Raw genomic sequence first — 102,722 nt, forward strand, 5'->3', positions numbered from 1 at the left:
ATGCTCTGGGTGGGGGTGATTTTCCATCAGCATTTGGAACCAGAGGATTTCTTCTAATTCCAGGAGTCTGGGCTTTTCATCTCCTCTCCTTGCTTCCTCAATAAGAAATAGAATTTGGGTGAAGGAAAAATCTGGCCAGTTTTGACAGTTAATTTTTAGAAAGTGAATTTTAATGGAACAGTTATTGGGAGAAGCCTTGACTGGAAGAAGAAAACTGAGGGTGGGGTCCCAGTGGGAGAGGGGAGCCTGCATTTCCTGTTTTCTCCTTTCAGCGATGTTGCAAAATAGCCCAGGAAAAGCCACGGCTACCCAAGTAGGGTGGGAGAATTCATGGTCTCACCTCCTCAGGCCCCTGCCCCAAAGGTGACAAGCACATGTGGCATGGCGGTCCTTAGCGGCGATGGGTGCAAGGGTCCGACTGTGGGCTTTGGGGGGTGCAGGCAGGACTTGGAGTGTGACATCAGCCTGCAACGGGGGCCAGAGGCAACAAAGCAGGAGTCTGGTTTTCATTTAGAGTTTGGGTCAATCATTCAGTGAGGAAGAAAAAGAGGGAGGAGGAGGAGGAGGAGAAGGAAGGAGGAGGAAAGGGAGGAGGAGGAAGAAAAGGAGGAGGAAAAGGAGGGGGAATAGGAGGAGGAGGAGGAGGAGGGGGCCGAGGGCCCTCCACTGTATCACTGGAGAGCATCCAGTTTGCAGCTGTAGCCTCCCACTGAAGGCAGCTGAGCTCACCCCGGCCACAACCCTCCTGGAAGAGAGCAGTGTAGAGGGCTCTGTCCCCCCTCCATAGGCTGCACCCCACATCCCCTCCCACCCTGCTCCTCTTGGGGCAGAAAAGCAGCCTCCAGAAAGGACACACAGACCAGAGGGAGGCGAAGGATGAAGCAGGCACAGACATAATCAAACCCCGAGGTCCAATACACAGAATCCTTCAGGTTTGCTCAGGGTAAGTGTCTTTCTGCTTATGTTTCCTTCCTTCCTTTCCAAAGTCTGGTTCAAGTTTGAAAGCTGAGGGGTCTCAGGCTGAGCTGCTCCAGAAGCTCTGGCTCTTTTCTCTGGTTTGGGATGGAAGTTCAGAGATGTCTTTTCTTCCATTCTTGAGACCCATTTGGATTTCTGTGGTGTGAGGGGCTTCCCCAAGGGGTCCCTCTCTCTGCCCCTTAACGAGTTTGCAAAGAATCCAAGTCTTTGAATATTCATTATTCAGCTGAGTTTTGGAAATTTAAAAAAATCTCACCTCTGTGATCAGCCTCTGTTAAAGCACTGAGAGATCTCCAAGTGACTAGTGTTAGGAGGGAGCCTCCTCTGGCCGATCCCGAAGGGCCCTCATTTTGGAGTCAGAAAACCTTGGGTCCCAATTCCAGCTCTGCCGCTAAGGCTCTCTATGACCTAGAGCAAGTCACTTACTGACTTCCCTGGACCTCGGTTTCCTCCTCTGGTCAGGGAATTTGGACTAGACAGCCCTAGGGACCCTGGTAGCTCTTCCTCGATGATCCATCTGTATGAGATAACATTTGCAGAATACTTTGCAACCTTTAAAATATAAAATAAAAATGTAAACGCTAAGTATTTATTATGATGATAATTTATTTTTTAAGATGACTAGAGGACCTCAATGGTCCTTGTGTATGTTCCCATGACTAAAACAAAGCCTTCCAGTGCTTTCTTTTCTCACTGAGATTTGCTGTATGGCATGGACCAGGTTGGGTAAGGGATTGTGCCCATTTAGTGCCCAACTGAGACTTGGTACAGGCTTATAGTTCATGCTAAGATTCAAACTAAACCAAACCAAGTCAAATGGAGTAGTCTTTACCTGGCCCCATTTGTGGCTGGTGGGTTGGGGTCTATTTTAGACAAGGATTAGCATGAATTTCTCAGGTTTGGGGGAGGTCAGTCACCTGAGACTGGGACTAAGGGTTCCACTATGTGTGCTCTCCAGACAGAGAGGGTTGGATTCCTGCAGAATCCTGCTCCTGGGATGTGAGGGTCCCATTCCCATGCCACACTTGGGAGCTCGAGGAGAGTCCTCCACAGGGTGTGGTCAGACAAGCCTGGCGCCTGCAAACAATTGGGGTAGGGGTTGGGCGGGGTTTTATTCTCTTCTCAGTAGGGCTCTCCATGGAGGGCACAGCTAGCTTATGGAGGCAGCTGCCCTCCAGCCTCAGTGGTCCTGAGGACCCCTACCTTTGGGGAGGTTGAACTGAGTTAGGTGCTAGATTCAGGTCCCTGTCATCTCAATGTTCTCCTACCTACTGCAGTTATGGAAGGCTAGGGCTGGGCAGGGCAGGGCAGGGTAGGGCAGCACCACCAGAATTTGGAAGAAGTGGGTTTAGAATTATTTCACAAGTTGAGCTACTCCAGGGGTCCCACAAACATGGATACAATGTGAATTTTTTTAAAATAAAAATACGAATCACCAATTGCCTGAGTGATCTTGGTCAAGTCGCTTCTCTCTAAGGGCATCTGTAAAATGAATGGTCAGGACTTAGATGATCTTTGAATCCCTTCTGGTTTCCAATTTATGATTCTATGGCTTCCCTGAGCCTCAGTTTCTTTCTGTCCAAAATGAGGACTTTGGACCAGATGTCTCTTTTTAGCTTCAGAGTTTTTATCCTATGATTAATATGGATCTTCACTGACACAGCTTTCAATCTCCCCCCAGCTCTGCAGACAGTGAGTTATAGCCTGATGGCTAGGACAATGCCACATCCCTAGGGGAAGGGGTGCCCTGGCAAATGCTCACTGATGGCAGAGAAGCCACTTTGGGATAAAGTCAAGTCTGGACCAGAATGAAAGACTTTTGGAGCTGGCTCTCTCAGTTCACAGATGGGGGAAATGGGGCCCAGAAAGGGGAGGTGTTGTCTTCAAGGGGATCCAGCTGCTTAGTGACAGGGTCAGACTTAGACCCTGGGTCTTGGCTTGGACCAAGATACTCACCACCACTAAAATGACAGAAACAGCAATGCAGAGAAACCAAAATAATGGCTGATTTCCACCCTCTCCCCCCTCCATTTTTTTTTGAAATACAAAATAAGATCTTATTTCTCAGAAGATGACCACTGCTAATAATGCTTGGCTCATATAGAAATGGAAATGAATCTTCACTTTCTGACTTCTGAGAAATAGAGAGAAATGCCCTGCCACTTTCTCACCAAATTGTCTTTTTATCTATTTTGGACATTTTAATATGCCCATATGTTGCCTTCTGGGATAGAATGGAACCTCCTTAAAGGGAAGGATACCTTGCCTTTGTCCTTTGACTTCAGTGAGAAGGCTCACTAAAATGTATTACTTATTGGTGAGGGGGACAAGACTCCTCCTGCTGAATCCCCTCCCCCTCAGCATGTTGGAGAGAATGAATGGTGATTTGTTCGGGCTGTGGGCCAACCCTCAGCCCACCAACTGGGCATGGATCACGACTAGGAAAGAAGGTGTAAGAGGGGGTGGGGGGTGGGTTGGGGTGGGAATACAGAAAAGGGATGGAAGAACAGTGTGTATTTGCTCAGGGTTGAGTCTGACTAATTCATTCTCTCCTCTCTTCATCCATCCACTCTGAATGAACAAAACCTAAGAAAGACTGCAAAAAGTGGTGGCATGGTTGGAGCGGGTGGGCTGGTTGTGTAAAGCAGACAGGGAAGAAGGAATTTATATTTTTTCGAGGTTAGGTTAGTAATTTCTTCATGTCTCAGGCTAACTGATCATGAGTAAAGGGACAGTAAGGACTAGAAAAAAATAAGATTTTTTGTGTGTCTGTGTGTATGTGTGTGTGTGTGTGTATTCTAGAATAGAGTTAGAGGCGGTCTCTGAGTAAAAAAAAGTAGTGGTCTAAGAGTTGGCACATAGGGTCTACATACAATAACCTTAAACATTAAACATAATGATAAGATTTGCGAGCTCTGTCGCTAATTTGCTATGGGTAAAAATCCCTTTCCCTCCCTAAGCCTCAGTTTCTTCATCTGACTGGCCTCCATCCCTTAGCTATATGATACAGTGAGTCATCCCAAGCAGGGCTATTCCAAGTAACAAGTCCCTGCCAGCAGAGGGACTCCTGGTCCCTAGGCAGGGGTGCTTGTGCATTGAGGTGGTTTCCCAGCAATGGTTCTCGGGGTCTTTTTGGGTGGGTGTGAGGCGAGACTCTGGTGAGGACCTTCTGTGCTGTACTTGGCTTTGCTGGATTTCTCCCTCATTCCAGTTCTCCAGAATCTTTGGGTTCCTTTTGGGGATTCAGCTCATGCCCTCATCTTTGGTGCTTTCTCCCAGTCTTTGCCTTTATTGGTGACAGGAAAGTAGAAAGACAGCCGGGGCTGGGGGCTGGGGGGCTGGGCTGATCCACAGAAGAACCCGGCTCTGCTCAGCAGCTGCAGAATATTTCAGTGGGCTCCCTCCCTCAGGACGCGGCGGGATCCCCCTCCTGAGAGCCCTGAAACATCGGGAGGATTGTCCCAGGAATTCTTGTGCAGCCCGGGCTGAGTTAGAGGGTCTCTGAGGCCCTTCCAGCTCAGGACTCGGGGAGTCTCATCACCCCCATCTGTTCAGTGGTTCAGTTTCCTATACACAGAGAGACTGAGCTCAGTCCTGGGATGAGTGACTGGGAACTCATTCTTATTTGGCTGGAGCACTGGATCGCTCAAATTTCGACCCTGCAGTTTGCATTCTGGGTTTCCTTGGACCAGTCATTTCTGCTTTCCAGAGTTTCCTTCTCTGAAAAAGGACTTCAAAGGTCCCTGTGGACCCTAGAGCTGTGTTCCTCTGCCCCCCACCCCGGAAGGGGCCTTTATTTGTTTGTCTAGCTCTATGCACCTAGCTTTCTAGTTCTCTTCATTTTCTCTTTATTCATTAGCTTTCTGTCATTCCATGTATATCACTGTGTCTTCATCTTTCTATTTCTTTCTATCTCTGCTAATTTTTTCTACCCATTCTATGTATATATGTATGTATGTATCTGCCTTTCTATCTTATCTATTATCTATATTATCTATCTATTATCTATCTCTATCATCTATCTGTCTGTCTATATCTATCTGTCTGTCTGTCTGCCTATCTATTACCATCTATCCATCTATAATCTATCCATCCATTCATCTATCATCCACCCCTCCATATGTATTTATCTAATCTTTTTCTTCCTCTGAGGCTCTGAGTAGTTTGACAGCCAGGGGATGCTGGAACTTTCTTCAGGGACCTTCAAGGCATCTTCTGTGTGAAATTCCACATTTTCATCTCACCCCCCCCCCCCCATGTTTGGTTGCATCAGCCTTTCTCCTGGCACATCCCATTGTAGCCAAGAGTCTTTCATCAAGATTCTTTGACTCCTTAAGGAGAGTGAGAAGTCTTCAATATATATATATGAGACACATTCTGGCGTGTGTGTGTGTGTGTGTGTGTGTGTGTGTGTGTGTGTAATCCATGGTAAAGTCAGTTTTTCCCCTATGACAGGTTCTCTGCTCATTGATTTTCCTCCTCTCCCCCAGTGTCATTGCTTGAAAGCAGAGTCAGTAAGCAAGACTTTCCTATTATATAAACACTTCTAGGCTTGAGGCAAAAAAAATCCCTCAACTTGCCCCGTTACTAGCTCAGTTTAAGGAGGGGAAAGCAGAAAATGACCAGTTTCAATGACTGTGGAGTAACCCAAGGAATTTCTTTCTCTAGATCATCTATTACTGGCTTCAGTTTCTTTGTTTTAAGGGAGAGGATTTTATCATCAGACAGTATAATATAATGGAGTGAGCATTGGATTTGGGTGAAAATTCTAATTCTGTCACTCTGTGACCTTGGCCAAACTCTGAGCCTCAGTTTCCCCCTCTGTAAAATGAGGTCAATTGGATCAAATTTGTGGTATTCTATGTGTCTTTTATTGGGAGATTCCAAGGTACAGGTTTTTGGAAATGGTCTTCTCCGTGGAAAGATTTTTTTTTTCCCTCAACTGGAAAGAGGTAACTCCCAAATGCTTGGCAGCCTCCCCGACTGCCTGGAAGGGTGGGGAAGTGGGAGCCCCAAGGTACTTGGCAGGAGTGTCTCATTGCTCTCTAGCGCTATGTCCTCTAGAGGGTGCCCTGCTCCCTAATGTCTTCTTTTTGCTTCTTGAGTCTGGGTGGGGGAACTTACTTTCTGCCAGAACCCAAACCCCCACCAGTCCTGGACCAAATCCAAGCCTGGAACAAATGTGTTCCATTGGATTTCAGCAATACACAGATTGTCTTTCCTAAATTGGAATAAAATCATGTCATCAGAGACTCATCACTTGGGGGTTATTTGGAGAGAATGAAGCTTTTGGGGATCGATTAGTGTTTGTGTAGCTCCCTGGCCTCTTATACTGTGAAGAAAAAAACAGCCTAGTTTGCTGTGAACTTTGTGTGAGGATATTACTGGGACTGGGCGAGGCAGGTCCTCTTCTCCTCCCTGCTCATCTCTCAATTCTCCTGGCTTTAATTATCACCTCCTTGCAATAAATCAACCAACAACAAATACTTTAGTGCCTATTCCATGCCAGACAGGCTCTGGGCATACAAAGTCTAAAGTAAAACAATTTCTATTCCGAAGAAGCTCACACAGATAATTCACAAATTTGTATTTTCCACCGCCTACCTCTCCCCAGGGCTTCAGTCTCATATTTCCAGCTGCCTGTTGGACATCTCCATATGCATGTTTGACCTGAATTTTCAGATACAACAGGGCCAAGGGTGGCGTTGTGGAAGGAAGGGGCTGAATTTGGAATCAAAGGATTTGAGTTTAAATTCCACATCTGCCACTTCCTTTTGCCTCACTTTCCTCATATGTAAATTGAGAGAGTTAGACCATGTGGCCTCCAAGGGTCTTCTAGTCCCACATCTAGTGTTCTGTGGTCTTGACTCTTGTCTGCCATTTTCCCACCTCTTACTCTGTTATCAGTACCCTATCTTGCCCCTACACCATCATTTTCTAGGCACCCAGGTTCCTAAGCTAGGGCGCTCTAAGTTTAAATGCAACCTTAGACTCTTACTAGTTATATGACCCTCAACAAATCGTTTAATCTCTGTCTACCTCAGTTTTTTTCAGCTAAGGATAATAATAGTATCTATCTCCCAAAATTGTTGTGAAATTTAAATCAAATAATATTAGTAAACTGCCTATTGCAGTGCCTTCCTTGCTTCCCTCCTTCCCTTCCTCCTTCCTTCCTTCCTTCCTTCCTTCCTTCCTTCCTTCCTTCCTTCCTTCCTTCCTTCCTTCCTTCCTTCCTTTCTTCCTTCCTTCCTTCCTTCCTTCCCTTGATTCTTTTGGACTCCTCTTTGTTCCTCAGTCCTACCTATCCAACTGTCACATAACTCTCCATTTTTGCTGTATCTACCCAGATGGGATCCTTCCCTTTACTCATGAAGACTATTATAATACCTTCTTGGGTTCAACAGCTAAAGGGTGCTGAGAGATTATCTCTTTTTACCCCTCTCTCTGCTTCCTGCCCATTTTGCCCCTGGAAATAAAGGCCCAGAGAGTTACTTTTCCAGGATCACACAACAAGTAATTATTTGAACCCAGGTCCTTCTAGCACATAGTAGATGTTCAATACATTGTTGGTCTAATTGAATTCTTTGCATTGAATCAATTATCTTGGTACTTAAAACCCAAGGTTTTGGAATTCAGGAAAGTGCAGGTTCAGGAAAGCGCAGCTGCAGATACACTCCTGGTGTCTGAATGAACAGAAATTCAGTCGCTTCCACCCATGACTGGGACTGGTGACGAGGGTGTGGAGGATTCAAATTAGTTTGAAAAGTATTGCTTCCTATTACATCTCTCAAAGTGTTAACCCTAAGGTCAACCTGAATTCCAATCCTAGCTCAGACATTTACAAACATAGATGACCTTGGACAAATCACTTGCCTCAGTTGCATATTTACAATAAGGGACTTGCATAGGATCCTTGTGAGGAAAGCATTCTGCCAAACCTCAAGGCATAACATAGGCAATGTGCTTTGTCATCCTTAAAAGAAGCACCATCTAAATACTAGTAGGGATGACACATAGGTTGGGATGAGCAGCTCTTCTTCTGAAGCAAGAACAAGTTACTGAACTGGAATTAACCAGGAAGAAATCAAAGGAAAATAGAAAAAAGATTTTGGCCAGAGTCATAGCACCGTAGGAACAGAATTGGAGGGCACCAAAGAGACTATCTTGTATTTTATAGAAGAGGAAACTGAGGCCCAAGAAGGTTAAAATGATCTCACAAGGCTCATGCCAGTTGTGTGGGATTTGAACTCAGGATCTCAGTTCTGGAGTCCATTTACTTCAACTGTGCTGCTCTGTGTCTACTATGGGCCAACTGTTGGGGGGGGGGGATAGAAGTGAGATTGGAAACCACCAGCAGTGACTCTGGCTTGAGCGCCTGTTCTATTTGATACCAGAGTGGTCGAAAAAAGAAGGGTGATGTCTGAGGTAGAGGAGAGATCGTCAGCCCTAGCCAGGAGAACTTGGGAAAGGAAAGCGGGTTCTATGAGCTGGCCCATTTCTCAGATACTTGACTTTTCTTGACACTGAAACACATGATTTCATTATGAGTCTGATGTTTTCACAATTGGAAATGACCAAATGGGTCTGACGACAGCCCAGGTCTCCCTCAGAGACCTTCCAGGAGAAGGGAACCTGGTGTTAATTTTACAAAGGTCCTACTCAGACAGGTGATGGCTGTCTAACTTTTATCTCACATTTTAAGGTTTGCCAAGCACTTTTCAAATATGATCTCATTTGAACCTCCCAGCAATCCTGTGAAGTAGATGCTGTCATTATCTTCGTTTTCTAGAAGAGAAAACTGAGGCAGACAGAGGTTATGTGACTTAATCAAGATTTAATATCTCATAAGTGTGGAGGTAGGGTTTGAACGCAGGTCTTCCAAAATCCAGGCTTAGCTCTCTATCCATTGCACCACTGAGTTGATACTTAATAGCTATATGACTTTGCACAATTCATTTATTTCTTTTGAACCTCAGGTTCCTCATTTCCAAAAGGATGGCTTCAGATGTCCTTATCAACTCTAGGTCTCAAATCTGGTCATTTAGCCTTGACAATCCTTGGTTTGCCCCCTCTACAGAAGGGGGGGTGTGATTAACTAACTAATTCCTGGGGGGGTGGTTAAGAGGTGCCCTTTGCAAGCTTTGCCGTGGAATAGAAAGCAAATGATGGGGTTTCTCAATCAGAAGCAGGAGGTGAGCTGAAGCTGGTACCCTGCTTGACTCTACCAACCCATACTGCTTGTGATTTCCAACCTGGGACTGCATCACTGATGCTAAACTTTGGTAGTTATTCATTGTAACCTTTGTCACAGGCCTGTAACTTGGGAGCTCCCACCTAGCCCTAGGCAGGGTTACCAAGACCAGTGAAGTGTGTGGAGGCTTGGGACCTGGAGAACTGCTGGAGATTGTATCAGAAAGACAATTAATTTGACTTCTAAAAAACCCATCATTTAATTGAAAACAGTATTTCCCCCTTATTCTACATAAAGTCAATAAAGCAAAAAAAAAGGTGCATAATTTTTCCTTTAATGTTTCAAGGACTCTTCAATCACATTTTTCCAGGTGTGGACAGAATGCTGTGGTGAAGGTGGGGGCAGGGAGTGGGCAGACAGCAGGCGATGGCCAAGCAGGGGGAGAATTCTTAAGGCAAAGCTTTCCCGAGCCGGCCTCTCACCAGGGGGAGGCTATGTCATTGGTTTGGAATGAACGCTTGTTCAGGGCTTCTCAGGAGCCAAGAGGGATCAGCTTCCTTGGGATGAAGCCTGGTTCTTCTGGTGCTCATTCCTTGTATTATAAGCTGTAAGTGCAAATTTATACCAAAGCTTCAATTGGTGGGCTGAGTTATCAATGAATGTTAGGCCAGGAGCCAAGTGTGATAGGAGGAACAACCAAAATCATCCTCTTTTTGGTTGTTGAGTTCTTTTAGTCTGTCCAATTTTTGGTGGTCCCATTTGGGGTTTTCTTGCAAAGATACTGCAATCGTTTGTCATTTCATTCTCTAGTTCATTTTACAGATGAGGAAACTGAGGCAAACAGTATTAAGTAGCTTGTCCAGGGTCACACAGCAAGAAATTGCCTGGGGCCAGATTTGAATACAGGGAGAGGAGTCTTTTTGACTCCAGATCCAATCTCTCCATTGGGCCACCAAATTGCCCCCAAACCATTCTTGGCTGATTTAATACTGACCAGCTGATGACATTTGTGTAAAGCAACAGGTCTGATCCTTCCCCCACTTGATTCTTAGAGTTACTAAAACTGCTTCTGGGGTTCATTAATGCAACATTCCTTTTATATGGCCTTGAATGCCTCCACACCTTTATTTAATTACATTAATAAAGGCAAGTTTTCTGCCTTTCCCATTTGGATCATTCCATATGTCTCTTCCAGTCCATTCTAGAACACACAAATCCATATACAGACATATATATATATATATATATATATATGTGTGTGTGTGTGTGTATAGTTCCTGCAGTCCAGTAACTCTGACCTGGATTGTACTGACCTGGGATGGGTTAGGGGAAGGTAGAGGCAATGACAGGAGGAGCTGAATGACTCTTAGAAGAGGTCTCAGGGCAGCAGTAATGAAGGGCTTCAGCCTAGGAACTTTGACATGTGTGTATGCCTTTGTTTTTGAAATGGTTTCCTTGTGTGTCTTTCTTTAAAACAAATCTAGACAAAAAAGGCTGAAGAGGTGATCATTGTTAATAAGAACCCATTTAAAAGTCTCACAAAATAGTTGGAGAAGCAGGGTGGCATTGCTCAATGAGTGGACTTTGTATTTTTTATGTGATGCATATTAGAGATTAGGAGCTCCCTGAGGGGTTCTGCTCCCTCTTGTCTTTATGTTTACAGTGTCTAGCACAGTATGAGTGACGGAATTGGGGCTTAATGAATGCTGACTAAGAGATAGCCCAGTATGGAAGCTGGAGATCTAGATTGGAACCAGAAAAACCTCGGTTCAAGTCCTGACTGACAATGGCTTGCCGCCCTAATTTATGAAAGGCTGTTAACCTCTCAGATTCTCAGTTTCATCATCTGTGAAGTGGGTGGGGGATTATAACATGAATTGACAGGGTTGTTGTGAAGCTTAAGTCAATTCAATAAAATCCTTAAATGAGATTCTCTCTCTCTCTCTCTCTCTCTCTCTCTCTCTCTCTCTCTCTCTCTCTCTCTGTCTCTCTCTCTCTCTCTCCCCTAGCTATCTATTCTGTGCTTCCAGCCTTTCAATATTCAATAAAAAATAATTAGTTGGCATTATTATCATTATAACCTAAAAATATTCCTCAATGAAAATAATCAAGAAAATATCTTACAATGAGTGCGACTGATCCTTCTTCCCATTTGAGTTAACTGCCTTGGGTCCCTAGCTATACCTAGAAAATCTAAGGTCTCCCTTCCCCACCCCTAATTCTTAGAGCCCTTAGCAATGTATTTAGGAATATTGCTTTTGTTTTTCCTTAGGTTAACAAAGCCAGGTTCCACTGAATTAATTTAAGTATGTTAATGCACTTTCAAAATGTTAGTGCTATTTTCCTTAGAGTCACAGATGAGAAGATAAGAGGACCTCAATTCCCAAAGCAGCCAGAAAGTCTAGGAAACAGCTCTAGAGCTGAATTCCACCAATTGTTTTTTTTTTTTTTTGTTATAGCTACATTTTTATTTCTTTGTCTACTTCCATGCCATCCGTTTTGATCATCCCTTAGCATCTTACATTAGAGCTAAAAGGGATCATGGAAGCCACTGAGTATAAATGCCTCATTTTATAGATAGAGAAACTGAGGCCCAGAAAGGGATGGGATGACTTGCCCAAGATCACTCAGGTAAGTAGCAGAGTGGAGTTTTGAGCCCAGGTCTTCTGAGGTTAAATCCTGTGTTCTCTCTGATAATCTAGATTGCCTCTTTTCATCCTGTGTTGGTTTCAGTGATGACTATGGCAACAATGCCAGTTTATTCACCTTAACCCTGCCTCATTGGCTGCTAGAGACAAAGTCCTAACAGCTCTTTCCTAGTTGAAGCTGTGTTTGAGATAGACCATACTGCCTCCCTGCTGTCCTGAGCTGCCCTTCCTTACAAGTGCTACAGTCATTCCTTGGCCTAGCTTCATAGCACTCTCTTAACTCCTCCTGTACCAGGCTCTCTTTTGGTTATATCCAGAGGAGAATGATTCTAAATTGAATTGTCTTAAGGTGAAGATTCCTTCCATAGAGTGTTTGGTCTCAAGTCCATCCTAATTTAATCCATTTCATATCAGTTTAATATCTGAGAACAATATGGCGACCTCTCATTTCATGGCCTTCCTATCACTGCTTTAGTCATTCTGTTTCAGAAAAGAAGGAGTGTTTGGATGATTGGCCAATTAGCAGAATTATGGCAAAGTTCCCCTGTTTTCTATTGGGATTATTCCCAGAAAAAGTCACACTGGTATGCTACTCTACTTTGAAACTTGACTTAGATTGTGCTCTCCCTTTTAAGGAATTTGGGAGGCAATGTAGTATAGGGAAAGCATGACGTAGGCGAGTGGTTTTGGCAGATCTGGGTTTGAATCCCAGATTGGTCACTGAGTAGCTGTATGGCTAAATTACTTTGCCTGTTGGGTTTCAATTTCTTTCTCTATTAAAAAGAAGGGGATAGAAGACATAACTTCTAAGGGCCATTCTCTTCTTAAATCTATGATTGTTGCGTCAGAGAAATTTCACAAAGGGTTCATTATCCTTGTACCTATGGAAGGGTCTCCATTCTATTCTTATAAATTCAATCCTCACTGCTCTTCCCTTCTTCTTTTTATTGAAATTGTGACTTTCCCCTTCTCTGGTAACTTGATCTCCCATTGTTTCTCCCTATGTTAGAGAAACATTCATTTGTTCAACCAGCATTTAACAAGAACCTTCTGTGGGCAGAAGATGGTCCTAGACAGTGATAGAAAAATAAAGTTTGAAAGACATAACTACAGTTCCTATCCTCATGGAGCTTATAGTTTATTAAAAAAAGATAAAAACAGAGAAATAATATATAACATGGTAACACAACTGGATTGTAGACAAAGTGCCATGTAATATCTGAGGAAGAAAACAGGTCATTCTTGACTTGGTTGGCATGAGGGAAAAGCTCATAGAAAGGCTGGATTTAAGCTAATCTTTGTAGTGTACATAGGAATTCAACAGAGAAAGAGGAAGAGGGAAGACCTCAATGAGACAATGAATAAGGAGAGTAGACATGGAGTTTGGAGTGTAGTTACCCATGGTCATGGGAGATATCAGAGACAGATCTTGGGGCCAGAACTCTCCAAGAGGCACCATGGCATAGAAGACAGAGTCAGGAAGGACTGGTTAGACATTTACTACCTAGATAATCCTGAGAAAATCACTCAACCTATTTTGGCCAGTTTTCTTATCAGTAAAATGGGAATCATGATAGAACTTACCTTGTGAAGTTATTATGAGATAATGCTTATAAGATGTTTTGAAAGTTTAAAAGGTATATATGAAGGTCATCTGTTACTACTTTTTCTATGCCATCAGTCAATTAATAAGTATTTTTGTGGCATCATCAGGTTCCAAGACTTACCATGACAAAAAGTAAAGTTATCTATGCTCTTGAGAGCCTGGGGGTCTAGGGTTCAATGAAAGGTTGGTCATTGTGTTTTGGATGACAGAGGGGCTCCGGACCATTTTGGCTTCAAAACCCTGGATGAAAGGGTTTGCAATCAAGTGGACCTGACTGTGGTCTTTGGGTTCACTCTCACCCACTATCTTGTAGTAGAGTTCAGTGTACCTTTACCTCTGGGATGCAATAATCAGATAACATGCACTATCCTCCCACCAATGTGCTGCCATCATTGCCATATCCTTGCTTCTAGTTCTGTTGTTAACCATTTTTATGTGTCTGGGACCCTCTTGACAGTCTGGTGAAGTTGAGGGATCCATTATCAGAACTATATTCTTAAACAATGGAAGGAGGGGGTTCTAAATTTCAATAAGAAGTTAGTGAAAATAAAGATTCACGTTCATAGACCCTCCCCGAGACCTCTTACCTCCAGATTGTCTCTAGTGGAATGCCCTAGGGATCTGTCCTTGGTCCTGTCCTGCTCTACCTTCTCTGTGATTTGGATGACGTTATTAAAATGACACACCTGGCAAATTTACAGAAGACAGGCGTTAGGAGGAAGAGCTGGTATATTGTATGGGAGAGTGATGGCAAGTCACAACCTCTTTGTGCTTCAGTTTCAAATGAGTGAAACGGTGTCCTAGAACTTATGTATTTTCTTGTACTAGTGCTTTTATGAAGATAAGAGATTTTTATATATTTATATATATATAACATTATATCATATATATGATACATATGAAGATAAATATATATTTATATGTGACATTATATAATAGATATGCTATATATGTACATGTGTATCACTTTGTCCACAATAAAACATGATACAAAGGACAAATACTATCATCACTGTCATGATTGCTCACTTTACATATTTTTCATTTTCCCATTATCAAGAAGTGAATTGACCTTTTTACAGTGCTCGATGTTTGACAATGCTTTAAATGCACTAATTAATTCAGTTGAGTTTCACTAGTGTTTAGACACTGGTTATAAAAGGAAAAATGAGAAACTGTGTCCACCCTCAAGGAGTTCAGATTATTTCAGTTGATACCCACAACAACCCTGTGAAGGAGGTGCTATGATTATTCACATTTTATAGATGAGGAAACTGAGGCTGAGAGATGAAATGACTTGCCCAGGGTCACACAGCTAGCAAACATCTGAGGCTGCATTTGAACTCAAGTCTTCCTGGCTAACAGTCCAGTGCTCTGTGTACCATGTGCAAAATGATTCTCAAGGTACCATATCAAATTCTCTGACTCCATGGAGAAAAGCTTTGGGGGATCACCCCAAAAAAGTCCTGGAGAAAGGAAATTGTATGTGCTTTATGGGAGAATGTTCCTGAATTCTAGTGCAATAATCATTCTCCAACTCCTTGATTATAAATCTCCCCACTGAGAGGAAGACTTCTGCTTTTTTTCTGGGAGCAGGAATGTCCAGTGAATAGGTCCTAAATACTCAAAGGGAAATCTGTTCTCTTTGAGATTCCTGCTCATCTCAGGGATTTAAAAACTTAACTGACTCAGCTGGGAAATTGGAGAAGGGAAATTCACTGTAGCAAATGAACCTTTTCTCTACCTGATTCCTTCTTCCTGAGAGCCTGGCTAATTCAGGCTAAAGACCAGGCTTAGTGCAAGTATAATTAATGAATTTTTCTAGTTTAGTGAGTAAGTAGAGAGACACACAATCTTTTTTTTAATGATGGTACACATAATCCTGGGAAAGGTCCTACAGGAAAATCTCATTTTTACATAGGAAGAAACAGAACTTGAGAGGGGATGGATTTACCTAAATGTCAGATAAAGGAAGTGGCAGAAGCAGGATGTGAACCTGGGATCTTGAATTCCAGACCCAATGCTCTGTCTACTGGACCACAAACTTGGTTTTGTTCTTCAGGTGCTCTTTAATTTCCAAGGCGGGGCTAATAGTAGTTGTTGTAGTCATAGTAATAGTAGTGAAGTAGGAGTAGTGGTGGTAGTGGTAGTAGTAGTAGTAGTGGTAGTAGTAGTAGTAGGAGGAGGAGGAGTAATAGAGGTAGTAATAGTAGACCACAAACTCCTTAAAGTGAGATATTGCTGAGATTTTCCTTTGCCTCTCCCGAGCCTAATATAATGCTTGCCACACAAGAAGTTTTATAGATGCTTGGTGCATTGAATTTGATTGGTTGATGAGTTATTTAATTTTAGATGCTTTGTCAGCCCAACTGAATATTCTAGCTTGGTTAATCATTCAATTGATGAATCAACTTACCTTTCTTATGCACCTGCCAAGCATTGAGCTAGATACAGGAACTTCAGAGACAAAGAAAATGAATCATCCTCACTCACAGGGAGCTTACATTCTTTCAGGGGAGGAGTATGCATATTTAAATATATAATAATAATGTGTGAATAGCCAGCATTTATACAGCTAAGCACATTTGCTTTTTACGGACACATAACAAATATATAATAAATGAAATGTAATACAGAATAAACACAAAGTCAAGGTAGTTAAATGTGAGAATTTTGGAGGGTGGGCACCAGAAATTGGACACCATCACAAGACTTCAAGGAGAAAGTGGTGCTTGTGCTAAATCTTGAAGGAAGTGGGGGAAGCGGGGGAAGCGGGGGTTTCTATGAAGTGCAAATGTAAAGTGTGCCAGGCATGAGGGATGGCCAAGGCAAAGGCATAGAGATGGGAGATGGAGGAAAAGAGAGAATCACTTGAGTGGCCATTCTGAATTGTAAGATATTGTCAATCATTGAACTAGGAAGCAGAAGACAGTGGAGAGTCTGGCTGTCATTGGGCCTAGAGTGCTCTTGTTAGAGTAAAGGCATTCTGAGTTCAAAACCTGTCTCTCAAATTTATTAGCTCTGTGACTCTATAAGTCACTTAACTCTGTTTGCCTCAGTTTACCCATCTGTAAAAAGAGGTACAATAATAGTACCTAACTCCCAGGGTTGTGTAGGGATCAGTTATGATCATATATGTAAACAATTTTACAAATCTTAAAGCATTGTACCATTTAGTCTCACTACTATTACTATCACCATCACCACTACCACCATTATTACTACCACTGCTACCAATACTGACACTACTACTACTACAACTGCTACTACCACTATTACCACTACAACTTCTATTATCTACTACTTCTACCACTACTACCACCATTACAGCTACCACTACTTCTACTCCTCTTTTATTTTTTAGGTTTTTTTGGCAAGACAAACGGGGTCAAGTGGCTTGCCCAAGGCCACACAGCTAGGTCATTATTAAGTGTCTGAAACCAGATTTGAACCCAGGTACTCCTGACTCCAGGGCCAGTGCTTTATCCACTATGCCACCTAGCTGCCCCCTACTTCTACTCCTCTTACTACTACTACTACTGCTACTACTACTAATGCTATTACTACTATTACTACTACTACTACTACTACTACTACTACTACTACTACTACTACTACTACCTCTACTACTACTGCTACTGCTACTATCACCAGCACCAGCACACTCCTCCTCCTCCTCCTACTGTTACTACTGCTACTACCATTACTACTACTACCTCCACTATGACCACTACTACTACCAACACTACCACCACTACTCCTACTTCACTACTATTACTACTACTGCAACAACTACCACTAGCTCTGCCTTGGAAATTAAAGAACACCTGAAGAACAAAACCAAAATGCAAACCATAACTCAAATATGACGATACAAGGAACAGAAATTGATCATGCGTTCTCCATCCTTTCTCCTTTTCAGGTCCGATAGCTGGTGCTTGACAAAAACAAAATGAGGAAGCATCGACATTTGCCCTTAGTGGCAATATTCTGCCTTTTAGTCTCAGGTTCCATGGTGACTGATGCTCAAGAGGGTAAGACCTGGGGATGTCTGCTTTGATGTTATGCTATTTTATTTTTTCAGAACAAGCTGGATGGGGGTTTACCCACTCTTTTTAGAAACTTGTGCAACTGTTTTGGCCAAGGTGGAGGCCACATGTGCTGCCTTAAAAATCATTGTTTACAGGATGTTCCTTTCACTTGTATACTACTTCTCTATGTAGGGAATGAGATTTCCTTTGTGAACATAAGGAAACGAGTATGAGGGATCTAATAAATTTGATGAGCTCACCAGGGAGATGAACCTTTGAATGTCTGTACCTCTTTCTCTATAGAGTGGAAATAGCCATAGTCACCTAGGATAGGCTGAGCTCATCTGGTGGCTATTTTCCCCAGCCCAATCCAAGGTCTCAGCCAACAAATTTAACTTGGGAGCTACTCCAGTCACTAAGACTTAATTATGGGTTGTCTTATCCCCTTATCATCATGCCAACAGGCATATCCATATGTTCCAGAGAGAACGAGAAGTACACACACTCAAAAGTTCCATGAAACAATTCCAATCCTATAGAGCAATGGTATAATTACTCATCTGAAAGAGTTCTCATTGTTTCTTTTCTATAAAGGCACGTTTGAGTAGATTCAATTGATAAAGCATATCAGCAAATGACTGCTGGTTATGTCTGTTCAGAGAGCCCTTCAGGTTTGAAGTCTTTATCTGAGATAAATCTTTGAGTGACATCACATGGGAAAATTGCCACATTTTAGGCAAAGAGCAAATATTTCTCTTCCTTCTTTATGCTTATGGCCAGTCCAGGGTCCATTTTGCACATTGAACTTGAGTCACCATCAAATGAAGTTGTCTGTGTGAAATGGCTGGTCTGCCATGACTATGGAACCTTTGTTTTGGTGAGTAAGTAAGGCTTGATGCTAGAATGACCAGGCTAAGGTCTCATGGTTTCCCTCTTCCTCTTTCACATGATGTAATAGAAATATTAGTTATTCAATTATGGTGTAGTGTAGATCAAGTCAGAGAATGGAGGATCTGGATGGCTAGAAATTAACTTCACAAAAAATGTCTTCTTTTAAAGCTATCAAAATGAGTGGCGCTGCAGATATAATATTTCTAGTGGATTCCTCTTGGAGCATTGGCAAAGAACATTTCCAACTAGTTCGGGAGTTTCTCTATGATGTTATAGAATCTTTAGCTGTGGGAGGAAGTGATTTTCGTTTTGCTCTGGTCCAGTTCAATGGAAACCCACATACTGAATTCCTGCTAAATACGTACAGTACTAACCAAGAGGTCCTGGCCCATATTTCGAACATGACTTACCTGGGGGGAGACAGCAAGACTGGCAAAGGCTTACAGTACGTGATCCAGAACCATCTGACTCAGGCTGCTGGGAGCCGAGCGAGCGATGGTATCCCCCAGATTATCATAGTATTAACCGATGGACGATCCCAAGATGATGTGGCCAGGCCTTCAGCAGAACTCAAATCTGCCACCGCCGTGGACGTGTTTGCCATTGGCGTGCAGGATGCTGAGGAAGGAGAACTGAAGGAGATGGCCAGTGAACCCCTTGATTTGCATGTTTTCAACCTAGAGAATTTTACGGCCCTCCATGACATAGTAGGCAACTTAGTGGCCTGTGTCCGTTCCTCCATGGTTGCGGACATTTCTGGGGCTCCAGAGATACCCAAAGACATCACAGGTAATGAATGCTCCCAGCATTGAGCTGTGTTCCCCGCCTTGCTATTTTCTCATGGCATTAAATTTGGCGGCAGCTTCTAGCAATAAAGCCACAGCTGGGGTTGAGCTTTATGGGCAGTGTTGAGGTCCCACCAACTTTGATGGGCTCTGCTCCATAAGAGAAACTTGACCTAGAGCGGGGGTTCTTAACCTTTTCTTGTTGTCTAGTAAAGCCCATGGACCTTCTCAGAAAAATGTATCTTAAATATATTAACGAAAACTTAAAGGGTTATAAAAGAAATGAATTATATCAAATTAGTTAAAATATATTTAAAAAGCCCTATACTCATGGACCCCAGGTTAAGAACCTCTGACCTAGGGGGACAGATGATGAATCTTCACAGGTTTAAAAACAAAGGTTCTAAGCATTTTTTAGCAGTCTCTTCTCATAGACCAAGAACAATTATGTACCTGCGATTGTAGAAGAAAAGTCCCATCTATTATGGACTTGACTGATCTTGGGGTCATAGATTTAGAGCCAGAAGATATCTCAGAAACCATTGGGTCTAAATGTCTTATTTTACAGATGAGAAAGCTGAGTCTCAGAGAGGTTAATGACTGAAGATCACAGATTTAGAGCTGGAAGGGGTCTTAGAGGCCATGAAGTCATTTTGAGGAAATGAGGAAACTGAGGCAAACTGGGTGAAGTGACTTGCTGAGGGTCACACAGCTAGTAGTACATGTCTGAGACTGGATTTGATCCAGGTCTTCCTGACACCAATTCAAGTGTTCTATTAATTAGCTTTTGGCCTTGAACATGTGCATTGGGGTTTATGACTGAATAAAAGATAATAAGCTCCTTCTTCACATACCCTTCCCTCTTTTTTTAAATGACTAGGAGAAGATAACAAAAAACAATAATCCCATTTTTATCGTATAATTTTTGCTATCATCTCTTGCTAACATGGAGATTCCTTTCACTTCCTAGAAAGTTTCATACCTAAAAAAGAGTTGTCAGCTTAGGGAATCCTGGCCCTCTTTATCCAAAATTACAAAAGTCCCCAGGTACCTCAATAGGGTTCTCAGGATCCTTGGAAATCAGTTATTTTGACTGCCTCATTTCAGTTGCTGACACTGAGGCCCAGAGAAGTGGATTCTGTGCTCAGGGTCCTGGAAAAACTCGACTGAGACCTGGGATCCCAGCTTCTAGGTGCAGAGAAGCTTCCCAATGTTATTTTTGGAGATCTTCATACTAGAAATATCTAGAATTCAGTGTCTGAGATGACTAAGAATTAGAACTATTTGCTTTTAGGGGACCCTCCTACTGGTACCACTATGATACAGACACAGATACAGACACAGATACACAGACACACAGACACACAAACACACATATATACACTCAGACACCGAAACACATAGTCCCATTCACACGCACAGCTGTCCAGTTAAACACCTTGCACTGAATCTGTGTTCAGTAAATATTTACTGAATTTAAGCCGATCTCCAACTTGTCATGGTATTCACTTGAGTTTCCCACTTCCCTCCTAACACTCTGAACCTCAAGCGTATGGAACAGATGTCCAAAGGAGCAGTTTTTAGTCTTTAATTTGAACCCAAGGCCTCTTCCAGCAGGTCTGATGGTCTTCTCCACTGTCATACCAAACCTGCTTGAGGTATTCCATCTGTATCCCTCATCTTTGAACCCAGGTGGCAGATGGAACAGTGGAAAAAGCTTGGACTTTTGAGTCAGGGAAATTGGGTTTAGATCCTGACCCCAACATGTGCATCCTGTGTGAACTTACCCAAGTCATTTGAATTCTCCAGGTCTCAATTTCCTTCTCCCTAGAATGACCTATAGGGTTCCAGCTCTAGACCATGGTCTTATGAGCCATGAGGCTGTCTTATATGAGACACTTTCGAGAGTCAGACAACCATGGATGGAAAGAACCATGGCTCTGACCTAATTAAGCATTTCTAGTCTTGTCATGGATTAGGGAGGATTTGACTGAAAAAGTTCAGATCTAAATGGAGCCAGGTGGGTTTGGGGTAGGCAGTAATTGGCAGACTGAGAGGGGTGAGGTTGATATGGAAAAGGCACAGTTTTGGATCAGGGAAGGGCAGAGATTGAGAGAGGGGAAGGGAAAAGATGTACATTCAAGGTGGCTTAAAACTTCTCCAGATGAAATGGAATCCCTCTTCTACTCCTTTCTCTCCTTGCCCCCCCCAGCTGACATGGCTGGACATTGGGAGAAATATGTGCCCATGTGGGCAAACATTGTGATGCAGAACTGAGAGGTACACTGAGTATAAAGAAGCCAGCTTAAAGGGAATATTATCAAATGGAAGACATGATCCTTATTTAACTGGAGTTTATGGTACAATCTGCAATTGCTGGGCAGGCTCCTCTTCAATGGGGACAAGCCATCAATCTGCTTGAGGCTTATCAGCATGGTCAAAGAATCCTTAATTAGCATGTAGAGGGAGAGCATCTTCTGTGGTTACATAGCCTGTCCTTGGTGGCAATGTTTGCAAGGGAGTGTCGACCTTCTTCCAAATTAACCATAGTATTTTTCATCTAGTACCTCATCACTATCTAAATATCAGGGGAAACAACCAAAGGTGTTTGAAGGCATTCCTTATCAAAAGCATCAACTGCTTCCTCTCAGCCTTCATCACACAACTATTTGAAACCTTTCTTAAAATGCCCAAATGCAGAAAATGACACAATATATAAGATCATTCAAGAAAGATATCAATAGGAAACTGAGGAAACTTTGGTTGACTTCATTTTGCCAAAAAAGAAAAACAATCTGATCAGATTGTGTTTAGGAATGAATGAAAGGCTTCAGCCACCCAATCATCTCCCAAGGGAGCATTTGTCAGTCCCGTCTGTACAGAACTGACCTCTGACAATGAAACCTTTGTTTTTATGCCCAGGAAAACATCTCTGCCTTCTAAGCAAGCTGACGCACAAGCATCACCAATGTTCATTCAGCCTTTCCGTGTTTCTCTTTCTAATTAACCTCGCTTTATATGCCCACCGAGTCACCACTTCTCACTGCATGCTCCATGGTTTTAAATTGCCACTTTGCTTCCATTTTAAATGTTTTTTCAAGGTTATTCAAAAGGACAAATACTTTGATGATTTATTAATTAGCAGTCATTTTTATCTTCCCTCCCTCACCCTTCTTGTTAGTTCCGTATTAGCTATCAAGGTCTCCATTGTCTACTGTCCTCAATTTGCCAAAAGGTAGACTCTGATTGCTCCTAATCCCTGCGAGGAGGATCTGTCTTAAACCAAAAAAAGTCACGAAATGTTCTTTATGCTAAAAGCACACTTCTCATTTAAAGATGGGTTTGATGTCCCCCTTTACATGACCAAGAAACAAATGATTGAAATGTGTGCTTTTCAAGGGAAATAGGAATGATTCTCTTTCAAATAAGAAAACTATTTCTGCTTTGGATGTAAAAAAATGCCAATTCAGGATGCTAGGAAAGCATTAACTTCTCTTGGTGGTTAATGGTTCCATGATGCTTGAGTGTTTGTAACCCTTTCACATTAAAATGCCATGGACATTATAAGCCGGGAGCCAAGAATGGAGAAAAAAGCCCCATTTCCCAACTGGACTTTTTGGGAGAGCTGACTGCTTCAGGAGTGCCTTTAGTCTTCCCTCTGGGGAAGGAACTTGAGCTAGCTAGGGCTCCTGGGACATTCACCTTCACCTAACCAGCATGCTCTGAGTTGTTTTCTAGCTCATGCTCCATCATTACATACGTGAGTACTATGGTTTTGACGGTGATGACAAATTATCCAACATTTCTATAGGACCAACCCTGGTTTAGTAGATGCTTAGGATGAGTTTTCTCAAAGAATGTCCAAGTGTATGGGTTCAAGGGATTTCTCCTTCACTTTTTCGTTTCTGGACTGAAAGGAAAGTACATCCCGAATGAGAGAAATAATATTGTGTGGTTGGTCTGTATGATTGAGAAATGAAAGAAGGGACCTTGGAGGACTTGTAGTCAATCCTTCTGTTGGTACAAATGAGGTTGCTTAAGAGATGAAATGACTTATTCATGGTCAACCTTGAAAGAAGCAGAATAGCTAGGGTTTGAGTCAGGTCTTTTGACCGAAGAATTTGTAAGCTTAAAGGTTCATAAGGAGCACCTGAGAGCTCTTAACATGCTAGCAAGTGAACTCGTTGACTTTTGTCTTCATAAATTAGACTTGCCAAGACTGATTGAGTCCTAGAAAATCCCGATAGGATGTGTAGCTGTATATGATTTTTGTGCTCTGTCCATATACACTACATCAATTCATTTCACTATCCCTTTAGTAGATTTTCTCGGAAGGATGAGTCATCCTGGGTCTTAAACTCTCCTTCTTTTGTGAAATGCAATCATTTATTTGCTTAAGCTGATGTCTCCTTACACCTTGCAGTCATAACTCCATGTCAGTCTAATGGGTCCTGTCTATACAAGATACTGAGAGTCACATTTTCAGAAAGATAACTATGAGGAGGGCTTACGATTTAACAGCAGAACTATCAACTGGACCCTAATAAATGAACTTGCTATCAGGGCTAAAGATCTGAAATTTGACCAATGCTCATTTTAAGTTATTTTATTTTATTTCTGTACTTTTTGTAAACGATTATTGGTCTAGACTTATAATTTAAACAAACGATCTAAGGGTAACTAGATGGCACAGTGAATAGAGCACTGGTCTTGGAGTCAGGAGGATCTGTGTTCAAATCTGGCCTCAGACATTTGACACCTACTAGCTATGTGACCTTGAAAAAGTCACTCAGTCCTGACTGCCTTGAATCTAGGGTCATCCTCCAGTCATCCTGATTCCTCTCTGACCATTGGACCCAGATGGCTCCAGAGGAAAAAGTGTGGTTGGGGACTTTGTACAGCCACCCCTCACTCAAATCATCTCCCTGATATCATGATCTTCTTTGAGAACAAAGGCCAAACATCATCATCATAATTTCATCATTTTAGGGACCCCCTTGGTGCGGAAACGCCATCATTAATGAAGATTTGGAACTTATCTGAAACTTATAGTCTTATAGACTTGATTGAGGGCAGTTCAAGGTTCATTGATTTGTCTATGCTCATATAGCTTCTGATTCTAAGGCCAGACCTCTATATATCCTCCACTATGGACTCCTAGTTCTGAACCAAAACAGTTGGTAGTTCAATCTCCCATCTGTTGCCATAGTGGACACACCTTATTGGGGCAAAGAAAAGAAATTTTAGGGAATTCAGGTCCCAGCTTCCACAGAGTTCCATAATCCTATCTTACAATTGTCAAGTAAATAGTAAGATTTTAAAATTAGATAGGAGGATTTACCATTAATATCACCATTTTAAAATATATCGAAAAAGTCTTTATAGAGGTCCCATATTTTTAAAAAGTATGAAGCAATGATTCTAAAATTACACTAAAATTACGATGTGTTTATGCATGTCTGTATAGATTGTGTGTGTGCAGCCAGTATCCTCTTATGGTCATGATCAGACAGTTAAAAAGATTCCCCCGAGTCTAGAAATTCCACATTGATGTGGCCATGGTTCTTTCCAGAAACTCTTTGAATGAATCCGTAATACTTTGTAGATATCAAGAGTGCTATTCTAATTTTGATGATTTACCATGGCTTCAATTTCTAGTAATGGAATGAAAGCTACTTGTGCATTATTGTGGAAAGACTAAATACCCTGGAAGTGATCTCTTCGTTTATATAATTTTCATTTATATCATTAATCTGCAATAGGTAACTACTATACAAGGTTTTAGCCTAGGTGTAGCCCCTCACCGTGTGATTAAATTAGGGTTGTCCCTAAAAACAAATAAGGTTGGATAATTATGTCATGACTGATTTCATATCACCCTGTTTAACATTGTTCTGCATTACTTGACTGGATAGAGGTCAGAATTGTTTAAAATCCTGAAGTTATCCAAGACTTGCGTCTAGGCTCAATATGAATCTCCATCATGGCCAATAACAAGTCAAATTAAGCCAAATTCTAAATCTTATTGAGATATTTGGTCTTTGCATTTTGCTTTGCTTTAGTTTCCCTCCTATCATATTCACAAAAGTGAATGCATTCCAACATTAAAAATGAAACTGATATTTCTAAAAGGATAAAGCACCAGGTACCAAACTCATCTAATATGTGAAGCTCTGGGTGAAAGTTGATGAATCTGCATATCAGGGAGTATCATCTTCCACTCATAAACTTAGACTGACATCAGTCTTCTTGTATTCACAACTGAATTACAAATAGAAAGGTTTCAGAAATATTTTATTAGTTTTTCCCTTAATACATCCTTGGACTACAAATCATCTTTTTATTTCAGTTGGTTTCCCTTTATGTCAACCAACCAACAGGCATTTAGAAAATGCCTACCATGTTCCAGGGAATATTCTCTCTTTTGGTTTTTTATATGCAGATTGTATTTCAAATTGATTCCCCAAAACAATTGGCAAAGGTCTTCAGAATGTGGGCTCAATATTTAGCATTATTAGACATTGACTCTTCTGACTAAAATAAGATCAGAAATGAAAGATTTAGCAAGATGGAGTTTTACAGGTGCCTCTTATCCAACCAGAATGCAGAACTAAAGGAGATTTGTCATGTTTCTCACTCAATATGTAGTGTGTGTGTGTGCGTGTGTTTTCCATATCCGTGTTTCTTATTGGTTTCCAAGGAAACATGTCAGAATGCTGTGTGACTGCATGGAATCACTCATTTTTTAACGCTTTCACATTTTGCGTTTCTCTCTTTTAAAGCACAAGAATCTGCTGACCTTATTTTCCTTATTGATGGATCAGACAAGACTGGAAGTCATTTTGCAGCCATTCGCGATTTCCTTGTAAATTTCCTTGAGAGACTTTCCATTGGAGCTCGGCAGATCCAAGTTGGGCTAGTGCAGTATAGCAATGAGCCCGTAACTGCCTTCTATTTGAATAGCTACTCCGCAAAGGCTGATATTCTGGACGCGGTGAAGGCTCTTAGGGTCATTGGTGGTGAGGAGACGAATGTGGGGGCTGCCCTGGACTTTGTGGTGGAGAACCACTTCACTCAGGCAGGAGGCAGCAGAGTAGAGGAAGGGGTCCCCCAGGTGTTAGTGCTCATCAGTGGCTCACAGTCTAGCGATGACATTAGAGATGGGGTGGTCGCCTTGAAGCAAGCTAGTATATTTTCATTTGGCCTTGGGGCCCAGGGTGCCGATAGGGCAGAGCTCCAGAACATTGCTACCGATGACAATTTCGTGTTTACCACTCCGGAATTTCGGAGCCTTGGCGACTTACGAGAATACTTACTGCCCTACATTGTTGGAGTGGCCCAAAGAACAATTGTGTTGCAGCCCCCAACCATTGTCACTCAAGGTATGTATACCTCTCTGGACATTATTGAATAAAGGGGTTTTGTGGGTTACCTTTCAGCTGGAAGTACAGTCGGAAGCAGAGCAGAAGAATGGAACCGTTGTAAGTCAGCACAGCCTCTCAGTGTCTTGGGATGATAGCCAGAGTTTTTCGAGTTCAGCGTGATATTATGTAGTTTCAGAACAAGAAAACTTGATTTGGTAATAGTTGGCTCTTGGTGTGATATGAATCATTATTAAGAGAACTTTCTAGTCTGTCTCTGTTTAGCAAAAGTGGTAAAAAACATTGTAGGAAACCCTGAAAATATTATTTATCCCTGAAATTTAAATCTACTTCATGATTGGACCTTACTGTTGTTTGCAACCTAAGTGGAAGATAGATGACTTAATTCATCCTGGGCTTTTGGACAGTTTACTGTCTTCTCAAGGTGAGAAGTCCTGAATTCTCCTTATGAACCAGGGCTTTTGAAAGACTTAGTAATATATCTTCTTGGAGGCCTAATTGCAAAGACTCTCTTGTATAACCTCCTCTTGATTCTTTGTCTAGGACAGCCTTCCTACTAATTAGTGGTGGTGCCAAGGCTTTTCTAGGCTTCAAATTCCTCAACTGAAAACTGAGTGACTGGACAGGATGTTCTCAAGATTCCTACTAGCCCAGAGAGATTATTCCTTTGTATTATAAATTAAAATTGAGGAGAAAAGGTCATTAAAAACCCTCTAGGTGTTATGGCATTGGAGCCAATTGGAAATGACTAATTTCATTTGAATATTTTGCAATTACTCATCTAAATGTTATAGGTTTTAATCATTTTTTTCTAACTGGTAACTCATGTAATTGGACTAGGCTGGAGTTGGTGTTTGCATTATGTATAAAAGTAGGCTTTGAAAAGGAAAAGGAAATAATCAAAAACATCTTAAATAAGTTTGCCCAGAAGATATTGGTTTTACTGCAGAAAACATTATCCTTTACAGGGCACTCATTTTAGCACTGGGAGGGCTCTTATGTAGAGAAGGGGCTTGGGGCAGCTAGGTGGCTCAATGGATAGAGCACTGGCCCTGGAGTCAGGAGTCCCTGAGTTCAAATTCTACCTCAGATACTTCATAATTATCTAGCTGTGTGGCCTTGGGAAAGCCACTTAACCCCATTGCCTTGCAAAAACTAAAAAAAAAAAAATAGAAAAAAGAGAAGGGGCTCACCTTATTCTTTATCATGACCCCAGAGCGCAGAGCCAAGATTACTGGGGGAAGCTGCTGAGGCAGATTGAGGTTCGACAGGTGGGGAAGCTTCCTAATCACAAGTGCTGTCCCACTGAGAGTTGGTGCTTAGGGAGGGTGGGGAGAGCCCCATGTTGAGGGTACAACTCGATCAGTTGCTTCTATTGTCCCTCCCTAAAAGTTGTACTAACCCTTTATGGTGATGTTTGAAAATGATGCCTATAGTTGCTGAGAGGAAGTTCAGGTCCTGGTGATTCATAGCTAGGCAGATCACATAGCCAAAGGGATCACAACCAGAAAATAGATGAACAGTTCCCTAGGAGTCTTTCTGTTGAAGCTCAAGTAGGTCAGGAGAGAGGCTATGTTCCTTTCTGGTGTGTGTGTGTGTGTGTGTGTGTGTGTGTGTGTGTGTGTGTGTGTGTGTGTGTGTGTATGTTGGTACATCAAATGCTCTTGTGACCTTCAATGCTAAAAGACATGCATTCTTATCCAGAAACTTTCCTTTTTTCCTCTATATTCTTGTTCTTCAGAGACAGGACTCAATGACCTTGAAAAAAACATAATAACCAGTGAATCTGGACAGATCCTGGCTCTACTGCTTCTTCTCCTTCTTTTTTTTTTTTAGGTTTTTGCAAGGTAAATGAAGTTAAGTGGCTTGCCCAAGGCTAGGTAATTATTAAGTGCCTGGGGCTGGATTTGAACTCAGGTACTCCTGATTCCAGGGCCGGTGCTTTATCCACTAAGCCACCTAGCTGCCCCTTGGCTCTACTTCTAATTACTTTAGTGAACTTGAATAGGGACCCTCAGTTTCCTCATTTGGAAAACAAAGGCATTGGATTAGATGCCCTCTAACATCCTTTTCAGCTCTAAATCTATGAATCTCTGAAGCTTTGAGGTGCCTTCAGTTTCTTGAGCTTGGGATCCCAGGTTCCTTCTCTTCTCCCAGCTCCCTTTTTCTAAGGGTTCAAGTAAGCATCATTGGTGCTTTTTCCTCGTGGGATCTGGGGGAAATACTTAAGTTGATTGGACCTCTGTTTTTCCTCATCTGTAAAATGAATTGGATTAGCTGACCTCTGAGGTCTTTGATCTATGCTTTCCCCCACATATCTAATGTTAAAATTTTTTTTTCTTGACATTAATCTTAGATTTGTCTCTGCAGCTTCCATCCATCGTCCCTAGTTCTACCTATAGGAGCTAGCAGAGCAAAGCCCATGTCTACGTGCTCTCTTTCTTTCTCCTCACTTATCCTTGATATCTACTCATTATTAGTCAGTTTTATTTTGTTCTTTCCAGTCCAAAGATCATTTTCCTTGTCAGAGAAAAGAGAAGCAAAATTTAGCATCTCTACCCTGTCTCCCTTTTCAGATATCTTCATCCATTCCCCAAAGTAGTTTTATGCTCTCTGTGATCCACTCATTTTTCCCTAGTAGAGCTAAAGACAAAAGGAGAAACCTCTAGAACCAAGATGACAAAACTAAGATTATATCGTCCTTAGATTTGCTTTCTAGTATCAGTTCACCTTGATCTTTTGTCTTCCAGACACTAATCTCAAAGCATCATGATGTTTATTTTTGTCTTCTGTTGTTCCTCTTTGTTTCCATGTGCTGTACATTTCATCAATTCTTTTAGCTTTTGAGTTCCCTATGCATTCATATCATCCTCTTGACGTGTTCAGAATTTTATTCTTGAGAGCTCCTTATATCTCTTGGAGTAATATCCCATAGGGTTTGACTCATTTTTTCACCGAACCCTTTGAGATGTACTTTCCCTAATTCCAGGGTGCATGCTAGCCAATTGATTCATCTCTCACACATTTTAGAATGGAATAGTGTCTTCTACACAAGCTTCCTATTATTTCCAACCTTCCAACAACTGGTTTTTCTTTGTGATCAAGAATTTGATACAGGATAAAATTGCCTTTGTTGGTCCCTCCACTTGTTGGAGGATGAAATCATCACTATGACTAGTCAAGACAGATGTCCTCATCCTTGGAATCCCCATCATTACTACACCATGCTTCTGGACCAGACTTGAGGTCTATTTCTGCAGTGTTCATCTGGTGCTTCTTTCTATCCAAGTAATCTGTAGTATACATGAGGATATCATTTCTATTTTGTTTCTTTTGCTCTCCACCCAAAATTCTCTGATGTGTTTCTCTCCTCTGGCTCCCGGAAAATTTACCCATGCCTCTAAGATGCATAGAGTATTCTCTGTTCCTTTTGATGTTGTCATGTGGTCCTACAGATGGTCTACTGTTGTTATTTCACTAAAAACATTCTGGTTATGATATGTCTTTTATTTTTCCGGTCTTTTGTCTTTTTCACTTTATTGTCAGTAGTGGTTTTGGCTCCTATGGAATTAATCCATATACTTTCAATGGAATGCACCTTCATAGAGAGGTTTCTGTGATCTTATTTGCTTGGTTTGTGTATCAATTGTCCCTTTAATGGTTCCCCTCCTCCTATTTTTGTTTTTTTTTTCTCACAATGATTTCAAAATCACATTTTATTTTCTGAAAATGGAAGTTGCAAAAAGCTTTGGAAAAGGATAGCTTTAATTCGACCTTAATTCTGCTTTGGCATTTGGAGACACTGGGGTCCTGCGCTCCTGTGACTGACAAATGGGACACACCTAATCATAGATCAAGTCCTTGTTTTTTTTCTTTTTTGAGTTTCTAACAATTTCTTTTCTCAGGGTTGTTTATCAAGTGGCGTATTTGGGGAGCAAAGAAGATCTCATTGAGTTTCGGTGGTGATGCCCCCAAATAGGTAGTTGATCAAATCTAATTTGCTCTTCCTTAGGTGACTTAACGTTTACTAATTGCTATTGTTTAGGATTGGATGTGGCTATAATTGAAGCAAACAGAAAGTCCAGAGAACTGCCAACTGGAAAACTCTTGGTCTTAAGTCAGTTAAAGAGATATTGTAGTGTCTTCAATATCCTTCTAGGTTTTTAGAGAATCAAGTTGAATGTGAGTATTTGAGCCTGTCCACTTACTATATAATATTACTGCCTGCAGTCATTGAAGTCAACAAGAGAGATATAGTCTTCTTGGTAGATGGCACATCTACACGGGGACCAGCCTCCTTCAATGCCATCCGTGACTTCATTTACAAAATCATCCAGAAGCTGGAGATTGGACAGGATCTAATTCAAGTGGCTGTGGCCCAGTATGCACACACCGTTAAGCCGGAGTTTTATTTTAAGGACTTCCAAACCAGAAGGGATGTCCTCAGTGCTGTTCGGAGGCTGAAGCCCCTTAACGGCTCAGTGCTCTATACAGGTGCTGCCCTTGACTACATCAGAAAAAACTTCTTCGATAGTTCCGTTGGTTATCGTGCCGCAGAAGGAGTCCCCAAACTCCTGGTGTTGATCACGGGAGGTAAGTCCCTTGATGACATCAGCCAGCCAGCCCAGGAGTTGAAGAGAAATGGCATCATGACCTTTTCCATTGGGAGCCAAATGGCGGACAGAACAGAGCTGGAAGAAATTGCCTTTGACTCCTCGTTGGTGTTCATCCCTCCAGAATTCCGAATTGGGCCTCTGCAAGCCATTCTACCTGGTTTGCTGGCACCATTAAGAACGCTTTCTGGAACCACCCAAGGTATGTTCCAAACCATAAGTAGCGTAGTAGCTTTTAAATGAGATTTTGGAGTGAGGAAAGGATTTGACCTCTGTGTCATTAAATAGAATCCAGAACAGACTATTGCAAAAAAAAAGAGAGAAAAGATAGTGATTCATCTTGAGGTCACTTTTTATTTGGGGTTGAGAAGCCTGGATCTTGGATGACTAAAGGTCAGTTTATAATGGTCACATGTCTGAATGGGTCTCTGTGTAAAGAGGAGTAGAGTCAAAAGATTGAATTCCATCCTCTTCAAATTCCCCAAATATAATGAGATCTCAACAAGGATAGAAAGATTAAGCTCAATTTTAAGTCCACAAACGATTTCCTGCGAGCCTTACTCTGGGAACCTGTAACCTGAATGGATTCGATCCACCCAACCGTCCTTAATGAAGATGAATATCACGGAACCACCACCTGTCACCCTAACCATCTTCTTCAAGTCACTGTCTTCTCCTCTCTTGCATGATTGCATGCCAAACCTTAAGATCATTTGGTGTCTTTGGAGGCCCCACCATCTTAAGGCTTAGTTGTCTTTCTATGTTTCAAATTTCCAACCATCCCATGCCAAAGTTATTGAAATTGGTTGTCCCAGGACACTTTAGATCTCATTGAGTCTCCAATTTGAACAAAGGGGCTAGTGATCCAGTGATGGTAGATGAGGTGACTTGTCAGGAATCAGATTATGATACAGATTATCAATGTCCTGAAGACACTGGCTAAGCATTTATTTAAAAATGAGTAAATACTGCAGGACCCAAGGTCACTCATTTCCTACACTGAGAAAGAGGATAGTGTAATGAATGGGAACTGCAGGAACAACTGGATTGGAATGCCATCTCAGATACTTTCTAGCTATGTCACTCTGGGAAAGTCCCAACCTCATGGATTGCAAAATGAAGAAGTTGGACCTGAAGGCTTCCAAGTTCCCTTCCAGGTCTTAATCTCTTCATGACTCCAATCATGCCTTATAAGCAGCATTTAAAACATTTTAACTGTATAGACTGAGGCTCTTTATACATTCCATTTGAATGTTGCCTTGAGCAAATATTTTATGTCACAAAACTAAACTAAAATGTGATTCTGTGACTTTCAAAGAATAAGGAAATCAGCAGGGAATAATAACAAATATTATCAATTAGAACACAGGATTCCAGGGAGGCAAGGGGAAAAGATTTTGATTTTTTGTTTACCTATGACTTTCCTCTTGACCCATGTCAGTCCACTCTCCAGGAGGAGATGTCGCTTTTTGTATTTACAGTTATCACCAATTCTTGCCTCCATTTATCCCCTTGGCTCACCTAAGGACAAATGGTTTTGATAAGAGGGGGGGAAAAGGCAAAATAAAATAGATGAGTGTTAAGGATGAGGACCAGATTTGTAATTTCATTGGCACAGAAAATTCCCTCTGCCAACATAAACCCTCAGTTCTCCCCTCTGGAGCACAGATCAAGTTGAATCATTTTGCCTTGACAGGTCTTCAAATTCTCTTCTCCAGGTTAGTAAGTCCTTCAGCCAATCCTTATGTATAAAATAGACCTTAGTCCTTCTCCCCTCCCAGTTTCCTTTCAATTCATCAATACCATATCTAAACTGTTATGACTAATGTAAGGTCACCATTTCTCTAGTCCTGAGCATTACAGCCCCTAAAGCAGTCTAACATGCACCTTCTTTGTCTGCCATAGTATACTATAGGCTCATCTTGAGCTCATAATCCACTAAGAATCCCCAGATCTTTTTCACAAGAAACCAAAGAGGTCCAGATGGATGGTCCCAATCAGATATTAGAGGAACAGCTCCAACCTATTTTCACCATCTTCCCCAGTTGTGACAACATCAATGGCACCTGGTGTGTGGACTTCTTCTTGGGGCACTGGGGAAGGGTCTCACTCTTCTGATGATTTTGGATGCTAAGCACCTTTCCAGCGGGAGATGGTTCACTCATGTGTTCTGTGAGCTCCACTCAGTTTCTTACCCTTGACCATCAAAATGCTTCACCAGTAGCCGTAGTTGAAAAGAAATATGCAGAGCCATCTGTCATATTTGCTGCCCATGGGCAGGGCACGCTTGGCCTCACTGTGTGTTTCTCTGTGGTCTTGATGTGATGTTCCCATGTGTGCTTGCGCGGGTTGCACACATGGTCCACCCTTCCAAAGTGTGTTACCTGTCTCTGAGTATCTCACTTTGTTTTCTGTGCTTCACTGCAGTTCCTGTAAACAAAAGGGATATCATCTTTCTTTTGGATGGATCATTCAACGTGGGAAACGCCAACTTTCCTTACGTGCGCGACTTTGTAATGAACTTAGTGAACAGTCTGGATGTGGGCTATGACAATATCCGGGTCGGTTTAGTTCAATTTAGTGACACGCCTGAAACTGAATTCTCCCTAGACACATACCAGTCCAAGGCAGATTTGCTTGCTCGCCTGCGGCAGCTGCAACTCAAGGGGGGGTCCACTCTGAACATTGGCTCTGCGCTTGACTTTGTGCGCTCCAATCATTTCACGGAAGCTGGTGGGAGCCGGATCCATGAGAACGTCCCTCAGCTTCTCCTTTTGCTGGCTGCTGGGCAGTCAGGGGACTCTTACTTGCAAGCTTCCAATGCTTTAGCCCGAGCTGGAGTCCTGACCTTTTGTGTGGGGGCTAGCCAGGCTAACAAGGCAGAGCTCGAGCAGATTGCCTTTAATCCCAGCCTGGTCTATCTTATGGATGATTTCAATTCCCTACCTGCCTTGCCACAGCAGTTGATTCAGCCCCTAACCACCTATGTTAGTGGTGGTGTGGAAGAAGTTCCACTTGCCCCAACAGGTAATGTTCAATTTTCTTCATCAAAAACTCTCTATCTCCTCACTCCAATGGAGACCAAACTGGGAGGCAGTTGGTCAGTACCTTTCTCTATCTTATCTAACCCTTAAAAGGGATGGAAGTTTCCTGGGGTTGACTTTTTTTTTAATTGGATGTCACAGATACTATACCAGCATGCTCTAATTCTTCCATGCTCTTGAAGGAGGAAATGCATAACAAGAAGTAAATTAAAAAGCTAGTTACCAAGTCCTCACTATGGATTCTGCGAGTATGGTGCTAATTTACAAAGACAACCCTCAAGGAGTTTACATTCTAACACTGAATAGGAAGGAGGCTCTTGAGGTTCAGTTCCATTTCAAACAGATTAGGACTCTGTTACTTTATTAGGTTTTTGTTCATTCCATGTCCTTTTTTTCCCCACTAGAATACTTTAAAACCTAATTTTAAAAATTAAAAACATTTAAAATTCAAGAATTGTATGGGTTTTGATAACCCTCCAACCTGAAAATTGCCATTGTCCTTCTGAATTCTGTACCGTGGCAGAAATGCCAATTTGCTTGGTTTACTGAGCAGACAGGGATTCAAAGTATCAGAGATTTAAATCCAGATGGGTCCTCACAGATCATCTGGTTCAACTCCCACAATTACAGATGAAGGAACTGAGGCCCAGAGAGGTCACAGGATTAGAGACTCAGAGACCATGAAATTCAACTTCCTTATTTGACAGGTGAAGAAATTGTCTTGACTGGACACATCCTGATAACATTACTACGATAGAACACTTGATCTGTTTGATCCTAAATCTGCTCCAAATTGTCCTCTTGGGCATTAGCCTGCTCATGTGAACATCAGTGAGAATAGGACTGGATCAGAGAATTGCCTAGATTCATCACAGTTGATCCCAACCTACACCTGCACCTGCCATCTTTTAATACCTGAGCTAAATTTGCAAGGTCATACAGGCACTCCAAAGTTTAATAGTGTCTCAGACGTTATTTAGTATAATTCTTTACCCTGATTCCTTGAGAATCAAAGATAAAAATAAATTATTTCTTTCCCATAAGGAGTTCCTATTTTACTGTGGGGAAGTTCACCTTGGACCATTTCTATGTGTGATGTTTAGTAAAACATCTATTGTGAACACAATGGCAAAGACATTAGATTGAAAAGATGGCATGGTTCCCACCCCGCCTCTCCCGTATTGGATTGTCTATGTTCATGGGGCTCAGAAGGCTTCTTGGGGACACCGCTGCTGACTAGAGACAGTCATAGAACTCATTAATTCTTACAATCAGAATAGCTCCCAGGATCTATTTGGATGGAATGGAATAAAATCGAGTCATCCAATATAGTCTGAGTCATAAATTCATCTTGTCCCTGGTTCTTTGAACCTTTTTAAAGGGAGTTTTGGAAGAATGAAAGTTTTGAACTAGGACAGAGGAGATAGGAACATATGTAACAATGAGAAAGAGTGTCTTGTTGGCCACTATTTGGATCCTCTAGCATAATCTCAAAATGAGTGAAATGATCATTAATTTTAACTGACTAAGTGGTAGCATGTTTCATTATCCATCAACATCCCCTTGTCATGGGAGATCAATCTCACACTATTAAACAACATGATTGTGAAAAGAGCATTGTTAATTGTTTTATCCATTAATTTATTTTTGGAAAGGATGCAGCCTGCCTATATCTTGCTAATAATGGCATTTCACGAGTGGAACTTTTCTAGTGATGATTTTGTTTTTGTTTTTTTGGAGAAGCAAAGTGTTGAGTCATGGACTCATCCTTTCTTCTTTCTATTCCCAGATGAATACAGTAGGATTGGAAACTTTAGTGACAGTGGATCGGCATCCTTCTTAGCTGCTGGTATAGCTATCTTCTTCCACACCTGGTGAATCCTGTTAGCAAGTCCCTGGAGCTCTTGATTGCAATTCAACTAAGAGTGATCATCAGTGTCTGCTTTGCTTACTTTGTTTTCCTTCACCTTTCTTTTAGAAAACAAGCGGGACATTTTGTTCCTCTTCGATGGTTCAGCCAATCTGGTCGGCCAGTTCCCCGCAGTCCGCGATTTCCTCTACAAGATAATTGATGAACTGGATGTGAAACCCGATGGTACCCGGATAGCGGTGGCCCAGTACAGTGACAATGTCAAAACTGAGTCTCGTTTTTCTGACCACCAGAATAAGGGAGAGATCCTGAATGTTGTAAAAAGAATGAAGATTAAAACAGGCAAACCCCTCAACATAGGCAGAGCCCTGGAAACGGCACAAAGGGAATTTTTCGTGAAGTCGGCTGGAAGTAGAATTGAGGAAGGGGTGCCTCAGTTCCTTGTCCTTCTGGCTGCTGGCAGGTCAACTGATCGTGTGGATGTGCCAGCCCAGAACCTGAGACAAATTGGCATTATCCCATTCATTTTCCAAGCCAAGAATGCAGATGCTGCTGAATTAGAAAGGATTGTACCCTCCCCTGCATTTATCCTATCTGTGGAATCTCTGCCCAAGATTGGAGAGCTTCAGCCACAGATTGTGAATCTCTTAAAAACTGTGCAAGATGGTGGCCCACCACCACAAGGTATGCTTGGCCATAGCTGCTTTTCCAGGCACATGGGTCATTGTGGAGATAGGATTGTAACTTAATGGGGAGATTGCTGAGGAAGTCAACTATTACATCGTGCTATGATCTTATTTTTGCCATTGAACTATATGCATGACTGCCTCAGTTTCCCATCGATTAAATGGATAGCTAGACAGGTGAAAAGATTATTGGGTGGAAAGTCAAATCCTGGCTTTGGTATTTAATATCTATATGACTCTGGGCAAATGATTTTGATGATCTGGGTCATTTCTAAAAGGAAGGAGTTCAATTATATGATTTTTCAGGTTTCTCCCAGATAAAACTTGTTGGGCTACACTTTAGGGTTGAAGAATAGGGTTCAAAATCTGTCTCTGACACTTTCTAGTTGTTTGACCTTTGCTTGGGAAAAAATACACAAACTTTTTGGCTCCTGTTTTCCTTGTCTATAGGTAAGCTATTGATCTAGTTGCCCTCAAAGGTCCTTTCCAGCTCTGTCTGTATTCCGATAATTTGGAGTCAGAGTTGATGTATTCAAATCCTGTCTCTGACATTTACTACCTCTGTTGTCTTAGGCAAGATCTGTTGATCTCAGGGAAACTTCTTCATCGGTAGAGTTAATGTCCTCTGAGGTATCTGTGATGCTATGATCCCCTTTCTATTCTGCAAGGTCATGAAGTGACTCTAATTATTGAAGACTAATGGAACAATTTCCATCCTCCCCTCCCCTCCACCACTAAGTCTCTTGGGTTTCTCCCAAGGGAAATGCATACCATCTCCCATGCCAGGTGGTGAGTAGGTGCTAACACTAAGCGAGTCATCTGATTTGGCTTCTTCTTTTTAGGTTCAGGTGAGAAGAAGGACGTTATATTTCTGATCGATGGCTCCGAAGGTGTCAGAAGTGGTTTCTTTTTATTGAAATCATTTGTTCAGAGAGTGGTAGAGAGCCTGGATGTTGGCCCTGACCGGGTCCGGGTGGCCCTGGTGCAGTACAGTGAGAGAGCTCGACCTGAATTCTACCTGAACTCCTACTCGGACAAGCAGGCTGTGATCAATGCCATCCGCCAGCTCACCCTGCTAGGTGGCTCATCCCTTAACACGGGTTCAGCCCTGGACTTTGTCATGAGGAACATCCTCATAGAATCAGCAGGGAGTCGAATCACCGAGGGCATCCCCCAGTTCTTGATTGTTCTCAGCACAGGCAGGTCTCAGGATGACATCCGAGCACCATCGGTGGTCCTGAAGAGCAGTGGTGCAGTCCCTTTTGGTATACAGATTGGTCATGACGATGACACAGAAATGCGCACCATCTCCTACATCCCCGACTTTGCCGTGGTCATCCCCACCTTCCAACACCTCAGTTCTGTTGAACAGGTCATCTCAGAAAAAGTGACTTTGCTCACCAGGGAAGAGCTGGACAAGATAGCACCTGTGCTTACACCACCAGGTAGGTCTATTTGACCATGCCTAGATTCAAGATAGCAATGACCTTTAAGCACATTTCTTTTATGGTATGGAGTGAGAGCTAGTTTTAGATTCAAAATCCGAGGTGATGTGCCCTTGAGAAGACTAACGTTTGCAAGGAGGCAAAAATTCTAGACTTTCAGGGGGTATCAAGCTCAGTTAGACAATCAGGCAACAGGCATTTATTAAGCACCAACCATGTTCTAGAATTGTGCTTAGCACTGGGTTTAAAAAGAAAGTCAAAAGACACTCTCTGCCTTCAAGGTGCTTTTAATCTGTCAGGGAAAACAAAATGTAAGTAACTATGGACACACAAGAATCATACAAGTGTGCAGGGGAAGCCAACAATGTTAAAGGGTTGGGGGCTTTCACAGAATTGGAATTTCATCAGTGTAGGAAATGCCCTCTGCTAGTGGCAGCCGGTAGGAAGCCTCTTTGTATAGTAAAATTAGAGCAACGTTTCTCAAAGGGTGTGTCTGTGGACTATCCCTGAGTGTCTCTAAAATCTTTTAGATTTTAGTGTCTGTGAGGTCAAGACTATTTTCATAATATTACCATTAAATTGTCTAGTAAAATGAAATACTCCTCCCTTTCCCAGCTACAGATCTGTGTTAGTTCAGCTGGTTTTCAGATACTTCAATTAAAACAAAATAGCATAATAGATTGAATGAAGAAGTTGATATGAGAATTCAATGCATGGTGCACAATAGGTGCTTAATAATTGTTTATTGATTGATCTATTAAGCCAAACATTAAAGAGAGTTGTAAAAAAATATAAAGAAATGCTATCCTTCTTGCTAAATTTATCTTTGTTTAGGAAGTTATTTTTCATAAAAAATCATTTAGGTTTATATGTAATGGATAAATTCTAATACCAAATTTGTTTCTAACCCTACCCGTGGTGGCACAATGGGAAGAATACTTGGTGATTTATCTTTGAGAGTTAAAATCTGGACTCAGATTCTTACTAGTTGTGTGACCCTGGGCAAATCACTTAATCCTGTTTGTTTCAATTTCCTCATTTGTAAAAAAGCTAGAGAAGGAAATGGCAAACCATTCCAGTATTTTATTTTTGCTATTGAACTATATGCATGACTGCCTCAATATTCCATTGATTAAATGGGTAGCTAGACAGGTGCAACCCCACATGGGGGTGGCTAGGTGGCACAATGGATAGAGTACTGGCCCTGGAGTCAGGAGGACCTGAGTTCAAATCCAGCCTCAGACACTTAATAATTACCTAGCTGTGTGACCTTGGGCAAGCCACTTAACCCCATTGCCTTGCAAAAAAAAGCCTAAAAGAAAAACCCAAATCAGGTCATGAAGAGTCAGACACAACTGGAAAACACGATAGTACTTTTAAATGAATTAATAAATACAATTTATCAGTTTTATTTCTTAAAATGGTAAATATTGAAAGATAGTACACACATTAAACAAAGCTCTTTGAGGTCCTTAATACTTTTTAAGAGTATGAGAATATAAAGTAGTCCTGATTTGAAAAAAAAAATTGAGAACTGTTCTCTTGGAGAGTCAGAGGTTAAATGTCTTTCTTGGATCTCAACTCAGCATTCTTTCCATTATACTATGTTGGCCTCCCATGAGTCTTTGGGGCCACAGCCTATTCCCTCTTCCTCTTCTTCATCAGGGCTCTTTGCCCCTGTAGTTCAATGTGCATGATATTTCTATGCTTGCAGCAAGGAGTTGTGAGGACCCAGACTTTATGCACTGACAGTCCATCCCTGGTTTTGTATTAATTTGGTTGAGATGGGTAAAAAGATGGAAGCCGCTTTTTTTCTGGCATTTCCTGTAGTCTTATCTTTCTCTCCTTTAACTCTTGTGAGTTTCATTAAGGAATCCTTGAGATTCCAGAATGAGTAAGTTTGATCTCTGGACATGTGGAAAAGGACAGTTGATAGAGCTCCCCCCTATAAATCTAGGGGACCATTTCTACTGCTTTTTAATGGGGGAGGCTATATTAGGTTACATATCAATCAATCAACTAACATTGATTAAGCACCTAACTACCTAAATACTGGGCTTAAAAATGGGTCCAAAGATGGCCACTGCCCTCAAGGAACTCCCAATCTGGGTGAGACAACATGCAAATAATTGTATATAATTAAGTTATATACAGGATTAATAGGATATTTTGTAATAAATAATTATATTTATTTAAATATAGCAAAACAAATGATTATATATAAATCTAGAAAATAAATACAAAATTATATATACTTACAGTTATTTACATAAATAAATATAAATATACCTATATAAGTCTAAAAATAAAATAAAAATAATTATTTATATATATATATATATATGAATAACAAAAGAAAAGCACTAGAATTAACAGAGTTTGGGGAAGCATCTTGTAGAAGAAGCAATTTTAGCTGGGACTTAAAGGATGACAGAGAGAACTCAGTCAGATTGGCATTGAAGATGGCTACAGAAATTTCCCAGAGTTAAGGGATGGAGCTTCTTCGTTGAGGAACCAGCGGGAGGTTAGGGTCCCATGTGAATTTCTATAGGATGGAACTCCCCCAGAGTATCAGCCTGCAGTTGATTAATTTAGGGTAATATTGAATATAGGTCAAACTTTGTTGAGATTTGATGGACCACCTTCTCTTTCTTTGGTGATCTTGGGAGATTTTAAGATTAGTTATCACTTGAAATAAGGAGACCAGTGGAGTGGACATATATATTTTTCTTTTGTGATTTTATTGTCATTTGCTGTCACATGTGAGGACCCAGACTTTATGCACTGACAGTCCACCCCTGGTCCATCCCCTAGATCATACCTAGACTGTCTTCCCAAGGGCTCAGGTAAGGTACAATGAGGCCTTTTGTTATGTGTTGACCTAGGTGCTGGAAGTCAGAGGCTTCCCATTTTAGCTAAATCACTTCTTTCCTCGGTGACCTTGAACTTAGCCCCATAGTTTCTTCATCTGTAAAATGGGGATGTTGGGCTAGATGAACCTGGTGGTCCCTTTTGCTAATAAGGGCTGATCTAATGTTCTACCACTCCACTTGCCCAGGGGTCAGCAGCAAGAGGGATGTGGTCTTTCTCATCGATGGGTCCCAAAACACGGCCCAAGAGTTCTCCTATATTCGGGCCTTGGTCGAGAAGCTCATCGATGACTTGGACGTGGGTTTTGACACCACCCGCGTGGCTGTGATCCAGTTCAGTGAAGACCCCCGAGTGGAGTTCCTGCTGAACGCCTACACCAGCAAGGATGAAGTCCAGACTGCAGTGCGGAGGCTGCGCCCCAAAGGTGGCCGCCAGATCAACGTGGGCAGCGCCCTGGACTACGTGTCCAAAAACATCTTCCGGAGGCCCCTGGGGAGCCGCATCGAGGAGGGAGTGCCTCAGTTTCTCATGCTGGTCTCTTCGGGGAAGTCGGATGATGAAGTGGAGGACTCCGCCACGCAGATTAAACAGGCGGGGGTGGCCCCCTTCACCGTGGTCCGCAATGGCAACCGCGAGGAGCAGGTCAAGATCTCGTTGAGTCCGGAGTATGTGTTTACAGTGAATACCTTTAGGGAGCTGCCAGGCCTGGAACAAAAGCTCCTGACCCCGATTAAAACCTTGACCTCCGAGCAGATCCAGACCCTCCTCACGCAGAACATTTACCGGCCCACAGGTAATGATGTTTTCCCCAAGAAATGTTCTTTTAGGCTAAAACAAAGAGCTGGGTAGGACTAGCATGAATGAGAGGGAAAATGAGAGAAGTGGGAGCTAGATGATCTCAAATTCACACACCCTAGGAGTTGGGCAAGTCTCTTAATCCCCTTGGACTCAGTTTCCTGATCTGCAAATTTGAGTTGCTTAGATGTAGAAGTCTGTGATTGGTAAAGGAATCTTATATCCTGGTGATTTTTTAAAGTCTCAGTTTCTTTATCTGTAAAATAGGAATAAGAGAGATACCTCCCTTCCTAGGCTTCTGTGAAGATTAATTGAGCATTGTGTGTGTGGGGGGAGGGTGGGGGGAGGTGAGGGAAGTAAGAATATATCTCAAGTTCAGAATTTAAGAAGAATAGTTCATGAGAGAAGTGGAACTGCCTGATGTCTCCTAAAGGTAGAATCTCTCTTTTAGAAGGTGACTAATAGTTGAAATCCCCTAAAACTACCAAAGAGACAGTGTAACCGGAAGAGACTGTATTTGAAGTTAGAAGATTCACTCTTTAAATATCACCTTTGACACATTCTGGCCTTGAGGTCCAGACAGCTCCCTAGAACTATAAATTGTGGAGAAGGTGCCAACTTGCTTTAGAAGACATTTCCTATCCTGGCAGGTCCCAATATCAATGAAATCATGGATCTCCTCCCTACTCCCCATGCCTAGAATCTCAAGCAAAAGAATCCAACATTTAAAGATGATGGGTGAACCCGGGTGGGTACACTCAAGAGAAATACTCATTTTTCTTCTCTTTCCTTCTTTCTACAGTTGTGGAAAATGATGCTGCTGACATCATCTTCCTCATTGATTCCTCTGATAATGTCAGGCAGGATGGACTTGCCCACATTCGCGATTTCATCAGCAACATTGTTCGGAAGCTCAACGTTGGCCCCAACAGAGTAAGGATTGGTGTGCTGCAGTTCAGCAATGAGGTCTTCCCAGAATTCCAACTGAAGACCCACAAATCCCAAGCTGCCGTTCTGGATGCCATCCGACGTTTGAGGTTCCGTGGGGGTTCCCCACTGAACACTGGCAAGGCTTTGGATCACGTGGCCAAACACTTCTTTGTGAAGTCAGCAGGAAGCAGAATAGAAGATGGGGTGCCGCAACACCTTGTCCTGCTTCTTGGAGGGAGGGCCCAGGATGATGTGACGAGGTCTTCCAGGGTGTTGAGTTCAGCAGGCATTGTCAGTATAGGAGTGGGATCTCGAAATGCTGACCGAGCAGAACTGCAGACGATCACCAATAATGACAGGCTTGTCTTCACCGTAAGAGACTTTAGGGATCTCCGCAATATCGAAACCCAAATCATGAATTCATTTGGACCCTCAGGAGTGACTCCAACACCTCCAGGTCCAATATCTCCTTCAACTCCAGGTAAATACATTATGCTCCGTGGATACAGATTATGGTATTATAGTTTAACATTGTTCGATGCCCATTTATACTGACACTTTGGTAATCATATTGTCATTCACTGTCATATGCATTCCTTAGAACATCCCTAGACTTCCTTTCCCAGGGCTCAGGTAATGTACAATGAGGACTTGCTATTTGGGACACAATAGAATGAATAGTTCCTCATTTTTTGTTGACTCAGCCACTGCCCATGCTGAGGATGTGGTAGCAAGGTTGTAGGACCTCTCTCCATCGATTCTTGCACATGTCGTCCTTCTACAAGTCTTTCTCCATGTAAATATTCAATGCTCTCTCAAACTCTTCAAGTTCCCTCGGTCTCTGCTGCATTGGTAATTCCGGATGATACTAGCACATTTATATAGCACTTTAAAAATCACAAAGTCCTTCACATGGATTATCTCATTTGAGCCTCTCAACAACCTTAGGGAGTAGAGGCCACAAGGATCCTTCTTTTATAGGTGAAGAGACTAAGGATTGGAATTACTCTGACTTGGCTCAGGGTCTCACAGTTGTTAAGTATCTGAGATAGGGTTGTGGAAGGAGTCAGAGGATCTGGGTCTAGACCCTCATCGCCAGGTCTATGTGATCTTGGACAAGTCACTAGTATGGTCCTATCCTGATTGAAACCCATGAACCCATGGCTTCAATCCCAACTCCAGTCACTCTGCTGAAACCCTCTGATACAGTATTGACTGTCTTCCTAGCCCTGATCCAATCATCTTCACCACTAGCTTTCAGGGCACCCATCTTATTTTTGCACTTTCAGATTAGTCTTGACCTCCCATCATCACATGCCAGGCCTGAGGTTGCCACTTGACATCCTTAAACAGTCTCTGGGAAATAGAAATCAACTAGTCAGTCAATAAATATTTATTTATTAAGCATCATTTGCAAGTCAGGCATTTTGCTTGGAATGGGGCAGAGGAAAATTTCATATGAAACTCTAGAGGAATTGATTTCTCTTGAAGACTAGGACATAGAGCTCTCTCTGTCCCCACAGGTCCCTAACTGCTCTGTTTTAGTTTTTCTTCTTGTCTTAGAGGTGTCTCTGACAATGAGCTTAGATAATAGAAGCAGAAATAAAATGGAGGAAATAGACCAAGAATAATAAGCCGATTCAGTCTGCTATCTTCTATCTTTGTTGCTTTAGTGAATTTTTACACAACCTTGAATTCGGAATTTCCAGTGGCACACTCTGAAAAATCATTCTTGCTAGGATTAAGTCATCAAAATAATAGAGTGGAAATGATTTTAGATTTGAAGTCAGAGCACCTGGGTTGGAATCCCAGCTCTGCACATTCCATCTAGATGATCTTAGGCAAGTTACTTGCCCTCTCCAGGCCTTAGTTTTCCCAATTTTAAAATGAGGGATTGAACTGGATGACTTTGAAGATCCCTTCTGGTTCCAAGGCAATTATGCTGGACTTGATTTCTCTTATCCCAATAGGATTCTAAAGTGGTGGTGGAATCCTCTTAGCTCTGGAGCTATTTCCAATCCATTACTGTTTTCAGACTTCATTTCCCTATTTTTATTTCCCATATGCTCCAGGTACCTTACTTAGATTATGCTTCCATCATATTCTGTTTTTTTAATTATGCTAAATAAAGATATCCTGAGTTTGAGGATAGAATTGTCCTTGATCACAGCAAGACCTGAGTTCAAATCCTGCCTCTGAAATAGAATTACTATTAGTGTCAGGGTCCTAGACCCTGGACAAGTGACAACCTCTCATGGCTTTTGTAGGTTGCAGAATAGGAGCTGGTCTATACTGTGAGTAGACAGTGTCTTCTGGCATTCCCTGTCTCAGTGAAATCATAAGCCTAGCCCCAAAACATAATAAAACAAAAGACCCAAACAGAAACACAACACTACCATCTTTACTATTTAATATAGGAATTGCCACTTAATTTTAGGATTTTTTTGGGGGGCATAGTTCCCTTTTAATATTTGTGATAAGCATGCTAAATCCCACTTTTGACTTTCAATGAGTTTTTCTACCACATTTTGTATCTTTTTACCGAGGGCTCATAAATAGATGAATTCTTTTTTTTTCTTGATTATTTCAGTGGCAAAGAAAGCTGACATTGTCTTCCTGCTGGACGGGTCCATCAACTTCAAGAGAGATAATTTCCAAGAAGTTCTCCATTTTGTGTCGGGGATAGTGGATACCATTTATGAAGGCGGTGACTCCATCCAGGTGGGCTTGGTCCAATACAATTCTGACCCTACTGATGAATTCTTCCTCAAGGACTTTTCCACCAAAGAAGAGATCATCGATGCTATTAACAAAGTTGTCTACAAAGGTGGGAGGGAAGCCAATACCTTCGTGGGTCTCGACCACCTCAGGAAGAACCATTTTGTGCCTGAAGCTGGCAGTAGGATTGACCAGCGGATCCCTCAGATTGCCTTTGTGATCACTGGAGGTAACTCAGTGGAAGATACTGAGGAAGCCACCCGGGAACTGTCCCAGAAAGGAGTCAAGGTGTTTGCCGTTGGAGTAAAGAACATTGACATAAGGGAAGTGTCAAAGATCGCTTCCAACAGTGCCATAGCTTTCAGAGTGGGCAATGTCCAGGAGCTGTCTGAACTGAGCGAGCAAGTGTTGGAAACTCTGCATGATGCAATGCATGAGATTCTATGTCCTGGTGTTTCGGAAGCCATTAGAGGTACTGATTATTAAGTGCATGAGATAATGGGGAAAACTCAGGAATTGAAGTCATCCAAATTTAGACCTGGGTTCTAATCTTGTATCACCTTGAACAAGCCATTCTGCTTGGGCCTTAGTCTGCTACTCTCTACAACAAGGGTTGACCTAGATGCTTCTGAGGTCTCTCCAAACCCTAGATCTAAGGTCCTCTTAATTCCATCCTCTATAAAGCAGAAAATGAATTAAATACCCCATCCCCAAAGATGCAAGCAGAATCCTTCCAAATGTTCTCTGGCCATGCAGCTTGGCTTTCATTTACTTTATCTTAATCTCATTTATGTTGATTATATACTATGCTGGTCCCCTAGCAACTGTGGTTTGACTTGTGTTCTCACAGGAATAGAATGATCAGCCAATCAACCAGTTTTATTAAGCACCTATTATTTTCCAGGCTCCTACTCTCAAAAAGCTTCCCTTCTATTGGGGCATTTATACAGTCAATCCATCACCAAACCTTTACTAACCACCTACCAAGCACCAGATGCTGTGGTGGGCCCTAGGGATGCAAAGACAAAGAAACCCCACTCCTGTCCTCAAGAAACTTGTTTTTGATTGGAAGAGGGAATATATGACTCTAAACCAAATAGGTCCTACTTCTCTTGCCCTTTGGAGCTGGGTTTCTTACTCACAATTTTTAATTTACCAGCTTCAAGAGGTTATTTGAGTGTGTGGGCAAGAATGTGTAGCTTTATCCAAACATCTAGTCAACATTTTACTGATTTGTCTCATCAGGTGCTGTTTTACCTCAATGTAAGTCTAGGACTTAGACTTAAATGCTGCCATTGGATTACCATGAAGTGCTGACAGGACCAATTCTCAATGACTTCCTAAAGTCTTAAACTTGATACCCTTGTGACTCGTACTTGCCATGTAGTCATTCCCCCTCCCCCCAGCAACATAACTTCCCTCCTTTTCCTCTCCCTCTCCCCAAATCCTAAGATTGGTTATAGGGAAAGCCCCCTTTATTTATCCCTCTCTACTTCATTTCTGCTTGGAAGCAGTGCAGCATAGTAGACAAAAGACAGAGCTTAGAGTCCAGAAGATGTGGCTTCAGACTCTACTGTCTGACTTTGTGACTCTGGATAAGTTATTTAACTTTGATGTGCCTGGCGAAGGTTTGCCTTGGTGAAAGGTCCCTGATAAGGGACCTCCTTGTAGTTGGGAATTTCCTTCCTGACGTAGTTCCTTGCCAGAGTTCCTAGGCTTTTTGCTGTTGATAAATGTTGCCAAGAGTTTGCTCAGCTTGACATGGTCCTCTTTCCCAGCATGCCACCTGGATGTCATCCTTGGCTTTGATGGTTCTCGGGACCAGAACGTGTTTTCAGCCCAGAGGAGCTTGGAATCCAACGTGGATGCTGTCCTGAACCGCATCACCCAGCTCCAGCGGATCAGCTGCACTGGCACCCAGGAACCCACTGTGCGGGTGGCAGCTGTGGCTTACAGTCCTTCTGGGCCTGTGGAAGGCTTTGACTTCTCTGAGTACCAGCCTGACCTATTTGAGAAATTCCAGACTATGCGCAACCAGCACCCTTATCTTCTGACAGCGGATACACTGAAAGCCTATCGGAATAAATTCAGGAGTTCCCCAGCAGGCAGTGTGAAGGTGAGAAAGGGGTTGGTTTTCTGTCCTTTTGGAGATGTCTCTGCATATCAGTGATGGAGATGAGAGGCAATGTGTTGTAGTGAGGAGAGACCTGGATTTGGGGTCAGATGAACCTAGTTCAAATTCTGATTTTGTCACTAGCCTTTGTGACCATGGGCAAGTTATTTTCTCTCTCCGGGTCTCAGTTTCCTCTTCTGTAAAGTGAGGGGACTAGAAAATAAGATGGTCTGTATGATTTCCTTTTATATCAAAATCCTCTGCTATTTTGGGGAGTGGGTGGGAGATTCTTAAAAGAGAATCTCTAATGATTTTTGACTTCATGAGAATGCAAACTTTGTTATAGTTCAGTCTAATTCTTTGGGACCCCATTTGGGGTTTTCTTAGCAGAGATACTACAATGGTTTGCCATTTCTTCATTTTACAGAAGAGGAAACTGAGGCAAATAGAGTCAAGTGCTTTATCTAGGGTCACACAGCTACTAAGTGTCAGAAGCAGGATTTGAATTCTGGAAGATGGGTCTTCCTGAAACCTGACCTGGAGTTCTATACAGGGGGACTCCACCTAGCTGCCCATATACGCTTTAGAACTCTTTGTTGGTTGGAAATTCATCCTTCAGAGGAACTTTCCTACATTTTCAGATCTAGAGCTTATAGAGATCTCAGGGGCCATCCAAGCCAAAATCTTCATTTCATGGATGAGGAAACTGAGGACAAGAAAGGAGAGTATCTTGTCCAAAGTCACATGGATTGTAAATCACCAGAGATGGGAGTTTCTCTGACCCAATTTAGCACTGTACCTTTGCTCACTGCTATGAGCAAAGGAGTCAGCCTGTTCCTGTTGAAAGATATTGGGTTCTGGACTCAGAGAGTCTGGGTGAAATCCTGCTTTGCTCAGGGGGACACTAGTTCTCTCAAAGAAAAGACTCTCAAGTATTCCCCTAGTTGATGGACCTTTCCATGGGGGTCCCTTCCATCTTTGAGGTTCTGTGATTTTAGGTGGAGTGTCAGAAGGGAAGAGTCCAACATTCAGGTTCATGTCTTCACTTAGGCATTTGCCTGTGGAGAAGGTATAGGATGGTTCCTTATGCCCAAGTCACCACTAACTCTTTCACTAAGCCTGAAATGGGATTTTTTGAATCATTAATCACTGTGGCTTAGGGTGAGGGAAGGAGACCGTAGTTTCTATAAGTAAATTATCCACATATTCCAATCCATTTGTGTCCTCTTTTATTTAAAATATTGCTTTAGATTTCATAAATTAACCTTTCAGTCCAAACACATGAGCTGTGTCTGTTATCCTGTTGTATACTCAGGACTATGACAGACAAGATTTTTTTCTTTTTTAAATGGATAATCAGATTATTTTATTGGAATGGTCCAGTCTAGGACTTTGCATGCAATAGGCATGCTTATAAATTGACCTGAACATCTCCTTCTATTTAAAATTCTGGTGATTTCATGTGAGGCTTAACATTTGTACATTTTTCTTTTTCCAAGGTGGTTATTCATTTTACTGATGGGGTGGATAGCAACATGGCTGAGTTACAAAAAGCATCTGCTGAATTACAAGAAGAAGGTAGGTACAATGGTTTGATAATAGTGGGTTTGCATAATTGTGTGCAAGAAAGTCTGGACTTGGAGTTGTGATTACCATCTTCAAATATCCAAAGAGTTGTTTGACATGAGAGACCACTAGTACAAAGGCATGGAAATAGGACATGGAATGTCATATATGGGGAATGGTTAGAAGTGCTGTTTGACCAGAGTGAAGAGTTCATGAAGGAGAAAGGGCTTGGAGGGTAAAACTAGAACCAATGAATAGAAACTTCAGACAAGAGCAGAATTCATTCCCCTACTAGAGGTCTTTGAGCAGAGGCTACCAAGCCACTTCTTGTACATTCCATTGAAGGTTTCCAGAGAAGAGTCTTAGGGGAGTCCCCTAGTTGATGGACCTTTCCATGGGAGTCTCTTCCATCTTTGAGGTTATGTGATTTTTAGATGGGGTGCCAGAAGGGAAGAGTCCAACATCCAGGTTCCTGTCTTCACTCAGACATTTGCTTATGGAGAAGTTATAGGATGGTTCCTTATGCCTGAATCACCATTAACTCTTTCACTAAATATTTCAGTGAAACCCTGATGCCTCTTAGGAAGTGTCACACTGTGATATGGTATAGGAAGGCAGTAGGAAGGGCTCTGGCTTTTGAGTCAGAAGACAAAGGTTCCAATCTGATCTCTGCCACTTATGGCCTTATGACCTTGTGCCAGTTATTTAGCCCCTGGGCCTTAGTTTTATCAACTGTAAAACAGAAGGGAAATTGGTCTAGATCTCAGGACTTACAAGTTGATAGAATGAGTCCATTTGTGACTTGGATAAAGATGCCAAAGCCTCTTCTCAAATGTTAGCTCTCATGAGTCTGTTTCCCATTTTCTCCCACAGGTGTAAAGGCCCTGATCTTTGTTGGCCTTGAACGGGTTGCGAACTATGAAAATGTGATGCAGCTAGAATTTGGTCGAGGCTTCACTTACAATCGACCTTTGACAGTGAACTTGATGGACCTGGACTATGAGCTGGCAGAACAACTTGTAAGTTTTGAATGTCTTTATCCAATGAATGAATTTGGGAGAGCACCATGTTTGGATTGTAAGTCTCAGTGATCTGAGCTCACAGATGGCTCAGTGGTGTATTATTTTCTTGGGCTCGTCTTACTGCTGTGGTTATAGGTAGATCCTAAAATGGCCCCTTTGAATGGGACGAGAGACAGAAAATAGGAAGCAGGGTCTCCAGAGCTGCATATGTTGAACTCATAATTCTCTGACTTTTGAAGTTTGTTCCCCTCTTTAGTTTATTATTGCTGGGTGAAAAAAAATAGCTAACCATTAAAATGCAATTTTCGGTTTCCAAAGCAATTTATATATATTACCTCATTTGAGCTGTGAAAATAAGATTATTGTCTTGATCAGTTATCCATTATAATGATATTTAGTACATATACTATTACCACTGGTGGAAATAGTATAAAAATTGATGAAAGTGTTTTATTTATGGTAAGATAGTTGTGCTGAGATTTTAGGGGAATACTATACTTTGAAAGTGGGAGATGTTGAGGAGACAAGGGTATGTACAACCCATAACCTGAGTTTACTTACTCAGTTATCTCACCCAGAGTTGTTTCTTAAAACAATAAAGAAGAAATAGATGAAAAGGAAAGAATTCTGAGCTTCTCATCTAGGGATTTGGGTTCAAATCTCTGCTCTGTCACTGACTGCATTACTTTGGGCAAGTCTCTTGGCCTCTTCTGGGCCTGAGGTCTCCCATCTATAAAATGAAAGTTTAAATGGCTTTTGAGGTGTCTTCCAACTCTTGATTTGTGGGCTGCCTAGGAAGGTCCGGTAGTGAAAACAAATTTTGAAAAAGAAAGGGAAATCAGACTGATTCTTACTTTCTGAAGGAGCTCACAACATTGTTTGATGCTTGACCATATCAGTGAGATTGAGAGTGGTCTGACAGCCAAGTCATAGTGATGGAAGAACAGTTGCTAGAGGCCCCTAAATATCTAAGGGTTGGGTGAACTTTACCAGTTGGATATGGAATATGCTTGATTGAGCCAAACAGGGTAGAGAGACTGCTGGGGAAGAAGGTCAGTCAACTTGCTGCAGTAAGGATAAATGAAGAATAGTTATCATTTATTAATTAATATAATAATTAAGATGACTACATCAATCTTCATTGTTAAAAATAGTTTACATTTGATTTTGAGGTCTTAAAAGCATTTTATAAACAACTCATATGAGCTTCACAATGATACTATAAAGTGGCTGCAATTATTATGGCCCTTCTACAGATGAAGAAACTGAGTCCAACAGAATAGGCTGGTTTGTTTGTGGCCATATATGTTGTCAGACTTGGGATATTTTAGAAGGGAAGATTTTTTTCCTCCTTTGTACAGTTTCTGTACATAGTTTCCAGTACAGTTTCTGACAAAGAGAAAGAGATTATTCAATAATTGTTGTACTGAATTGTTGAGCATGCAGAACCCACATAGATTAAAGGTCAGGTGAGGTGTCAGTATTCTGTCCTAGAACTGACAGGAGAATGGGGTGAGCCTGCAAGGTGACTGGGTGATTCTTTTGGCGTGGGCTCTCCTTCACTATTCTCTTTCATTTTCACAGGATAGCATTGCTGAGAGGGCATGCTGTAATGTTCCTTGCAAATGTTCTGGACAAAGAGGAGACCGAGGACCTCTGGGCACTGTTGGGCCAAAGGTAGTATCTGGGCTTTGGTTCATTTCAGAAAACTGAAATCAAATTCCAGGAAAATCACATCAACATGTTTGGGGTGGAACTCTTCTTATCATTTACCATGGGGTTAGGGAGGGTAAGGAAACTGTTCCCATTTCATAGCAAATGATACTGAAATATAGCCAAGGTTGAGTAGACTAAAGGTCATGGGTGGGGATGGGATAGGACCACAAATCTTTCCAAATGCCTTTTTTTCTTTAATATGATGACTCTTTCCCCTAATAGTAACAGAAAACATGCATTGCTTACCAGCCTCTCTTATCTAAACACAGTCTTATTGCCCTTGATTGTTGTTTTTGGTCCCATCCATTTGGTTGGGTTCAGGAGTAGGAAAGTGAAAATTTCCTGCTCTTCATTTTCCCCTCTCTGAGACAAATTCCTGGGTACTTGAGCATCAAGGTAATGGGAAGTTTGGTGACAGAAGTATTAGTAGCATTAATAGTAGAGAGACCCAAGTCTGGAAAAATTCACCCAAGGTCTGGAAAAAAGGGCACCCATTTAGCATGGAAATGTGAAGTCATGCCTGCACACTTAATGATCTTCCCTGAAATTCAGGAGAATTGCTAAGGAATTAGAATTGCTAGTGAAAGCTTTTGTGGAATAGTATTCATTTTCTTCTTTTATTAATATTTTATTTGTTTTCCAATTATATACAGTAGTATTTTCTATATATCATTTTTTAAGATTTTGAATTTTACAATTTTCCCTCACCCTCCCTTCCCTCTCCATATCTCCCTACAGAAGGCAATCTGTTCATCTTTACATTGTTTACATGTTATACATTGATTGAAATTGAATGTGTTGAGAAAGAAATCATATCCTTCAGGAGAAAATAAAATAACAGACAGCAAAATTGTGTAGTGCATAAGCCACTTAAAAAAAAATGAAAGTAAAAGACTTTAGTCTTTGTTTAAACTCCACAGTTCTTTCTCTGGATCCAGATGGTATTCTCTATTGCAGGTACTCTAAAACTGTCCCTGATTGTTGCACTGATGGCATGAGCAAGTCCTTCAAGGTTCATCATCACTCCCATGTTGCTGTTAGGATGTACAGTGTTTTTCTGGTTCTGCTCATCTCATTCAGCATCAGTTCATGCAAATCTTTCCAGGCTCCTCTGAAATCCCATCCCTCCTGGTTTCTAATAGAACAATAGTGATGGAAAAATATTCTAAGCACAAATAAATTGCTTTGTTTCTTAGGGTATGCCTGGAGAAGATGGCTATCGAGGTTACCCTGGGGATGAAGGAGGACCTGTAAGTAACATTTTTTGGTCTTGTATTTCTTCTTTTCAATTTGCCCCCTCCCTATGTGTATATGCTTATGTGTATGCAGTACATATCCACACATATATATCAAGTCTAGACTATGTCTCTCCTTTCTGAAAATGTGTATTCTTTATAATCTCTTGTATCTTCCCACTCTAATCTTGGTATTGTTCTCAGACCACAGAAGCTTATATGAAAGCTAAATAGAGCACAACATTCTGACATCCTTTCTTCATATTCAGTTCATATGCCATTTCCAAGATAAGACATTCCTGACCAGTAAATGGGTTCAGGACCTTGGTGACATTATTGAACCAGTGAAACAGAATTCTCAACTAAGAGTAGACTGTTAATTCCGTGAGGGGCAAGACAATGACTGTCCATCCTCGTGTTCCCAATAACCTTCTCCAACACATGTGAATCTTAACGCTATGATTGCACAGTGTTCAAATGGTTTAAAATCAGCCAGTTGGCACGTTTGTCTAGTAGGTGCTTAATCAGCATTTGTGGAATTGAGACATATTGTACAGAATATGAAGATTACCATCAGACAAATTATCCAATGATGACAGGATAATAGCCGACCCTTCAGACTGTTTTAAAGTTAGTTGTGAAGCACTTTGCGTGCATTTGGTACTATCTGTAGTCACGGATCTTACTTTTTCATAGAGCAGGCTCAATCTTGCATTGTCACTAAACATTCCTTGAGCTCAGGTCCCCACCTAGAGGTTCATGTTTAGGTCTCATCTAAAGAGGAAACGTGCCTTCAGCTCCTAGGCAAGCACTTGGGCTACCAAAGCATAGAATTAGGGACAGATTTTAATTTGGGAAAAAGAATACAAAAGATTCTTATTCAAATAAATGAAGAAGATAGTCTAACTAATACATACCTCTTGTCTTTCCAAAGGGCGAACGTGGGCCTCCTGGTGTGAACGGGACTCAAGGTTTTCAAGGATGCCCAGGCCAGAGGGGAACCAAGGTATGTTGTGGAAGAATTATTGGGTCTGGTTTGGAGGATGTATAAAGAACAACTGTAGCCTAGAAAAGTGACTTTACCAGTATATGTGGGATGGAGAAAATTTTTGTTTGTGGGGATTTAGAGTGAGGAAAAATTCTTTTCTGTAAGCAGAAAGGCAGTTTGAGAAGCTTCCTGTGAATTCATTAAATGAGCTAGTTCCTCTTGGAAATGGTAGCATTTTAAAACTGGGGTGGGGCTAGCTGGCACAGTGGATAGAGCCTCTGGAGTCAGGAGACACTTAATAATTACTTAGCTGTGTGACCTTGGGCAAGTCACTTAACTCCATTTGCCCTGCAAAAAAAAAATCTGGTAGGGGGATAACCCAAAAGGAAGACCTTCTCATAGTATTAAGATACTGTAGCCTTGAAACCAGCATTTTGTTTTTATTATTCATCACTCACATTTATCACCTCCATCACCACCAGCATCATCACCATCCTCACTATCTGTGCTAGTTCATAGATAGGACTTTAGGGTTTGTAGGACACTTTAATGAGCTTTTATTAAATGATGCTAATGCTGTTATTCTCAATTCATAAAAGGGTAAACTGAGGTTATGATTTGACAATTGGATAGCCAATAAGCATTAGAGGTAGTACCTCGGCCCATCTGGTCAGACTCTAAGTCTGATGCTTTTTCTACTGATCCTCCGATGTTATCCTTCAGCTAGTTCCCATCACTGCCCATGGATGACTCATCATTTTGTGTTAATTGATTGATTGATATTTGTGGCAAGTATTGAAGGATCATTAATTATATTTATTTTATTTTTAGGGTTCTCGTGGATTCCCAGGAGAAAAGGTATTCACATATTTTAAAAAATATTATCTTTCAATTTTATTTTAATCTAATGGGTCCACTTACCTATCTTTATATGTGATTCTCCTTTGTGTTTGTTTTCCAGGGTGAATTGGGAGAGATAGGCCTGGATGGATTCAATGGAGAAGAAGTAAGATATTTTTAAACTATTTGAACTTTAAAATTAAAAATAAAATCTTTGATTTCCAAAATCATTGGTCACACTTCTTTGGTCAAGGTTGTAGAAATGAGTTCCCTTTTGACATTTTGCAAAACTCACTTTTTCAGGGAGACAAAGGATTACCAGGGTCTTCTGGAGAGAGAGGGAGTGCTGGCAGACGGGTAGGTCATTTTTTTTTACTGTTGTTAAATTGAGAAATAAAATTGTTTTTCTTGCAAGGAATTTTTATTTTTACCATGATCAAAGGGTTGAATGCACAGCCACAGAGCTATTCTCTGGTTGGACAGTTATCTGAAGGATTGTCTTGTGGAGAAGGGATTAGTTTTGTGCTGCTTGGTCTCCAAGAGCACATCCAAGTTGTGATGTGGGGAGGTTAAGTTCTCTCAAAGAATAGTAGCTCCCTGTGCCCCATGGAGCACACCAGTCTGATGGACGTTGCAAAGAGGCATATTTAAGTCTGATGTCAACATGAATGATTGGAGCTGTCCAAATGTAGAATGGAATAGGGGGGGCATCACTGAGGGTTTTTGAGCAAAGATTGTACTTGGGGAGGTGTTGGGGAGGTCATTTTTTTGGTCATGTACATGTTGGACTAAAAGGCATCATTGGTTCCCTCCAGTGCTAGGAATCTGAGATTCTGTTTGCTGATAGAATGATAAGTTTTGCTGCCATTTCTAAGCTGAATCCCACCTTGTTAAATGTGGAAAATGGATTTGGAAATGTTTATAAGCTTTGTTGTCTCTTTGTGTTTATATCTTAGGGAGACAGAGGTCCTAAAGGAGAGAAAGGAGAGAGAGGAGACACCGGAATTCGTGGTGATCCGGTAAAGAGAATTCTCTATTTAATTGCTCAGATGGAAGGCAAAGGGAATAAAATTTGTATAGTGCTTATTATGTGTCAGAACCTGAGCTAAGGACTTTGCAAATATTATATCATTTGATTATTTGGTCAGTGCCAAATCTAGGACTGTGGGATATGAGAAAGATTGAGAAGGAAATGGAAACTTCCCATTAAAATGGCAGGAGATGTGTAGCTAGAAAGAGTCCTGTCAAACATTTCCAGAAGTTAATCTTTGCAGTGCCTATCATAGAGGAGTCTGACTTATTCCTCCCTGGTAGTCAAGGATTTATTGTGAAAAATATTCTTGTTCTCCATCAGTCCCTTTTCTCATGGGGCTTTTCAACTCAATTAAAAAAATCACTATTCCCAAGCAACATTATTTCCATTTTGGGTTGGCTCACTGCCTCTATTATGCTGACATTAAGTGGGATACAACACTGCAAAGATGGAGCATATGATCACTTTGTAGTAGTTTGGAGCATCTTCCTCCCCAGGAACAAACAAAACCCTGTTTGTGAATGTCCAGGTAGTTTAGTGCCTTGGGGCTGCTAGGCAACTCCATAATAAATTTGATTCCATGGTTTAGGTGGACTACTGTGGGTTACATTCTTCCTCTAAGGAGTCACATCTGTCCAGCCTTTTCAATTCCCTGATCATTTATTCATCAACGATCTAGCCTGGGTCATTTGGTCCAGCCATTCATTAGTTGGGTTAATTCCAGTATTGTTCTGCCACAGTTTATGTTGCTGTTGTTATTTTCAGGGTGAAATAGGACTGGATAGTCAACAACGAGGGCCCAAAGGAGAAAAGGGTGAAATTGGTTCAATGGTAAAGTATTATGCAATCATTCACTATTCTAGTAGCCAAAGAAAGAAAAATTGAGTAGCTGAGCTAGGCAGGTAGGCCATTGTTTTCCTTGGATCCCTCTAGAGGGCAAAGTCTGTCCCAGACTTCAACCACTTCCACAATGACATGTGAGTCAATGTTCTTAAAAGAAAACTCTTGCTTATTCTAAGTGATGGGATTCTCAATTTTCTTAGCAGATTTCAGTGGCATATAACTTTTTAGACACACACATATGATGTGAGGATGTGTGAATTTGCATAGACAGTATGTATATTTATGTACACATCCTTTTTATGTAGTTTTCTAGGAAATCTTTTCTTTTGCCTGCCTATGAAAGTCTCATTTCTGTCTCTTCTTTGCCCTAGGGAGTGGCTGGACTTGATGGGCGACCAGGTGGTCCTGGAGGAATTGGGAAGGATGTGAGTATATCTTATTTCTTTGTCCAGTGACAGACATGTTCATTGATGGACATCTGGTGCAAAGCCACTGGACCTCTCTGTTCTTGGCAGGAAGTGAATTCCTGGAGCCTGCTTCACTATAGAAACTTTCCTTCCTATAAATTCTCATGGGATGGCTGTCCCATGAACCTTTCACTACTTACTAAGTTTGAGAGGCAGGAAGATTTCCATGTTCTTTGACAGATACTTGCTTTGTGGATCCTGGTCAAATACTGCAAATTCTCAACATCCAAGGCAATTCCATGAGTTCACTAAATTGTAAAACAAGGCTGGTAGTCATTAAAAGGTTCATGGAATTTGGAAAACTCCCAAGAAAGCATGAGGACAATGGTTGGGAAAACACATAGGAGAGTGGCATTAGTGAATCATGTGACATTTGATCTTCTTAGAGGCTGGAAAATAAGAAATCAAGACAGAGTCTATCTAGAGAAGGTCATTATTCAAAGAAAAAGAATGAATAGTGGGCTGGCTAGAGATATAAGAAACATTGCAGTCTCCCAGATTGCTCCTGAGACACATGAAACCTTGTCCTAAAACAGAGCGGAAAGAGAAGAAGGCTTGGCCAGACCCTAATCCCCAACATCTTATAGTATCTGAAGTCAGGCTGTAGAGAATGAATTACTGGAGGTGAGGAAATTTATGTGAGAGCCATATTTCATCTACATTCAAACTCAAACCATTTTTGGGTCTCTGAACCTATAAACAAGCAAATAACTTTGAAAAATGCTATTTTTAAAACACTCAGGGAAGGCTCATTAATTTTAACATCATTTGGAATGGTGAATAAAGGAATGAGGGAACACTCTTAGAGATGGCAACCCTGAATAATTTTTATTACCATGATGAACAAACAGTATATGAATATATATTTCCATAACTGCCATGGAAATCACTTAATATCACTGACTCATAATTCATTGGAGGTCAGTGGGTGTTTTGGAAGTGCCATCTATAAGGAAATCAGGACAAAGGACTTTGTTTTTGAGCAGGGAAGAGAATACCCACCCTTATCCTGCTGCCGACTATTGAAAGAAGAATGTCCTCCTCCTCCTCTACTCTTCTTCTCTTTCTGAGTCTTTCTGGTTCATAGCTCTTTTAGTTTCATAGTTTTTCTAGTTTCATTGGTCATAGAAAGATTCTTCTCTCCCTTGAAGGACATAAACAATCGAGCAGTTTAAGACAGTGGTGAGAATTACTGACCATGTGGAGCCCAACGACACATTCAGGCTTCACATAGAAACAATTTCCTGACAATTAGAGATGGCTCAAAGAAAAGTGAACCGCTTTATGAATTCTTGGAGGTCTTGTAAGATGTAGATGTCTCAGGAGTAGCTGACAAGAATATTAGAGTGGAGAGTCCTTTAGTGTAGGAATAGGACTAATTAGAACTGATTAGGTAACTTCTGAGCTCTGCTCTGATGTTGCAGAAACACCTCCTAGTGATTCTGCCTCCTCATTTACCCCTCTCCCCACCATGGGGGCCCCAGGCTTGCTCCTTTCATGGTCTATTTGAGGACGCATTTTATGTTACTTGACTTGGACACCAAAATTGCTGCTTTTAGCCTTGATCCACAGCCCCATTAAGGAGTTCTGTACAACTGAGGCAGGCAGGTTGATGAAGTGGGACCCTCTGCAGAGTAGTTCTCCTGACACCAGGGTCAGTGCTGTATCCACTGTGCCACCTAGCTGCCCCCGGAATAGTTCTATTAAAAAGTCCCCTACCTTGCTATGCTCTACCACTGAACATCTTCTGCCAGGTTTGTTATCTGAAAATCTAAAGGGGAGCATGAAGATGCCCAAAGACTCCTGATGATTGTGTGACCTGGGGCAAATCCCTTCTTTCAGACTCAGTATCCTCAATAGCACCACCCATTTTTTCTGGGTTATTGCAATGATCCCATGAGATGAAGAGCCCATGACATGAAGCTCTTGGCAAACCTTAAAGTGCTACTGAAATGTGGGTTTCTAGGACTCCTGCTGCTTCTGCTTTCTTGGGAAGGGGGCAGGGGAGCTGCATGATCCTCCCTTGGGACAATTGTATTTGCTCCTTCTTTTCCTATTAGGGTAGAAATGCTTCACTTACAGATGACAGGGCATGGAAAGTTGGGGCAATCCCATTCCAGACTTGGTTTCTCTTTCATGGTGTCTGTGGTACCAGGACATGATGACCAGCAGGCGTATTGCCATAGTTTTTCTCAAAATGCCCATCTTGGTGGGTCCCCTATGCCAAGGATATGCCATTTCTTAGCATCAAACCGAAATTTGACCAAGACTTGAAGGATGAAAGAGCCTCTGATGGATTTGCTTTCAATTCTCAAAAGCTTCTTTCCCTCTCCTCCTTTACTGCATAGGTGTTACATTTGGCTCAGAGGTTGGGGACTGTGGGGACCCCTGCTTGAAATTGTGCTTCCATCATGATTTCTCACCACTGTGAACAAGCTGGATGGTATAAAGGGAGGTGGTGGGGGAAGGGCAGTGCTCCTGGAAATGATGGGAAGAAAAGGAGCGGAGGCCATGGACTTGTTTAACTTGGCAAGGTCCTGAGCCTCTTCGAGACTTTAATTGGCAGCAATGTGAAGTAGATGAGGGGCCCTACTCCAGAAGGGGTCAGATGGCAGAGAAGCTGAGAATCTGTGTTCATTCAAGCTACAGGGCCTAGTCCGGAGCTGTACATTGTAGGCACATAACAAAGATTTGTTGAATATTAATAATAATAATGATAATAATAAAATTCGAAAGCGTTTTCAAGTTTGATGTGTGCTATTTTATTTGAACCTTGCAACAAGTGTGAAAGGGAGATGCCCTGATTATCTCCATTTTACTGTGACGAAAACTAAGGCAGAGAGAAGTGCTATGATTGGCCCAGAGACACACAGCTAATATTTATTCAAGGGATTTGCATATATTATCTCATGAATGAATGAATGAATGATGGACTTGGAAGAGTATCTTTTCTTTCTCAACTCCATGGTGGTTTCTTGTTCACATAGGGTGGCCCTGGCCGTCGAGGTCCCCCAGGAGGAAAGGTAAGTGTTTTGCCTTGGTCCCCTCATTTTCCCACAAGCACCCATTAATATGAAGGGTGTTTATCATCTCTATGGACCCTGCCCCCTTCCACTACTTTTTGAGAGGATGTGAAAAGGGTACTGGGACTGAGTTTGAGTCCTGATGCCTTTGTCATTCCATCTCTGGGATTTGTTAGAATTGTAATTCTCAGGGTAGAACATGAGATGTGCATATTTGGAAATATAGGGAATATAAAACCAAAGTTTCAAAGTTGAGGTGGCAGTCAGTCCTGCCATGAAGCAGTAATCAAAGTAGAAGGGATGCCTTATGGACAGAGAAAACAGATGGGGATTGAGTTATTTTAATGTTCCTTCTAAGTCTTTGATAGTCTCTCCCATGATGCTTTGTTAATTTATTTTAGCCTACCCCCACTAAAATTTTTCCTCAGTGCCTCCACTTGGATGCTAAGCTAGGGTGTGCTCTGGTTAGAGATGTTTGTGGCCTCAGGACCAGAGATGGGACTGTTTGTCTGCAGTCCAAGGACTGACTGACCTTGTTTGTTCAGAGAAGTCCCTTACTAGCAAGTTGGCCCCAGGGGGATGCCTTTTTGGATCAATCGCTCTATGAAGTGACTTCTATAAAGTTCTCTTGGAGGCACTAGAGACTAGAGAAACACCCTGCCTAGGGATAACAAGCCTGGAGAATTCTCATCCCAGACTTGGTTTCCTTCTCGTGGGTGTGACTCTGGGACCCGTGCATGGTGGCAGTGAAGAAAAAGCTTGAATTTGAATTCTATCAGCCTGCTCTGTATGACTCCCCTGTGGTTTCTTTTCCAGGGTAACAAAGGCAACCCAGGTCAAGTGGGAATTGCAGGCGAGCCAGGAACACGGGGGCCACAGGTAGGTCAGTGCTGAGGAGCTCCAGCCTTCCTTTGGGGGACAAGTTGTTTTTAACTTGTTGGTTTGACTTTTTTAATAAATGACTAGATATTTTGTGATCGTTTGGTAATTCCGATGGGACACTTGGGTGGATATTTTTGTTACCTTCTTGGTCTCAGTTGAGTGACCATCTCTAGTGTGGACTCAAGTCAAGAAAACTGGATGTGAAATAAAAACCAGGAGTGAACTGGGTGGGAACCTTGCCTCTGACACACAATCAACTGAGTGACCTTGAGCAAGTCACTTTTCTCTCTGAGACTCAGTTTCTTCACTTATAAAATTGGGGTGGCTGGACTAGATGGCTTCTGGGACCCGTTCTGGCTCCCAAGTGATGCCACCATGATCCTGTACATGACCTAGGCAAGTGATTTTTCTCTTTGAACCTCAATTTGTAAAATTGGGGGAACAATGCTTGCCTAATTCATTTCACTGACTACTTGTGACAAGTAAGCAAGCCTTGAGGTTAACTGAATTGTAAACCTTTGCTGCCTCCTTTGTTTTGGGTTGTCAACAGGATTATGCACACATCCCCTTCCCTAGGAAATGCTCACAACACTCATGTTGATCTCCTCTGTTCACAGGGTCCACCTGGCCCGACTGGTCCCCCAGGCTTAATAGGTGAACAAGGCATTCCTGGACCAAGGGTAAATGTTTCTTCCTCTCTCTCCTCTTCTTCTTCCCTCTATTTTCCATTCCCCTCCTCTTCCTATTTCTTCCTGCATTTCTCTCTCTCTCTCTCTCTCTCTCTCTCTCTCTCTCTCTCTCTCTCTCTCTCCTTTTCCTCTTTCTCTTCTCTCCTAGTTTTCTCTCTCCACTGGAGGGTGAGGATGTGGGAAAGGAGGGGGAGGAGGCTATAAAGGCAACAGATGTATTCCCAGTCTTCCCATTTCTAATAGCCAAAGTTGAAACTCTATCTCAAATCTCCCCCCTTTTTTTTGGTTACTCCAGTGATCTGATACACACTAGAGAGCTTCCCTGTAGCTGACAAATGTTGAATAAATATTTGATATTATATGAATGAAATAGAAGAGAGTTCTGGAGGTGAAAACAGATATAAATGAGGTAGTATAGCTTAGTTGAAATAGCAATGGAGGCAGAAGACCTGGATTCAGATCTGTTCTCTAAAATTTATTACCTGTATGAGCCTTGTGCACTTTACCTCCATGGTTCTCAGTTTCCCCATATGTAAAATCAGGGAGTTAACCTCAAGGTCCCAGTTCAGTTCTAAAACACAGATTGTAGAAACCTGAAAAATATTGACTTAGGAGAACTTCCCCCAAACAAACAAAGATGGATGACTTCTAGTTTGGAATTTCTGTGTGGCCATTTCACAGTTTTAAATTAAACCAATTCCATCTAGACAGGGGCAGTGCCTTAATTAAACTTTGCGTCTCTCAGAGGTGTCTGGACATTGTATGCTATAGATAGTAGATACTTAATTGTTTACATAATGATCAGTCCCTGTCCTCAAGGAGCATATAGTCTCATGGGGCAGGCACCATGCCCAAATCAGCCACCATAAAAAGAAGATGTGTTATGCCCATGCCAATGGCCCATCACAAATACACACAGCACCAGATCTGGCAGAAATGAGGTAAAGCCTCGTAAAGGAGGGAGGAAGAGGACTGAGTCTTGAAGGATGGGAACAAGGGGGATAAATCTGGGAAGTTCTGTGAATACTTATACTAAAACTTGGTCTAATGTATATGATGCTACAGTGATCAATTCCTCCTCTCTTTCCTCTAGGGAGGTGGTGGTACTCCTGGAGTTCCTGGAGATCGTGGCCGACCTGGTCCTCTGGGAGCCAAGGTATATCCTAAGAGACCTCAAATCCCTTTATACTGGATGGATGCCTTTGTGAAAACTTGGATTTCTAAAGCCCTCATTTGTCAGCTGCCTGTAGTAGCTTAGAACAGACTGCTAATCACCCTTTGGCCTCTCAGGCCAGAGAGCCTTGGCTACTCTCAAAGAAGCTCACATCTCTTTTATACACCCTGATCTCTACTTACTTAAGCAATAAATTAGTTGGCACACTCCTGCATTTCTAGTACAATATAAATCAAGCTCTGTTTCATTTTTCTCTCAGAGCTTCCTTTTATTTCATCTGTAAAATGGGGTTAAAAAGTGCTTTAGAAAGAACCCTATTGTAGAAACAAAAAAAGCAAGTTTTCTGTTTCATTTCTGCCTCTTAATAGTTATATAACCTTGGGTAAATTACATCAGCTCTCTGGGCCTCAGTTTCTTCTTCTGTAAAATGAGGGCATTGGACTAGATGATTGCTAAAGTTCCTTCCACCTCTAATATCCCCTGATCTCTAAAGTCCCTTTCATCTTGGAATCTATGATTTATTATTTATCTGAGTTCTCTGTATTTAGAAAATATATGGGTTGTTTGGTCCCTTCTGAATCCAGATCTATGAGCTATGATCCCATGAGGGTGTCTAGTTTACTCAATGGATAAAGAAATGGACATTGAATCAGGAATAACTGAGTCCAATTCTGGCCTCAGCCCTGGAAAAGATGCTGTTTTACCCTGAGCAAATCATTTTGCCTCAATACTCTGCAGAAGGAAATGGCAAACCACTCCAGTATCTTTGCCTCATGGACCCCAGGAAAGCTCCATGGACAATATTGGCATCCATAGGGTCATGAAGAGTTGACTGGATTCAGATCTGTTCTCTAAAATTTATTACCTGTATGGGCCTTGTGCACCTCAGGAAGGCCTGAACAACAAAGGTCAAATTCTTCTGCTGCACAACTCCAAATATCATAGCTTTAGAGTTTGAAGGAAATTTGTCTAATCCAACTGTCTGAGTTTTACAGATGAGGAAACTGAGGTGGAAGGAGGGTAATTGACTTGCCTATCTCATGGGGATGGAGGAGGAAAGTAATTGGTAAACTTTAAAGCACATTTATAGACACATTGAACCTCCTTGGTTATCTCCATCTCCAAGATTTTCCAAATCCATGTTATAAGAGATTCTGTTTGTCTCAACCCTCCTTTGTTTTACCTCTGTAGGATTAGAAAAAGAATAATTGCAAGCTCTCCTGGATAGTTTCCAGAAGTTCTCATCAAGGTGTTGTGGTTTCTTAAATGACTGAATCAGAGAAACACAACAAAAACAAGTCACCTTTCCTTAACTGGATTTAGAGATGTAATCTGAAACTTGTACAGAAATTCGGTTCAGTTCAGTTAATTCACTTCAGTCCATTGTCACCCAACTCATCTCAATTCAAGCCGACACAACCCCACTCCACCTAATCCATTTCAACTCCACTCTACTCCACTCACTCAGGACTTGAGTGGGTCTTTGATGTATAATTTGAATCAGGAATGATGTTTTCTAAAATCACATCTTTTTCTAGGGTGAGCCTGGAGAAGCTGGCCCAAAGGGAGGTAATGGACCACGTGGAACTCGGGGAGAGATGGTAAGTTGGAGAATGAACTTGGTTTCTAGAATCTTTCATGATTTCCCTCTGGAGCCATGATTCATAAGGGTAAAGATGGGGCTTACCTTCTGGAGGCTCTTTCCTCAGCAGACACTGTATCCTGAGGAAAGTTCAGAGACGAATTCCATTCCAAGCTTCATCTATCTTCTTGGGTATCCATTTGAAATTTTCAAGTTTAAGAGTTTTTGATTAAACTACCCTTTCCTGGGATGATAATAGGACTGATTGGGGCTTTTTAGTGATGGTGTTAATTAACTGAGTCCTGAAACTTACAGTCCTAGAGATCCAACACAGAAGTCTCTAAAATGCTGATTTGCTTTCTCAGTATGGTGGAGTGGATAGAATTAGCAATTTGGAGTTCATTTTGGCCCTATTCCCATTAACATGGGGACAACTGCAGAAGGGATAAATTTTAAGAAAAGTTCAAACTGATCTTAGATCAGAGCATGTGATGGTGCCCAATTAGAGTAAGAAATCGGAGGAAATCTTTCTTGCAGTTCTGTATGGACTCCAAAATGCAACCTCAGGAAATTGCACTGGGTGACCTTCAAAGTCTCTTCTAGTTCTAGGCACCTAGTGTAAGGAGCTTTTGTGTAATTTTGAGCTAGGTCTACTGACTTACAGGGTATAACCATTTGTGAAGCCCATGTCAGGTTAATAAAAGAAAGCTTTTTCACACTTAGAGCTCTTCAGTATGAAAAAAGATTACCCCAAATACTGAACTTCCTGGTACTGGAAGCATTTAAATCAAGGAGGGATGATCACCTGGAAAGATGCTATAGCAATGACTAGAACACATGACCTCTAAGATTTTCTAATCCTGCTTTTGAATAGTGTCACAGTCAATCCCTCTTGTACCTTTATCATGCAAGTCAACAAAAATTTATTAAGTATCTACTATGTATACTAGGAATTTTAAAAGTACCTTCTATGTGGTAGGCATTGGATTAGATGCTGCAGGCAAAGGCCAGTCCCTTCCTGAAAGGAGCCCTTATTCCTCCATCCTCTTTATTCACTATGAATGGCATAAGCTAAATATTGAATGGGTGTCTCCATTTAGGCAAATGGATCCCTTTCGAACCATTGTGCTCTAAAATGACCTTTTTTTTTAAACTTCTCTTTAGCAGAGAGAGGACACTGACTCTTTCGAGGCCCCCTCCCTGATGTTTCCCTTTCCTTTCCCTGCTCCCTTGCTCTCTTAAGTACTCACTGCCCCATTGAATATCCAACTGATAGGAATTCTGTCTTTTCTTTTCCCAGGGAGATGATGGGCGAGATGGCATGGGTCTTGAAGGACAGAAGGGCAAAAAGGTAGGTGCTTCCCTGAGCAGTAGTGGAACAATTATTAAAGTTTCACAAAGTGGGGCCAACCTATTTCATTGCTAAGGTGGCATCAAGACTGTTTACTGATAGATCTATATTTGTATCTATATCTTTATTTATCTATCTAAGAAGTGAATGTTTGAATAGTGAATGTAATTGAATGAGAAAATGAATGTGTATGCATGTGGTAAAATACCATGGAAATATAATAAGTTATTATTAATGTAAACTTAGTCACCTTAACCCTCAACCTTACATTGCTATTGTTCTTTTTATTATTAATAAATTCTTATTATATTTATTAAAAAATAATAAAATATTTATTAAGAAAATAGCAATATAAATGTTTAAGAACATTCTTTAAATATAACTCTATGAAGGTACATTCTTTTATTTTTACATATAGACTTTAAAGAAATAAATATGAGTATATGCACATTTAAATTGGAGCAAAAACCTTGTTTGAATTCTTTCTTGTTTTTGTTTCATTTCTTAGGGAGAACGTGGATTCCCTGGATATCCAGGACCCAAGGTAAATAGATCTCTTTCTAGAAATAGAATAGTATAGCATGGTCACACATGTCACATACATTATATTACAATTCAGTTGCTCTAAATCTATGTCTGTACAACTCTATATCAAGGGAAGTAGAGATAAATAAAATGTTTTGCAATTGGGCTCAAGCAATCAACTTATTAAGTACAGAATAGGAGAGATGTGACTAAGTAGCAGTTAGTTTGTGAAGGAAAAAGATGGGGTTTTAATGAATTGCAAATTGACCATGATTCAGCATTGTGACATGGCAGTCATAAAAAAAAACTAAAATGACTTTAGGTTGTGCTGAGAGGCAGTGTTCATAATGAAGGAGATGATTGTCTCACTGTTCTATGCTCTATTCTACCATGATTTAGAGTGCTGTATTTAGTTCTAAAGGATGGAATAGATTTGGGGATGGGTGTTTCTAGAAATGTAAAACTAACCTAGGTCTAGAACCATCGCATGAGATGATTGGTTGAGGAAACTGAAGATATTTTGCCTAAAGAAACTCTCAGACATCATGATAGAAGTCTTCAACTTTCAAGAAGGCTATTCTGTGGAAGGAGAGGAAGGTTTCAACACAGAGGGGAGAACTTTTTTATAATTAGAGCTTTCATCAACTGCAATTGGTCAACTTGTGAGGGAGTGAGGTCTTTCTCACTAGAAGTTGTGTTCAAATAGGGATTACACTTACTTCTGTTGGAGATTTCTTCATGAAGAGACTCTACCTCAGTGTCCTCATAGATTTTTTCCTACCCTAGGTTTCTATTCATCAGTTAATTTGGCTAATTTAGTATAAAGAATATATACATCCAACATCATTAGTAGCCTGAATTCAATGGAAAAAGGGGATTCAGTCACCGAGGCAGATCTAGCCTTTTTAGTCTTAGAATAGACTTTCTCATTCCAAAGGGAAGCTCATGTCTTTCTTTTTTTTCTTCCCAGGGTGCTCCTGGTGATCGAGGTGTGGATGGAGGACCAGGGCCTAAAGGAAGCAGAGGCCGCCGGGTAAGTTAAGTTCTAGTGTCATCCACCCAACCAATGAATTCCTTTGCCTAAGCAGGTCAACATGGGGGCATGACTTCACTTTGCCTTCCCAGATATCAGTTTCCTCACCTGTAAAATGAGGGGGTTGATCTAGATGACCTCTGAGGTCTCTGACAGTTTCACATCTCAGAGTCCATGGTCCCATGAATAAATCCCAACTCTAACATACCACATTAACCTCTTCCCTGCTCAGCCTCTCTAGACATGGAATAGGATTCGATAACAAAAAAGACCTCCTCACCCCAAGGCCTATTATCTTCTTACAATTCTGGAAAAAAGCAGGTTATTCCATCTCCTGCTAAATGACTTTTATTAACTTCCAGAGAACCCCTTCCAGCTTTGGAGATACAATAATAAGAATCATGAAATGGTTAAAAAGTTCTCGAACTTGGAGTTTCTCCAATTGATCCAGTATGTTAGTCATCAAATTAGCCCATTATTCCTTTGAGCCTAAAGCTGGGCAAAGTTAGCTTCATCTGAAGAGCCCTGAAGTTCTTCATGGGTTTGAGAGCTCTGGTCCCAAGGACATAGAGCTTAGCCATTTGCTTTTTTTCTCTCCAGGGAAATTCAGGACCACCTGGAGCAAATGGACAGAAGGGAGACCCGGGATACCCAGGACCATCTGTAAGTATTCCTATGGCTTCCTGATTTAGCCACCTTTTCAATTTGCTATTAACCACTGACAATCTGGAATCTAGCTCCTTCCTTCACATGGAGGGTTTGTTTCTTGTTTGGTTGTTACAGTAGGAAAGGGATAAAATCAATCCCATATCTCCTTTCCGTCTGCATAATTGGAAGGCTTGGTGTGTTGTATGAATGAAAAAAATGAAGTTGTTCTTACTGTGGAATTTAGAGAGGTGATCTCTAACCCCTTCACTTCACAGATGAGGAGCCTGAGGTCCAGAGAGGCCCAAAGGACAGAGTAGATGTAAAGTGCTTTGGAAACATCAAGATACAATTAGCCAGTGATTATTATTTTATCATGACTTGCCTCAATTCAAACAGTTACTCAGAAGTAGAGCTAAGATTTGGACCCAGTCCTGTGGTCTCTGCATTGTTCTCATCTTGACTTGAGGCCTTGACCCTATTCCTTTCATCTTCTTGCCCAGATGTATTGGTTCAAAAATTTTCATTCATTTACTCACTTATTCATTCATTCTTTCACCAACTACCTATTATTGTTGTGGTTGTGGTTGTGGTTGTTGGTTAGTAGTCATTTCAGTCCTCACTCTTCACTAACTCTTTGCACATTTCCATTCTGGAATTTCCCCAAATCTTAGCGTCCGAATCCCTGTAAATTCTTCTTTTGATCATCTACCACATCTGACTACCATCCCATCTCTCCTCGGAACTTCCTTGATAAAGTCCCTGAAAAATTCTCTACTTGAGGCTTCCATGTTCTCTTGACCATCTCTATTCATTCCTTGCCAGCTAACTTCTGTGTCCAGCCCTTGAATGAAATCATTTTCACAAGGTCATTAATGACCTCCTAGTGAGTCAATATGGTGGCCTCTTCCCATAACGTACCAGAGTTATAACCAGGACTAAAAATCTGAGGGTGCTGAAATTTCAAGGGTCTTCCCTGCTCCCTTTCCTCATTCTGCTTTTGGGATACTGTCTTCCTGAATATCCTTGCCTTTGATGGCTCTCTGGCACACCCTGATTGTCTTGGATTCCTCATTTTTTTTCATAAAAGAAAGATTTTATTTAGTTTGAATTTTACAATTTTTCCCTTAATCTTACTTCCCTCCCCCCCCCCCACATAAGGCAATCTGTTAGTCTCTACATTGTTTCCATGGTATACATTGATCTCAGTTGAATGTGATGAGAGAGAAATCATATCCTTAAGAAAAAAAATGAAATATAAGAAAGCAAAATTACATAATAAGATAATGGGCTTTTAAAATTAAAGTTAATAGTCATTGGTCTTTGTTCAAACTCCACAATTCTTTCTCTGGATCCAGATGGTATTCTCCATCACAGACAGCCCCAAATTGTCCCTGATTGTTGCACTGATGGAATGAGCAAGTCCATTAACATTGATCATCATCATCCCCATGTTGCCTCATCTCTTTTTAAGAGCCTATTTGACTGATTTCCTATTATCTCATCCAATTCCCAACCCCTCACCAAGTGTCCCAATCAAAGGACTACCCCTTGACAAATGTCTTTACCATCCATGGTAAAACCAAAAGACTAGAAAATTGGGAAAATTCTATGGAATCTCTATCCCTGGAGATCTTAGGGAATAGAATGATGAGCCAGCTGACCTACATAGTTTGGACTGTCATCTGCTGAAAGGCAACCAGTAATACTTAGATGATCTTTTGGGGTTCTGGACAGTTTTCCTGTTCTGTTTTGGAGTTTACTTGTGGAGCTAAATCTGGTGACATAGAAGAGGCTTCAATTGGAGACTCAGGTTTGACTCTTGGCCTGTATGACTTTGAGCAAATTTATCTGTCTTTGGGGCTCATTTTCCCTATCTGTAAAATGAACAACCTAGAGCAAAAGAAAGAGAGAAAGAGAGCGGGGGTGACATGGGAGTCCAGTATAGTGGCAAGAATGCTTGGATATATATCCCAGCTCTTTTACTTATTAGCTGGTGAAGGATGTGTTAAAAAGGTAATTTGACTCTCATCTCTTCACCACCTTTTCTAGATGCCAAAGACTAAAAAAAATGCAAATATGGAGGGGAAAATTAGATGTTTCTTTATTAAACTTAAGTAGTGATACTGGGAAATAGTTCATAATTTCAAATCTTTTCTTCCTTGTCTTTTACAGGGCCACAAAGGCAACAGAGGAGAGTCAGTTGATGTAAGCTAAACATTAATTAAATTGTACTGTCCATTGATATTTTCTCAACTCTTGCAAGTTACAATCTGCATTTTTGTTTTCTTTTAAAGCAATGTGCCCTGATTCAGAGCATCAAAGACAAATGCCGTAAGTCCTCAGATCTCTATCATCCCCCCTGAACAATTACCTTGAACTATTAGGAATCTGTGCTTCCAGAGACATTTTTTTTCTAACTGCATCTCCTTTCCTTTTCAGCTTGCTGTTATGGTGAGTCCTTCCTGGTGGATCATCTTTCTTGCCCAGCAGTGGAGTGAGGAGTCAAGTTTTAAGCCTATCATTTTTCTAGCTCTGTGATGCTAGCCAGTCTGTCTGATTCCTCTGAGGATCAGTTTCCTCATCTGTAAAATGGGGTGACTTATTCTTTCCCTCTCAACTTTCCAAGGTTGCTTAAAAAATACATTTTGAAATCTTTTTCATTTTACAGAGATGGGAGCTCTCATGGCACTTAGCTCTTTCAACTGTCAAGAAATTAATTCTTTGTTTTGCAAAACTTTGCCTCTTCTTTTCAGGACCCCTGGAGTGCCCAGTTTTCCCAACAGAACTTGCCTTCGCTTTAGACACCTCACAAGGGGTCAGTCAGGATGTTTTCAGCCGGATGAGGGACACCCTCCTGAGGATTGTGGGTGACTTGACCATAGCAGAGAGCAATTGTCCTCGAGGTGCCCGGGTGGCAGTGGTGACCTATAACAATGATGTGACCACTGAGATCCGCTTCCCTGATTCCAAGAGAAAGTCCCTGTTATTGGATCGCATCAGGAACCTCCAGGTGCCCTTGACCTCCAAAGAACGCAGCTTGGAGACTGCCATGTCCTTTGTGGCCAGGAACACATTCAAGAGGGCTCGAAGTGGCTTCCTCATGAGAAAGGTGGCTGTCTTCTTCAGCAATGGCCTTGTCCGAGCTTCTCCGAGGCTCAATGAGGCTGTGCTCAAGCTGTCCGATGCAGGAATCACACCCTTGTTCCTGACCACTAGAGAGGACCGGACCCTCATCAATGCTCTGCAGGTCTGTTCTGGGGGGAGTACTGGGGTGGGGCACATTATCTTCCTGCCTTTGGGTTTTGAATTCTAGGAAAGCTGACCTCATCAATAGGAACAGTGCTTGACTAGGGAAGCTCATAGAGCTGGTCTGTGAGAAGAGACCAGAATGAGTCCTCATCTATCACATTTAGAACTGAAAGGGAGTCCATGAGTCAACCCTAAGACAACCTAAGACAAACTCAGTTGAAGTTGTGTAGACAGTGTTCCTGTGGGATGTGGGTTGAGGAAGTTACTATCTGAAGGAGACTTGGTCAAGATAAGTTCCAGATGGGTTGAAACTAAGGGAAAACATGCCATATGACAGCTGCCTATTTTAATTATTCTCATTAACTAAGAACTAAGCTCATTTGTTTCTATCACACAAGGGCAGATGATCAGGACCCTTGCAATTTCAGCACCCTTCTGTTCAAGCCCCAGTTTCTCAGGTCTGGTTATAACTCTGATACCTAAAACACCAAATGAACATCTCTCCTGCCTTTTGCTTTCAGTATGTTTATAGAATACTAGGAAGGCAAGAAGATTCCAAGATCGTAGACATCCTCATTTGTGACTCGAATGAGATTTGGGGGGAAGATTGGAATTGTTATTTCATCATTGTAGGGAACTTCCAGTGAGGAAAATTCCTCTTCCAACACAGGTTGTCTCATGTTCTCCAACCTGTAACTTTAGAGTGGAGTCTGGGGCATTGAGAGGTTAAGCAACTTCTCTATAATCACATCTTCTGGTGGCACTGGAGGTGGGATGTGAGCCCCTGGCTTCCTGACTCCAAGGCCATTCTATCATCGAGTCTCTCAAAGCATGATGAATAATTTTTAACATATAAACAATTCCCGATTTCTTACTTGGTTGGTCAGAGGTACAGCTCTGACCTAGAGTAAAATGGTTAATCTGGAGAGCTAGCAGTATACTCCTCCATTTACACAGTCTGTTATTATTTGTAATGCTTGAATCCTAGCCTCTTCTGCAAGAGGCTTTCTCACTTCCCACAGATAGTGTTGTCCTTTCTGAGATTATCTTCTGGTCACTTCCATCTGCTGCTGCTGCTGCTGCTGCTGCTGCTGCTGCTACTGTGGTCCATACCCACCCAGAGCCACATAATAAACACTATAGGAATTATGATTATGATTATGATTATTATAATAAAATGACTCCCAGGGCAGAATCTGTAAATTCAGTTCTTATATTTGGGGATAATATTTTCTCAGACTTGGGGTAGAAAGGAAGGAAGAGAAATAATTCAATTTACTGGTGAACTGTTTGACTTAAAAGACACAATTCACACTCTATGTATTATATAACATATATATGGGTATATGTAAATGGACATATACATATAAACACATATACACACTTATTTTGACATATAAATACACACACACACACACACACACATATATTTACACTGGATTTATTTGCTTATGCCCTTCAAAACTGTCTCCTTTTGTCTAATGCAGATCAACAACACAGCTGTGGGACATGCTCTGGTTCTCCCCGCTGCAAGGAACCTCAATGAATTCTTGAAGAAGGTGCTGACTTGCCATGTCTGTTTGGGTAAGGCACACCATCTTGGTAAAAGTTCATTCTACTTATCCAAGGGGTTGATCAAATTGGATCCAGTAGTGCGACTATCAGTCAGTCAATCTGGCAGGCCCTGTCCTGAGCACTTGGAATACAAAGAAAGGCAAGTCACTGCCCCTTCCCTGGAGGAATCACATTCTAAGGGGGAAGATGACATGTAAATATTTGTGGCCATAAAAGATATATCCAGGGTAAATGAGAAATAATTTTAGAGACAATTGCCCAAAATGGTTCAGGAAAGTTTTGCCTTGGGTTGATTTGACACTTAGTAAGGGGTAGGTTTTCCTCAATGAAATTTCAGCTGGGGTCCAAAATTGTAACTTATGACTCATTTACACCTATGAATCAGCTTTTCTCATAGGATAGTAGGAGTCTACTTATGAAAATATGCATGGGAGAGGAATTTCCATCTTATTATCATTTGATATGTAAAAGACTAACATGGCAATGGAAATCCATCCATAAATATAGATTGAATAATGTGGAGATGTCTCCAGATGAATGCTTCCCCAATATCTTGATCTTTTAAGGACAAGATTAACTCTAAGTGGCACAGAATCAAGTATCTGTTCATTGTTTTTCTCTCTAGATATATGTAATCCCGACTCATCATGTGGATTTGACAGTGTTAGACCTGCCTTCAGGGACAGGCGAGCCACGGGCAGCGATGTGGACATTGACATGGCTTTTATCTTGGACAGCTCTGAGACCACTACCCCATTTGCATTCAATGAGATGAAGAAGTATATCACCTACATGGTCAAGCAGCTGGACATCAGTCCTGATCCCAAGATGTCCCAGCACCTTACCAGGGTGGCAGTCGTTCAGCATGCCCCTTGGGAGCATGAAATGAACACCAGTGTACCCCCTGTCCGTGTGGAACTCTCACTAACTGATTATGGTTCCAAGGACAAGCTGGTAGACTTCCTCAGCAACCACATGACCCTGCTGCCTGGGACCAGGGCCTTGGGGAATGCCATTGAATACACCATAGAAAGTATCTTTGAAAGTGCACCCAACCCCAGGGACCTGAAGATTGTGGTGCTGATGGTCACAGGAGAAGTGAGGAAGTCTGAGCTCGATGACCTCCAGAGGATCATCGTCCAGGCCAAGTGCAAAGGGTACTTCTTTGTTGTGCTGGGCATCGGGCGAAATGTCAACGTCAAGGATGTCTACAGCTTTGCCAGTGAGCCCAATGATGTCTTCTTTAAACTGGCTTACAAGCCCACAGAGCTGAATGAAGAGCCATTATTACGCTTTGCAAGGCTGTTACCCTCCTTTGTCAACAGTAAGTACCTTGTTGAAGGAACTTGGAGAATACAGGTTGGAGAAGAGAAGGTCTGGAGGGATGTGATAAATGACTTGAGGGCAAAGTCTGTATTTTTCCTTTTTTTATAACCCCTAGCACTTAGTGTAGAACCCGATACACAGTTGGTGCCAATAAATGCTTGATGGTGACATTACATGAATCAGAAAATCATGGATTTAGAGGTGGTCATCTAGTCTATCCTCCTATTTTACAAAGGAGGAAACTGAGGCTACAGAGGTTAAGTGATGACCAAATTCACACACAGAGAAAGGATGTGAACCCAGATTCCTTGACCTGAAACTTAATGCCATTTCCATTACACCATGGAAGAAGGCAGAGATTTATTTGAATCAACCCCAAATGGCAGGTCTAGAAACAGTAAGTTGCTGGTACAAAGAGACAAGTTTAGACAAGATGTCAAAAGGAGTTTTGTAATGTTTATAACTGCTCAAAAAAATGGACGTTCAGGTGATAGGTGGGTCATGGAGGGGTTCATGACTCTAAGATTCTGTGACTCTGAGGTTGTGAGCTCACATGATGGGTAGAAGACCCCATTAGCCCAAAAGTCACAGGGCAACAAATGTGAGTTTCATGGAAAGAGGGAGCACATGAGGACCCTCCCCACCCCTGACTCATTGGCTTCCTTTTGGTACATTCAGTCACCTCTCTTTGTGATACCTCATTGTCAGTTCACTCATTGTAGGTCAGAGATGAAGAATTTGAACTCCATAGAGTCAGTAACATTATCCATGTTCTAAGGTATTTTGTAGATGAGGGAAAGGGAGACTTAGTAGAGCTGAGCATGTCACTGTCACTTGTAGAGGTCAGAAATAGGACTCAAATCTGGGTCTTCTGACTCTAAGACCAGAGTACTTTCCACTAAGTGACCTCCTTGAGAAGACCCTTCACAGTCTCAGAACTGAGATTTGAACTCAGATCCTGTGATTCCTAGGAAGAACCTGGTGTTCTTCCACTGTAATTGGAAGGGAATCATATGGAAGATGATTGGAAAAGTGAATGAAAGCATTCAGGGCAGGGGAGGTATTTTCCCTGTGACCTAGTGGCAAAAGGGGAGCCACTGGTGGCTTCAGTTTTGGGTAAGAAAGTAAGACCAGTATTTTAGGAATATTGGCTTGGAAGATTGTGTAGGCTGGCTTTCTGAAATCTCATAGTTTTCCTCCACTACCTTTGGGCTTTGTCGATCTTATATTATATATGTTTCTGTCTATCTAAAAACATAGCTTGTCTTTTCTGTGGTTAGTGGGACAATCTGACCCAAGATATTCAAGTATCTTGCTCCCTGGCAGCTTCAAGAAAGCACTACAGATTCATTTGACCCAAGGCAGAGGAGGTCCTAATCAGACACATAATTTCCTTCTAGCTAGCATCCAGCTAGCATCCAGGCTCATGTGAATCCGTACCTATGTCTAATGGATTATTATTTCATTGATTTAAAAAAGTAACAACCTTGCATTTTCTTTTTTCCTTTTCTGTTTAGGTGAAAATGCATTTTACTTATCTCCAGATGTCAGGAAGCAATGTGATTGGTTCCAGGGGGATCAACCAGCCAAGAATCCTATCAAGTTTGGCCAACGGCAGATGTAAGTGATCTTTCTTCTCCAGGACTTCTGGGGGGAAGCCAGAAAGAAGAAACACCAAAGTATTTTTAAGGTTGCTCATGTTACACTTAAGATGCTGAGTGTCTAGTGGGTGAGTGGGCATGGGTTCAAGTCTTGCTTAGTACTTCCAACACATGTGACTCCCAACACAAGTGACATGTAACACAGGTCACTTAACCTGTCTGAGCTTGAAGGAACTTTGAAATTTTTTTTTTCAAATATCAAGATTTATTTTCTCTCCATTGGAAAAAAAGAAAAACAAAACAAAACCATATAGCAAACATGTCTAGTTAAGGAAAACAAATAGGCATAGTGGCCATGTCCAAAAATTGGTTTCATTTTGCATCTTAAGTCCATTCCCTCTCCTTCAGGAGGTGAGCAGCAGAGTCCTCTGGAATCATGGTTGGCCACTGAGTTGATCAAAATTCTGAATTGCTTATGCTATTAATTTATAAATTATTTTCTTGGTTCTGCTCACTTCACTCTGTATCAGTTCAGATAAGTCTCTTCAGGTTTCTCTGGAACAATCCTTTTGATCATTTCTTCTGGCCTATGAGTATTCGAATATTATGTAAAAATTCTAAGATAAAAAATTGCTGACAAAATGTCTGGCTGCCGAAATCCATCAGTTGAGGGATTTTCTATACTGGGAGTTCTCATTCCCACCACATTGTTTTGTGAATTCATGGAACAATAATAGCATTAACTAAAGGGCTCTTGGAGCCTGTGCACAAGGCCATGTTTGTCCTTTATAAAACCAGGAGATTGTGTTATGTCCAGGAAGACAGTGGTTGTCCATGTGGGCCCTGGCAAAATCTCAATGTTCAACCACACAGTGGTTGTATTTCCTGCCTTGAGGTCTGGGGCAAAGGAGCCAAGGGAATAGAGGGAAGTTACAGCAGCAAGATTAAGTGCACAAAGTTGCCATGGAAGAGCCAGAATCTGGCATGGGACATGTTCTTCCAGAGTTGTTCTCTTCTGCAAATGACAAAGTTGAGGATCCCCTCATCAATCCCTGCTCTGTGGAGCAATTCACATTTCAGAAAAGTGAATGTCTAGCTTTTCATTCTCCCGTGACTAGGATTGGGTGGCAGGGAGATCTCCTAGAAGAAAGAACCTTAAAATTTAATTAAATTCAATACCTCAGATGTTGGGGATCTGGAGATGTAAAGGTCATTCAGTTGAGATCTAGAGGGAGTCTTGGGAGTCATCTTGTCTAGCATCCTCATTTTACAGATAAAGAAACTGAGGCCTGGAGAGATGAAGTGACTTTCCCAGGATCATGCTAGCTAGTATCTGAGGATTTGAACAAAAAGTTGACAGTCTAGTTGCTGATATGCATTATTTAAAGGATGTTCCATACTGAGAATTTGCATTCCCATCCCCATCCTCAAGAAAATCACAAAACAATATTAGGAATAGCTGAAGGGCTCTTTGGAAGCTGGGCACAAGGCCATGTTTGTCCTTTACACAACCAGCATGTTGTGTTGTGCCCAGGAAGACAGTGGTTGCCCATGTCTTTCTGGTTCTAAGCCCAGTACTTTTGTTATTATTTACTATCCCCCCCAAACAGGCCTTGCCCTCAAGAAGCTTACAGTCTGCTAGAGAAAAGACATACACACGCTATGAAAATCCAAATAAGATAAAAAGTTTTACAAAGTATTTTTTCAGAGGGAGAGAGTACCCACAGTGGCAGGGAACAGAAGACTGTCTCAGGACCATTTTCCCAGGGTAGCAAGTCTCCAAGATCTAGTCTGCATTAAAGTGCTTTGGCCACACAGGCTTATTTGGCTCTTACAGTCTGATGAAAGGAGTTGAAGAGTGGGGATCCCATGTTACTAATGGGGAAACTGAAGCTCAGAGAGCAGAAATCACTTGCTTAATTTAAACTCACAGGTTGGCAAATGGTAGAAGTGAAATTTGAATTCAATCAACCAATTAATTAATTAAAGTTTATTAAACACTTAGAATGCGCCAGTTCCTGGACACAAAGGCAACCCCCCAGATCTTTCTGATGTCAGACTTGACACCGTATCTAAAATGCTCACTGCTTTTCCACTTAAGTACAAGAAAAAAATACACTTTTGTTGGGGGAGCAGGGAGGAGTGTGGTTAAGACTTGGGATTCCATTTGCATGGAAATAATCCAAGTATGACTTCCCCAGATCATCATTTGCCCTGCAATTCTTGACCTTAAGTGTGGCCTTGGATCTGAGTGGTTAGGGGACAGCTGGATCTTCTAGTCACTGAAATGAGGTTCCCTTTCCACCATGTTGTTCCTCTCTTCTTTTTCTTCTCTCTTCTCTCTTTTTGCTTCTGTCTCTGCCTTTCCTCTGTCCCTGCCTTCCCCCTCTCTCTCCATTCCTATATTCCTTTCAAAAATTTCTCATTTGAGAGGTGTGGGACTAACAAAACACTGTCATTTTATAGGCGTGTGAAGGAAACTCTATTTCCCATCTTTCTTCTTGGATGCATGAAGATCAGATCCCCTTTCCCCAAATTAAACTAGTTCCATCACCCCTCTATGTGGCAAATATTCCAGCAGAGAAGTATCCTACCAAATAAATGGATCTTATATCCTTACAAACATTCTCCTTAAATTCTAACTAGAACCAAAAGTCCTGGGTTTCTTGTGCCACTGCTTGGGTAGAGATTTGTTCTTTTGAAGACCATGCCATCCTTTAGCCATGCAGAGCTTTCAAATCTTTCTTCTATTGAGCCCTATTCATTGATCTCATTTTTGGTGGCAAGCCCTTTTAGGGTTTAGGTCAAATTCAAATCCTGCCTCAGGAATCTATTAGTTGTATCCTCAGACAAGTCACTTAATCATTATCAGCCTCAGTTTCCTCATTTGTAAAAATAGGGATAATAAGAATATTCACTTCACAAAATTTTGTTATGTGTTGTTTATATATAGCTGCTTCAGACAATAATTTAGCTCCTTTGAGAATGGTGAGTTTTTGTCTTTCTTTATATTCCCAATGCCAGCCAGGGTCTGGCACATAGTTGGTGCTTAATAAATGCTTGTTGATTAGATGATGACAATCTTTGCCAACCCTGGAGAGCTACAGACATGTTTGGCATTATAGTTTGGGGACACGTCCTACTGAACTTCAGAATTGCCGAAGGCAAGGGTTGTGCTTGCATTTATAAGCACCCCAGACAGCTCTGAGTCTGGCACATAGCACAGAGGCCTCAATGTTTGTTGAATTGAACTCATTGGAAAGAGAAAGACTCTGTTTAGAACTAATGCTACCTTTGTTTTTCCAGACACATCCCTAACAATGCATCCTCCATTTCCACACCCAAGCCTGTGACTACTACAAAACTAACAAGTTCAGCAACGCTACCTTCTGCAAAACAAGTCCCTGCAAAAGTGGCCCCTGCCAATCCGGTTGCCGCTAACCTGCCTTCTGTAAAGCAGGCCCCTCTAAACCCAGCAGCTGCCCATCCTCCCTCTGTTAAGCAGGCTCCAATCCATGCAAACCCTGTCAAACAGGCCCCTGTGAATCCTGCTGCTGCCAATCCAGTGCCTGCCAAACAGGCCCCCGTGAGTCCTGCGGTTGCCAATCCAGTGCCCGTCAAACAGGCCCCCGTGAATCCTGCGGCTGCCAATCCAGTGCCCGTCAAACAGGCCCCCGTGAATCCTGTGGCTGCCAATCCAGTGCCCGTCAAACAGGTCCCCGTGAATCCTGCTGCTGCCAATCCAGTGCCCGTCAAACAGGCCCCCGTGAATCCTGTTGCTTCCAATCCAGTGCCTGTCAAACAGGCCCCCATGAATCCTGTGGCTTCCAATCCAGTGCCCGTCAAACAGGTTCCTGCAAATCCAGCTGCAGTCCCTAGGCCAGTTGCCTCGAAGCCAGCTGCTACCAAGCCCGTTGCCTCTAAGCCAGTGGCTACTAAACCTGTGACTACAAAACCACTCTCCACGAAACCCCAGGCCACAAAGCCATTGTCCCCAAAACCAGCAGGTATGTTATGTAGCCACCCTGGTTGGCCTCCAGAACTTGGAAATGCCCTTCCAAACTTGTCAGACCTTATTGCTGTAAGAGCTTCCTCTGTTAGTGATGGGTTGGTCTAAGTTGGGCCATCCTAGGGAAGGTTTAATGCAGGCTTCCCCAGCAGCTCCTCTTTGAGACACACTGATTCTTAATTTAAAAAAGTGGTGGATTTTTTTTCTCTTGGAAGCAAAACTGAGAATGGATTCCAGGGTCAATGGGCGTAGAGCCTTCAGAGGCCTTCCCCTCCTTTCCCTACATTTTGTAGATAGAATTGGAGACCCAGAGATGTTGAGGAGCTTGCCCATAGGCACTCTGGAAGTCAGTAACAGGATTTGAACCTAGGTCTTCTAAGGCTAGATTCTACTCTCCTCTAACCCATCCTAGTTTTAATTGCTTCCTCATGTTCCTCCAACCCATTTGTCCTTTGTGACAAGCCTAAATGTATGGAAGGAGAATTTCAGGCAGCAGTCAGGACTGGGGAGAAATGGGATGGGGGCCTAATGTTTCACCTCTAAGCAATGGTGTAGCCAATGATCTTCCTTGCCATGCAGTCTGGTGGTCAGAAAACCAAAGAGAGGTAATCAGATAGAAAATATTATTGTAGAAAACTAAATCATATAACTGCAGCATCCTGAGTCAGAACCACAGAATCAAAAAATTGGAGAATTCCAAATTCTTTGACTTACAGAATCTCAGAATTCCAGTGTCCCAGAATCTCAGACTGGGAAAGGACTTAAGGTATTATCTTGTGAAATCCATCCTGCAATTCAAAAAAAAAATCAGCTCTGTAAGCTTTCTATCCAGGGATCATGCTATTTTCTCTTGACTTGAGGTCAGGGTGAGGTAAATATGGTACTTTTCAAGTAGGATTGATCTTGTTTCATTTGGACCCAAAGTTCAGGATCAAAAGCAATGGGTGGTAGCTGTAGAGTCCAGTTTGGGTGGTGTCAAGAAATAGTTCCTAACAATTAAAACTATCTCCAAGTGCAGAGGACTTCCCTTCTGTGAAAGTCTCCAAGTGGAGGCTGGGAGACCACTTATTGGAAAACAGATTCTTTTGGGCACATGGGATATTCTAGAGGCCCATTAGGTTCCCTTTCCTTCTTAAATTCTGTATTTCTGTGAAGATTATCCAGTGGCCATCTTGAGAACAAAGAACACGATATGAGTGTGGAATAACACCCCTCTCCACTGGAATGAGGCAATCTATGATTCTTCTTTTATTAAAGAGAAGAAACATAAAAACCTATACCACAAGACCATAGCTCAAATTCAGTCTTGGAAGTGAGTATGAGAAAAGAATACCATGGGAAGGCCAAGACATGAAGGGGAGACTGATTTCCGGAAAGTGAGCCCATGCGGTTTTTCTCAGTGGTATTTAGACAGTGTTATTCATTTACAGAAGAGACTAACAGCTTTGGCTAAGCACAATAAGCTATACTGCCACAATGAAATTTTGGGTGCAGTCAGAATATCCATTTGAAATAGTTAGGCTTTTTTTTTGGTGGAGAATCCATGGAAGAATGCAAATTCTAATAGGCATTGAAGAAGATTAGAAGGGGTAGATGGATGGTGACCTGCACCAATGGAGAGATTGATCAACTAAATAAGATTATAGTTCCATCTGACTGTGGAAAGAGATTTTGTCTTTTTAATTTCTCATGAGCAAGAGACCAGTGATTATTTTCTTTCTTTTTAAAAAAAAATTTAAAGTGACTTGTCCAAGGTCATACAACTAGGTAATTATGAAGAGTCTGACTTCAGATTTGAACTCAGGTCCTCCTGATTTCAGGGCTGGTGCTCCGTCCATGTACCACCTAGCTACCTGACCAGTGATTCCTTTCAAAAAATTTTTTTTTTTTAAAAAAGGCATGTGTTAAAATTGTCTTCCATTAGGATAACTAGGAGTATCGAAGTGTTTGTGGGGAACATAGTTTCATTACATAGCATGGGAAGCTGTAGATTAGTCTTTGGCTCATAAGAGTATAAAGAAAAACCTCAAAATATTGAATGACAAATCAGAATTGAACATGTGATTTAACAGGGAGTGAGAAGTTTGAACTACCTATTCTGATGGAGATTTTTTACTTTACATCTTTATATATCCTTTGCCTGAGCAAAGTTTTCCATGAATTCTATTAGTCTACTTATTAACAGGTTCTTAGATAACATTAGGAACATATGCTAGAGAGCCTAAAAGGTCATAGAAGCTGTGTGAGAGGAAACTGGTTCTCAGTGAGAAGAAGGAATTTGGTCAGTCAGACAAGTTCAGATTGTCACACTAAGATTTAAACTCCCTCTGACTCTAAAATCACCATTTTCCAAACTCTATCACATTGCTTTATGTCAATTGTTGTTTTGTTTTGTATTCTAGTTAAGATGTCCAGAGAAATCCAGGTCTCTGAGATCACTGAGAACAGTGCCAAGCTTCGATGGGTGAATCCTGACCAACCCAATCCTTATATTTATGACCTCACCATCACCTCTATGCATGACCGCTCTGTTGTCCTGAAGCAGAACCTCACTGTGACTGAATGGGTCATTGGAGGTCTTGTTGCCGGGCAGTCATACCATGTGGTAATTGTCAGCTACCTGAAATCCCAGATCAAAGCGACCTATGAGGGAATATTCACCACAAGTAAGTTTCCTTGTTGCTTTAATAAAAAAATGAAAAAAAATCATTCCCTGTATCTCACAGGTTGGCCAATGTAGGCAAAGGAACCCCACTCTCCTACTCTATTCCCTATTGTGTATTTGAAATGATAACAATATACCCCAAATGGCATGAGCTGCCTTGGGAGACCATTGGGGTCTCTAAACAATGTTGGAATGGTCACCTATTGCAGATGTTACAGATGGAATTCCAATTCCATTTTGGATTAGACAACAAGACTTTCTAGCTATGTGTCCTTCATCCAATCACAAAATATGTCCTATACAATGGACATACACAACCTCTGAGCTTCCCTCTACCTCTTTGAACTATGAATTTCTGAGAACTCTTTCAATTTGGGGATTTTATGATTATGTAAGTGCTCTTTACTTTTTCTGTGTATATTCCCTTCTTTCCCATCAGAGGCTTAATTGTTGCCACAGTGCATCCTGTGTGTATAGGAAGAAAACCTTTCTTGGCACTCATGTTACTAGGCTGTTTAATTTCTTTTGTTTTGAACTAGTATGTATCATGGTTTGCTGGTAAAAGAAACACATAAATGGGGGCCTCCTGAGTCGTGTCTTTTAATGCACATTGAATCAAACCTACAACATGTGTGGAGTCTGGGATATTATTCAAGGGGGTCCATTGTAAAAGTTGTCCCAGGCTCTAAACTTATCTCTGCGCACATGCGCGCGTGAACACAGACACACACAGACACACAGACACACACATATGCACAATTATTTTTTGTTTTTGTTGTTGAGTAGTTTTCAGTCATGTCTGGCTTTTTGTCATCCTATTTGAGGTTTTCTTGGCAGAGACACTGGGGTGGTTTTCCATTTCCTTCTGTAACATCTTTTACAGATGAGGAAACTGAGGCAAACAGGGTTAAGTGACTTGCACAGAGTTGTACAACTATTAAATGTCTGAGTCCAGATTTAAACTCATGAAGATGAGTCTTCCTGCATAACCTAATTGCCTTAGTATTTATTTTATATCCAATAATAACCTTCTGACAACTCATTTTCCATTGTAATTGGGGTCTCCCCAAAAAGAACTTTCAGGATTTATGTCCTAGGTGGGGATGCCTGGAAGACACAAGTCTTCACTGGATTTCTTGACTCAATGTTAGAATTTCTCCAAGCCATCCCCTCCTACAGTACTGTCACAATTCTGGCCATCCCAATTACAGATACAGGTCTGAGATGTAAGACCTTACTGACTATTAACCCACTGAGACAGGTTAGGATGTACTAGGTTGTCATATTTTAACACATAGCACAGACTTGGGCTTGCCTGGCATTGTTGATATACTGTGGTTGCCTCAATAATATGGGGGGAATCATCCTGCTTCCTAAAAATCAGACCCTGTGATGTTTGATTCTGGTCTAGGCAAGTGAGAGGGATGCCTCACTGTAATAAACATAATTGTGGAACTCATGCCTCCAATCTTTTGGTTGGTTGGTGTGTTTTTCTTCGTTTGTCAAAAGACTAGTAGTAATAGTCACAGTAATGTCACTATATTAATGACATCTAAGCAGAAATACTTGGATCCAATTCATTGTCAACCTTTGGAAAAACTTATAAGTCTATTTTCCCCTTATATAAATAAAAGAACAGAGATCTTAAACATCATTTGTCCATGAAATTAATCAAAATCGTTGTATTGGCCATCTTGGGTCCACCTAATGATCTGTTCTCCCAATACTCTACTTCTTGCTCACATTTTGTGCCCATCTCCCCAAGATAATGCAAGAGCTTTGGCAGAATTTGTGTTTTTGTAAACCCTGCTCTCCCCACTCCCCCTGCCCAGTAGAGAGATGGAAAACAGTAGGGCCCCAGTGAAGCTTTATTCAATTGAATAAGATTATTTCTGAGAAGATGTTCAAACTATAGCTCATAGAGAAACTAGGAAATTGTCCAGGAGATTAAAGGTTGTCTTGATTTGTTGGTTGGTTCAGAAGCAAAGGATGGAATGAGTTTGGAGAATGATCACTCAGCATTTATTAAACACCAATCAGAACCAGTCCCTAAGAGGGGCTTTTATTTATAGAATTGCTCTAATCTCATTTCAATGCCCATCTTCATTCTAGGTTTAATAGCTAATTAAGCCTTCTGTCAGAGACTAAACACTGATGATATTCCTTAAAGACTTATAACTTCCTGCTTCTCTAATAGTAAAACTTATTTTGTCCCTGCAGAGAAAATCCAGTCTCCACCACCTCAACCACCAAAGGCAGCTTCAAGTGCCACAATAAACCTCATGGTGAATTCTGAGCCATGGAAAGGGACGGAAGCAGGTGAGTCACTACACCATGAAAAGTAGTGGTTTGGGATCCAGCGCTTTGTTTTCATGAGCTTGGGGAACTTCTAGCCTGGAAGTTCTTTCCACCATGGAGATCAGCAACTCCCTATAACTTACAGTCTTAGAAAGTTACCCGGGATGTTGAGAACTTAAATAGTTTGCTTAGGGACATGTAACTTGAACCCAGTCTTCTTTACTCCGAGACAAGTCCTTCTCTTCTCTAAGTCACTCGACTCCTCATAAATAGATATACGCACTCACTAAAAATATTTTTGACAACTTTTGTCTTTACATCATCTTTTTTTCCCAAACATGTCTTTCTCCTTCCTCCTACCCAGAAAGTCATCCCTCATAACAAAGAACAACAAAAAAAGGGAACAAAAGGTTGTTTAGCAAACCTCACCAAAATATCTCCTGAATATGACAATATTCACAGGATTCCACATCCATTGTCTCCCACCTCTGTAAAGAATGCTGTTGGTTTTTTCCATTGACTTTATTGTAAACAGAGATAGCATTTATTAAACTTTTACCCCATGGCACACATGTGTAAGTAGGGGGAGTTTCAAGTGATACAATTCCTGTCCTCAAGGAGCTTACATTGGGGGTGGGCTGTAGAAGACAACATGGTACATGTTCTATATTATGTGAATGATCAGGGAGTAATTAGATACTGATCAGCAGTTGACAACTGCCTTCCATATGAGATAAATCTGGCACTGCATACGTCTATCATTCATTAAATATTTGAGGATCTACTGTCCCTTTAGGGAATACAAAGCCAAGATGGGCATGTTCAGAGCCTTCAAGAGCTGGTCATCTGGTAGGAAATGTGAGAAATGGGCAGAAACATGATGCATAGTCTATGACAAATGAGGAACTGAGGATGTTAAGTCTGGCAAACAGAAGATTTGGAATGTTAGTGAGGCATGCAATTAGAGCTAGCTTAGAAGGGAATTCCCAGTGTGGACACACTCTTCATCAATAAAGCTGTCCATCACTTTTACTCTTAGGGGACTGCCAAATGGTACTGAGAAGTGAATTGTTTTGTCCAGGAAGGCAGAGTCAGTATGTGCCAGAGATAGGATTTGATCCCAGGTTTTCCTACAAAAGTGAAGACTTATGGTTTCCAGCCATCCCCCCCACCTCCCAGCCCAAGGTACATGTCCTGAAGTTTCTTCCTGGGTTATGAAGAACCCAAAAGGGAAACTGAAAAGGACAGGATCCCATGATCTTTTTTTTTAGGTTTTTGCAAGGCAATGGGATTAAGTGACTTGCCCAAGGCCACACAGAAAGGTCATTATTAAGTGTCTGAGGCCAGATTTGAACTTAGGTCTTCCTGACTCCAAGGCCAGTGCTCTATCCACTGCCCCACCTAGCTGCCCCCCACCATGATCTTTTGAAAAGAATTTTCTCAAAGATTTGAATTGGAGAAGAAATTTACTTATTCTAAGGACTTTCAAGGATTCTCTCTCTCTCTCTCTCTCTCTCTCTCTGTGTGTGTGTGTACCAGACTCATATTTGGTTCTTTTAAAGGGGATGATAACACTGATGCCCCAAATTTTTTTTGTTGTTATTGTTCAGTTGTTTCAGTTGTGTCCAAACCTTTATGGCCCTGTTTAGGGTAATAATTGCTTGGTAGAAATACTAGAGTAGTTTGCCATTTCCTTCTCCAGTTCATTTTACAGATGAAAAAACTGAGTGAAGTGACTTTCCCAGGGTCACACAGCCAGTGAGCATCGAGGCTGAATTTGAACTCAGGGAGAAACTTCTTGATTCTAGGTCCCAAGCTTTATGCACTCTGGTGCCACCTGGCTGCCTCTGGTACACAAGGTCCTTTATCGATGACAGTCTCCTTTGGCAAACATGCTCAGCAACTCTCCTAAGATTACCCATTTGGGACTGAACAGAACTTTAGAAATCATTGAGTCCACCTCACCCACCCACCCTTACATTGCAGAAGAGGACACTGAAGTTCAAAGAGATGGAATCACTTTCTAAATGTCATTTAGCTCAGTGACTGAGGTTGGATTTAATCCCAGGCTTCTTTGACTCCTAATCCAGCCTGGATTTTCCCACAAGATGCTATCCCTTTTTTGATGGAGCATTTTAGCATTCTTCCTCATTCTAGCATTCATGAGTCATTAAAAGAAAACAATCCTTTCATCAGTTAGGGAGATTTGGGGGTCTGTCATGTGTGGCCCAGAAGGATCAAAAATATAAACAGTTTTTCATGGATATAAACAACAAAATCTTTCAATGAGGTTCTGGCTTTGGCTCTTCTCTCTCCCCTTTTCTTTTCTTGGTGAGTCACAAGGACCAAGATTAGGGAGAATTTTTAAGCTTTACATTGAAATCTCTCCCTGTGAACTTTTTTTTTTTTTAAAAAAGGCTATGGGACGTTTTGGGGCTAGAGACCCAAAATAGGTGAGGCCAGGAAGAAAGGTGTAGGGCAAAGAGAGGTGACTTGGGAGTTAGAGGACCTTCATCTGAATGTTGGCTCTGCTACCTCCTACCTCTGTCATCTGTGGGCCCTGTAAAATGGGGGGGATCTACATGGTCCTTCCAATTCTAGCTCTTAATGTAGTTTGGTAGAACAAATCATCCATCTCCAGGATTTATTTCCTCTCCTCCTTCCACAAAATATAATGCCCATTTACTGCTCAAGGAAGCCTGCTTTTGGGAGTTGCTCTTTGGAGAATGATTTTGGGGGGTTCTTGAAATGAAAATGAACACATTTAATATTTTTCAAAAAACCACAGATGAATGATATGCTTATTATTGAAGTTATATTTATTAAATACTTATGGTGTACCAATCCCTTTGTTAAGTGCTGGGATTACGAAGGGAAAGAAACCCAACTAAGCAGCCCCTGACTTCAAGGAACTTACAATCTTTCTATTCCACATACAGCTGCTTCAGCAACTTTTAGAATTAAGTAAAATGCAGGTTAAACTGAATTCAAAGAATTGATGAATCTGTCTTTTTACAGAAGGGTGAAGAGAACTTTAGAGCTATATTCTCATTCAGAAGCTGTATTTGTCCACTAAGGAACTCTGCAGAAAAATCTGGGTTTTTTGGTCTGGCAACTCCAATCCCAATCAGATACTTCCTCTCTACTTTGCATCTCAAAGTGATTTCCAAAAGAATGCCCTTAAAATGATGAAAACCCTGCAACCAAGCGACCTTTTCTTTAGTCTATATACTCCGTCCCCTCCCAATTCTTTTTTTTTTTTTTGCTAAGATGTTAATATTTGTGCCTTTTGGAATTCAGATTGGACAGATCCCTGTCTGTTGGATTTTGACGTGGGCCTCCAGTGCCAGGACTATCAGATTAAGTGGTTCTTTGACCACACCAGGCAGAGCTGTGCCCAGGCATGGTATGGCGGGTGTGGCGGGAATGCCAATAGATTTGAGACAGAAGCCGAATGCATTAGCAGATGTGTGGTATCATGTAAGTAGCCCCACAGGGAAACCCATTCTGCCATATATGGCATCATCAAATTTTGGACTTGCTGTCTGTTATTTTTTTGGCTCCACCAAAGCAACCCTCCTGCTTTCTCCGCCTCTACAGCAACTGAAAGAGCTGAACAGCAAACTCTTCTTGATGGGCAATGGTTGCCAGGTAATTGGAGTTGATCTCACCTTTAACATCACCCTTTGGGACTGCTTGACCACACAAACATTTCTATGGCATGCTTACTACTATGAGGGTATAAAGCAATGAATAGACTACTATTCTCTTTTAATTTCCTAATCACCTCAGAGGAAGGCTCCTTGATGGAGCTAAGAAGTTTCACATCTTCAATAACTCTTGCTTTTGTCTTAAGAACATGGTTTGCTTCCCAGGACATGGTGGTTATCTCTTTCTGCTAACTCAGCAACACATCTTTCATTTCTTTATGGCACTGCCTCACTAACTGGTCAGTTTTCATGATTTTGAATAAGATAAGTCTTAAGGGGGAAAAATCAGGTGAAATAATGGACAGAGATGGCTAGTCTAGTTTATACATGAACCAGCATTTTATGATAAAAACTTGTTATTGTAAGCCCAGATCAGATTTATGATATGACTAGAAATGTTCTTTCCTCAGAACTGCTGTTTAAGGGGCGGCTAGGTGACGCAGTGGATAGCTCACTGGCCCTGGAGTCAGGAGTACCTGAGTTCAAATCTGGCCTCAGACACTTAATTGCTTAGCTGTGTGGCCTTGGGCAAGCCACTTAAGCCCATTACCTTGCAAAAACCTAACCCCCCCCCCCAAAAAAAAAAAACAGAACTGCTGTTTAGTCACTTGTGTTCAGGGAAGGAAACTCCAAGTCGGAGAGGTGGTCAAAACCCAGATATTCAGTCTCAGACTTACCTTGACAAGCTGGCATCCTTATTGTGAAGCATTTGTCACCACCACAGCTGATGCTTGTGGACGAGAGAACAGAACACCCTGCAGACCCTTGCGAGAAGTCTAAGGCAGATATGGAAGAGTTCCAAATAATTTGCTTTGATAAGAAGGGAGGAGAGGGCAGGAACAGAAGTTGCTAACACTTTTAAAGTATATTGACTGGGCAACCATTTTTAAGACTGTCCCTAGGGACTGAGCTCATATGGACCAGCCACGAGTCTGGCCACACATTTCCTTTAGCAAGGAACTCAAGTAAAGAGGTCTCAGTGGAAGATATCATCCAAGAATTACTCTGCAAGAAATCACAAAATTCAGCAGATCAGGAAAACTCCAATAACTGTTCCCATTATATCTATAAGGAAGAGTTTTGGAAAGAAATAAATGAATAAAGTATAACTAAGTGAGACAGTAGGGGCTTTGGCCCAGGTTACTAAAATTTAGTCCTCAGATGGCTTAAACAAGAGGAAACAATGAAATTTAGCACCTAGTCAACTAGTATCATTAATGAAAATAAAGCTTCCTAGAAGCTTAGTCCCCCCCCCCCCACTCCAGGATAAAACAGGTGAGCTCTTTTCTAATCTGGACCAAATATATGCCCTTCCTTGATAGTGCCCATCAATAATCATTTGGTATTCTGGGGTTTCTCCCTATAGCCAGGTAAGGTCCACTGTCATTCATATAGCATGTTAAAGTTGACCAAACATTTTAGAGGTGATTTCACGGAAGTCTCAAAACAGTCCTGGACAGTTGGTACTATGGCTATTGTTATCCCTTTATACATATGAGGAAACTGAAGCTCAGAGCACTGACTTTCTCATGGTTTGCAGTAGTAGAGTCAGGAATTGAATCCCAATCATTTAACTTCTAATCCAATTTCTGGTGGGGATCAAGAAAAAGGAAAGCTTTGCTTTCAATTTTGTTTCTGTATGAAGGATGGATTAGCAGAAAGGCCAGAAGGAAGCACAGATTAGCAGGACAGCTTTGAAAGTATCAGCTTGAGTTTATTATATACTGCAAAAGAAAAGCAAACTCTACATAACAGAGCTTTATAGATTCATGTACAATCTTCTCTTTTCTACAATGTTTATGCAAATGCTCATTTTACTTTTTATCTTTGGGTTTAAAAAGAAAAGAAATAGTATTTTCTTTCTGGAATCTTAAAACTAATGACAAATATGGCCATGTTTATAAGTTTAACAGAAATCTCTTCTCTGTTCCCAAATATTGAAATTTATTTTTTTTGGTAGGGACCAGTGATTTCACAGTGAGAACTCCCAATATGGAAATTCTCTCTAATATAGATTAGTAACTCCTCCCTAACTTCCAGTTTTAGAAATGTGCCAGGGGCTTTGAAAAGTGAATATATGTCAGAGATAGGTCTTAAATCAAAACCTTCCTGGCCTGTCTTTGCAGCATACCATGCTGCCTTTGGCTCCTGGAACACATTCAGATACGGATGGTTTTAAAATCCTGGCTGGCTTCAAAAATCTGATACTCTTCAGCTTGATTGGTATCTCAACTCAAGAACAGGTGGAGGGTCTGAATCATGGTGAGCTGCTTCCTGCCTGTCCAGGTCTGCATCAGCTCTGAGGGTCTCCTGCAGAGCACTGGGCCAGTCAGAATCTTTTACAAGATCTGGGATGAAATCTCTGGAGTGGGATTTGCTCAGAGACAGGCCATCCGCCCTGGCTGGCTCTCATTCCAGACTCAAATCTCTCCTAGAACCTTGGGCCAATGGTGGGGAAACCTTCCTGCTTCTTGATCCATTTCCCTTCCATTTAAGGAAGGCATTTCTCCTTGGCAACTACACATGCTCCATCCTTCAGAAACAGACATTTGATTAAGATAGGCTTTTTTAAAAAAGAAAACTTCCATTTATTTAAAGAGCCAGAGCAAGCTTTCCAAGGTGAGGATTTCTTGGTCGCCTTTCCTTTCTGTTTCCATTGACTCCAGACAGGCAGGAAGGAGAGGTCAGTCTACCTCTTGCTGGGTCTGAGACTTCTCAGATCCAAAGACCAACCCAATAGTGACTCCAGAGTTCTATCTGAAAACTCAGATACATTTCCAGGAGGACACAAAAGTGTCCAAATTAGTTTTAGGGGAAAATGTTACCTTTACTTGAAAGGAACGAATGATGTTCTATTTGGTCTCAAAGGGGAGAACCAGGAACAATGGGTAGATGTCACAAAGGGATGTATTTAGGTTTGATTAATGGAAAACTTCCAAACCAAGATAGCTGTTCAGAAATAGAGGGTTGCCAATGGAAGGAGAGTCTCCCTCAAACAGAGGTTGGATGATTCCTATCAGGGCTATTATAAAAGGAATCCTGCTGAGATACAGGCTGGACCGGATGATTGCTGAGGAACCTGTGCCTCCGGCTCTCCATGAACCTTCTGGGTAACTTCCAAGGCTACTCACTGGTCAGCCCCTATTGGGTAACTCCTCGACTCTAGAGTCTGATTCTGAGAATGAAACAAATTGGCTATTTTGGTATCCCCTGGTGAGGATGCCTTCTGAACTAGGGGGCCGTGGTGGAGGTAGAGTGAACTGAGAAATGGAAATTGGATTCTACTCAACTCTGACTGGATGGTCAAGCTTGGGTAGGTCTCCCATTAACTTGTATGACATCTTGGTGTGCCTCTACACTGGGATGTTTCTAGGCAACCCCATCTAGGATGAAACATTCAAAGCATCTGGTCATTAAGATAATGATAAAAAAACAAACAAAAACTCCATCTTTCCTTAGGACTTGGGAGTTCACATTTTCTGTGCAGCTCAATGGGATGAGGGAGGATTGATGAGAGAGTGAGTTACAGGAGAAAGGGATGATGAGAAAGCCAAACTGCCTACCTTCCTTGATTAAAGGAAAATAGCCCCTACTTCAGAATAGTTGCACTGTGCTTGGGTGTGTGTGTGTGTGTGTGTGTGTGTGTGTGTGTGTGTTTTGGAGGTTTTTGTGTATTTTGAATTGGTGAATATTTTTCCTCAGTTCCTCATTTAACTTTGCCCTAAAAGCTCCTTAGAGAACCAAGACCTCTCAGAGGTTTCCTCTCAGTTTCTCCCAGAGCCTGGTTCTTGTTCATAACCATTTACTGGGTGTTGTTTGGGTGAGGGACTGGGCCTCTTAGTTATCAGTTTGGAGGGAATGGGCTTTTTCTTAGAGGCTGTGGGAGTGGCATAAGGGAAGGGTTGGGGCTTTGGCTACAAAAAGAAAGAAAAATTCCTTTCTCCCCCTTTTTTCTCCTCTCTTATTTCCTTTCTTTTCCCTTCTCTCTCCCTTTCTCTTTTCTTTCTTTTCTCCTTTTCTTATCCCTTCCTCCCGTCCCTTCTCTCTCTCTCTCCTTCTCTCTCTCTCTCTTTTTGTTCCTTTTCTCCTCTTCCCCACTGTCTTTGTCTTCTCCTCTCATCTATTTCTGCCCTCTTTCTCTTTTCTCTTCTCTCTGTTCTCTGACCTTCTCTCCTCTCTCCTTTTCCTCTCTCCCCTCCTCTTCCCCTTCCTTTTCATTTCTTCCTCCTTTTCTTCCTCCTTTCTCACTCTCCATTTCTCATTCTCACTTTCCCCTTTCTCCCTCTCTTCCTCCTCTCTTCTCCTTCTCTCCTCTCTTCTTGCTTTCCCCTTTTTTGCTTTTCTCCTTCCTTTCTGCCCTCTTTTCTGCCCCTTTCCCTGCTGGGAGAGCCCTGATATCTTGGTCTTAGTGGCCAACACCCAGATGCCGCCTTCATATTTTTTCCTCTTCTCTGTATTCAAGATGTCTGCAAGAGGCCCAAGGAAATAGGGACCTGTCGGAAGTTTAACTTGAAGTGGTTCTATGATCCTGAGACAAAGAGCTGTGGCCGGTTCTGGTACAGCGGTTGCGGGAGCAACGGCAACAACTTTGAGACTCAGTCTGACTGTGAAAAGGCCTGTTTGCCTGGTAAGTGGCACTCACTGGACCCTCCCCTCTGTGATACTAAGCCCAGATTCTAATTGAAGTGCTCTCTGCTCCCTTCAAATTTTTCTGCTCTGACCATAACCCTAGTGGCCCAACTTAGTTCTGCATCTTTTCAGATTAAAGATACTTCTAGAGTTGAATTTCATAATTAGAAAATGGTTTCCTCGATTTTTCTATAACTCTGTCTCTCCCCTCTTTGTCTCCACAGCACCGATCAATCCCGGAGTCATTTCAACAATAGGAACCTAACGGTGACAGACTGTTGACACATACCTCTTACAGAAGCACAGGACTCAGCTATTCCCAACTCACCCTCGTAGAAGCTATGGGTAGACAAGACCATGCACTGTACTATTTCGTGCTTTACCTTATTGAGCAAACTTTGAAGGAATTGTTTTTTGTTTTTTAAATTGTTTTGCTGCATGACCTATCAATATGGTGCTAAATTTGTTTGTGGACCGTGTGCTCTTGTCTTTAGGTGGTTGGAATCTATCCCTTCCACATTCTGAAATACAGACCCACCAGCAATATTGCTCAAGACCCATTTGCCCAATTCTCATTCCCAGTGGAAGTTGGGAGGCCACTCATTTGGGGTCCATGTAAAATTCCCACAAGAAGTTCCTTGACTCCCTACAGCTTTATTATCCAGATCTGCTTAGCTCATCATTTCCCTAACTGAACATAACTTGAGATGGGAAGCCTCCATGGGGGGGGGGGGCTCTTTCTCCCTATGGACTGACTATCGGCTTGGTGTAGTTTTGCTGGGTTAGATTTCCATCTCTTTTGTTCTCTTTTGTTGATGTTCTGAACAGAAGTAACATAACCAGAAACAAGGAAAATGACTTCGCACAGATGCACTGCTGGGACCCACACCTCAGTTAAAAGATTTTGAAGTCCTGGTGTAGAATGTTCTTGGCATTCCTCTGATGTTGTGTGTTTTATAGAATAAAAAAATGGGGAGGGAGGGATTTAATTTTTATTTTGTTTTTGGGAAATCTACACAAAAGAACTTTTAAATAAAGTTTAATGGAGGTTTTTTGAGCTTGGATCTCTTGTTCTTTTTGGCAAAGTATTGTCAGATTTATCTCCTGCATTGATAGTATGGGAGGAGAATGCAAAAGGAAGGCCAATGAGAATTGGTTGGAGAGAGGGGATCAGGAGTAGAGTTCAATGGTGAGGCAATCATAGAGCCCACCCCCTCATATAGCAGATGAGGAAACAGGCTTTGGGGAAAGTGACTTGTTCATAGTAGCAGTAGTAGTAGTTATAGCAACATTAAGCTGAAAGTAGTAATAATAGTAGTAGTAGTAGCAGCGGTAAGAGTAGCAGTAGCAGAAGTATCTAGCAGTAGCAGAAATAGGAGTAGTAGCAGTAGCAGTAGCAGTAGCAATAATAGTAGTTGCAGAAGTAGTAACAGTAGTAGTAGTAGTAGTAGTAGTAGTAGTAGTAGTAGTAGTAGTAGTAGCAGCAGTGGCAGTAGTGGCAATAGTAGTGGTAGCAGCAGCAGCAACAGCACTTATTATTCCTCCACCTCCAAACATGGACCATTGGATTATTTTTCAGTGACCCAATCCTGGGAAGGGAATATGACTCTTATAAAAGATGAAGGTCATAGCGGTGGTTGTAGTAGTAGTAGTAGTAGTAGTAGTAGTAGCAGTGGCAGTAGTGGCAATAGTAGTGGTGGTGGCAGCAGCAGCACTTGTCACTCCCCCTCCTCCAAATTATTTTTCAGTGACCCAAGCCTGGGAAGGGAATAAGACTCTTATAAAGATGAAGCTCACAAGCAGTCCCTGCTTTTTCAACCATCTCCTCCCAGATTTATGTGCTGATTTCTTCCCATTATCACAAATTACATCAGTAATCAGGTACCAGCTGTGTGTCACACACTGCACTGGGCTCTATGATCACAAAGACAGAATCACAAAGTCCCCGGTCTCAAGGAACTTATAGTCTTTCTGGGAACCTACCATATTCACAATAAAGTAGTTCATTGTGATCTCCCTCTTCTCTCTTCTGACTCCACATCCCTCTGACTCACTCACTACTATTGTATTCCAGTGTCTGTTGAAGAGGTGACTCTTCCTTGACAAATTCTCCTTTAGATGAATGATCCCCTTCCATCCTGTTGGCTCCACCATATTGTCCCCACTTTTCATCCCATTACTAATTTTCAAACCCTTCCCATTTATTGGCTCATTTCCTGCTGCCTGCAAATAAACCCATCTTGGCCTTTCTTTAACCCCCCCCATTCTTCCATCGATGAGAGGCATCATACAGCCCCTTTTTCTCCCTATCCTCTCACCCTGTTTGATGCCTCTATTTCTCTAAATTCTTTGCAATCTGACCCCTAACCTCATCAAGTCACCATGATATCTTCCTTACCAATTACATTGGTCTTTTCTTATTTTTCATCCTTCCAGACCTCTCTGTAGCCTTTGATACCATCTATCACTTTCTCTCTCTGGACCTCAGTCTCCTTTTCTGTCACTTGATGTATTGAACTAGATGACCTGTTGATTTCTATGTCTATGAATCAAAGGTTTTAAGGTTGGGAAAGTCTGTTTTGATGCAAGGTACTAGGCAGACCCAGGTAGTGATAGGATATTATCATTGCCTCAGTCCCACTTACCCCTTGGGATTAGGTGAAGATCAAATGATTGTCCTTGATGAAGAGTCTGAGCAGAAGAGAGGCATAGCTTTATGTTCCTCTTACTCCATCCCATTACACCCGAGGACCCATTTAGGATCATCTAGTCTAAGAGTCTCCTTTTAAAGAGAAGGAAACTGAGACCTGGAGAAGAAGCGAATTGCTTGAGTTCAAAACCTGTTTCTGATGTTTTGCTCTCTGGGGGACCACTAGTAAATTCCTTCCCTTTGAGAGTTAGCAGGATCTCAAAGTTTTCTTATGCAATTTGTCAAACAATCTGGGGAAGTTTCTTCATAATTTTTTACTTTATTTAAATTTTTTCCAAATTACATGTAGAGATAGTTTTCAACATTCATTTTTTTTGTGAAATTTTCTCCCTCCCTCCTCTCCTTGACCCCCTCCCCAAAATAGCAAGTGATCTGATATATGTTATAAATGTACAATCATGTAGAACAGATTTCCATATTAGCCATGCTGTGAAAGAAGAATCAGAACAAAAGGGGAAAACCAGAAGAAAGAAAAAAAAACAAAAAAAAATTACAAAAGGGAAAATAGTAAATCTCAATCTGCATTCAGATTCCCTAGTTCTTTCTCTGGATGTGAATGGCATTTTCCATCACCAGTCTATTAGAATTGTCTTGGACCACTGTATTACTGAGAAGAGCCAAGTCCACCATAGTTAATCATCACAATATTGCTATCAATGTGAAGAATGTTCTCCTGGTTCTGTTCACGTCCCCATACCGTCATTGGCAGGTGGTCATCCAGACTCGCCTGAAACCTTCATGGAAGAGGAAATAGCCATCTTTCTCTCTCCCTCTAGACAGTCCAGTTCATTGAGGCAGCTTATAGTGTTAGAAAGTTCTTCCTGGATGGAGCCAGTTGGCATCTACTCATTATTGCTAGTGCTCCACTTTCAGGTTGAGCGTACCAAGGCTAATTCCTCTTCCTGAGTTGCGTGTCTCCAGGTGATCTTTACATTTTTCATGAATTCAAGACCTCCCATTCCCCCAACTTCCAGTTTATCAAAGGACTTCCTAAGTCATGATGTCCAGAACATGGTATGCAATGGTGTCATCTCTTCCCTATGCCAGGAAGCCACACTCCTCCAAATGCAGTCTCTAAAAATCTAAGATTTTGCTAATTATCTGTGGGTAGATTGCTGGAAGAGTTCCCACACTAATGGAACCATGGCTACTTTTTGTAACTATGGATCCTCGAGTTTAACATCATTATCATCATTGTCACCTCCATCGTCCCCTCATCATTGCCACTAGCCTTTATATTGCATTTTGAGGTTGTGTCATCTCATTTGATCCTCACAACAACCCTGTGAAACAGGAGTTATTATTTCCATTTAGAAAACTGAGGCAAACAAAGATGAAGTGAATTGTCCAGTAAATATTGGAATCAGGATTTGAACTCAGTTTCCTTCAGATGCTGACAGGCACTTTCTTATAGAAGCTAACATTTCCCTTAATGGTATGGGGTGACCATAGTTCCTTGCAGATTGTTCCAGAGGAGGATAAGCTCTTGTAGACTGTGTCACTACCATACAAGGATCCTCCTGAGTCTGGAGTGACTCATCACTAAGTTGGTTTCAGGTTGATGAATATTTTTTAGGCCTCAGTAACTCAAAGGCTATCCGCTGGGGTAAAGAGAACTTGAAGTCTACTCTGGTGCAAATCAAGGCCTTTTAAAGTACAGGATAAATATACTACAGTGAAGGTGTATATGTTCCTATATAAACTCCCCTGGTTATAGAGTGGGCTTTAAAACATTTTACTTTTATTTATTTATTATTCCGTGACTGTGACATAGTTTAAAATCTGCTTACTGGGTCAAAGCTTCCTGTTGATTTCTGCTGAAATTCCCTTATGATGAAAAATTGGCTCAGTGGGGGCCTAATTCTAATAATATCCTGTGCAAGGAGAGAGAGAAAGAAAGGAAAAAGTTAGAGAGATAGAGACAGACAGAGAAAAAAGTGAGACAGAGGGAAGAGAGAGAGAGGAGACAGAGACAGAGACAGACAGACAGACAGACAGAGAGAGAGAGAGAGAGAGAGAGAGAGAGAGAGAGAGAGAGAGAGAGAATAAGAAAATCTGCTCACTTCTCTGATTTTTGGTCAGCAATGGACTGTAAGGATTATACATTTGAAATAACATTAAAGAAAGAGCTTCATGAATATGAAACCTATTTCAACATTGCTTTGAATATTTTCCAAAGTGATAAACAGGAGCTGCTTATCTCAGGAGTTGTTTTTTCAGTAGTTGACTTTTTCTCTGCCTCCTTCCTCCCTACTGTAGCCTGGTGGTTCTGCCAATGTTCTGATTTTGATTTGTGATAGCAGGCAGAAGGAGAGCCCATATTTTTGACATGAGTAAAGACATTATAGAGTGAACTGCTATTTCAGTTTAATTTCATTTTTAGGACGTCACAGTCAAGCCCTGGGTTTTGCCTTTCTTTCCCCTTCTCCTAGTTTTTGAGCAGGACCAAGCAAAAGACAAAATCTCCCCGTCTCCGTCCCTGTCTAGCAAATGGAAAAAAAATTGATCTTTGCTCCCCAAAAAAGGATAAAGTGCACCTAGGGCCAAGCCCTGGTGAGTTATGCACCCAGTAGAATCGGAAATATTTGGTATATTCAAAGAAGCTGCAGTAAATGGGTCATTTTGAAAGATTGATTTGCCTTCTAGAATCATACTTTATTGCATATATGATGCTTCTCTCTGTCTTGGTTTGTTCCAATGTATGAGTAAAGACTTTCACTAACTTGTGTCCTAAATTATAATAAAGTGATTTTTCTTTCTAGGGTAAAATTTCATTGGCAAACATCACCTAGTCACCCTTGGGGACTGGCCACTTTCATAAGAGAAAGCATATGTAAAGTTCTCTGGTTGAGTCAACTCTTGTCCTCAGTTCACCTTTGTTACTGCTGCCTCTAGTGTATCATTTTGAATGCATTGTTTTGCTCTTTTACCTCTTATAGCTTAATGAATTTTTTTAGGTTTTTGCAAGGCTAATGGGGTTAAGTGACTTGCCCAAGGCCACACAGCTAGGTCATTATTACGTGTCTGAGGCTGGATTTGAATTCATGTCTCCTGACTCCAGGGCTGGTGCTCTATCCACTGCCACCTAGCCACCCCTGGGTTAATGGTTTCTAACTCTTTCTCTGGATTTTGAATTTCTCAGCTTGCTTCAGTCACTATTCAATCATACAGCCACGTCTGACTCTTCATGACCCTGTAGACCATACTTTCCATAGAGTTTTCTTGGCAAAGATGCTAGAGTGGTTTACCATTTCCTTCTCCAGTGGACTGAGACAAACAGTTAAGTGACTTGCCCAGCATCAAACAATTAGTCAGTGTCTGGGGTCACATTTGAACTCAGGTCTTCCTGACCCTAGGTCTAGTGTCTATTCATTGATCAATCTAGCTGCCTCCAAGACTGATGCCCTATTCTCTATACTGCTTTTCTATACATGCAGATAAATGAAGTATTTGGTCTTCAGTAGTCACATCATCCAGCTGGGTCCTGTTGAGTCTGTAGTCAGCTCAAACTCTTCAGTCTTTTCCACAAGCTGCCAACAGGATGCTTCTATTCCATAAATGCAATGATTCCCTTAAATTCCCTAGAATCCCTACAGTATTCATACTGGGAAAATCAGTCATCCCACAATGCCTATGGATTGGTACTTGTTAAATGGATACTGGGCATAGCTACTGGTACCTCAGTCCCCACCCCATGCCCACATTTCCTGAAGCACCACCAGGGAAACTCTCTCATGTTTCCCACTGAGTCACTGGTTCTGCTGTATCTACTCATCATTTAGATTCAAAGTCATCATCACTAATCCCTTCAGAGAAAGAGAGGTCAGAGGGAATGGTCCCATTTCAGATGCTGGTGATTCTGATGCAGACCCCTAACTCTCAAGCCCTTCTCATTTGTCACTAATGCTTACATCCAATCTGTTGATGTTTCCCCTTGTATTGTCTTTTCTCATAGGGTTCTTTGGTTGATGGTTGTATCTGTTTGAGCCTGGTAGTTGATATAGGGATGCCTATATAGGCAGCATTTTTGGGAACCAAGGGCCATGATTCCTGCCTCTTCTTGACTCCAGGCCTGATGCCCTATGCATAGGACAAAGATAAGTATGCAGACAACTTTCCTTGTCATTTGTTTTAGACACAATCATTTCTGAGATCTAATCCCATAGACTTCTTACTTTGAAGATCTCCCTAGCACTGAGATCATTCTAGGTCTTAAGAAATCTGGGTCCTGCCATGATCTGGCTCACAGACCATCAGCCTATATTTTTAGTCTTGGCTTGCTTCTTTCATCTGAGTATGTAGCTTCTGGCCTAATGGTGCTAGATTAATAATAATGATGATGATGATGATGATAATAACTACCATTTATTTACTAGAAATAATCACTAAAATACAGCACTTAATGATTTGAAGGACACTTTTCATATATTATTATAATTGACTTGTATGCATAAGAATCCTGGGTAGGGGGAGATGAGGACTAGGAACTATTGCTATCCTCCATTTGACAGATGAAGATTTTGAAGATGAGAGAAGTTAAATGATTTGACTAGGGTCACACAACTAGCACATTTATTAGGTGGCAAATGGAAAAAACTTAAGTGTTCATGACCTTTCAAGGTCAATATACTTCCCACTCTCCCTAACTACCTCACTAGGCCATTCTGTTAGGGATGCAGTGGTTCAGATTGGAGATACTGTGTTCTGGAGTTTTTCCTAAAATAATCCATGGAATTCCAATATCTTAGATAGGGAAGGGACCTCAGTAGCTATTTAAATCAATCCATTCCTAAGCAAAGGTCATCTCTGTATTCTAGTCCACTACATATGGGGTTACTGATGCTAATGCTTGGTGTGATCCATCATACCTTGGGCACCCACTGGGAAAGAAGGCACTCTTAAAGCAACTTTGTAAGACAAAATCATTGGAGGAGTCCTTAGTCTTTTAGTCCTCATGAGAGGCTCATGGTCGATCAGGACATCTGAACACAGATCCAAAAATGCCACAAGGCAGCTGATGAGGATGTGTACACAAAGAGAAGGAGTGTAGCAAGATTGAGTAGGAGAATTTCCTGAGGTGCAATGACTGGGGAGTATCTTCCAGTGGGATCCTGTTCATGGCATCATGGGATTAGACCCTCTCAGAGGCTGTCCATTCCTACTAAGGAAGTCCAGAGGCATGCCATGGTCTTTTCAGTGTCACACATGGGATCATAGCTCTGAACCTGGAAAGGACCTCAGAGGTGGTCTAATTCACTGTTCCTCCAATGCCACAGATGATAAAATCAAAAGGGGCTAAGACAGATCATAGGGTCATAGTTCTAGAAGGGACCTTAGAGACTGCCTAGCCAAGGTCCCTCATTTTAAAGAATTTAAAGAAACCTAGAGTGGTTTCTCCTCATAGTGCTGGAATAGCCTCTGAAAGTCAGCACCTCTGACCCCAAATGCAACACTCTTCATTGTCATTATTTTTGCCATAATTACTTTTGCCATTTAATATATTTGAGGACATAACCAAAGTAGGACATGGTGAAAACCTATTTTTGTAGAGATTGGGCAATTATGTTTAAACCTTTCCTGAAACTGAGTCATTAGATTTGAAGTCAGTTGTAGGCACATGTATCTTTCTTATTCTTACTTCAGTATTGGCTGAGAAAGAGCAAGATGACAAATGATCCATTTATTTTTTCCAAGAAAAATAAAGAGTCCCATTTTATATTTCCAGGCAGTTTGCAAAGGTTGACACTTTGTGTGACCACACCCCTGCCTGAAAGGAAGGTATGATGGATCTTGGCTCCTTAATGAATAATTCTTTGGCCAGGGTAATCCATGAAATGGAGGAAATTCTTTCCTCTGTATGGGTCTTAGAAAGCTATAGATGTGAGATGCAGGGTCTATGGGGGAGCCAAGACTCACTGGCTCAGAGTTAGAAATGACTAAGTGCTCATGACCTTTCAAGTTCAGTGCACTCCCCACTCTACCTAGCTGCCTCATCAGGGCATTCTGGTGGAGATACACTGCTTCAGAATGAAGATAATCCATAGAATTTCAATATTTTAGCTATGGAAGGGACCTCAGTAGCTATTTAAATCAACCCATTCCTGAGCAAGGGTAATCTCTCTATCCTAGTCTATATATGGGGTTAATGATGTTAATGCTTGGTGTGATCCATCACACCCTGGGCACCCAGTGGGAAAGAAGGCACTCTTAAAACACCTTTATAAGACAAAATCATTGGAGGAGATTTTAGACCTTGGGACTTAGAAGGCATGTGGTCCAACCCTCCCATTTGACAGCTGAGCAAACTGAGGCTGAGAATATTTAAATGATTTGCTCAAGGTCACAAAGACAGGTAGCGATGGAGGATGGATTTGAATTCAGCTGCATCAGCTCCAACTTCAGCTTCTTTTCACTGTACCCAGTTGCCTATTGCAAGATGCCATTATTCCACAATAGACACCCTTGGTTTCTTACTTCCATCCTCCAATGGACTTTGGCTGCTCCTCTAGGAGAAGGTCTTATCTGGCCCCCCCTGTTTTCATAATCTGAAGAAAATGGCAGTTGTGACTTTGTCTGACAATGTCTTTATAATGAATAGAGATCTATGGTGCTGTAGAAAGATCCCTGGACTTGCAGTAAGAAACTCTGACTTATTTCCATTGTGTTCCTTCTGGCTTTCTTGCAGGACTTTGCATAAGTCCCTTCACCTCTCTTGACCTCAGTTTTCCTTTCTGTA

At 41.5% G+C, this 102,722-nt stretch overlaps 1 protein-coding gene across 2 annotated transcripts; it reads left to right on the forward strand.

Annotated features, from left to right (window-relative positions):
* The first annotated feature begins 662 nt into the window (after nucleotides 1–662).
* COL6A3 (collagen type VI alpha 3 chain) lies at nucleotides 663–94,332 on the forward strand. 2 transcript variants are annotated; one of them, XM_074189796.1, is made up of 44 exons: nucleotides 663–943; nucleotides 17,346–17,457; nucleotides 18,514–19,134; nucleotides 25,913–26,512; nucleotides 30,743–31,327; nucleotides 33,553–34,152; nucleotides 36,148–36,723; nucleotides 37,568–38,170; nucleotides 41,229–41,834; nucleotides 42,639–43,247; nucleotides 45,357–45,956; nucleotides 47,263–47,600; nucleotides 49,097–49,175; nucleotides 50,037–50,182; nucleotides 51,770–51,862; nucleotides 53,098–53,151; nucleotides 54,071–54,142; nucleotides 54,956–54,982; nucleotides 55,086–55,130; nucleotides 55,268–55,321; nucleotides 55,921–55,983; nucleotides 56,763–56,828; nucleotides 57,212–57,265; nucleotides 60,295–60,330; nucleotides 61,147–61,209; nucleotides 61,830–61,892; nucleotides 62,995–63,057; nucleotides 64,614–64,676; nucleotides 65,958–66,008; nucleotides 66,517–66,552; nucleotides 67,504–67,566; nucleotides 68,167–68,229; nucleotides 70,387–70,419; nucleotides 70,509–70,545; nucleotides 70,654–70,665; nucleotides 70,968–71,461; nucleotides 72,951–73,047; nucleotides 73,664–74,362; nucleotides 75,882–75,984; nucleotides 79,272–79,972; nucleotides 82,377–82,640; nucleotides 84,860–84,958; nucleotides 93,110–93,274; nucleotides 93,501–94,332. In XM_074189796.1, exons 2-44 carry the CDS (start codon nucleotides 17,376–17,378, stop codon nucleotides 93,539–93,541), a joined length of 9,819 nt encoding a protein of 3,272 aa, XP_074045897.1. In that variant the 5' UTR covers nucleotides 663–943; nucleotides 17,346–17,375; the 3' UTR covers nucleotides 93,542–94,332. The 2 variants fall into 2 exon arrangements, with proteins under 2 accessions (XP_074045897.1, XP_074045895.1); XM_074189794.1 differs by lacking the exons at nucleotides 18,514–19,134; nucleotides 70,968–71,461; nucleotides 72,951–73,047; ... (5 more) ...; nucleotides 93,110–93,274; nucleotides 93,501–94,332 and having other exon boundaries at nucleotides 70,654–70,946.
* Nucleotides 94,333–102,722: the final 8,390 nt, after the last annotated feature.

This window comes from Macrotis lagotis, chromosome 5 (assembly GCF_037893015.1).
Source record: "Macrotis lagotis isolate mMagLag1 chromosome 5, bilby.v1.9.chrom.fasta, whole genome shotgun sequence".
Lineage (NCBI taxonomy): Eukaryota > Metazoa > Chordata > Mammalia > Peramelemorphia > Peramelidae > Macrotis > Macrotis lagotis.

What these genes read in the sequence shown, in the direction of transcription:
- COL6A3 (XM_074189796.1), top strand. Translation starts at nt 17,376, where the DNA reads ATGAGGAAGCATCGACATTTGCCCTTAGTGGCAATATTCTGCCTTTTA. An exon ending in GAGGGAGTGCTGGCAGACGG is followed by an intron (nt 55,322 to 55,920) that starts GTAGGTCATTTT and finishes TTTATATCTTAG; the next exon opens with GGAGACAGAGGTCCTAAAGG. An exon ending in TGAGGGAATATTCACCACAA is followed by an intron (nt 82,641 to 84,859) that starts GTAAGTTTCCTT and finishes TTGTCCCTGCAG; the next exon opens with AGAAAATCCAGTCTCCACCA.